General features: G+C 35.6%; 2 protein-coding genes and 1 long non-coding RNA gene across 3 annotated transcripts; 2 read left to right on the forward strand and 1 right to left on the reverse strand.

The window, feature by feature from the left end:
- The first annotated feature begins 30,792 nt into the window (after positions 1–30,792).
- Positions 30,793–33,579, forward strand: LOC132272582 (disease resistance protein RPM1-like). Its single transcript, XM_059773702.1, has one exon. The coding sequence runs from the start codon at positions 30,793–30,795 to the stop codon at positions 33,577–33,579; it is 2,787 nt and encodes a 928-aa protein (XP_059629685.1).
- A 14,972-nt stretch (positions 33,580–48,551) lies between these two features.
- Positions 48,552–102,894, forward strand: LOC132273850 (uncharacterized). The gene is made up of 2 exons (XR_009470268.1): positions 48,552–48,844; positions 102,588–102,894. It is a non-coding gene; the product is annotated as an uncharacterized LOC132273850 (long non-coding RNA).
- A 14,459-nt stretch (positions 102,895–117,353) lies between these two features.
- LOC132272583 (uncharacterized) lies at positions 117,354–117,788 on the reverse strand. Its single transcript, XM_059773703.1, has one exon. The coding sequence runs from the start codon at positions 117,786–117,788 to the stop codon at positions 117,354–117,356; it is 435 nt and encodes a 144-aa protein (XP_059629686.1).
- Between the last annotated feature and the right edge of the window lie 26,391 nt (positions 117,789–144,179).

Below are 144,179 nucleotides of genomic sequence, written 5' to 3' on the forward strand. Positions count from 1 at the left end.
ACAACCACCATTATTATAGTGTTGTAAAAACGAATCCCCACCTAGCATTGAGCATATCAAACTAATCTGTTTTTGATTATTTGACTCATTTTGATAGTTTAACTATCACATCCTAACTAGCATACCATATTGATGCATATCCAGATCCATTAGATTGGCTAGAAGTTTGTATTTCTGCTCAATCCTATGACCATACTTTCACAAATCCTAGCATACATAGCGCTATTATCTATATCATCAACACAATAGTTGGTTGATCACATACTTGTGTTCCCAACCAATCCATACTCCCAATCCGGACTAATTAACAAAAATGAAACACGTAATAACAAAATTGAAACACATAACAATCAAAGATGAAACACGTAGTACACACAATACACAAAACAACCAAAATAAAATTCCACTTAAGACATATTCCATTCCAGAGAAGAAAACCTCCTTTGAACTCAAGTTCCCAAAAGTTCATTCCATAGTTTCGTTGGTAATTATCCAACCTTGAAACTTATCCATTAACCGTAGCTTAACCGCACAATCGTTTGCTTAAATAAATATCCAAAGGCTTATCCCTCATCCTCCTAATATGCGGAATGCAAACCGTCTATCGTGGCTTTACAAACCAACTTAGAATGTCACAACCTAATCCCCATACTCTCCGGAATGTGATATAAAATCACGTCGTTGTTCTGGTAAGAACTCCATCCGGTTCCCAAACTCCTAAAGAGTACTTCGCAATTAACTCCCGGAGAGATGCTACGAAATTTTAACTATATGTAGATTGGTTCACACCAACTTCACTAGTACTATTCACTATACTACTGGTGAATGTGAGCACCCTCGTGCGATCCTTTATCTTCAAGCTTCAATATCCCCTTTCTTGGAGACGCTGATATCTCCCATCCTCTTCAGAATCCTACTCTTTGTTTACCTCATTTTTTAGAACAACTGAAGTTGTGTTGGTCGCAATAAGCGGTGACCTAACACCTACCCCTTAATCCTTCCTTGGCGTATACTTTCTAAGTAATGCCAACCTTGGAACTAAACTTTCGATCCCAAGTTCTGCTTCTGGCAAAGAACTCGACAACCTACTCCTTTACTCCTTTAGGTCTATATCGCTTTCGCCTTGAACCCCATCCTCCTCCTAGTGTCAACCATTTCTGGAATATAATTGACATTAACTTCTCCGAATGAACCGTAAAGAGAGTTCAACGAATCCTAATATGGCTCTAAGTTTTAAGAGACGTAACGCGGAAGTCCTATAACGAAAAACACTCCTAAGGACACTAGAACCTGGAGTGCTCTGATACCAACTGTGATACCCCCGGATTCCTGGATGCGGGTTGGCCAGGCCCACGCCCGATTACCCGAGGATATCAAATCAATTAGTAATAATCAAACACAGAACATAATTAAGATAAACATGAGTAAATAAAATTCGCTGGAAAGAAACTAAATTAAAATCCTTTATTGAAAACTTCAGAATAAATCTTATAAATGAGAACTAGTCTGTTACATCCAAATTCTCCATTTCTAATACAACTCGGGAATCCATCCGGTGGACACCTAATAAAATCATCACTGAGAAATGAACCACCGAAAAAGAATCCAATGCTAAATCATACAGGAACCGCCTACGTCGTCGGAAGAATGAGAAGACGTCTCTGCTCAGCACGAACAAGCTCTAAGACCTGGAACCGTCCGTTACCTGAAAAATAATAGTGGGTCAGGCCCACGAACAAGTTCTATCCTAATTACAATCCAAACAGAGACTCGATACGCAGATACATCCTAGATGTCTCAACCATATCTATATAGTCCGTAAATAGATAAATATATATCCACACTACAGGACTCTCACTAACTATGCTGAGGGTCTCAACCTGAATAGAAGGTAACATGCAATACGCACCTGAGTGGGCATGACTACCTAAGCCTAACAGGGTATACCTCAACCAATATAGCTAGCTACGCATCCTACTGCATATACGCACCCTAACCGTCGACTATGAAACTCAAGCTCAAATCACGGTACCATAATTTATATATATAAATTCCCATCCAAACCAATGTAGTGCCGCTCAACTGATTCGTTGCCATGACACGACATAAAATTAGGATTTAAGTGTTTTAATTAAATCCCTACTCCAATTATATATATAAGTTCTTTCCAAATACAATGTTGAGCCGGTCAACTATTCGTTGCCAAAACACAACATATAATTAGGATTTAAATATTTTAATTAAATCCCTATCCTTCCTATTAACAGAAAATATAAACAACCATCCAATATGTCGTTCAACTATTTTAGTTGACAGGACATGAAACCATGTAGGATTTAACTATTTTAGTTAATCCATTCCGTATGTATGAATGGGTTGGAATTAGTGTTTTGATCTAATCCGTCCCTCCGTATGTCACCGTCCCATAACGGTACATACCATGCATATGATCCGTAAATAATGCAACATTTTATGCAGTACATCAAACACATCCATATATTCCAAATATATAATAAACAAAATTTAAATAGTTCATCATCTATAATCCAGAATCCATCCACGTAACTAACAAGACAAGGTTTAATAGTTCATCAAGTTAATTATCCAGCATCCATCCAAGTAATTGACAGAAAATATATATAATTAATTCTTCAATTATTCTAGGCCAACATCCAATTAGATTAACAGAACCTAAGTATTAGTTCAGCAATCTAAGTCCAAACTATAACCCAAATAATTGTAGAAAGATGTTTAAAGGTTCAGCAATTTAAATCCAAGAGTTAAACTATGTATTGTTTAACAGTTCAACGACTAACATCCAGAGCATGAATATATTAGTTTTAATAAATCAATAACTCTATCATGCATATAAATAAGTTTTAAAATCATAATATTGTCCAAGAAATTGCTAAAATTAATTCTAGCAATTTCAGTTCCTTTTATCCATCAATTGCATGTTAGGTTGCATCTTTGCATACTATTTTATTGTTTTAGCACCGAACCATAAACTATGCTACAAGTCCAATTTGTTAATTTAAAAGACTCCTTCATACATCTAAAATTTAATTTAGAATCATATTATAGCACCCTAAATTGTCAAATTAAAATTAGACAATTTAACTTCCTTCCAACAGTTAACCGCGCACAAGTTATTAAATAGCGCACTGTTAATTCCATTAATACAAAGAGGGTATTTTATGCAATACAAGACCTTAATTACATCTTAAATTAATTATTGAAACCCCAATTAAAGTTTTAAAACTGTTCAGAAACCCCAAGAGCCTAAACAGTTTCTGAAAACTTACAGTACGCATCAAAATTGAAAGAGCCTGCTCGAAAAAAAATAGAGCAGGCTCAAACCAACATTGAGCCGGCTCTAAAAACTTTTGGAGCAGGCTCAAATTGTTTGGAGCCGCCTCCAAAAAGGGGGAGCCCACTGTTCCGCTTCCTTCTTCGTTTCCGATGATCTGCTTCGACCCCAGCCACTTTTTACTCTTCAGTTGGTTTCTAAAACTAATCCTAAGGGTCTTATTAATACCAAATAGCATCCCAATGGTTTGGTTCAACAACTGAAATTTATTACAGTGATTTAAAACCTCTACCGATTCCTTATGCGTTAACATACAACTTGATCTTCGATTTGCAGACAAAACTACAGGTAATACTAGAACATATACAGATAATCAAAACTGATCTTAACCATCCTATATATATTCCTTGACATCCTAATCCCTTATTTATAATAATACGAATTAAATCATTCATTAAAACAGAACCAATCTGTAAGCTTAAAATAAACCAAACACACAAGTCATTCAAGAATTGTTTTAAACAACCATATATATACTGATAATCAACTTGACATATATTTCGCATGCCAGATTAGATTAAAATTCAATTAAAATCCTAGAGACATCTAGGTATGCACAGAACACAGGACAAAGGGATAGAGAGAGAATAAAACTTGCCTTAACCGTCTCTGAATTTTCCGATGAAATCTCTGACGACCGTTCCACCTCTGTTGCTCTTGGTTTTACCCACAAGCCAACCTCTGCTCCTCCTCCTCCTTGGTTCAGCCCTAGCCTAAGGCAAAACCCTAAACTCTCTCCCTTTATCTCTCTCTGTAATTCTCCCTGTAACTCTCTATTACTCTCTCTGTTTTTCTCTCTATCAACACTGTACGTATATAGGGTTCTCAATCCTTTTTGAAGACATACTACCGTATATATATATAAGCACTAATCAAAACCCTAAGCCTAATCTTAATCCACCATAGAAAACCTAATTGAGGCCCAGTTTTGTCGGCGTGAGATAGTAAGAGACTAAACCCTATTTTTCATTACAACTAGGAATATTCCATTAATCCAATTAATTCCATTCAAAAACCAATAAAACATCTACACAATTAAAAACTATTTAATTTAATTAAAGAAAACAAAAATACAAAGAAATAATCAGACAAGTCAATTAAATAACAATTTATCAATTAAATCAATTAAAAATACAAGTAAAGAAAACAATCTATTTAAATCCACAAATTAATTCAAACAACCCGTCATTCAAATTCCACACATAGCCATATAAGCACTTAAAAATAATAAAATAAATACTGAAAATACTAAAATAAATAATAAAATTCTGATTATGTCCCTTTCAAAACTAGGGGTATTACAAAATCTACAACTTCCATACATTTCAAGAAGACAAGAAGCAAGAGGATCATCGGATAAAAGAGATGAAAGACTATCCTCATTTGGTTGTTTCATTACCATTGTTGGAATTGATTCCTCAACAACCTCATCTAACACATCAACAAGGCAACACTTATCTTCATCTATGGGATGTCGACTTGCATTGAAAACATTAAGTTTGATCATCATGTTGCCAAAAGAAAGGTCTATAATCCCGGATCTACAATTAATTGTTGCATTTAAGGTGGCAAGGAATGGTCTTCCCAAGATGATTAGGATATGGTTGGAGGGATTAGCAACCGGTTTGGTATCAAGAACTACAAAATCAACCAAAAAGTAGAATTTATCCACTTTGATAAAGATGTCCTCAACCATGCCCCTAGGTGTTTTGACAGATCTATCGGCCATTTGAAGCACCACCGAGGTTGGCTTCAATTCATTCAACCCTAATTGGATATATACGAAGTAAGGAATCAAATTAACACTTGCACCTAAGTCAAGAAGAGCTCTACGAATTTCATGGGTCCCGATTACACAGGAAATAGTCGGAGCACCGGGATCTTTGAACTTAAATGGAGTGTTTTGTTGAAGAATGGAGCTCACTTGCTTCGTGAGGAACACTTTTTTAAGGCTTGGTCCCTTGCTCTTCCTCTTTTGTGTGCAAAGATCTTTCAAGAATTTTGCATAAGGTGGAATTTGCTTAATGGCATCCAAAAGAGGAAGATTAATGTTGACTTGCTTAAAAACTTCCATCATGTCATGTGTTTTCCCTTCTTGCCTCCTATAAGGCGAAGTTTCTTTTAAAGCATAAGAGAATGGAGCTTTTGGCTCATAAGACTTTGTAATTTGAGAGGATGATGGAGAAGATTGAGAATTTTGGTTAGGAACATTTTCATTCAAAGGAGTAGGAGTAGAATTGGGAATTGGATGGGTGACAACTTTAGGTTGCACCGATTCACTATCTTCCTTTGGTATTTCAACCCTATTGTCCACTTGCTTACCACTTCTCAAGGTGGTGATGGCTTGCGCTTGAGCTTAGGAAGAACACCCCAATGTACGGTTTGCTTCCACACAAAATTGGGCTTTTGGATTCCTCTCGGGTTGACTAGGCAATTTCCCAATTTCTCTTGTATTCAATGTATTAGCTATGGTCCCAATTTGGGATTCAAGCTTTGATATGGATCGAGAGTGGAAATGCAACAAGTTGGTATCCTTCTCTAAGCTACCCAAGGCCATCAAAACCTTATCTTCAAATGTAGAATTACTAGAAAGTGCTTGAGGATAATGAAAGCTAACTTAGGAATCATACATTTGAGGATGTGAGAGGTCATTCATTCTTTGATGATGGATAGAAGAAGAAGAAACAAACCCTTGAGAACCTCCATTTCTTTTATGAGGTGGAATGTATTTTCTTTGAAAATTTTTAGCTTGATAAGGGCTTGAGCTTTCATTCGACAATGGAACATATGCATTTGAATAGGGGTGAGCAAATATAGCATTAACTTGTTCAAAGTGTTCATTAACAACATGTCCATGGGGACAATCGAAAGTAGTATGCAAAACACTTAAACATGTCATGCAAGGCTCACAAAGATGAGTTGTATGATGAAAAGGAGATACCTTGATAGCCGGTTTTTGATTCAACAAGAATTGATCAAGTTTTTGAGAAAGAGTTTTAACCTCGGCTACAATTTCCCTTGAACTTTCAATTTGACACACTGTTACACTTTTCTCCTTTTTATTAAAACCATGATCAAGCCGAGAAGTGTAATATTTGTGCAAAGAGTTTTCACTCATTTTTTCAAAAAGGTGCCAAATGTCATCTTCATGTTTTCCAAAATATGAACCTCCACATGAGGTATCAACTATGTCCTTTTGTATGTCGGATAGGCTTTCATAGAAGTATTGGACAACTTACCATTTTGGAATACCATGATGTGGACACTTTCTTAGCAAGTCATTCAATCTCTCCCAAGCTTCATGCAATAACTCTCCTTCCCTTTGAGAAAATTCTCTAATTGAAGCGCACATTACATTGGTCAAACTTACGGGGTAAATTTTTTTAAAAAACTCATTTTGCATTTGTGCCCAAGATGTTATTGAGTTTACCCTTAAAGTATTGAACCAATGCTTTGCTTTATTTTTAAGTGTGAAGGGGAAGAGAAGTAATTTAAGAACTTCCTCCGGGACATCCATGTACCTCATGGTGGAACATAGTTCAAGAAATTCATTAAGATGCCTATATGGTTTCTCTTCATCCAAGCCATAAAAGAATGGACACATTTGAATGGACTCGGGCTTGATTTCATATTGATTAGCCTCAAAATTAGGCAACACAATGCAAGTAGGTGCATGGTATGCATGAAGATTATAATGATCATGAAGGACCATTGGAGGAATTGGAGCTTGAACTCCAGGGCCATGTTGATTAAGAGGTAGGTTTTGCATGAAACGTGGGTCTAAGTAACCAAGATTACCCTCTAGATTTTCCATGTGAATGCCTAGAATGTATGATATGACAAGGAATATTCCCGACTACAAGCGACACACAAATCACAACAAAGCAAATAAGCACTCCTCCTTCGCAACAAATCAACAATCAACAAACTTCCTCCACATACAATGATCCCATACTCCCATGCTCAAACAATATGCAAAGAACAATTAAGAAAGCCTCCACGTGGGCTCACGATTTATCTAAAAAATTAAAAACCAGCCTCCACGCGGGCCAACGATTTAACTAAGGGATTGAGTAAGAAAAAGCTCACAAAGGTTCTTTAGCACTTCAACTCCAAATTTATAGCTTAGCTTAGCAATTTTTTAAAAAAAATTTAGCATTTTTCCTTGCTTTCTTAGCTCCCTTGCTTGGATGCTCCTTTGCTTGCCTACTAGCTCAGTGCTCCTTGTCAAGGATGAACAAACACAATAAGTAATTTAAAGAAAAATAAAAACAAAGTAAAGACACAACCAAAAGAGTACTAATTCCTAATGAATTCCACAAATACGACGTTGCCTAATCCCCGGCAACGGCGCCAAAAACTGTTGGTGTTGTCACCGCACCATAAGCTTAAGAGTGTGCATTAAGGCAAGGGCCAAGTCTTATATTTATAGAAGTCACTACTACCTTCACTAAAAATATAGTTAGGGTGAGTAGGGATCGTCCCAAGGGATTGGAGTCGTACTTGGTTGTGGAATCGCTATTAGGGTTAGTAGGTCGAGTGATCAAACAAATGGTTGGTTGGTTGATTAAACTAGAGAGCAAATTAAACTAAATAATTGAATACAATAAAGAGTAAGTAAAATAGAGAGAGATCTTAGGGTTTAGAGGTCACCACCAAGAATGCTTTTCTGCACCCTTAACTAGTGACTAATGAGGGAAATGTGTGTTGCAATATTGATGTGTGTGTGTGTTTGGTTGATTCAATTAGCAAGGGTGACCAATTAAGCATACATTGTCTAATCAACATGTGAAAAACACAATATATCTAGCAATTAAGTATATATTGTCTAAATAGCATGTGAAAAGCACAACATATCTAGCAAGTCATTAATTCTTTCATTAAGCTCACAAGCCAAATATACCACAAGGTTAGAGACATATGCTACTTGCATTCAAAAGTATGGAATATCAAACAACAAGCATGGATTGTCCTCCCATCTAACAACTATGCTACCACTACACTGTAATTAAGCTAATGACATGAAATTAAACTAATTAAGCTAAGGGAGAGGCACAATCCATCAAGAAATGAGCAGGGACAATCTAGAAATGACAAGAGCATTCTTTTAAGCACAATGTTTTAACAATCTCTAGATTTATAGTATTAATACACATAGACATGCATCAATAACACAAGAAATAGAGACAAACACATGAACATCTATTCTAGCATATATAGACATATGGATAGAATGAAATGATCAATTGAAAGCATTAAACCACATAAATCATTAAATAAACAAGATCTATATATATAAAAGTGTCAAAACATGTATTACAACATTAATCCCTCAATAATACACAAAATCAAGATGTAAAAGGCATGCTTGGGGCTAACTCTAGCCCCAAGAGGATGTCTAGCCACTCATGGTAGTGCTTCCCCAACCCTCAAGGGCTAACTCCATGGTAGAGATTTGCTCCTTGGATGATGAAGAATCTCGAATGGTGTCTCTAGCCTCCTCCTCCTCTAAGCTTGCTCTCCAAGAGATGATATGATATGGTATGATGTGATATTAGCTCCCCTTTGTAAAAAACAATCCTTATCTTTATATAAGTAGGTCAAATGACACCCAAAATGAGCTGGGGCCGTACACACAATATTCTCCAATGATTGGATAAAGGACAACTTTCAATGAGCTGGAAATTTAACTTTTTCGCACTGGAGGAAGTTCGATCGATCGAACTTTGGACTTGGATCGATCGAACATGGCTGAAATCCATCGAACTTAGGCTGGATCGATCTTCATTAGTGACGGTTTTTGGATAAAGACAAATCTGAGATATTTTGAAGATATTTTTGGGAAAAGGACAAAAGTGGTTGGTAGGGTGGTATATCTAGATAAGATCAATCATTTGGATAAGGACAAAACAGTTCGATCGATCAAAGAATGACAATTTGATCTCCAGTGGTGAGACAATGAAGGATTGGACTTTAAATGCAGATGGAGGCCTACAGTTCAGAGATTTATTGGTTGTTCCTGCAGTTTGTCGTGAGGATGTCCTACAGGAGTTTCACACTTCCCGCTTTGCAGTTCATCCAGGTGGTACTAAAATGTATCACAATTTGGGACGTCAGTGTTGGTAGAACGGAATAAAGAAAGATGTTGAACATTTTGTGGCTAGATGCCTTACCTATCAGCAGGTGAAGGCCGAGCATCAGAGACTAGCCAGTTTATTACAACCATTACCTGTAGCGCAGTGGAAATGGGAGCAGATTGCTATGGATTTTGTGACAGTTCTTCCAAGGTCACGAAGAGGAAACGAGGCCGTATGGATCATCATTGACAGATTGACTAAAACGGCTCACTTTTTGCCTATTAAGGCAACAGATGATGCGGAGGCACTTGGTGCTTTTTATGTGAAGGAGATTGTAAGGTTGTATGGAGTTCCAGTAACTATTGTTTCGGACAGGGATGCCAAGTTTACTTCAATGTTTTGGGAAGGACTTCAAGTAGCGTTTGGTTTAGCGTTGCATCTAAGTACGGCATTCCATCCACAAACTGACGGCCAATTGGAGCATACCATCCAGATTTTGGAGGATATGCTTCGGGCATGTGTACTTGATTTGGGAGGTAGTTGGGAGGATCACCTTCCACTCATTGAGTTTACCTACAATAGCAGTTATCAGGCGAGCATTGAGATGGCTCCATTTGAGGTGTTGTATGGTAGACCTTGTAGGTCTCCAGTTTGTTAGACTGAGGTAAGCGAGACAGCCGCCTTAGAACCCAACATTGTACTCGAGACTACCGAGAAAATTAAATTGATCAGACAGAGGTTGCTCATAGCTTAGAGTTGATAGAAGAGCTATGCAGATAGGCAGAGACGACCGCTATCTTTTGAGGTGGGAGACCATATTTTTCTTCGGGTTTCTCCATGGAAGGGGTTGATGAGATTTGTGAAGAGTGGCAAGTTATCACCACGATTCATTGGACCTTTTGAGATCTTGAACCGAGTAGGAGAGGTTACCTACAGACTTGCTTTGCCACCATAGATGACAGAGTCCACAATGTCTTTCATATATCGATGCTACGGAAGTACGAGCCGGATCCATCTTATATTTTGAGTTGGGTTGATGTGGACATTGATGAGGATGTTTCCTACGTGGAGGGACCAGTTCAGATCCTTGACACACAGCAGACGGTGTTGAGGAACAAGACTATACCAACGGTGAAAGTTCTTTGGAGACACCATGGAGTCGAGGAGGCTACTTGGGAGCTCGAACAGGAGGTTCGCTCCAAGTACCCAGCGTTGTTTTCTACCATAGCTATGATTTCGGGGACAAAATCCTTTTAAGTTGGGGAGATTGTGATGTTTCCAATTTTCTCTATTTTTTTTTTTTTTTTTTTCATTTTTCTGGAACTTTTGTCGCTGCAAGGGCATTTTCGTCTTTTACCGTTTTGCGAGCCGGACACTGTGGAGTGTGCCAATTATGTCCTCGAGTTGTTTAGGGCATTTTATTGAGTTCAGAACTCTTTCAAAAGCAAGGGTGATCTTTTTGCATTTTTCTGTTTTTCAGGCCGGACGGTCTCGTGTGGGACCCATTACCGGACTTGTCGTGTACGGGGATTGTAATTGAGTCTATTAACATTTCATGCATTTTATTTGATGCATTTTAATATGGGTTTTATTTGGTTGGGTGTATATATAGAAATTGGTGGGAGTTTATGTAATACCCCTAATTTCAAAAGGATAGTCCTGGTATTTAATTTATGTTTTAATTGACTTTTTACTTATTTGACTTATTTGTATTATTTGAATTAATTATTTGGTTTACTTGTTTTCTTTGATTTAATAAAATTGTTGAATTCTTAGACTAATTTAACTTACATTAAGTGCTACATTGTTGTGACTGGATTTATTTCTGTTTAATGGTTAATACTGCTTTAATTGTTTTATTTAATGTTGTTGATTTTTAATTGATTTATTTGTAATTGGTTTAATTATTTTAAAGGCAACTTAACTGTTTTAAATTATTAGGGTTTTGTTTAATTTCATCGTGTTTTAGTTTGAGCCGACTTGTAGGTGGCTTAGGATTAAGGTTAGGGTTTCAACTTAAGCCTATAAATACATACGTATACATCTGCTGAGGGTTTTTGTAAACCCTATTCACCTTAGTCATGTATACAGTGATATATAGGGTTGTGAGGGCAGAGAAACAGAGAGGGAGTAATTTACAGAGAGGGCTTAGGAAGGCAGAGCAAGGACAACTAAAACTCAGAGACGTGGATTCAGTGTTTTAACTTTGAAACTTAAGGCAAGTCTTGTTCTTCTCTATCTCTTTAATATGTGTTCTGTGCGTGTTTAGGAAGACTCCAGGAATTAAACTAATGCTTAAAAAATTTATTTTGCCTGTTTAAACTGATAATTAACTTCGTTGAATAGAACTGGTATACAAAAAATTCTTTAGGTTTCTGTTAGTTGGTTTCTCCTGTGATATGTTTATTTTTCTTGTTTAATTGAGATCAACGATTTATATGGTTGCCTAGTAATTAATCTAGGACTAAGTTTGACCTCTAGAACAGGTGCTTAGAATAGTATTTAATTGTATCAAATTAATCTGAATTAAATCTGCCGCAGCTTGCTTAAAATTGGTTAACAGAGGAGTTGTGATTGTTGTTTTAAAACTTGTGTTCCTACACATGTTAGGATTGGATCTCAGTGGTTTAAACTTATTTAGGACTAAGATTGAACCTAGAATAAGAATTAGAACATACCACAGAGGCTCTGTAATCACCGGAGTTGGAGAAGACGAAGCTGGAACGGGCAACGGTGGCTAGGGGAAGAGAGCAGGCTCTTAAATACCTTAGAGCCGGCTCCAAAATTATTTAGAGGCGGCTCCAAGTGTCTTTGAGCCGGCTCTAAGTGGTTTAGAGCCGGCTCCAAAAGAAAAATAGAGCAGGCTCCAAATTTTAGAGCCTGCTCTATCTTAAAACGCACAGAATTGAAGTTTTAGGGACTTTTGGCTTAAATTGGATTTTCTAAAATTATTTAAAGGCTATTGGATGTTGTAATTTAATGTTTAAGACTTTTATAAATTTTGGGAAGCATGATTACAAGTAGGAATTGAGGACGGGATTAATCTAAGATTAAACAGTGAACCTGTGGGTGGATGATTTGAAAATTAATTTCTGTTGTCTACTATTTTTGGAATTTTATTTCTCTGCATGACTTGGATTTATAAATCATGTTTTGCAGCTGTGTTATAAGAATACTGTGGTATAGTAATATGTATGCTTAGTTGGGATCAACTGGTGTTAAAATCTGTTTTACATTGCATCAGTTATGGTACTGTTTGGAGAGGTAGACTGTGTAACTCTACTTTATCAATTTAACGGACTGTAATTGGGATTCTAAATCTTATGTTGAATGCATAAGTTGGTTATATACATGTTAAACTATATTTATGCTAATTCTGGAGTATGGTTGATAAATACTTATTCCTGTTTTTGTCAACTTCGTTAACTGGAGGATTGTATGTACCGGTATGGGACGGTGACATACTAGGCATGGACTTGTTCAAACACTAAGTTCTACCTAACTTGGATTAAGGTATGGATTAATCATATAGGTTAAGTCCATCACCTACTTGTGTCATATCAATTGAGAATTGAATGACCTACTATGGTTTCAGGATGAATTTGTTATACATATATCAGACCACTACACAGATGGATGGTATTTTGTATTAGGAGGAGTACGGACTTTATATATATATTATATGGTGCCGTGGTATGAGCTTGAGTCTCATGACCATGGTTAGGGCGCGTATATTGCCTAGGACGGATAACTGGACATAGGTGTTGTTCCCTGGTAGGTCTAGGTACTCATGCCCACCTTAGGGTACGTATTCGCATGTTGCCTTCTATTCAGGCTGAGACAGACCTACTGGACTAGCGAGCGTCCTATAGTGTGTACTATATACTTATATGAACTACTCTAGATATTGTTGAGTCTTCCTAGGATGTATCTGCGTATCGGATTACTGTTTGGATTGTAGTAGATTAGGACTTGCATTTGGGTCTGACCCACTTCTTTATTTTTCAGGTACTCATCAGTTCTAGGGTTAGAGTTTGGATGTGCAGAGCAGATACAGCTATTCATTCCTTCGATTATGTATGAATCTTTTCTATGTTAGCTTTGGATTTTATTTTATTATTTCAGTATCTTTTGGAGAATTTTAATAAGGGATCCAATGGATGGATTCCCGAGTTGTAAACTTATGGAGTTTTGGATTATCAGGTTTTAAGTATTTCATTATAAAGGATTGTATTTCTAGATACTTTCAGCTTATTATTTTTATTTTTTATTTTATCTTGTATTCTGTGTTCGGTTACATATTAATTGTTTGATATCCCTCGGGTTTGGGCCTGGGCCTGATCAACCCGTGTCTTGGATCCGAGGGGTATCACAGTTTATAAAGAAAATAAAAGAAAAAAAATAAAATAAATTTTTTTTGGGACCCACAAGCACTTAAAGTGGTCATGAGACCACTTTTTGTTCTCATTTTTCTCTCATGTCCCGTAAGCCTCCCTCTCTCGTTCCTTTTTTTTTTTTTTTTTCTTTTTTTCTTTTTATTGGTTTCAATCTCCACCTCTTGATTTCTCCTTCAATACTTAGTGTTTTTAAGAGTCGTTTGTGGCTATTCAAAGCCCACGACGAGACCTACAAGTTGATAGGAGAAATTCCTTAGTTGGTGCACTATAGAAAATTCAAAAATCCTAGGGTTTGAGGTGAAAATTGGGGGTTTCGCATAAAATTGAAGTAGGGGTCTCTAATTTGCATTTTCTTGTTTCTTTGTAAGTCAATTCTTGTTATTTGATGCCAACATGTTTAATTGAAATTAATTACCTCTAGAATGATTTTCTTGTGGGTGTAAAGTTCTTGATTATATGTGTAATTGTTGATTTGTATAAAAAAACATGCTTCATTATTAATTTCTTTATGTTATTGTGTTGACAAAATTGCTAGAAATGATACATGGAAGCTCATGGAAATTTTCTTAGAATTATTGTAAAACTTGCTTAATTATGGAAGTATTATGAAAATTTCTTATTGCCCTAGTATTGAATATATGAGATACATGCATATCATGGGGCATGAATGATTGGAAATGATGTTGAACAAATGAAAAGGATAGTTTTGGGGAGAATTTGATGAAACGGTTTTTGAGAAAACCCGATTGTCGCAGAATCACCAAAGGGCCGGTGTGTTAATGTAACTTTGAGAGAACTAGGGAGATTGCCCTAGTGTGGTTGAGCTATCTGGGCCCCAAATGACGCCGCGAAGGTACCAAAGGTCAGGGACAGTAGCCAGCCCTTCTCTCGTGTCGTTGCGGAGTCACCAAAGGACGAGTTATATTAACAGTTTGTGAAGTGATGGATGTTTTTCTGAAAACGGGGAGTGACATGCATAATATTGCATTCATGGCACGACATTCATTTGTTTAGAACTTGCAGGTTTACATTGTATTTTCCCCGATTTAGCATGACCCCTCTCCCTAGTGTGCTATTCATTATTTAGGTTCACGGGGTCACAAGAGGTGTCTCTTAGGGACCACCTACTGAGTTTTTTGCTCACCCCTTTATTTAACATTTTCAGGGCCAGGAAAAGATGTAGTGGATGTCGATCCCTCTTAAACATGAAGAGGACTAGAGATCTATTTTGATACCTTTTGTGTATTAGTTAATCTTTGGTGAAGTCTTAAACTATGAAAAAGAGTATTCATTTTTGCAAATCATGGCCATGTAACATAACTAAGATACTTGATTATTTTTTTTTGTATTGTGTGTTGGGACATGTTGGATAAGTCTAGAAAGGCCAAGAAAGGCCATTGCATTTTTTTTAAGTAGGTTGTTGTAGGCCCCTTTTTAGCAAATGTCATGCCGAATTTTTTTTTTATTTTTTTACAATTGGTATTTAGTTTTGGGTTGTTACATTGAGATTGTGTCTTTCTTCTTTTTGTTCGATTGAATGGAAGAGAAGATAATAAACTCACAACTTATAATTCATAGAGGATAGTTCAGGAAGTTAAAACATATGTAATTTAGGATAATATTTAATTCAAAACTTGACTATTTCTTCGCCCCTCTCTTCTGTCCATTTTGAGGGATGAAAATTTGAAAAGAAGGATGGATGACACATCCTTCCTATGATCCTTTCTTTCCATGTATCATTTCTACCTAATAAAGGAAGTTTGTTCATTTCTTCCTATTTTCTTTCTACACTTCTTCCTTCCTTCCTATCTAACAAAACATAACTCTCTGAAATGACTTTCAATGTTCTTTTTTACTACACAACAAATGAAAACACCTTTATATACTGGATTACAAAATAGCCTAAACTCAAGTCTGGATGATCGAAACAAAATCCAACAACAACTTCAAATACATTAAGTTTTATAGTTTATTTACAAAGAGGCTATGACCATGACATGGCCTCTTTAAGTTCATTGAAATTTGCTACACATTCATTCCTTCCTTCCTTTCTTCCTTCCTTCCTTTCTATAGTTTCCAATAAAGAATTGTTCCTAAGCTCAAATTGGGAAATCTTGCCAAAAAAAAAAATAATAAAATAAAATAAAAATAGTTAGTAAAATCCCCCCCTTTTAAGGGAAAGGCCCATATTGGCATCATATCTCTTTTATCTTTCTGCTCTCTAAAAATTGTATATAGGCTGAATTTGAATTTAGGTCCCTAATGTGATTATAATTAAAGAATTTGTATCTCTAAGTAGAGCATATATGTGAGTAATAAAACTTGCTTAAATCTCATAAAAAATTTGACAAAAAATGTATATCTGGGACAATCTTCTTCCTTGCAATTACTGAGTTTCTTGTTCATTTCCCACTTTTTTTTCTTAGTTATCATATAGGCAAAAATCAAATTCAGTATTAGATACTATTACTTTTTTCTCTCTATTTGCTTAATTAGTACATAAAATTATAAACATTGTCCAATACCAAACATTCAAGAATTTCAAAAAACCACCAAAAGTTAATGATTTCATCCTAACAAGAGTTTTTAAATGATAATGGTAGGTCACAAGGAAAGCAAAGTATACCTACCAGTTTCATTTAATAATAAAGGGTTATGAAAACTAAAATCCACCAGATTGAAAAGTGATGCCAAGTTTATGGAAATAAATTGGCATTGGCATTATGAAATCCACCAGATTCAACTACCCATGATTTAGGCTCCTTGATATATTAATTGCTTTGTTTTAAAGCAGAAAGAAAGGCAGTCCCACACAGAACACACACAAAACTGTCCAAAGGAACACTCAAACAACTGCTCTAGGTGATGGCAGCCATGAGGACCACCCTGCTGATGATGCTGTTGATGGTAATACTAATGTCAATGGTTCAGAGCCCACACAAGATGTGTCCACTTAAGTTCAAAGGAGTGTCAAGCAGGCAGTGACCACTGAGGAGGTGGCAAGATTAGAGGTTCTAAAGACATGTGAAGAAGTTCCTGTTAATGGGATGAAGGCTGAAGGAAGTGTGGGGTCCGTGTTACCTGAGGTACTTCCTTTGGAGATTTTAAAATCTTTTGTTATTCTTAGTAGCTCCAACTCCACCTATTCTTCAAGCTTTAACCAAAGTAATGGTAATGAGGACTTTGAGGTTACCCAGCAAAAGACTAAGAAGAAGAAGAAGAAGAAGAAGAAGGAGGGAGGGAGGTGAATGCCCTATTGTACATGTTTCAGGTTTCCAGGGGTAATACTCAAAACCCTTTCTTAATGATCGTTGTAGCATGGAACATTAGGGTTCTCAATTCCCTTGGAAAAAAGAAGGAAGTTCAGCATCTTATTGCTAATTCCAACTTACAGTTTGTTGCTATTTTAGAAACTAAGGTCCAAGAACCTAATATTCTTGACATACATAGATATATTGCCCCTTCTTGGCAACTTCTTCACAACTATTCCTATTCTAATCTTGGTAGGATTCTTATTCTTTTTAATCCCACAAAACTTAAGGTTCAAATGATGTCCTCCAACGCCCAAGCCATCCGTTGTAGCATTACCACTTTTGAGGACCACAATCATTTTTTTGTTTCTGTCATCTATGCTTTCAACACTGCTGTGCAAAGGAATTCTATGTGGAATGACATAAGGTCCCAAGCTATGGGTTTTTCTCCCTCTCTTTGGGTCTTATGTGGTGACTTCAATATTATTAGACATCCAGATGAGACTGCTGGTGGCTTTGGTAAGTGAAACTCAGGTATTACTGATATTAATAACTATATTTTTTATGCTGAGTTGTATGAGTTGAGATACAGTGGTATTTACTTTACGTGAACTAATATGAGTCCTGGTCACACTTATATCTCTAGGAAGCTTGATAGAGTATTGGTGAATGATAGTTGGCTATCCAAGCTTCCTTTATCCAGTTGTGAGTTTCTCCCTCATGGGGTGTCTGACCATTCCCCAATGATTATCAACTCAGGGATTGAACATACTAAGAAAAATGTTCCTTTTAGATTTTTCAATTTTCTGGGAAATCATAAGGACTTTTTGACTATTGTGGCTTTTGTGTGGGAGCAAAATGTGCATGGTACTCTCATATTTCAGGTGGTTAACAAGCTGCAAATGCTCAAGATCAAGCTAAAGGCTTTGAATAAGAAGGATTATAGTGAAATCTTTAAAAGAGTTATTGAGGCTAAGGATGCTTTGTGTACTGTCCAAAGGTCTCTTGATGGTGATCCTGCTAATGTGGAGCTCAGAAATAAAGAAAAGACCTTGCTTCAAAACTTCTATGATTTGTCTCTGGCTGAGGAGCTATTTTATATGCAGAAATCAAGGGTTAAGTGGCTTAATGAAGGGGACAAGGACACTAACTATTTTATGAAGGCTTTTAATGCTAGCTGTAACAGAACAAGGATCACTAGGCTCAAACTTGCTTCAGGAAAGACCTCTGAGTTACCTTCCATTATTAAACAAGAGGCTGTAAGGCACTTTCAGAATATTTTGGGAGGTACTACTCATTGCTATCCTGGTATTCAATCCTTAAGGAAGGTGTTTAATAAAGTTATTCCTGACCAGTTCATTGATTCTTTGTCCACTATTCTAACTATTGATGAGATTTGATTCTTTGTCCACTATTCTAACTATTGATGAGATTAGAAGTTACTTCTTTGCACTTAGTGACAAAAAAACTCCTGATCCTGATGGTTTTAATGCAATGTTCTTTAAGAAGGCTTGGCTTGTGATTGGTAATGATATAGCCTTGGCGATCAGAGAATTTTTTGTTAATGGCCAGTTGTTGAAGGAAGTCAATTCTACCTTTATTGCCTTGGTCCCAAAGTTTCCTAATCCATCTTCCATGCAGGACTTCAGGCCTATTTCATGCTGTAACACTATTTATAAGGTTATTTCCAAGCTATTGGTAAGGAAAATCCAACCTATCCTTCCTCATCTTATTGAGAATTACCAAAATACAATTATTAAACATAGAAGGATTGGGGATGGTGTATTTATTGTCCAAGAGCTCATGAAAGGTTACACAGCTCATATTCCCACTCCTAGATGCACCCTTAAAGTTGATCTCCATAAAGCCTATGACACTGTTTGTTGAGAGTTTTTGATTGACTGTCTCAAAGTCCTTAACTTTCCGCCTACATGTATTCAATGGATTACTGCTTGTATTACTACTCCTGCCTTTTCTGTGTCCATTAATGGTGAAATGGTGGGTTTCTTCAAAGGTACTCAAGGTATAAGGCAAGGGGACCATATCTTTCCTCTCCTTTTTGTTCTTCTTATGGATGTGCTACCCTCTATTATTGTTAAACTCATTAATGAAAACCCTCAGTTCTCCTATCATTAGAGATGTAGAGCAAACCAAGTGTCTCATTTATGTTTTGTAGATGATGTTATTATGTTAAACCATGGAGACCCATACTCTCTGTTTGTTTTTATGAAGAGCCTTGATTTGTTTTCTGCCCTTTCTGGATTGAAGCCTAATTTGGCTAAGAGTAACATTTTTACTGCTTAGGTGAGTGAGGACACACAGAGTAATATGCTCAACATCTCTGGATTTGGAGTTGGCCAATTTCCATTTAGATATCTTGGGCTTCCCATCACTGCTTCAAGACTTACTTCTGCTGACTGTATAGTCTTGGTGGAAAGAATCATTGTTAGGACATCGAGCTGGACTTCTAGATTCCTCTCCTATGCTGGTAGACTCAAGCTTATAAAAGCTACCCTTGTCAACATTCATGCCTATTGGGGTAGACATTTTATCCTCCCATTGTAGGTTTCTAACCAAGTGAATGCAATGTTGAGGAAGTTCTTATGGACTAAGAAGGAGTTAAAGAATTCTGGGGCCAAAGTTAATTGGTATGCTATCTGTAAACCAAAAGAGTATGGTGGTCTTGGGTTACCTAACCTTGCTGCCCTAAATAGAATTGCAATCCTGCAGCATAAATGGAATCTTTTCAATGACTGTGGCCAATCTTTGTGGTATCAGTGGTCTCACACTATCCTTATTAAAGAGAAAAGCTTTTGGAACATCAAAGCTAATCAATTGAGTTCCTTGGAACTAGAGAATGCTCCTCAAGCTGAGGGGTTTAGCTAGGCAATTTATCAAGCATCAGGTGGGTGATGGCTCTACTACATTTTTGTGGTTTAATTATTGGTTGCCTTCTGGCCCTCTCAACCTTAGTATTGGTAATGATGTTATAACCAATTCTATGTGGGGTTTAAATTCTAAGGTCAAGGGTTTTATCAGACATGGCCAATGGAGATTACATCCTCTTTTCAGGAATCTTATTGACTTGGTTGAGGATCCACCAGTTATCAATGCTAATAGTATGGATAGGGTTGTATAGACCTTGCCTCTTATAGGTAAATTTAGTTTGAAGCATGCTTATAATACACTTCTGTCTCTTGCCCCTTTGTCTAATTGAACCAGCATTATATGGTTTTCCAAACACATTCCAAGACATGCCTTTGTCACTTGGCTTACTCTTCACACCAGACTTTATACTAAAGACAGGTTCTTCACAGGTCAAAGGGGAGATTCTAACCTATGTCTTCTCTGTATGAGTGAGACTGAGACTCATAAGCAATTGTTCTTTAAGTGCAGCTTTTCATCTTTTATTTGGGATATGGTTCAACATACTTATGGATTCTACTGTGGTGAACGTAGCCTTACATTCATAGCCAGATGAATTAACAGATTATGGAATGACAAGTGTAGTTCTATGGATACGATAACAGCTAGACTATGCTTTGCTGCTACTATTTATTTCATATGGAAGGAGAGGAACAAGCGTACCTATGCTGGAAAATCTTCATCTCCTCATGTTGATTGGAAGCTCATTGAAAACTGCATCCGTGGTTGTCTTCTCTCCTTGAGATTCAAAGACTCCAGGATCTTTCGAAGTGTGGCTGCTGATTGGAGACTACCGAGTATGGTCATTGATAGCAATAGTGCTACTGAGTGAGCTCTGCGTACTGTTTGCTCTCCTATGTTTTGGGTTTCACTGTCTTCTTGTATGGAGGTTCCTTTTACCTTTAGGCTTTTGTTTGGGCCTTAGTGCCTTTTTCGTGTTGGTTGTTTTGGGCTGCCTTTGGGTAGCCTTATACTGTAGTTTTTGTTTTGAATAAATTGATTGATTTACCTAAAAATAAAAAATAAATAAAAAATTAATCTTATTGTATTAAAATTATAAAATTAACATTGTTGTGAGTCACGATTATCAAAGGCGACACTAAATATGGTACGGAGGGAGTATCACATTATTATTGACCCATTATGGATTAAATTTGGTAATTCATTCATTTTAATGCAATAAAAAATACTAAAATAAAAAATTTGTGGGGGCTCTACATAGATCTGTGTGAGAGAAGACGCAACATTTACGGAGAGAGAAGAAAAAAAGCCCTTAATGTGTCAATTCAGAAATGCGATGCATAATACTACTTTCGTCCCAAAAATAGTGTCATATTTCGGGAATCGTGTCAGTTCAATTTATGAGAGTTACGATTCCCTAAAAGTGACTTTTTTTATGGGACGGGGGAGTAGAATTTATTGTTGATGAGGAGGAGAGAGAAAGTAATGGGAGTGTTCATTTACTTTCCGAAAAAAAAAAAAAAATGGGAGTGTTCATTCTTGGGCGTTCATTAGGATTGCTTCAATGAATCAGGTACTGTCATTGGTATTGTCTATAAATTGATGTATTATGACAATTACAATCATACAATATGTGGGCATTGCTTTTTCTTGTCTCTATGATAATGCAAGACCCTGGTCAGGACGGAGCTAGAAAATTTGTTCAGGAGGGACATATTGTAATATTGTACACCATAATATATATATATATATATATATATATATATATAATATATATATATATATATAGAGAGAGAGAGAGAGAGAGAGAGTGAGTGATATTTTTGGGATTAAACTAATTATAGATATAGAAATTTGGTTTAGCTTTCTCCACATATAACCTGCTTTTGTTTTAGGGTTTGGGTTAATTGCACAAAATCTTCTTAACTACAAAAAATCCCCTTATCCAATTTTTGTGATTGATTTTATTTTGTATATTTCAATTGTTACCCATAGGAGCATAGTATCCATGCACCATCAACACAAATAAACTCACAATTTATTATATTCCTTCATGGAAGGAAAGATAAAGTTTTAAATTATTTTTACCATTATGTTCAGTAATATCTATAATATTGTAATTCATTGAAGATAATTTAGGAAATTAAAACATGTGTAATTTATGATAATATTTAATTCAAAACTTATATAATAGTCAACTTTTCTTCGCCCCTTTCTTCCCTCCAGTTTTAGAGGGATGAAAATTTGTAAAGAACAAAAGATGACACATCTTTCTTATTATCCTTTCTTTCTATGTATCATTTCTATGGAATAAAGTAAGTTTTTTTATTCCTTCCTATTTTCTTTCTACACCCCTTCCTTCCTATTTTCTTTCTACACCTCTTCTTACCGAACAAAACTAACTCTTTGAAATGACTTTCAAGGTTTTCTTTTACAACACAACAAACGTAAACTGTTGGGTTTAATTAACAAACAACAAGTAGATATCAAAATTGATCATCAATTAAAGAAAGGGTTTGATCTCATACCTGATTAAAAAATTAAACTTGAGATACCTTTTGAGAATTCTTTATCGCCCTTTGAGAGATCTGAAAAATAGAGCGCTTTACCCCCTTCTGAAAGTTGTTGATACGATAGGACTGAATAAGGGTTTTAAAACCCCTATATATAACAACAATAGGGGGGACAACTTCTCTACAAACAAGCATACCTAAGTTTCCCTTCCTATCATGGAAACTTAGATATCAATGGTTAGAAATAAATCACACCAAATAAGTTGAAAACCATAATCCAACGGTATAAAACCATACTCCCAATTAGACCACCAAATTGGAAAGTACAAACCCAATCCATCAAGTATCAATAATCACATTGCAATCCTATTTTAAAAACGTAGTGCATAAGACCATAAAATAATTTTTATTATTTATATATATAAAAATTCCAACAATCTTCCACTTGGTCCATGCACTCTAAGTTTTATAAAATGACACTATGGATTTCAACACACTTTATAAAAGTCGAGTGACCACTCATTTTTATATAGAAAACACAATTATCGAAATTGATGGATTGAAACTTTAGAACACTCTCCTCCATAAATTTCCTCAATAATGGATCATGAATACGTAGACAAGTAATATATTAGTCTAAACAGTTCCATGGTCTCAAAACCGATTCCATCTAGGATTCAAGCAAATATAGTGGTTTTACTGTATTTCATGAGATATGCAAACTGCATGTGGTCTAAACGCACACCTCACTATCCGTCCTGTTTCATACCATCGCAGTTTATCACCTAAACATATTACAACAAACCACCAACCTTCTATTAAGTGTGAGGGTTTACCGATATGGAGCCAATCTCATATCTAGCCCAAGCTATCCTCATAGAGCGTTAACACTCCTACAGGCAAACTTTAGTAATTATGGTTGGATTTACCAATGTGGTGCCACTTTCACATCTAGCCTAAACAACTTCATGAGTGCAATACCACTCTCAGGCAACAAGAATAATATGTGCACATATCATATACAACAATGTAATAATAATATTGATGATGATGCATCATAACTTTATTTTCATGCAAACAACTGTCACCATAAGGTGTAAATAAACTAGAAAAAAAAAAACAACAGCAATGTAACATGATATAATAGAGAAATCAGACATCATAACCCAATAAATCTTGAATACCCATTCGAATCACGTGCTCTTTAAATATTTTTGGCTAAAGATCTTTAGTGAGAGGATCTGCAATCATCCTTGCTGTATCTATATGGGGAACCTCAATAATACCTTGTTTAACTTTCTCGTACACGTAAAGGTACTTTACATTTATGTGCATATTACGTTTGGTCAATTTTTCATTTTTCACATATTTTGTGACAGCTTCATTATCACAGAAAATTATCAAAGGCTTGTGTATGGAGTCTATAACCTTTAAATCCGCAATAAACTGTTTCAACCACATGGCACGTTTGGTCGCTTCATAACAACTGATTAACTCTGCATACATAGTTGAATCTACGATAATGGATTGCTTAGAGCTTTTCCATAATACTGCTTCCTGAGCCAACATAAAAATATATCCAGAAGTGGATTTTCTACTACTCGAACAACCTACATAGTCCGAATCAAAATAACCAACTATCTCCAAACAATCTGATTTCCTGTACACCAAGACAAACTCTTTTGTTCTCTGAAGATACCTCAAAACTTTCTTCACCGCCCTCCAATGAACAATACCTGGGTTTTGCAGAAATCTTCCAAGCATCCCAACCACATAACTAATATCTGGTCTAATGCACGTCATGGCGTACATCAGACTTCCAACTGCAGACACATATGCGGTGATATAAATTTTACTTCTCTCAATCTCATTCTTAGGACATTGTTCCTCTGAAAAAATATCCCTTTTTACAACTGGAACCTCACCAGGTGCACAATTTTCCATCCCAAAAGTTTTTAAAATTTTATTAATATATGCCTTTTGAGATAAACCAAGTGTGCCTATCGTGCGATCTCTATGGATCCTAATACCCAAGACAAACTCAGCATTGCCCATATCCTTCATATCAAAATGACTTGATAAAAAATTCTTCGCATCTTGTATCGCATGAATGTTATTGCTAGCTAGTAAGATATCATCAACATATAAAACAAGAATAATAAATTGTGATGACCTTGTGGGCGGGTGTGCCGTGGGCGGGTGCGAGAGACACTATCAGGCTACCACACTGGTGAGCTACGGGTGCACAATCCCACATCGCCTGGGTAGAGGAAAGGTGAAGTGCTTATATGTAAGTGTGTCATCTCCAATTGGTATGAGGCCTTCTGGGGTGAAGCCCAAGAACAAAACCGTGCGGGCTCAGGCCCAAAGCGAACAATATCATACCATGTGGTGGAGTGGGTCGTTACAAATGGTATCAGAGCCTGACCCAGCCGGAAGTGTGCCGACGGGGACGTCGGGACTCCAAGGGGGGTGGATTGTGATGACCTTGTGGGCGGGTGTGCCGTGGGCGGGTGTGAGAGACACTGTTAGGCTACTACACTGGCGAGCTACGGGTGCACAGTCCTACATCGCCTGGGTAGAGGAAAGGTGAAGTGCTTATATGTAAGTGTGTCATCTCCAATTGGTATGAGGCCTTCTGGGGTGAAGCCCAAGAACAAAACCGTGCGGGCTCAGGCCCAAAGCGGACAATATCATACCATGTGGTGGAGTGGGTCGTTACATAAAACGACTCCCACTGACCTTGAGATATATGCATTTGTCTCCAACATTCTCCTTAAACCCATAGCTAGTAATTACTTTATCAAATTTCAAGTACCACTGTCGTGAAGCTTGTTTAAGCCCATAAATTGATTTATTTAACTTACACACTTGATGTTCATGTCCCTTAACCACAAAACCTTCAGGTTGAGACATGTATATCTCTTCCTCAAGGTCTCCATTAAGGAATGCTGTCTTCACATCCAACTAATGCAACTCAAGATCATAATGTGCAACAATAGCAAGAATGATTCTTAAAGAATTCTTTGATGAAACTGGAGAGAAAGTCTCAGAGAAATCAACACCTGGCTTCTGCTTGAAACCTTTAGCTACCAATCTAGCTTTATATCTATCAACATTTCCAAGTGAATCCCTCTTGGTCTTAAAGACCGATTTGCACTCCACCGCATTGCGATCTGTAGGTAAATCAGCAAGCTCCCACACCCCATTAACATCCATAGAGTGCATTTCATCTTTCATAGCATCTATACAACTAGAAGATTCATGACTCTCCATGGCTTCATTAAATGAAGTTGGATCCTCATGCTTGCCAATGTCAACCTCACTAACATACACCTCAAAGTCATCAGGTATAGCAGATCTCCGAGTTCTATAAGATCTTCTAAGCTGATCAGGCTTAGAAAGTGGATTAAAAGGTGAAGTAAGAGGCTGCATATGAAGAATAACTGAAGGGGTGGGATTAGGAGCTTTGAATGGAATCAGTGAAGTTGGAATTAAATCTGTTGTAAATGGAATAGACACAGAAGATTGCTCCTCTGTAAAAGAGAAAGTACGATGATCCAAACTCCCATTAGATTCGTCATTCTCAATAAATTTTGCATGACTGGTCTCAACAATCTCCATAGGTCTAGAGGGACAATAAAATCTGTAAACAAATGATCTCTCAGGATACCTAATGAAATGACAAGTAACAGTGCAAGGATCAAGCTTCTTAATATCAGGATTGTACAACTTTGCCTCTACAAGGCATCCCCACACATGCAAATGTCGAAGACTAGGTTTACGACCTGTCAAAAGCTTGTAAGGTATTTTAGGAGCTACTTTGCATGGCACCCTATTAAGAATATAAACTGCTGTTTTAAGAGCTTCTCCCCAAAAATTCTCAGGTAGTGAAGAATGACTTATCATACTGTGAACAACATCTTGATATGTGCGGTTTCTCCTCTCTGTAACTCCATTTTGTTCAGGAGAACCAGGTGTGATATACTGTGGCACTATACCTTGCTCCTTGAAGTACGAGACGAAAGGACCATGACTCACACCCTCCTGGTCCATTCTCCCATAATACTCACCACCTTGGTCCGATCTTATAATTTTAATCTTTTTGCCTAACTGTTTTTCAACTTCAGTCTGATAGATCTTAAACATGTTAAGTGCATCGGACTTTTGGTGTATTAGGTACAAATAAGCATACCTTGATAAATCATCTATAAAGGTAATAAAATACCTTTGTCCTCCTCGAGAAGCGGTAGGAAACGGACCACAAATATCTATGTGAATAAGGCCTAAAAGACTATATGACCGACTAGCCTCAAAATTACGTTTCTTCTGCATCTTCCCCCTGACACAGTCAACACATAAATCAAAATCTAAAAAATTTAGTGGTCATATAATCTCATCCTTGACCAAGCGTTCAAGTCTCTTTCGAGAGACATGCCCCAATCTCCTATGCCACAACATAGATGAATCCTCTCTAATAAAAGTATGTTTTGATCTGGAAGGTATCGAATCCACAAAAAAATAGGACACAGGTATATGAGAATCATCCAACAATAACTGATATAAACCATCAATTAAACAACCATGTCCAACTATAGTATTACCATAATGAATAGTAACCGATCCATCACCAAAAGAAAACCGAAAACCCAAAGCATTAAGTCTTGAAACTGAAAGTAAATTACGCCTAATAGTAGGAACATAAAAAACATCCTGAAGTTCTAAGGAAAAACTAGTGTGTAACACTAGCGAAATCGTCCTAACAGCTGTAACATGAACCGCATCAGCATTACCCAACACCAATTTCTCCTTAGCCCTGGGTTTGCTCTAGCTTTGAAGTCCATGTGATGAACAAGAGATATGAACAGATGCACCCGTATCAATCCACCATGTATGATTAGGCACATTTACTAAGTTGGATTCAAATATTACCATAGCAATTCCTATACCTGCTTTGTTTTTCTTTAACCAATTTTTGTAGCTATAACAGTCTTTCCTTTGATGTCCTTTCTTCTTACAGAGCCAACATTCATCAATCGCATTTGCATGCTCAATGCCTTTTCCTTTATTATCATACTTTCCATTTTTCTGAATTGTCTGATTCCTTTTCTTGCCGCCTTTCAACTTGAAGTTATACCTACTTTTACTGCTTTTGGTAAGATGAGCTGACTCAAATTTAGCACCTTTGAGCTGTTCTTCCTCGGTCACACAAAGTGCCAATAGCTAATTAATGTCCCATTTTGTCTCTTGTGAATTATAATTTACCCTGAAAGCATCGAAAGATCTAGGCAGAAAATAGATCACCATGTGGACCAATAATTTATCATCATATGTGATTCCCTGCTCCCTGAGACCATTAACCAGCTTGCATAACTTATAGATATGCTCCCTCACTGAACCACTGCCATCATAACTAGTTAACATAAGTTATGTCAAATAATAATATTGAAGTTGCTTCTTGGTACCCATGAACTGCTTCTTAAGTAAATCAAGAAGCGTCTTGGCAGTATCAAATATAAGAATACCACCACGAATAGTCTCACCAATAAAAGCACGGATCAACCTAATGGCCATGGTATTAGCTTTAGTCCACTTAGCATGCAATAACTTTACTGCTTTAGAAGATTCTTCAGTGATTGCAGCGGGTTTCTCCTCATAAAGTACAAACTCATAGTACAAGAAACCCAACATAATATCAACACTTGTCCTCCAAGTAGTATAGTTCGAACCATTCAATGGTTCAATCCCTGTGAGCTATCTTTGAATAGCAGAAGCGTCCATAACTGTAACACATGTTATATCAAATAACATATAAAATGAACATATAAAATAATATGTTACAGCTTTAGGGATTATAACTTTAATTCGTGCTTGAGGTTTTAAGCTGAATTTATCAGGGTGTTTTACTATATGCAAAACTGTCCACCCTGCGGGAACATTTAAAAAATGCCATCTAAAAAGCACCTTTTGGGAAAATTGTAGATTTTATTTTATCCCAAACTTGCGATCAAATCACACATAGACCTATTTGATTATACTCGAATTGTTACTAAACAGTTTCACTACCTTTTGGCAAGAGAGTTATTTAGTTATAATCCAAGCACTCTCAAATATTCTACTCACTTATCACACACTAAGACATTGATCACTTTTTGGTTGAACAAATACCCTCATGTAGGTAAGTTCTATGAGACCTTAATCAAACCAATGCTTTAAAATTTCAAAAAATAATAACCTCTATCAGCGTGTCACTTTTAGCAGGCATCACTCACTTTGATTATTAATTTTTGAAACGGTCACTTTACCGGTCCTCATAAACCACAATGAAAGATCTTATCTTTAGAAATTCCATTAAAATTATATTTATAGCACACTCATGAGGTCATGCAATTTCATCATCATTATATGGGAATTCTATTAATAAGTCAGTGAGCAATTTAATAAATAATATATGAAATTAATACCTCACATATATAGAATAATTTAAAGAAATAATTAAATATTGAAAACATATATATGTAATACACAGTATGTTTTTCTACAATTAAACTTATTGACTTTTGTTTTGTTTCCTTGTTCGGTGTGCATAACTTATAAAGGAAACAAATTACTTAATTGCATAACAAATTCATTGTTTAAAAACCCTCGTTTGGCGTGCACAAGAAATTTCATACAAACTGATTGCATAAAATAAACTCCAAGAATCTGTATACAAACTGATTAATTGCAAAACAAAGTCATGCAATAAACAAAATCTAGTTTGGCGTGATGCACATAACAACAAGAAACTAATTGATATATACTGTATATGGCAGATTGTTTGTTTCAACTTCATTCAGCGTGTACCACTTAATAACATCATACAAAGAATCCAATTGACAAATTTATATACATGAATCAGTTGATTGCTTAAATTATTTCAACACCTCGTTCCACGTGCACTCACAATAACAACATAGAAACTCCAACTGATATATGTATATACATCTATCCACGCATCAATTTATTGCTTATAGAACAATTATTATATTATGTAATTAATTTATACACAAATATCCGGAAAACAAAGAGAGAATCTGATACCAATAGTACAAAACACATGTACACAATTTGCAATCAAATATAAATTTATTTATTTATTTATCCTGCCCTTAAATTAAATAATATATAATGTTTTTTCAATTCACAATTTTGATTTCTACAAACCTTAACCTTGTCCTGATACCAATTGTTGGGTTTAATTAACAAACAACAAGTAGAAATCAAAATTGATCATCAATTAAAGAAAGGGTTTGATCTCATACCTGATTAAAAAATTAAACTTGAGATACCTTTTGAGAATTCTTTATCGCCTTTTGAGAGATCTGAAAAATAGAGCAATTTACCCTCTTCTGAAAGTATGTTGTTAATACGATAGGACTGAATAAGGATTTTAAAATTCCTATATATAACAACAATAGGAAGGGACGACTTCTCTACAAACAAGCATACTTAAGTTTCCCTTCTTATCATGAAAACTTAGATATCAATGGTTAGAAATAAATCACACCAAATAAGTTGTAAAACTACGATCTAACGGTATAAAACCATACTCTCAATTAGACCACCAAATTAAAAAATACAAACCCAATCGATCAAGTATCAATAATCCCAAATGTGATTATGATTAAAGAATTTGTATCTCTACGTAGAGCATGTGAGTAATAAAACTTGCTCAAATCTCATAAAAAATTAAGACAAAAAATGTATATCTGGGACAATCTTCTTCCTTGCAGTTACCGAGTTTCTTGTTCATTTCCTACGTTTTTTTCTTAGTTATCATATAGGCAAAAATCAATTTCAGTATTAGATACTATTACTTTATTCTCTCTATTTGCTTGATTAGTACATAAAATTAAAAACATTGTCCAATACCAAACATTCAAGAATTCCAAAAAAAACCACCAAAAGTCAATGATTTCATCCTAACAAGAGTTTTTAAATGATAATGGTTCACGGAAAGCAAAGTATACCTACCAGTTTCATTTAATAATAAAGGGTTATGAAAACTAAAATCCACCAGATTGAAAAGTGATGCCAAGTTTATGGAAATAAGCTGGCATTGGCATTATGGAATCCACCAGATTCAACTACCCATGATTTAGGCTCCTTGATATATTATTTGCTCTGTTTTAAAGCTGAAAGAAAGGCAGTCCCACACAGAATACACACACACCCAGAAGGTCAACTGAGCCTAATTTGTAAATTAAGCTTAGGCATTCCCTCCACCCAAAGGTTACCGAGAAAGGTGAAGAGAGAATGGCAGAGAGTGCAGTTGCCTTGCTGCTAAATCACCTGACAATCTTTCTTCAAGAAGAGTCAAAACTCTTGGGAGGAATTAAGGAAGAAGCTGAGTGCATCAGAGATGAACTGGAGCGCATGAGGGCGTTCCTGAGAGTAGCTGATGTAATGGAAGAGAGTGACCCTGAACTCCAAGTATGGGTTAATCAAGTGCGTGACGTTGCCTACGACACTGAAGATGTTCTTGATGAATTCGTGCTCCGCCTCTCTCGTCATCGTGAGGATGGATTCTATGGTTTTCTTCGTAAGATTTCTTTCTCAATTAAGAACTTGAAAGCACGCCATCGAATTGATTCTGAGATAAAAAGAATAAGGTCTAGAGTGAATCAAATTGCCAAGGGACATCAAAGATACCGTTACAAATTTAATATCTCAGAGCAAGTCTCAAGCTCCAACAGGGTCAACGACAACACATGGTATGATCGTCGAAGTGATGCACTTCTAATGGAAGAAGCTGAGCTTGTAGGCATTGAAAGGCCTAAGAAGCAGCTGATTGAGTCGCTTGTGGAGGAAAATCCAAGACTCAAAGTTGTTTCCGTTGTGGGAATGGGGGGTTTGGGGAAAACCACTCTGATAAAGAAAGTTTATGATGATAGAGAGGTAAAGGGACACTTTGAAATCCATGCTTGGATCACTGTTTCACAGTCCTTTGAGCTCAGAGAACTTCTCAAAGACTTAATTCAACAACTCTTTGGTGAAACCAAGCAATCAGTACCGCAAATGTTGGAAACAATGGACATCAATAACCTGAAAGCACAAATCAAAGATTTCCTCCAAGCAAGCAGGTATTTGCTTATCTTAGATGATGTATGGAGTATAAATGCTTGGGATGCTTTAAAATATGCATTGCCTGACAACAATTGTGGCAGCCGAATACTGCTCACAACGCGCATTAGTACCAAAGCTTCTACATCTTGCGTAGAATCCTATGGTAACATCTACACCATGAAACCTTTATCCCCAGAAGAGTCTTGGACTCTGTTCTGTAGGAAGACATTTCAAGGCAACTGCTGCCCTCTACATTTAGATAAATTCGCGAGAAGTATCTTAAAAAAGTGTGAGGGCTTGCCACTTGCCGTTGTGGCAATTAGTGGCGTTTTGGCTACAAAAGACAAAATTAGAGTCCATGAATGGGAATTGGTTCTCCGTAGCCTAGGTTCTCAATTAGTAGGGAATGACAAACTTGAGAGTATGGAAAAAATACTCTCTCTCAGTTACAATGATTTACCTTGTTATCTAAAAATTTGTTTCTTGTACTTGGGTATATTCCCTGAGGATTATAAGATTGAGTGCATGAGGCTGATTCGATTGTGGACTGCAGAAGGTTTTGTGAAATTGAGAGAAGGAATGACGGTGGAAGAAGTTGCTGAAGGCTACCTTGATGAGCTTCTTAATAGAAGCTTGGTCCAAGTGGCAGAGGTCTACCATGATGGAAGGCTTAGAAGGTGCCGCGTCCATGACCTTTTTCGTGAAATTATTACTTCAAAGTCGAGAGAACAAAGGATTGCGGTAACAGTTGGGGGAGGAAGCACAAGGTGGCTGGAAAAAGTTCGCCGTTTATCTATGCACTATACCTTGGGGAACTTGCAGCAAATCAATTGTTATTCTCAACTTCGTTCATTGCTTTTGTTCCGGGTGTCAGAACCTCTGTCCAAATCATCGATGCCTATGTTATTCAATGGTGGTGTGAGGTTGTTGAAGGTTTTGGAACTTAGAGGTGCTTCTATAGAGACACTTCCAAATGAAGTTGTCAAACTCTATCATCTTAGGTATTTAAGCTTGAGGGGAACAAAGGTTAAAATGCTTCCCAATTCCATCGGGAAACTTGAAAACCTTGAAACATTAGATCTCAAAGACACCTATGTAAATGAGTTGCCTGTTCAAATCCTAAAGCTCCAACAACTTCATCATCTCTTGGTGTATCGTTACAGTGTTGAAGATTTTCTACCCTTCTACCATTCTTATGGTTTTAAAGCAATAGTGGGAATAGAAGGTTTGTCTTCCCTACAAAAACTTTCTCATATCGAAGTGAACGATGACAATGGCAGAATTGTAGTGGGAGAGCTAGGGAGACTGACCCAATTAAGGAGATTAGGATTTAGAAAGTTGAGAAGGGAATATGGGATGGCTTTGTGTTCTTCCCTTCAAAAGCTAAGCAACCTTCAATCATTGTCTATAGGCTCAGTAGAAGAGGATGAGATTGTTGATATTCAAACTTTATTTTCACCTCCCCGGTTTCTTCAACGACTCTATTTGAAGGGGTGTTTAGAAAAGTTGCCGCACTGGATAACTTCCCTTAACAACCTGGTGAGATTACGGCTTTCGTCTAGCAAGTTAAGGGATGATCCATTGCAATGCCTTCAAGATCTGACCAATCTAGTGGAAATTGAACTTATTCGGGCTTATGAAGGGGAAGAATTGTGTATCACCGCGACCGGGTTTCAGAAGCTTAAGAGATTACAACTTGCAAAATTAGAAGGATTGAGGTGGGTGAGAGTGGAGAAGGGATCAATGCCTCATCTCGAAGAGCTAATTTGTGAGGACTGTAAGTTGGTGGAAGAGGTACCTACAGGCATTGAACACCTAGCCAATCTTAAATCTTTTAATCTCTATGGTATGTCTGATAAATTGATTATGACACTGAATCGAGAAGCGGAAAGTGGGGATTATTGGAAAATAGCACACATTCCCAACGTTTGGATTGGAACTTTCCTACATGATTGTTGGAAAGGTTATTCTCTATAGAGAGAGAGAGAAAGGTTACCATCACCTTATTTTTATTTGTTTTTTCTCTTGATTTTGTAGACCAACCAATTTGTATTTGTATTTTTTTTTTTTACCCTATTAGGTAATTAATTTGCTGTATATCATATTATATTCGTCAGAAGAAAAAAAAAAATTGCAAGCTTCCCCTTGACATGAGCTATAAATGTTGTCCAAGTTCTCGATCTCCTTAATATTTTCCGGGAGGATGCGTATCTCCTCAATTTAGTTCCAACAAATACACTTCCAGTTCCAGTGATAAACATGCACATAGTTTATTTCACTAGTGACCTTGATAAATGAAATAAAGATACAATGCCAAAGGTTTGGTGAATCTTAGAGAAATCACAGATATTGATAACACGTGTGGTTTCACAATGTCTATTTACATTGCGACTTAAAATATGAATGGTGTGGCAGCTGCTATATAAGACTCACCTTTTAATCTCCAGTCTCATACTCTGTAAATAAACTCAAATCTATAAAATAGATAGTCAATTTATCCGATCTAGGTAAAAGCATAATTCAAATTAGACTTACTGAATCTCTTGTTGTGAATCTAAAATGTAAGGCCACGAGAGATTCAACAAGCATACTTTTTTGTGGTATATATTGATATTGCGTTAAAATATGTAACAAATATGTTGAACAATGATTTAGTGTATAAAAGTGTCACAACATGGTGTTGGATTTGTGGCTCAAAATTACATGAATTAGTTTTCTTTACCGTTTTAAAAAACTTAAATTTGGAAAAGAAATTGTGCCTTATTATATATCTATTTTAGAGTTGAGATTGATTTGGTAACTCGTTGTATGCAAGAGGAATAATTCTTGTCCAACGACAAATTGAGTTATGAAGACTATAAATAAAGATGGGTTTGGGTACATAAATAGAGAGAAAAAGTGAGTTGAGTTTGTGAGAAGAGAAAAGCGTGTAATCAAAATTTGAAGTAAGAATAGTCGTTCTTCATCCATAAGTGAAATTGCATCAACATGGGTGTGCTGTGGACAGTTGCGGAGTACTCAGCAGTTCCATTTATTTCCACTAAAAAAAGTTGGTGAAATGAAATTAGTCCAGGGTAAAACAATTGTCCAAAAAATTCAAAGCAGATTAATGCAACTCATTCAAGATTGTCCTAAGCAATGTTAACATATAGAGTACCCACTTTTTGGTTTTGAGATTCAGTGATTCAATCTACCTACATAATTACTGCATACCAATCCATATAAAAATATTTAACAAAAAAGAAAAAGAAAAAGAAAAAGAAAAAAAATACAATAAAAGATAATTAATTTCAATTATCTTGGTCTCTTTATCATGGTATCCAAAAATCAAGTTTATGTCATCTAAACGACGGCAAGTAAAGGATGAATGACAATATTCACTAGTTGTTCTTTACTGAAATTTGTTTGCTTCCCAGTTTTTATTATTTTCCTCTCACCTTGTCTTTTATTCCATAGAAAGAATACCACCAATGACCAAATATTCCTTGAAAATAATATATAGTTCCACTATTTAGATCAATAGAAAAAGTTCACATGACCTGAAATATTGTTTTAATCTAAACCTATTTTCCTTTTTTACTTAACCTATTCTATAAATATAACTCTCTTTTCAAATTAATTGCTTGATTAGAAAATAATTCCATAATTTTAGCATTTTTAAATACCAAAATATACCACCTCCAAGAGCCCCACAAAAAAAACCACCAAAAGTATTCAAAATAACTCATTCTGTTGGCAGCCTAACAAGTGTGTTTAAATAATGACAACTAAATTTTTCTACCAATTCAATCAAATAATAGAGGGAACCAGAGCTAAAATCCACCAGATTCGAAGATTATTTTGCTTTCGTTGAAAAGTAGTAATTGTCAAATTCATTGGCAATTAGTATTTTCGATGGGTGTTATTGTAATGTTAAGTTAAGATGAAAAATAGTTCAACAAAACAGTTGTCTTTGTCATTGTGTATTATTGTCAAGGGAAAAGAAAAGCCAGCTTCAAAAAGTGATACCTAGATCCTCTATGGTAACCAATCCCCTTTTCACGGTGCTGTAAATTATTTTAACACACTTCAATCTATTTTTAACACAATTGTTTTACATTTCGAACAACTTTATTTTAAATTTCAACAGATGTGTTGAAATATTGTATTTCAAATGTGTTGAAATATTGTGTTGAAATACGTTTTAGCTTTCTTACTATCTCTTTTTAACATCATTATTTATAGTTTTTAGTACACTTAAATCCTATTTTAACACATTTACTCTATATATTGAGATTGTGTTAAAATATAAAACAAATATGTTGAAACATGATTTAGATGTCTAAAAAGACATCACAATACGCAACAGTAAAGGACTACCACAGCAGAGGATACGAACTCGAGAAAGTGAGGCTGCATTAACATGGGTGTACTCTCGACGGTCGCTAAGTACTCAGCGTTCCAAAAGCATCTATTTCCACTCACACAAGTTGGTCCAGATCCATTTATTTCCACCAAGACAAGTTGATGAAATGAAATTAGTCTAAAGCAATTTATCCAAACAATTCAAGGCAGATTAATGCAGCTCGTTCAAGATTGTCCAAAGCATTGTTAACTTATAGAGGACCCAATTTTTGCTTTTGAGAGTCACTGATTCAATCTACCTGCATAATTAATGCACACCTATAAAAATATTAACATTAGTTTTGTGTAACATTTACAATAAAAAGATAACCGCATGGGGTGATCGATCCGGTAAAAAAATATTTAGTGGACCAATAGTAAATTCCCCTCTTAGAACAAAAACTGAAAAATAAATTTTAAAAATACAATAAAAGATAGGATAAATTGCAGTGTCACCTTCCAAATTTGTTTAAAAGTCAGATAAATACCACTTAGGCAATTTTTTAATAATGACACCCCCAGGTTTGCAAACTTAAATAATACACTCCAAACATGATGAAAGTACATGTTTACCCTTTGACCAAGTAAAATGACCAAAGTCGCCTCAACCAACATACACAACCACCACTCACCAATCACCACCACCATAACCTCAATGACCACCACTCACCACCATTGCAATCTCCACAACCACCATCTTCTTCGTTGTTCCACCTATCACACAGACCTAACAATTCAAAACTGTACACACAAATTTTGTAAGTCTGCAAATAGAAACAAAATATGGAGCAAATAGTAATTTATTAATTTGTAAAGATTTGAGTACAATCCTCTGTAATAATATTCTTTACAAAAAGAATGACCCTCTGGTTCGATCTCTTTTTTGTTGTTGGTTGGATCCAAGGGCTGCATGAGCTTATTCTTGAATCATCGGGGAATTTGATGAAGAACGGCATGTCGTTGGATGTGCTTGTTGTTGATCACTGTGGAATTTGATGAAGAACGGCACATCGTTGGATGTGCTTGATGTTCTTCGCTTTTGGGTTTGGATTCTGAATTTGTGTTTCTGACTTCTGAGTCTCTGGATTTCTAGACTTCTGAATTTGTGTCCTTTGTTTTTGGACTTTTGAATTCTGAATTTGTGCCTGAATTTCTGAACTTCTAAATTCTGAATTTGTGTCCTTTGTTGAATTTAAGGAAGAACGACATATCTTTGGATGTGCTTGTTGTTCTTCGTCTTCAGAGAGGAGAGAATTTGGTGAATTTGGTGAAGAACGGCACGACTTTGGATGTGCTTAGTATTCTTCGCCTTCAGGTTTGCCCTCGGGATTTCTGGCCTTCTAGATTTCTGATTCTCTCAATTTTTGGACCTTCTGGATTTCTGAGTCTTTGGATTTCTGAGTCTCTGGATTTTTTGTTCCCTTTCTTCTTTCTTCAGGCTTCTATTTATAGGCTTCTTGGATTAATAAGATGATGACATGTATCATCTCCTGATAAGGATAAAATCATAACTGGGCTGGGCTGGTTATATTATGATAATTATCCTTAAAAATAATTATTCTAAATATATTTTATTAGGAATAATTATCTTTTTATTTAACCATCTGGGCTGGGCTAATTAAACAATTTAAGTGAAGCAAGCCTGGGCCAATTAAATGACTTAATTAAATATTAGGCCCATATTTAATGGGTCCATTCGTTACAATCAAAGCCCACTAAATTTTAATGTCTACAAAAACTACACATATATATATTTATATATACATATATACATACAAAAACATAGGGCAAAGGCAGTCATTGAACCAGGTTGAGTCCAACTCAGACCTCTGCCACCACCGAGTCCAACTCAGACGAGTTAGCCATTGAACCTGGCTGTATCAACGCCACCGCAGCCACCAATACTGCCCACCCCTTCTTTCTCTCTCTCTCCACCCACCACTGCAACCTCTGCCACCACAACCAAAACCCATCAATTCAACCTATGAAAAACCTACAAAAAATCCAACGATTTGAACCTAAGCTATCTGTCGTCCCCGCCATCCCCATCTCTCCACCATCCAATGCTCTCTGCCATCGATCCTTTTGAGCACTGCCGTGAGTCATTCACGGCCGAGTCAGCCCATCTCTCCACCATCCGAAGCTCTTTACCACGCCAACTGCCGATTCAATCCCACCAAGCTCACCGCCGCATTTTTTCCTCACGGCCAAGCCCATCTTCATCCTTGCCGAGCCGAGCATAGCCATGCACCCTTGGGTTCGTCACCACCTTGTCTGCCGGTGTAGCGCTGCAAGCCCACTGCCTTTTAATCCCACCGAGTCTCCCTTTTGCTCGTTGGCCGGCGTGCAATCTAGCCGAAGCTTACTCACCATCGCCGCCACCACCCGGCCACCCACAGACGACGCCACTAAGAGGATGAGAGCTGAGATGAGAGCTTAAGAGATAAGATGAGATACAAGATTGAGAGGGTTGAAAGACTCAAGAGGATTAAAGAGAGATGATAAGGAAAGCTATGTTTGGCTTTGTGTGACTAAGACTCAAAGAGGGATTGAAAGAGATGCAAGAGAGAGAGATGAGATGAGAGGGTAATTTGGTCATTTTAGGTGAAGATTAAAATATATCTTAGGGCATATTAAACAATTCATGTCACTTAAGGCTGTGTTTGGCTCCATTTTTATAAAATAGGGTGCCATTGTTCATTGAAATTCAAGATTATGTATGCATTCATGTTTTAAATACATCAAGGTTTCAGCTTATGTGAGTTGATCTTTAAAAATCCTTCTTACAATGCGTAAAAGTGTTTTACGAAGTTTTTAATTTCAAAATCCTTCGAACTGAGTATATGTCAATAAAGTCATCTCTTTTACGGTGGAGTTGTGAGAGCTTGCAGGGTCCAAATAAAGGTGTTGAGAATAGGGGAGTGCTTATGAGCACCGTGTTGAGCTGGGGTGTGTGTAAAGGTTATGAAAGTTAGTGTTTCAACTTGTACAATGGAAGACCTTGGCCGAGTGGGATGAGAGGCGGCCACGATTTCTCTTCTCATTTGGTTGGTTTTTCCCACACTATCATATTTCTAGACTAGACATTTTTAATGTATAAAGATTGAATCTTTGAAAGAAAATGAGAGTTTTGAGAAACTGATTCAAGTTCCTTTTGAAATTACAAACTAGTGGAGGTTATATTAGTTGAGGCTAAGAACCAAAGTTTTTTCCTATTGAGAGGGTTTTTCTTATATCTCTTGTGTAATTGTTGTTTGGCTATTAGAGTGTTTTAATGTCTAAAGATTGAATTTTTGAATGAAAATACCTTTTATCAAGGGAACTCGAATAAATTTAACTCAAAAACTTTATTTCCTTTCAAAGATTCAATCTTTATACAATAAAACGATCTAATGGCTTCAAAGTTACCTTGATTAAGGTTTGTGAAATAATTCATGTTTTCATTGATCGAACACTCTTTGTGACTTCAAGAAAACTCGAATAAGTTTATTCTTCATTTTTTCCCCAATTTCTTTTTCTTTGCTTCCTAAATCTCTTGCAAGCATCTTTAAATATATTATTCTGCCACTGCCTTCAAAATATATCATTTTGTAATCTGGTAGAAAACTGTAAATGATACTCAATTATTTTATTATTAATATTATTGTTCAGCAAACCACCATTTTAAAATGACATTAGTTTGGATTCAGGGCTACAATATAAAGTCGTATATTTATAATCACCTGCAAATCACATCAACTGCTTAAACAGAACTAGAATTTAGGCTCCGTTTGTTTCGACGTAAAATATTCTTTTTGAAAAATATTTTTCTTTTTCAGGTACAATATTCTTTTATTTTTACTTTGTGGGTGTTTAGCAAAGGTCTACGTCGAGGTTGAGGTTGAGTCTATCGGGCGAGACATGTAAAATAACTTACCGAAAATTGATGGATAAATTATTTTTGTTAACTTTTAATATTTTTTTTCTTCGTAAATATTTTACTATAACCAAATACCTGAAAATAAAACAAAATAATATTTTCTGAAAAATATTTTACGTAATATCTCAAGATAATAAAAGCAACGTCAAGTCATCTAAACAACCGTAAGTAAAATATAATACTAATAATAATAATAATAATATTCACTAGTTGTTCTTTCTCAAAATTTATTTGCTTCCCAATTTTTATTATTTCCCTCTCACCATGTCTTTTATTCCATGGAAAGAATCCCACCAATGACCAAATATTTACTGAAAATAAGATATAGTTCGACTATTTAGACTAATAGAAAAAGTTCACATCTTTTCCTTTTTTACTTTACCTATGCTTGTATATAACTATATTTTCAAATTAATTACTTGAATAGAAAATAATTTCATAATTATAGCATTGTTAAACTCTAAGTATGCCACCACCTCCAAGAACCCCACAAACAAAACCACCAAAATTCAATAGTTCCACCTTTCGTATTCAAAGTAACTAATTTTGTCGGCAACCTAACAAGAGTGTTTAAATAATGACAACTAAGTTTTTTTATCAATTCAATGAAACAATAGAGGGTACGAAAACTAAAATTTACCAGATTCAAAGATTATTTTGCTTCCGTTGAAAAGTACTAATTTTCAAATTTATTGGTAATGAATATATATACCCCTTGAATGTTGAATTATGAAATTTCAACCCCCAACTATATAAACTGCCCATGATGAGACTCCATTGATAAATCATTTACTCCAATTTTTAGCTAACGAAGGCTAAAACCTTTTCCTAACACACAAACACAAATTTTTAAGCTAAAGAAACAATTTTTACTATTGTCTCAGCTTTAGATTCTAAAAAATGATGAAGTTTTTCAAACAGGAGTTTGGAAGGATTAGGTGTGTTCGGTTGTATGGAATTGGAGTATTAGAATTGTAATGGATGGAATTTAAAAAAATAATAATAATAATTAAGAAAATTGAACCAATTTTTTAAAATTTTTTACCAATTCTAATTCTAAAACTTCAATTCAATGCAGCCGAACGCATCCATAATTAAAATTTGAGATTATTATTTTGTTGGATCTCTTCTGTTGATTGTAATTAATTTCGCATGGTGAGATAAATAAAAAATAAAAAATAAATTAAGAATAACGTTGTACTGATTATTTTATTAGTGGGCATCCAATTTGAAGCTATCATCTTGTACATGTCAATTGATAGTAAAAATTAAGGGATGAAAAACAATTGAATAGAATAGTTGTCAAGGGAAAAGAAAAGTCAGTGTCAGAGGGAGGCTGTTAATTGTCATCTTCAACTTTCTACCCAACGAACTGGCAAATTTCTTATTAATTGTCATCTTCAACTTGAAAAAAAGAAAACATAATAATAAATAGAAGGTTAGTATGCCAAAAAAAAAGAAAAAGAAAAAGAAAAAGAAAGGTAGTAAAATTGATTGCAGGTTATGGCCCAAAAGATGATAATGCACTTAACGGACTAGACTTAAATTGTGTGGTATTTGATTTTTTCCCTCAATTTCATATAAATATATGACAGGTTGGTTCATACTCTTGCTTTAAGCTGATTTTTGTTATTAATCACATCAGGAAAATAAAAATAAAAATAAAAAAATTCTAAACTTAAACTCAAAGCGTAAAGCAAAAAACAAAAATAAAATAAACAAATTACCATTCCCATTATCATTAGCTTCAAAAGAGTTTACAGGTTCATAAAGTCTTAATTGTTATTCAATGTTTTTCCTACTAACAAGATGAGGTAATTTGTTCAATTCTATTATTTCTTTAATTGTGAGATCTTTTACTATTATTTACAAAGAATAATATCAAACCCTACTAAGAGATAGAAAATAAAGTTAATACAAAATATAGAAAGAGTTGAGAGAGACGGTAAACAAGAGAAAAAGAGGAGTTAACAAAAAAATAAATATATTAATAATAATAATACAGAACCTTAATTGAAAAAGAGAATGACAAAAAGAATAGTTGTGGTATTTTTTTTTTTTTTAAATAATTATTAAATTGTAAAATAAGAATTAAATTGTAATCATTAGAACCAGATGTAATCCCTCACACATATTAATGCTCCACCACATATAAGGAAGGATCGCGTACCTCGTTCATATGTTGTTGATTGATAATTTGGTACTTGAGATGAAAGATAGTGTGAGAAAGGGATGCTGGGTCAACGTGGGTGTGCTCTCAGAATTCTAAACCCATCCATTTCCTACCAACACAAATCGGATAGAAATGTCTCCATTCCCCCCCACTGGAAACTGTCCTATGAGGATAAAATTGTTGAGGTGACAGTTGAGGTAAAATAGTATTTACCATTTTCAGTGTATATATATTTATTTTGTACAACTTCTTTATGCAGAGTATGTATATATTATATATAATTATTTTATTCATTAGTCGGTGCCAGCTGTTCTCAAATTTTCACTTCCCATTTGAAACTCCCACTTCCCATTTGAAACTCCTAAACTCCCTCGAAACATTTTCTTCTAAATTCTCTTCAGGAAAGAAGAGAAAAAGCTCTCTCTCCTCCTAACTATGAAATTTGATTTAGGGTTTTGTACTACACACAAATAAGAATAGCCAAGACAAGCATCTTCTTCAAGACATCTTATTCTTCTTTTTTGTTGGGTGAAAGATTGAGATTTTTAGGGTTTTGATTTGGTTTTTTTTAAGGGGCTCTGAAGAAGACGGACAGTTGGGAATCGGCAACAACAAAGAGATAGAATGGGTTTGCACAATGAAATCTCTTGAGTCCCAAAACGTCCGTTGTATAGTTGCCGGAAGTCGCAATTCACTCACCGTTTGTGAAGATTACAAGTTCCCCTTTTTACCGTTCATAACTATCACTCACATATATATATCTAAATAAATATCAGTTAATTTTCTTTTTTATTTCTTATTGCAATCTTTATAGAACCCTTTATTAATGTTAGGTTGATTTGTAGCTTTTATATTATTATTTTTAGATAGAATTGTTTGTTGTTAGTTAGATGATTTTTATTTTATTTTTTTCAATTGGGTGCTTATCAGTTTTTTACTTTGGGTTGGAACCAAAGAGGAACTTTAGGACATGCCCGAGACTAAAATAGAGAATAAAGAAAGAGTCCATGTACAAATTGTCCAGATCATTTCAATATATGAGTTTGAATTGGAATATAGAATAAGTGTTACTGTTGCGAGTGGAATTTACTGGTGGGTTCTTGATTGCAGGCAACTATTGCTGGGTGGCATTGTTTGGCTGTTGATGATTAAGGACGACTTACACTTGGGGTATTGTTATTATTTTTCTTTTACCCTCCTCCATATTGGTTGTTGACATTAGTACAAATTTGAATATGATCTTTACACTGTTTTGCCGATATTGGTACATATTTGAGTCGTGTCCATTTATCAAGATGGCTCATCTACATAGATTTGAGTATATCGGCTACGGATGACTGATGAATTTTTCGGTAATGTCTGAAATTTGTGACTAATTGTTCAATATGTTTTAGTGGTGTTTCTTATTTCTGATTATGTTTTCTATGGAAGATAGAAGAAGAAAGGACGATATTGGCAATGATTGTTATAAATTTTCTTTTGAAATGATCGATAAAATGACAAGGAAAAAGATTGCACCTATTAAAATAATGTGAGAAACATGGTTTATATTTGTCATATAAACATGGTTAGACTTGTATGTTAAAATTTCCCTTCGGTTTTGATTTTATATTTATATATTCATTCCTTGACCATATTGAATTTTACTTAAGTTTTACAAATTACTTTAATGAAAATTCACTTGATAGTATAGAAGTTTGGATATATTGATTTAAGCAGATCTAAAAGATGAAGATAAGGATTTGGAAGAGGAAGATGATGAGCATGCAACTAAAGATTTTAACTACACAAAAATTGCAATTAAACATGTTGGTTAGGATTTTAACTGCACAAAGATTACAATTAAATATCTCTCCTACATCTAGTCTAATACCCTTTGGTATTGGGATTCAACTTCAATGACATAATAATAAATTTTCATTTTTCACAACTTTATTAGCAGCCCAACAGACCCTTATATACTTCTTGATAATCTGAAATGCAATTACATGTTTCTTTATTTTCTCTAGATGCTTTATATTAATTTTGATGTATAATGAAAATTTTGACCTTCTTTGTAATGGTTGCTTTTCTTCGTTCCCTTTAATTTGAGATTTTGCTTTTGCAATCTAATCAATTTCAGAGTTTTGGGATTGACATTATTGAATTTTTTTTTTTAACTATATATACTCAAGTTTAGAGTTATTATTGGAATGAATTTCGTGGTAGTCTTTTGTGGATATATATATTTTTTAATTTATTTTCTTAGTGTTTCTCTTTTCTCAACTCATTACTTATACCTGGTATGCATGCACGTATAGGGAGCTTGGAAAATTAGTAAACCTAAAGTATATCTCTCTAACTATATCTATTTTATCTATACTGAGAATGAGTAAAAACAATTGGAAACCATTTTCTGTGAGACCTGTAAACTTGGAAGTTGATGCTTTTACTCATGATACAAGGTTAATTTGTTCACTTCAGGATTCTCTCGGAGCAGGAACAACTTGAGGAAATTAGTACTTCTCTGCATGAGAAATCTTTCAAGTAGAGTGGTTAAATTGCACACCCTATTAGCCTTTTATTGCTAAAGTTAGTTTATTTTGTGTTGATCTTCTTTTGATGTTTTTCACAAATCTATATGAATCTGATTATTCTTACTTCATCCTATAAGTGCACTTAATTTGATTTAATAACGTGTTTGTGTTTGTAAGGGACTAAAGATAATCAAAGAATGTATTGACTATTATCTTATACACCAAGGTTAATTTTACGTCATTTGGGTTCAAGAACACAGTGAAACCAAACAATTGGTTGTTCACTGAGTTTAGAAAGAGACATTTATGGAGAAACAACTTTGGAAGATGAACCTTCTTTAGGAATTCTAGACAAAACCGAGTGAGTTTCTTGGTCCAAAGTCATTGGCACTGTAAATTGTTTTTTGATCTATTTTATTTTGTTTCTTTGAAACAATCAATAATGTAGCCTTCTCAATTATTGTTATTGTATTAATATTAGACGATGAATGTTAAATCTACTATTATTCAATCAACAACTTGAAGTGTAATTCTATTATTCTTCCCCAGTTCACAGTGACCTTTTAAGTTATCATGGTGCTGTGTTATGAGTTTCTTATTGTCAAGTTTTATGGACAAGACCAGAAAAGATGGTCACTTGAGTATTCATCCTTGTAGCAGTTATGACATATAGCTGTGAAAAAGAAACTGCTTTTTAAGATGTATCAATGACTTGTTTGCTTGCTGCAGCACCAACACAACAAAAATGGATATCCTAGGCTTGCTGCCATTCCAAACTGATGAATACCATATATATGTAAGAAGATTTGCATATTCCATCACCTACTTTTTGTAACAACATACAATACAAGAGTTGGAGAGATCAAATTATTATTATCACAATTTTCTTTTAACATGTATCATGTATGAATTGCATATAACATCAACAGATTTTCCTAACGCGTTAAAAAAAAAAATTAACTTTCACATCAAATTATTATTATCACAACTTTTTAAAACATGTATCATGTATGAATTGCATATAACATCAACATATTTTCCTAACACAGTTGAAAAAATTAATTTCCACAACTCAATTCACAATTCCTAAATTAATAATAAGAACCACAAATACTTTCAACATATATGTAGGAAAATTTGCATATTCCATCACCTATTTTTTGTAACAGTATACAATACAAAAGTTGGAGAGATCAAATTATTATTATCACAACTATTTAAAACATGTATCATGTATGAATTGCATATAGCATCAATATATTTTTCTAACACGTTAAAAAAATTAACTTCCACAACTCTAAAATCTATATAATTAGTCAATTATTTCAAAACACTAAAATCTCAAATAAATTTATATTCGGATACTGAACTATATCGATACACAATCAATATTTATATAATGTGTTCCTAAATTATATAAAATTTACTTGTGATGTTAGTTATGACATCGTTATGATGTTAGTAATAATACATGGTTGGTTTTCCTTTGACTTTGGTTAAATTTACAAATCTAAGTTACATTGAATGAAATAAGTTATGATATTTATTACAAATGTGTTCCTACACTATAAAATTTAGTTGTGATGTTAGTTATAAAATTGTTATGATGTTATTTTTCTAAAACGGTATAAGAATATTATAAATGGCTTGGTAATTCACTAAAAAAATATAACGAATTAACAAAATTTACAAAGAAATCTCATTCATAAGATTGTATAAATCAAATAGTTGCGTCTGATCTGTTATGGAGTTCATTGCTATAGGGATCTATTTGCTTTTCATGTTTCCAGTTGCAGACCAACTTTTTTCTTATTTTTGCTGATTTGGGGTTTGTCTATTCTTTATTAATGTTTAAAAATTTAAATGGGTTTTGGAATTATTGTTGATTAATATGTTTGGATTTTATTCAGGGTTGAGAGTTCTTTGGATCTGGTTTTGAACATTTTATAGATTTAGGGATTCATAGTCTGGCGTTGACGAATCGGGGTTCGTGGCAAAAGATTAAATTTGATGCCTTATGTAGTGTTTGATTGGGTGAAGAATTGAATACCCAGTTACAGTACTGGAAAGAGAAAATAAAGGGAATGGGGGATGAGGTGACTTTGAGTTTTGGTTTCCTTCGATGGCCGCCCGCCGTCTGAAGAGGCGAGAACGTATATAATTGATATTAGGGTCTTCTTTTCCGTGACCTGAAAATGTTAAATATAAGGGGTGAGCAAATTGCTTAGTAGGTGGTGCCTAAGACACATCTCTTGTCACCTCGTGAATCCAAACAATGAATAGAAATAAAGGCAATGGGATCATGCTATGCTAGGGAAAAATACAATACAAGTTCAAGTCATAATGAAACAAATTCATGTCATGAAATACAATGCCATGTATGTCGCTCCCCATTTTTTTTTTTTTTTTTTTTTCAAAATCCAATCCATCACTTTTCAAACCATTAACATAACCCGTCCCTCGGTGACTCTTCATCGACACGAGAGAAGGATTGGCTACTATCCCTGACCCTTAGTAATCCGCGGCGTCATTTGGGCCCAGATAGCTCAACCACGCTAGGGTGATTTCCCTAGTTCCCTCTAGGTTACATTAACGTCACGGACCCTCGGTACCTCCTCGGCGTTCGGATTTTTCACAAAAACCCTTTGTCAAAACTTTTCTCAAAAACTCCTTTTCATTTCCTTCCAAAACATCATTCCCATTTCCTCCCAATGAAGTGCATGGATGCTTCATGCCACAATTTATCATTTCACAACTAATTCAACTTAATCCACTAGCAAGCTTTACAAAAATTCTCATAAAAATACAACATGCTTTCATTTAATAATAATCTAGCATTGCAAACATATAAAACATGAATTCTAGTCCACATAAACATGCTTGAATCATCACACATCCATCTACACATAATTAAACATTCCATATACAACATGTAAACAATTTTATAAGAATTTATACAAAATAGGAATGCTAGAATACAATTTATACAAGAATAATTCACTAAAATCAAAGAAATTATGAATTAATCACCTTTACCTCACTTAGATGCAAAAACCCCCAAATGGGTCCAAAAATTCGAAATCCCTAGAGTGCACCAAAAAAGGAATTGCTTATATCAACGCATAGAATTTGCTGCAAACGGCATCCAAAAATTCCAACAATTGAGGAAGAAATCAAAGGTTGAAGTTGTGACAAAAGAAAAGAAAAAAAATGAAGCCAAGAGGAAGAGAGAAAATGTGGCTGGGAGATGGAAAAAATAGAAGTCTATAATGATCTTGTGGTCATTAGAATACATATGTAAAGTGGCGGGTCTCACCACTAAAAAAAATCTTTTCCTATTAAATTATATATATATATATATATATACAAATAATGTTGGTTGAGGTTTGCCTTTTTAATGTCAAGTGCCTATCTTAATGTCAAGTGCCTATCAAAAGGGTTCATGGCTATTCATTCATTATTGGTATCTGTCATAGGGGTATTTAAGTCATTACACACTGTGTGTTAATGGATTACTCTCCATAAAAGGTGCTATTATACAATGTAATGGTCATTTTCTAATTCATATTCACACACACAGGTGGCAGCAAATACAGCCCTGATGTGAAAGCAATTCTGGTAGTTCATTGAGAATTCTAGTGTAATGAAGGATTCACAACAATATGTAAGGTGTACTGTGGTCCAAGTGAGAGAGGATATTGACAGAAATTCAAATTCCCAGATGTAGGTATCAGCATTGTATATTGTCATTTGAGGGCTGCAGAAAAGGTACTTTTTAGTGCCAAGATAGGACTGTCCAGGGGCATTTCAGTCCATTCATAGTGTATGCTATCTGCATATATCCCTATCCTTGATTGGCTAGTAATGGAATATTCTTATCCATACTAGGATAACAATGAAAGTTATATAAATATACTGTTATAGCAGTAGCAGAAAGTGAACACAAAAATAGAGTCCTTTGAGCTACATTGTGATGCTGTGTATGAGATACTCGAGAGCTAAAAATGTTTGAGTGACTTTCAGAGAAATACTTAAGGTTTTGAGCTGAATTTGTTCTCTGAAATCAGTATGAAGTGTGTGCTAATTTACTGAAGAACATAAGGACCTGTGATGCTGTTTTCTGGTGCAAACAATGAGGATTGGGAGGTGAAAATCTGTAGTGATTACTTTTGGAGCTTGAACAAGGTCTGAGCAAGTGTATCTTGAGGGTTTACATCAGCTGAAGTGGCCTAAGACAACATATTAAGGCTGGTATCATTTTTCATATCTCAAACCCCAAGTTTAGCTTGCCTTTCTAGTTTAATTCTATAATCCTGAGCTTAACTTGTTTGAACCATGCTATACCATGAATGTTTATCATCTGAGCATGCCTAGTTTGTTGATTTAAGGCTGTCTTAGTTGTGGTTTGGACTGAGGAATGACTTGTTCTAGTTTAGTACTGTAAACCACATTTGTTTCAGCTTATAGCAGTTTTACAATTCGGTTTTGAGTACTGAAATTGTAATATATTATTGTGCTTGTTGAGTTATTCATATGAGCATGTCCAAATTTAATATACTCTTGATAGAACCAAAATCCAAATTTTATAGCTATGAAATACCAGAAATACCCTAAAAACAGTGCTGCTGCAGAAACTGTCTTATAAAGCTTTCTTTGAACTAAAAATTGATATTAACTTGCTTCGAAATGAGAAATGTTAATTTGACCAAGTGAACTATGATGAAAGAAAATTGTGGGAGCTATACTCAAGAAGGCCCAGCCTCGAATTGACTCTTGTGCCCCTCAAACCAGAAAAATACAGTAGCAAATATATACACCTGCTGTGAGCTTTAATTTTGCTGCTGTTAGTACTATATTGTTATGCCCCTATGTGTACATCTTATCCTTGCTATATTACAAGTTTAATTCATCATATTTAAGCTGAGCGAGTCTCTAGTTGTTGGGAATTTAAGCTACATTAAAGCTGTTTTTGTAAAACTAATTTTTGGGTTTTAAACCTAAAATATCTACTGTGAGCATATACAAAGCCATACCTTGTTGTTTATTTTGTTATTATCATTTAAGCAAGTATATATAGCCTATTGAAGACTGGGGGAGTGAAGTTTGAGGTGTCCCTAAGGTTGTATTACAAACTTACCCTTGTGAGGCTCAATTTGGGGTTTTTGAAGAAAACAAGGCTGCTATGCTATCTCACTGTTATTGCTTGCTTATCAAACTGAGTTTAACTATCAAGTAAGTGTATCCTGCCCATACAAGCCTATGAAAGTCAAATGCAAGCTTGAACTGAAGCTACATTATGGAGTTACCCCTTAAAGCTACAAAGCTAGGGTTTTAGCTTAAAATTGTGATATCTATACTGTGCCTTGCTGTTTGTATTGATCTTATCAACTGAGCAAGTGTATTCTACCTACTGAAGGCTAAGGGTGTGGAATTTGGGCTGGTTCTGAGACTAATTTACAATCTTACCCTTGAAGGCTCAAAGCTAGGGTTTTAAAGACTACAAGGCTATTGTGTGCTATCTCTATTATACCTTACTGGTTTCACTGAGTTTATCTCTTAAGAAAGTGTATCTAAGCTATTGGGAGCTGTAGAAGACAATTTTAGGTCCTTCTTAAGGTTGCATTGTGAAGTGATCATTATACCTTTGAATTTAGGGTTTTTGCCTTGTATGTTCTTCATTGATCTACCTTACTTATTTAATTCAGGAAGTCATTCAAGCAAGTGTATTTCACTGTGTCAAGGCTGTGGGAACCTAGTTTGGGTATCAAATGAAGCTGCATTGTGTTTTGACAGTTATATCCCTCTTGGTGCAGAGAAGTGAAACTAGAGTTTCTTGTGTTGTATACTTTGAACTGTGTATTCCATCTAATCTTGTGGTGCAGAGATAAGTGGTGTTTTGACACCTTATTGTAAATACCAGTGAGGCTGTGACGGCCCTGGTTTTTCAAGCCAATGCATCCTATAATGAACCAAAGTTTGACCCGATAACAGATCCGAAATGAGGAAGCAAAAACATAAACATAGTCTCTAGGGATATATAACATCCTTAGGATCCCAAAGTGACCTTCCAAGAGGCCACAGGAGGATTATTTGTCACTTGTAGAGTTTGTATATAACAATAGTGATAGAGACTCTGCTAATCAGTTAACTGAGAAAGGAAATGGCAATGGACAAGGGCAAATTCCAGGGATAACATTCTTGGAAGAAGCACAAGGGTGGTTCAGATGCTCACAGGGATGAGGCACCTATTCAGAGGCAGCAGAATAGGGGACCACAGGGAGGACAGGGTCAGCCACAGGCTAACCGATAGAGGATGTCATTTGACACTTTCTAGCGTAGTTGCTATACTTGTGAAGAGTATGGTCATACTTCCAGGCAGTGTCCTAAAGCAGGACAGGGACAGGGGCAGCATGTATAGTAGGGACAGAGGGCACCGGTACCTTTACCTGCTCTACAGGTTCCACAGATTCAAGGACAGACATATTCGGCTTTACCAGCACTGCCACCGCCTCAGGGACAGGTACTGCAGTAGTTGCACTATGGCAGGGTGTTCAACTCCATGCCACAGGATGTTTGGGCACCTCAGGCTGTTGAGGGTATGTTTCTTATTCATGGGTCGCATGGTCATGTTTTATTTAATACAGGTGCTACACACTCATTTGTAGCTAGATCTTTTGTTGTTTTATCTGGGATGACGATGGGGGTATGTGATAGACCTCAGGGTATTTCTATACTGGTGGTTGCCGTCACATTACACCAAAAGCTTGCAAAGAGATGAACTAAGAGTGTGAGTGTTCAATGAGGCTAAGTTTTAAATTTATATAAGCCACTACTACCTTTAACTAAAAATATAGCTAGGATGAGTAAGGATCGTCCCAAGGGATTATGGGTGCCTTTGCAATGGAAACAATATATAGGGTTAGTTGGTCGAGTGATCAAAGATTGGTTGGATTGATTGATTAAGTTATTATGCAAATGAAATTAAAGTAAACAAAATTCAATGATTAATAAAGTAGAGAAAGATATAGAGGGGAGGACTTGGGATACTAGAGCTCACCACTAAGCTTGACTTCAATAGACACTAGTAATTGTATATTAATGGGGAAATTGACTTGTAACTTGTGTGTGTGTGTGTGACATTAATTAAAACTAGGCATAGATGGCAAATAAGCAAAGATTGTCAAGCCAAATTAAATGGAAAGCACAGCCTATCAAATGAGACCAAAATCCATTCAATGAAACCACAATTTATGCACACACAACTATCTAAAAACATACACCTAATGCATTCATAAGTATGGAACACCAAGGAACAATGGTAGATTGTCCACCTATCTATGAATTTAAAGCAACTACACTACATCTACACTAAAGACATGAAATTTAACTAAGTAAGCTAAAGGTATGGTACAATCCATCAAGAAACAAGTGTGAACCATCAAATAAATTGCAAAAGTGTTCAATTAAGCTCTATGTTTTGACCATCTCTAGATTAACTTCATCCATACACATAGACATGGATAAATTCCACTAAATCTAGAGAAAAGTATATGAATCATCCATTCTAGCATACATAGACATATGGTTAGAAGTAGATAATCAATTGAAAGCATTAATCCATACACATCAAGTAGAAACCACAAAATATATATATAAATCCAAGATCATAACATTATTACAAATAAATCCCCAAAAATATACAAAGAACTAAGTCTAGGAAGCAAACTTAAGGGCTACTCTAGCCCCAAGTAGATGTCTAGCCACTCATTGAAGTAGTCATCCAACCCTTAAGGGCTATCTCCAAGGTAGGAATGACCTACTTCTTGATGGAAACCCTAGAAGAATAGAAGAACTCCCAAAATGTGTAAAGCTTTCTAATTTCTAGCCTCCTCTCTAAGATATGAGATATGATGAATTATGAATAATAGATATACTCTAAAAGTGGCTCTCCATCCTTATATAAGTAGGTCAAATGTCACACTAATGGTTTGGATTCGTGCATCAAGGTCCTACCAATGATTGCACAATGAGCTAACTTTTAATGAGTTGGAATTTGTCTCTTTTTGGACTTGAGGAAGTTCGATCGATCGAACTATGTTGAGATCGATCGAACTTGGCTGAGATCTATCGAATGTTGCAGAGATCGATCATCCTTGGCGGCTCCTTTTTGAATAAAGACAAATCTCTGAGATATTTTGGGAAAGAAACAAAAGTGGTTGGTGGGGTGATAGGTGTGGATAAGATAGGATTATTTTGATCGATCGGGGAAATGTTGGATCGATCGAACTTATTAGATTCTTTTGGATAAGGACAAAAGCTTGGATCCTTCTTGAACTATTTAGATCGATGTGATCGATCGAAGAAAAGCTGAAATCGATCGAACATGCTGAATTTCCACACTTTGCTTCATTTTGCTCCCACTTTGCTCCTTTCTTCCATTCAGCTTGAGTTAACTTCTTTAATGCTCTTATTTGGCTGAATTGACTTATTTTTGGGATAAGCACCTGAAATGGGTAATAACACGAAATTAGAATAAAACAGGGAAATAAGATAGATAAAGGTCCTAAAATGCTCAAGCTTAAGGGATTTAAACGCGCACTTTTCATTGCTCATCACACCCCCAAACTTAAATATTGCTAGTCCCTAGCAATGAACTACAAAGTAAAGGAATGGAATGAACAACTATACAACTATGAACTAGAAAGCAATAAATGGATAACGCCACTTTCGTAGGGAACACGATTACATTTAGCATATGCAACAAGCCTTATAAACCCCTAAGTTACCCCTAGGGGACGAGTGAAGTCTCGCGAGGGTTTCCAAAAATAATACCAACAAACATTAAGCTCATTTTCACAAAAGAGGTACCAATATTGCAAACAATGATTGGGAGAAAACTAGCTTAAGTATGCAATTTTTTAACCATTTCTAAGCAATCTCCCAAAATTTCAACATCAAGCAAACAAATATGGTCCTCCACACATCAAGAAAATGATTATGCAAATCAAAACAACTCTAGAATCCTTTTTGAGTGGATCGACATCAAGTATGTTGCTATCTAAGCCAACTAAAGAAATGATCACATCCTTACCCTCAAACTAGCACACAAATCTAGTACCGATCATCAAGACAAAGAGTGGATATTTTATTAAAGCTTTATTGTTCTATGTGCGCTTATTCTTTTCACTCGATTTTTTTTTTTTTTTTCGAAGGATCAAAGATGGAAGCATAGTGCAATGTGTTGATCTATTAAGCTTTCTAGCGATCCATGAGGTCGAGTGTTAGGTCAATGACTCCCAAATCAGACGGCTTTAAGGTATTAGGTGTTCAAACACCCCTAAGGACTTACAAGCTCAAATCAACTAGGCTACAAATCAAAACAACCTCTATCTAATCATTTCCCACTTCTCACATTTTGGGAGAAGTCCTCACTTTTTTATTACTTTTACAACTTCTTCTTCTTCTTCAATTATTAACCTAGAGTTTGGACCCTCCACCTTTCGACATGAGAAATACAGTGCTTTATGAGGCTAGACTCCCGGCTACTCAATGAAAAGGGTTTGTTATCCACTTTTATCAAGATGTAAGCTTTCAATGCACTACTAACCCAATTGGGATATAACTAATTCAATAATCAACAAAGTATGTACCCCATAAATGAATACTAGTGTGCGTCTGTGCTAGTGTAGAATCCTAGAGTGAATCTCAAAACAATCACAAAATCAGGATGATATGGACCACAAATGCAAGCAAGATATCAATCTTTCAAAAAATTTACTCCTAAATGGCATCCACAAGGCATACAAAGAGTATTGGACTCTCAAATCGAACAATTTTTAAATTCTAAGCAATATAGTCCTCAAAAGATCAAAATCATAGCTAGTTATGGACCAATCATATAAAATCTCTAAAATACACAAGTCGTGCTCAAAATTTTGAATTAAAAGCAAATACTGTAACAATACCCATTACCCCCAAACTTAAATGGCACAGTGTCCTTAATGTGTAAAGAGAACAAAGGAAAGAGTATACCAGTGTAGCTATGACAAAGAATGGCCGGGACAGAAGTATCCAAAGTAGGTGGTATAACCCCCCCCAAATTTGGGATTAACTGTGGTCCCAAAAAGATGGCACTGAGAGAAAAGCTGATCAGATAACAAAGGGGACAATAATGGTGCATAGTGGATATGCAAGTGTAAATGGGATAATGAATGAACTAATGAGAGAGGAAAATGGTGGTCTTGAAAAATTCAGGCAGCACTCTCTCACTGAAGTCACTAGGATGCACATGATAATGGAGTCAGTCACACACAAATATATCAATAGAAGAATATGATATCCAAAAGATCATGCATAAAATAGGAAAATAAAAATAGTATATGGTACATCACAGTAATAGGGCTGATAGACTGGCCGCAAAAATATCACAACAGTATCAAAAGAGCAGTAATGTATCACAGATATAATGGAATAATGAAATAAATGAATAGAGATTAGGCAGATGAGGTAGGGCGAGTGGGGCGTGATCCCCTGATATCTCTGACATCTAAGACATCGGAGCAGAGAGTAGTCACGTCCGTGCTGAGAGATGCCACATCTGACTGAAGAGAGACAACTCCATCCTCCAAGGTCTAGATACGCTTTCCTAGGCCAAGTGTTTGAATTGGAGCCTCAGGTATGACTGGATTATGAAACTGTGGTACATTCTGAGCTTGCTCTAGAGAATGAACTGGCGACCTTGTCGGAGAGTGATGTGGTAACTCCTCTGCTGGAAGCTCTCGCTCAAAGTCTATATCCATATATACTGCAGCCGTCGGTGCGTCTGCTGGATTGTCTGCTGCGGCTACTGCTGCTATCTCCTCCTCCTCAAGCTCCTCAGCTACTAGAACAGCGTCCTCCACTAGGCTCTTGATAAGAGCATTGTAGCTCTTATTCCAGTCTTTCTTACCATAGCGGCAAGCTCCTATCTCTATACGTTCATCTGGACAAAAGGGATAGCGCTGATCTTGGAGTATCTGAGTGATATGTTGGCCAAATGGGAGGAAAATGGCCCGCCTGGGCTTGGTCTTGCTAATGTAAGTCGAATACAATCTCATCATGACACTCCAGTAGAGTGCCGACATAGATACCCAGTGGCCTATATAAAATACATATAAAGCAACCAAAAAGTCTAAACGCCTCTGGATCTTATGGCTCGCTATATATACGTTTTGAAATAGTACCGAATCGTAGAACCAAAGGTCATCGGGCAGATAAATCCGGGTGGCGAAAGTCTCGCCATCTGCATAGTGGCCAGTCAGTGCCTCGGCTATATCTACGTAAGAAGGCCTCCATTCCAAGATAGGATAATGAACATCAGGAGGGCAGACATGCAGGCATCGAGAAGATCTGGCAAGAATATCAATTGTGATCCGGATGGGGTGGCCATTAATGGTAATGTGTAGCTCTGACAAGTTACTCGGGGCCTGTCGGAGGTTCTGGTAGAACAACCAAACAAGCCGCAGGTAAACTGGATAGGTGACTGGGGCTAAAATAGCAAAAATGTCCCTCTGGTCAATATCATCATATGCTGGCCAAGTCAGGAGATAATGAGAGAAGAAGGTGATATCAAATACTGACTCATGCACCACCTCAAGGCGTGAGTATCTCCTAATAGGTCTGTCGCGGACCTGGCCTGGCTGTGCCAGTGGTGGTGAAGGAGAAGGTACATGCTCAGTCTGAGCTAAAGACTGTAGTCTAGAGTCGGCTGAAGGGGACTGAGCTAGATCTACCTCTGGATACTCCTCTAATTGCTCAGGCTGCTCAGCCTCATCAACCTACTCTGGAGCTGGCTTTGGAATGAAGTCCTGAACATGAGATGGTCCTGCCAGCTCCTCTACTATCTGCCTCACTCGGCGTGTATAATGCTTACAGGAAACAGTCTTTACCATAGCCATAGCTTACAAAACAAAAAGAAAACACTTGCAATATAAGTTAGTACTGGCATAAAGAATTAAAGCACAATATATAGAAACATGTATGTCAAATAAGAAAGACAACTCAGAATAATAATCATGAATTTATGCAAGTTACGACGCAGCCAAATAAACAGTGACCAAGTGAAACATACTAAACAATATAAGTGTAGAATGCATCAAATGTGGAAAACACAAGCATTGGGCATAAATAAGATAGCATGGAACACCAAAGATGGTGTGTGAAGTGAAAATACAAATCTGTGATATTCGATCGATCAGGAAAAGATGAGATCAAACCAAGTTGGATCGATCTAGACTTAAGTGAGATCGATCTTACTCAGATCAATCTGAGAAAAATAGAGATCGATCGAACTCTGCAAAAAATGCAAACAGTCACAGATCTATGACGTGGATGGCACGGGGGCACCCGAGCAAGCTCGTGGGTCCCACAATTCCTCAACAACACACAAATGGTCATTTGTTTGGGCACATGACCCCCAAAATCAATTTGGAAATGAAATATATATAAAAATCTATACATATATAGATACATATATATACACATGCTTAAAGCTTCATATATGGCAAGAAACAATCATAGCATCTCAAGATTTATCATGGAAAGTTCAAGTACATAAGGATTGAAACTCAAAAATGAAAAATTAAACTCGAAACTTACCTAATCCGAGGAGAGAAGTGGATCGAAGGAGAGAGAGATGAGATCTGAGGTGAGGGAGAGAGATTCGAGGCTCGGGAAGTTCGCCGGAGACATGCCGAAGGTTGGGAAGATGGGGGTTTGCAGCGGCGAAAGAGATGAGGGTTTGAGATCGATGTACAAATGATCAAAATGACCCTAGGGTTTTATTTTAAAAAATGGTCCCGACAAGTTCGATCGATCTAGAAAAATCTCAGATCGATCGAACATAAATTGATCTTAAAAGAACACAGATCGATCTATACTTCAAATGACAGAGTATTTTTGAAAATTTTTGGATTTTTGAAAACTGAAAATATTTTATGGATTTTTAGAAAATTTTAAATAAAATGGAATTAAAAAGAAAATATTTTTTTGGATTTTTGGATAAATAAAATTAATAAAAATCTTTTGGAATTTTTGAAAATATTTTTAAGATAAAAATAAAAATAAAAACAAAAATAAAAATAAAAGATAAAATAAAAATAAAAATGAACATAAGATAAAATGAAAATATTTTTTGAAAAATTTCCTAAAATTAAAAAAAAAAATTTGAATTTTTTTTTTTTTTTTAGAGTAAAATGAAATAAACTAAAAATTCAAAATATTTTTGGATTTTTATTAAATTAAAGTTCAAAATTCAAAAGAGTAGTCAAATCAAAGTCAACAAAGGGGGTACAGATCGATTAATCCAAGATTGATCTGAAAGGTACTTCGATCGATCGAACATGAGAAAACCTATAGATAAGTTCGAATGATGCGCAGAGAGGCCTTTTTCATGGATCTTAAAAAAATTTCTAAATGTGGAGTGAAGATCGATCCAAGAAAAGGTTGGATCGATCTAGGAACTTTCAGATCGATCCAAGGAAATTTTCAATCGATACACAGGGAGCTGATTTATGTAGGAAAATTTTGATCGATGGAACAGAGAAATGATTGGATGCAGGGATGGGATGTTTAATCGATCGAACCTCTTTTGAGATCTATCGAACAGGAACAAAATGCCTATTTTCAGAATAAAAGTATATGCATTCTCAATCATAGTTCTTATCAATGTGTATAAACCCCAAAACATATCTAAACGACGCAAGAAATGGGTAAAATAGAAATAAGGGAGGAATAGGGTTATAAACCCTACAAAGCATTTACTAGTCTTTAACATCTCTAGCAAGACGTTAGCCTCTTTTAGCCCAAATCAAATATCTTGTTATGCATCCCCTCCTTAATGGGGTGAATGGATTTTTGAACCCCACCCAACAAATTGCTCCCTAAGGAACTCATTGGATTTGATTCAAACGACATTGACGGTCCTTGGTCAAAATAACTCTTGGGCTTCCATGCCCTTGGAACACTTGACTTTAATGCAACTTTTTTTGCTTTTAAGTTGGTAGATAAACCATGGGAATGTTCAACATCAAGTAAAGACTTAACTTCATCAAATTCATGGTTTACACACTCCTCTACAACACGCACTTCTTTATGTTGGTCCATGGAAGTCAGGGTTGGATTAAAAATGTTCAACTTCACTTTCGTATGCCCAAATGAGATTTTCATTATCTCCGTCCTACAATTGATATTGGCATTCAAAGTTGCTAAGAATGGATGGCCAAGGATAACGGGAATTTGGCTTTTGGGATTCGAAACCGGTTCCATGTCAATGACAACGAAATCAACTGGGAAGAAGAACTTATCAATTTTAATCAAAACATCCTCAATGATACCCCGGGGATTTTTGATTGATCGGTCGGCAAGTTGCAAAACTACCGACGTCGGTTTCAAGTCTCCTAAGCCCAATTTGACATACACTGAATATGGATGAAGGTTAACACTTACTCGTAAGTCTAAGAGAGCCCGATTGATGACGTGGTCTCCAATGATGCAAGAAGTAGTAGGTGAACCGGGATCTTTGAACTTTGGTAGAGTGTTATGTTGGAAAATAGAGCTCACTTGCTCTGTCAAGACCACTTTTCTTAGTGCTTGGCTTTTGGTCTTCCTCTTTTGGGTGCAAAGATCTTTTAAGAACTTGGCATAAGCCGGAATTTGCTTAATTGCATCCAAAAGTGGGAGATTAATCTTCACTTGCCTAAATATTTCAATGATTTCATTGGTCTCGGTCTTTTGTTTATCAAGATAAATGGATCCTTTCAAGGCAGTCGGAAATGGAGCTTTTGGCTCAAAAGCTTTTTTAAAAATTTTCTTTGAAACATCATCAATGCAAGAATTTTTCAAGTCCTTTTTCAAATCCTGCTTTGATTCATCTTTCAAATCATTTTTCAATGCTTTCTCAATATGATCATGTACATGCAATGAAGGAGGAATAAAATGTGAAACGGGACAGGTGTTAACTTTTAGTTGCACTGGTTCACTCTCTTTATTGGACATACTTACTTGGCTGTCCACAATCTTCCCACTTCTCAAGGTCATCACCGCATTGACATACTCAATTGTGGGACCTTCCAATGAGGAATGAGTCTCCACAACACATTGTTGCTTTGGTGGGGCATTCAAAGGCATTTTCCCTTTCTCTCTAGCATTTAAGGTACTAGTTATTTGCCCTACTTGGGTTTCTAGCTTAGCAATGGATTGAGAATGAGAATGAAGCAATTGAGTGTTCGCCTTTAGAGTGCCTAAAGCGGTCAAAACTTTCTCTTAAAAAATGGGACTCCTAAAATTTCCTTGAGAATAAGATGGTTGATTAGGGAAATGAGAATTTGAAAATTGATTGCTATGTGATTGATATGACGATCTAAATCCTTGGGATCCTTGGCTTTGCATTGGAGGCAGAATATACTTTGCTTGAAAACCACCTTGGGGAGGGTTTGAGCCTTCTCCTTGGCTTTTCCAAGAGAAATTTGGGTGATTTCTCCAACTTGGATTATAATGATTGATATAGGGATTATTCCCTTGGATAGCAAAAATGGCATTTGCTTGCTCATGGTTGTCATTTTGCACATGTCCATGGGGACAATTGGAAGTAGAATGTAACACACTAGAACAATTCATACATGATTCATTAGATGCACGATGATGAACATGATTAGGGGAAGAAGACATTTGATTCGCCGAAGTTTGGTTGATCAAAAATTTATCAAACCTTTGAGATAAGGATTTCATCTCGGCGGCTATATCATTAGAGTTGTCAACTTGATACAAGCCAACATTCTTCCTTCCACCTAGATTTCTACCATTTTTAGAAGATAGAGATCTATGCATGGAATTTTCACTCATACTTTCAAACAATTGCCACACATCATTTTCATGCTTATCAAGATAAGAACCACCCATAGATGCATCAACCATACCCTTGTGATTATCCGGTAAACTTTTAAAAAAATATTTAACTAATTGTCACTTAGGTATGTCATGATATGGGCACTTCCTAAGCAAGTTGTTGAATCTTTCCCATGTCTCATGAAACATTTCCCCATCCCCTTGAGAAAATTCACGAATAGAAGTTCTCATGGCATTAGTCTTTGAAACCGGGTAATTCTTCTTCAAGAACTCTTGTTGCATTTTTGCCCAAGAAGTTATTGAAAAAGACTTAAGACTGTTAAACCAATATTTTGCCTTGTCTTTGAGGGTAAAAGGAAAAAGTTTGAGTCTTAACACTTCTTCTGGCATGTCTGTGTATTTCACAGTGGAACACACTTCAAGAAATTCATTCAAATGCTTATAGGGTTCTTCACTTGGAAGTCTATGATAGTTGGGAAGCATTTGAATGGTTTGTGGTTTGATTTCATAGTGATGTGCTCAAAATGGAGGCAATTGAATGCAAATAGGTGCATTATATTCATTAGGCACATAATGGTCTCTTAAAGTAAGAGGGGGATTTACAACCGGTGGTGCTACTCGAACACCATGGTTAGCTTGAACCATAGGAGGTTGTGGAACAAAGATTGGTTGAGGCATTCCCAATGGAATTTAGCCTTGTTGTTGTGGTGGAATGAATGGTCTAGGCATGCCTAATGGTACTCGGATGTTTTCATGATACACATTAGGGTGGAGGATGCCTTGTTGGTCTATATAACTAAGGTCCTCCACATGGTCATTATTTTGCTCCTCCATTGATGAAATGGAGTGATGAGAACTACATCTTCCCCTAGGATTACGAATAACCGATTCAAGATGAAATTAAGAGAGACAATAGTAGGATTTAATGACCTACGACCATGTATGCACTAACAAAGACAATAACAAGAAATAAGCAAGTAACAAACACTTCTCCCCCATAACAAATCAACAAATCTTCACATACATTGATCCCATACTCCCATGCTTGAACAATATGCAAAGAAAAGTAAATTGCCTCCACGCGGGCTCACAATTTATCTAAGAAATGAAAAACAAACTTCCACGCGGGCCAACGATTTAACTAGAGATTGAATTAGAAAGATCTCACAAAGGGACCTTAAGCAACTTCAATTAAATTTTAAAGTTTTAAGCCTTGCTATGCTTTGCATATTTTAGATTTTAGCCTTTTTGCCTTGCTTAGCTCCTTGCTTTGAATTCTCCTTTGCTCAACTTCCTTCACTCAATGCACCTAGTCAATCAACAACAAACACAATAAGTAACTAAGAAGATAATAAAGAAAAGACACGATCAAAAGAGTACTAATTCCTATTTGTTTCCAAAACACGGTGTTGCCAATTAAATCCCCGGCAACGGCGCCAAAAACTTGGTGGTTGCAGTCGCGTTGCACTAAAAGTTTGCAAAGAGAAAAACTAAGAGTGTGAGTGTGCAATGTGGCCAAGTTTTAAATTTATAAAAGCCACTACTACCTCTAACTAAAAATATAGCTAGGGTGAGTAGGGATCGTCCTATGAGATTGTGGGTGCCTTTACAATGGAAACAATATATAAGGTTAGTAGGTCGAGTGATCAAAGGTTGGTCGGATTGATTGATTAAGCTATTATGCAAATGAAATTAAAGTAAACAAAATTCAATGATTAATAAAGTAGAGAAAGATATAGAGGGGAAGACTTGGGGTACTGGAGCTCACCACTAAGCTTGACTTCACTAGACATTAGTAATTGTATATTAATGGGGAAATTTACTTGAACCTTGTGTGTGTGTGATAAGCGCCGAATATTGCATATTCAAGCGCCCTTAGCTACATTAGTTAAATTCATTATTTGATTATTCTTTATAAATTATCTTTATTTGCATGTTTTTATATATTTTCAGGTTCATTGGCCAAAAAGGAGCAAAAATGGTGTTTTATTCAATCTTTGAATAGCAATGTGCTCAAGGCTAAGTTCTGGCAGCAGTGGAATCTGACTTTTCTCCCCATTTTTGACCAATCAAACTCGAGAACTAGACTTCTATTAAAACATGACATATTTAGAGCTTCGAATTAACTTTCCAAATCTTCAAACGGTTTGTCATTTGGAGTTTGGAGCAGAAAGTTATGGCTATTCTACCAAAGTAGTGCAAAGCAGGTCAAGAGGAAGGTGTTTACTGGTCTAACTTCGAGCGCTCGAAGTGCTTAGTTCGAGCGCTCGAACTTTGGGCAGAATGCTCTCCGGGATCCATCACTTCAGCCCACTTGCACCTTGATTCCCTCATTTCTGATTTCCATCTTTATGGGGTGGTTGGAGATGTCTTTTGGTGGGAGTTGAGCCTTGTTTGGTGGAGGAGATGTCTACACAAAAGGAGGGGAACCACACAAAATAGAGATATATCTCATTCTTGCAAGATTGTAGAGAGAGAAAGAGGAGAAAAAGATAGAGTTCTTAAAGCCAAGGAAAGGGAGCTCGAAAATAAAGGTTGCAACCAAGCTTCTTCCTTCTTCTACAGCTTCCATGGGTAACTAAACCTCCATCTAGGGAGGTGATGAGGCCCCTCCCTTGTAAGCATGTTCTAATTTAGGCTATATTTTGGGGATTACAATGTATATTCTTTGGTCTTTTCATGGTCTAGAGCATTTTGCCTTTTGTAATGGATCTTCATGTATTTAAATGATTAATGTTGAGTCAATTATCTATCTTTGATGGTTTATTCTTTTAATCATTTTGCTTGCACTCTCATGGTGACAATGGTAGTGAGATCATGGAATTGTTTTAATGGCATGGAGTTGGAGGACTTTGATAGATCATTGCTTAGGTGAATCCTTTGATGATTTATACTTATTTCTTACCTTCATGTGCTTCACCATTTTATCTAGGGCTTGATAGTCTTTCATTCAAGTAAATGTGGTTAAGCTACACCTTAGTTAGGTAGTCTAAACATGTTAACCTTTGATGGATCATGCTTGCTTCAGATTTAATGAACATTCTTGAGGATATTATAGCAACCAAGTGTTACTATGTATCATGACCATAATATATATTATTTTTCCCCCAATTTACCTCTAATCTAGCATGTGTATAGGGATGGAGGCGGATTCACTTCCCTAGTTCTCTTTACTTGTATTTCATCTCCTTTAAACTCTTGCAAACTTTTATTTTATGCATCTTAATTTCATAGCTTAAGTGACAACCAACAAATCCTCTATAAACACCCCTATCATTCTAATAAGACTCTAGACACTTAGGTTGCCATAGATTAGCGCAGTCCCAGTGGTTCGACTTACCCGACCAATAGCCCTATTTTACAATGATTCGTGCTATTGCGAAGGTTGATTTATAATTGTAATCAACTCAACCGATCAATTTTTGGCACCGTTGCCGGGGACTGCAAACGGTTTAGCAACTGAAGTTTTAGGGTTAATTTGAGTGTGATTGTTAATATCATGAATTATGAATATTTCTTGTGTAGTTTGACCATCTTTTTGTTTTAAGTGTTTGTGAGATTCTAGGAACTCGGGGCTCATTGAGGGAACGCTAGCAAATTTGTAAGTCTAGGGGACTCCAGGTAAGTTTCTTGACCTTCTAGTTTCAAATTTGTAATATATTGTGCATGTGTTAACCTTAGTGATAATTTAGTTTTAAAGCCCTGGTTGAGGCTATTATCTTGTTTAAATTTCCTGTACAAGCATCGGTCCTTGTCGTGGCCATTTAAATTATGTCTTGATAATTGAGGAGAATGGGAACATCGTATGTGGAGTTGGGAATGATGAATAGTAGCATTGATAGCATTATATATTGTTGATGTTTGGCCGTAGATCGCTCTCCCTACCAACTCTTGACTCGCCAGTTGACATAAATTCACTTGAAAGAATGCTTAGACGAAACCTTAGGGAATCTTCTAGCGTAAGAGAGCTTGAAACTAAATTTAACACAATGGCTGAAAATGTAGGAGATGTTAGAAATGAGGGGATTAGGGCCGAAATTCCAAATGAAGAGCCAATGACTCTCAGGGACCATTTCATCCCTACTACATATGCTTCACCTTCATGCATAGTGATGCGGCTCAATATGAGATCAAATCAAGTACCATTCAAATGCTTCCATCTTTCCATGGCCTTGATAATGAAGATCCGTATAAGCATCTTGATGAATTCCTTGAAATCTGTTCAACCATCCGGTTGAGAGGTTTTCCTGAGAATGCACTCCATTTGCATCTTTTCCCATTTTCTTTAAAAGATAGGGCAAAGTATTGGTTAAACTCACTCACTCCAAATTCCATCACTTCTTGGGCTCAATTACAGCAAAAATTCCTTAAGAAGTATTATCCGGTGAGTAAAAACAACCAAATGAGGCGTTCCATTCTTAGCTTTTCTCAAACGGATGGAGAACAACTCTACGAGACTTGGGAAAGGCTACAAGACCTTCTTAGAAAATTTCCGCATCATTTGATTCCAAAATGGCAATTAGTGCAAGCTTTCTATGCTGGCTTAACCGAACCCCATAGATTCATGGTTGACTCTTCTTGTGGTGGGATGTTCATGTCCAAGAATGCAGATAAGGCTTGGACCCTACTAGAGAATTTAAGCGAAAATTCACTTCAACATAATTCTCGTAGGGCTCCGACCTCAACCAATCCAAAGAACACCAACCCGTGTCAACTAAAATCAATAAGGGAGGAATCATCCCAAGTGGATGCCATAGCTCATAAATTCTATCAATTGATTGCACCACATCTCTCTCCTTCATTATCTCAAAATTCGGCAAGTTCGGTATGCTCATCATGTACTAGTCCATTCCATCTCACGGAAGATTGCCCCACACCGGAGCAATATTCCAATCCAAATGAAGAGCAAGCTAATGACATGTTCTCAAGATCCGGGAATAATCCCTATTCCAATACCTACAATCCGGGATGGCGAGATCACCCTAATTTTTCGTGGCGGCAACAAGCCCCACAAAATTCCCAATTCCAAAATCAAGGGCATCAAAATCAGCCCCCTCCTCAATTTCAAAATAGGCAATTTCCAGCCTCCTCAAGCTACTATCCTCCGTATAATCCAAATGTCTCTAATCAACCTCCGGTCTACCCAACTGATGAAATTGTGGCTGCAAACAAGCAAATGATGGAGTCATTAAACAAGCAAATCATGGACTCCAACAAGCAACTCTTGACATCTTTGCAGCCTACTTTTCAAATGGTTCACCCTCATACTCAATCCATAGCTAAGCTCAAAAATTAAGTGGGCCAATAGCTAACTCTATGAACCAATTGCCTCAAAAGGACAAGGGTAAGCTTCCCGCTCAACCATTTGAAAATCCTAGAGGGATGCATGCGATTGATGAAACCCCTCCATCGAGTGGGCCGAGTCATGAGCATGTTCAAGTAATCACCACCCTTAGGAGTGGTAGAGTGGTTGACAACAAGGTTAATGGAGACAAAAATGGAAAAGAACCTCCTTTAAGAAATCCAAATTCAAGCTCTTCCAATCAAATTCCAAGCTCTTCTCATCCAAATACCATTCACGGAAATCCCACACATGTTAATCCAAATGTGGAAACTACTTATGAGCCAAAAGCTCCGTTTCCGCAATGTCTTCAAGAGTCAACACACATTGGGAACAAGAATTGTAAAATTCAAGACATGTGGGAAGTTTTCAAGCAAGTGAAGATCAACTTGCCCCTCTTGGATGCTATCAAGCAAATCCCTCCCTATGCGAAATTTCTCAAAGACTTGTGCACTCAAAAGCGCACTTCTAAAAGTCATTTGCCAAAGAAAGTGAGGTTAACTGAAAATGTTAGTGCTATCATTCAGCACAGTACTCCTCCAAAGTATAAGGATCCGGGTGCCCCCACAATCTCTTGTGTCATTGGTGACAACAAAATCAAGAGGGCCCTCCTTGACTTAGGAGCTAGTGTGAATTTAATTCCATACTCAGTTTACTTATAGCTTGGCCTAGGAGATTTAAAGCCGACTTCCGTGGTTTTGCAACTTGCCGATAGATCAGTCAAGCATCCACGAGGCATTCTTGAGGATGTTATCATCCAAGTGGACAAATTCTACTTCCCGGTAGACTTTGTGGTTCTTGACACAGAACCGGTCCACGATCCAAAAAAGCATATTCCAGTGATCCTTGGTAGGCCATTCTTAGCTACGGCTAATGCATCAATTAATTGCCGAACTGGGGTGATGGACATTGCTTTTGGAAACATGCAAGTCAAACTCCATATCTTTTATGCAACTCAACATCCTTCCAATAAGGATGATTGTTTTCTTGTTGATGTTATTGATAAAGTGGTTGAAGAATCTCTCCCCTTCATTCTAAGTAAGGACCCCCTTGAAACTTGCATGTCTCATTTCGACTTCTTAAACTTTGATATTGACCAATTCATCCAAGAAGTTAATTCTCTACTTGATGTCGACGCTATCATGGATATTCCCCCTTGGAAAATTCCAAGAGAGCCGCTTCCTCAGCTTTCCCCTACTCCTCCGGTTCCATCTTTGAAATCTCCACCACTACTTGAGCTTAAGCCACTCCCGGCACATCTCAAGTATGTATTCCTTGGTTCAAATCAAACTCTCCCGGTCATCATTGCATCGGATCTTCTAAAGGACCAAGAAACCAACCTTTTAGCGGTGCTACAAGAGCACAAAGAAGCTACTGGTTGGGCAGTGGCTGACTTGAAGGGAATTGACCCCTCCATCTGTATGCACTGCATTCATATGGAGGATGACGCAAAGCCTACTAGAGAGGTTCAGCACCGGTTAAATCCTAACATGAAGGAAGTGGTAATGAAGGAAGTAATAAAATTGCTAGATGCGGGAATCATCTACCCCATCTCTGATAGCAAGTGGGTAAGCCCCACACAAGTTGTTCCCAAGAAATTCGGTCTCACCATTATTGAAAATTCAGCGGGTGAGCTCATGCCACAACGAACCACCACCGGGTGGCGTGTGTGTATTGATTACCGGAAGCTCAATTCGTCAACTAGGAAAGATCATTTTCCATTACCATTTATTGATCAAATCCTAGAAAGGCTAACCGGCTAAAGTTACTATTGTTTTCTCGACGGTTATTCCGGCTATAACCAAGTGGCAATCAGCCCTCAAGCTCAAGAGAAAACAGCATTCACATGTCCCTTTAGAACTTTTGCATATCGACCCATGCCTTTTGGGCTATGCAATGCTCCTGCAACGTTTCCAAGGTGTATGATGTCCATATTTTCCGATATGGTTGAAAAATTTTTGGAAGTTTTCATGGACGATTTTTCTGTCTTTGGCTCCTCCTTTGATTCGTCTCAACAATTTGTCTCTTGTACTCCAAAGATGTAAGGAGACAAATCTAATTCTAAGCTGGGAGAAAAGCCATTTCATGGTCCAAGAAGGCATTGTTCTAGGACATGTCATCTCTAAACGGGGAATCGAGGTAGACAAGGCCAAAGTTGAGTTAATTTCTAATCTTACCCCTCTGAATTCCGTCCGTCAAATCCGTTCTTTTCTTGGCCATGCCGGATTCTATCGTCTCTTCATTAAAGACTTTAGCAAAGTCTGACGACCCTTGTGTAATCTCTTAGCCAAGGATGTTCCATTCGCTTTTGATGAAGCTTGTATGGAAGCTTTCATTAAACTTCGCACTCTCCTCTCATCTGCCCCAATAATGAAACCGCCTAATTGGTCTATTCCTTTTGAGATCATGTGTGATGCATCCGACTATGCATTAGGCACGGTTTTGGGCCAACGTGTGGACAAGCTCCCATACGTCATTTATTACGCTAGTCGAACTCTTTTTGATACTCAGTTAAATTACACAACTACTAAAAAAGAGTTGCTAGCTGTAGTTTATGCCTTGGACAAATTCCGCTCCTATCTTCTAGGTTCCAAGGTTATAGTTTTCTTGGATCATGCCGCCCTTCGGCATTTGCTATCAAAAAAAGAGACCAAACCCCGCTTGATTCGATGGATACTCTTACTTCAAGAGTTCGACATTGAAATTCGGGATAAAAAAGGGGCAGACAATGTTGTCGCAGATCATCTTTCTCGCTTACTCATTAAAAAATCTTCCGATTTCGCTGTTGTCCATGATTCTTTTCCGGATGAGCAACTCTTCCAGATTTCCCATGCAAATCTTCCATGGTTTGCGGATATTGTTAACTGCCTTGCGGTAGGTAAAATTCCAACTCATTGGTCCAAACAAGAGAATGACTGGTTCTTTTCCCAAGTCAAGCATTTCTTTTGGGAAGATCCAGATCTATTCAAATACTGCCCGGACCAAATCATCCGGCGATGTATTCCCGAAGCTGAGACCATAAGCATTCTCAATTTCTTTTATACTCTTACTTGTGGAGGCTATTTCAGTGCCAAAAAGACCGCTCACAAAGTTCTTCAAAGCGGATTCTATTGGCCCTCCTTGTTTCGAGATGCATACAACTTCTGTAAATCATGTGAAAGATGCCAAAGGCTCGGATCCATGTCCCAAAGAGACATGATGCCCCTCAATTCCATATTAATAATTGAAATTTTTGATGTGTGGGGAATCGACTTCATGGGACCATTTCCATCTTCTTATGGCTACGAGTACATCCTTGTAGCGGTGGACTACGTTTCCAAATGGGTGGAAGCCGCGGCCACCAGAACCAGTGATCATAAAGTTGTGATCGAGTTCATTCAATCTAACATCTTTAGTCATTTTGGTACGCCCCAAGCAATCATCAACGATGGCGGATCACATTTCAGAAATCGTTATCTTAAATCCATCCTTTCTAAGTATTCCGTCATCCATAAGGTTACTACACCTTACCATCCTCAAACAAGTGGTCAAGTAGAGGTTTCTAACCAGCAGATAAATCACATTTTGGAAAAAACGGTTCAAGCGGACCACAAAGATTGGTCACTAAGACTAGACGATGCACTTTGGGCTTACCGGATGGCTTATAAGACACCCATTGGCATGTCGCCATATCGACTTATCTTTGGCAAAGCGTGTCATCTTCCAGTAGAATTATAGCACCGTGCTTTTTGGGCCATAAAAAGGCTAAATTTTGATCTCAAACAGGCCGGCTTTAATCGTGCTTTGCAACTGAATGAACTTGAGGAAATCCGAAATAATGCATACGAAAATGCCAAAATCTATACGGCAAAGACTAAAGCTTTTCATGACAAGCACATTGTTAGCAAGTCTTTCGCCCTGGGACAAAAGGTTTGGCTTTTCAATTCCCGATTAAAACTCTTTCCCGGTAAACTCCGGTCAAGATGGGATGGTCCATACATCGTCACTACTGTCTTCCCTCATGGAGCAATCGAACTCCAAGATCTGGCAAAAGGATCGCTCTTTAAAGTTAATGGCCAACGGCTTAAGCCTTGCATTGACGGCATAGTCCCAACCCGAAAAATTGAGAAAGTCCTCTTGACAGACCCAATTTACGAGGATTGATGCCTGCTCTAACTTCGTCTAGCTATCGACTTTAAATTTAACACAGCATGAGAAACACTTCTTTCTATTTCCAGGCTTCTCTACATTTTCAATTGCCTGGGCTTTGAAATTTTCTGGGAAATTGCTAAGGAAAGCCAAAATTTAACCTTATCTGGAATTATCTTAAATTGTGTCCAAAAATTCAAACTGGTTTTCTTAGGCCTTCTACAACCCTTGTTTTCATACTTGGAAATTTTCAGCTTCATCCGGCAATTTTATTGGATCTTTGGAATGCTTCATATGTGTGTAACCTCTAATTTTTAATGCATTATTAGAAAATTTTCTCCAAATTCCATTCATGCATTGAAGAGATGTTGGCAAATTGGCAATTTCAGTCATTTCACCCAAGCTTTGCTCACTGGTCAAATTTCGAGCACTCAAAGTCCAAGCTTCGAGCACTTGAAACTTCCATTTTTCATTTAAGAGCCTACTGCCTCAAGTTCGAGCGCTCGAAGTACACACTTCGAGCGCTCGAAAGTCCATCAAAGCTCACTGCCTTAACTTCGAGCGCTCGAAGTACACACTTCGAGCGCTCGAAACTCACTGCCTCAAGTTTGAGCGCTCGAAAGCCTAACTTCGAGCGCTCGAACCCTCCTTCCCCACTTTTTAAATCTGAACTCTCTCTCTCCCGCGCCTTTCCAGCTCCTCAACCCACGACCTCCTCCCTCCATTTCCAACTTCCTCTCTCCCATTACTTCTCTTCTACCCCCCCCCACTCCCTCCATCAACCCACAACCTCAACCTTTCCACCTTCCTCTCTCCTTCCATTAACTCCTAACCTATCCCACTTCTCTCCTTCATTTACCCACATCCCACTACTCTCCTTCCATAATTTATCCACCTATTTCACTCCTCTCCTTCTTCTTCATCCATCCCTATATATATGACCATCACCCCCACTATTCCTCCTCATTCCATCCGTGCTTCTCTCCACTCTTCTTCCAAGGTATGTCTCTTCCCTCTTTCTCTTCAATCTTTGTGTTTATTTATATTACATTTGAGGAGTATGGGCATCAAATCCTTGGAGTTTAATTGTGCTTGTTGCTATGCTCTATCATAGAGAGCATTGTGTCTGAAAATTTTTTGGGTTTCTTCATAGATTCCTCTCATTCTCACATCCTTACTTTCTTTATACATACCAGGTGCTCCCTGAAATTCCCCAACCAAGTTTGCCTTTCCAAATGTCTCATGCCGGCCCTTCCTGTCGTCCTAGACCCTCTGAGGATGTTCCCGTCATTCCTTATGAACAACCCCGAGCCCTTTAGCTCGACAAAAGGCTCAATTATGAGCTTCTCTTCCCGCTCACGGGTGTCTTTGACACTCTTCCCACCACTTCATGGGCTGCCGCGGAGCTAGTTAACCGGCGCCTTCAGCACATTTGCCAACCCGTTGCTAAGGTCACCTACCCCCGTGTGGTGCGGATCTTCTTCCAGAATATTAATTGCCCCGAAAAGCCGCCGGTCACTCTCACCACATCCATTGATGGCATCCCTTTTTCCTTCACTCTTCACTCTTGCTGAGGAGCTGGATACTTTAACTGTGGAGTAGGTTGTCGCTGCCATTTGCAACGTGGATGACCTTCATCTACCTCAGAGCTTTACCCTCAAATCCACCCTTCCGGAGCCAGTTTGGTTCCTTGACTCCGTTCTCAAGCATAATGTTTACCCCTTGGCGCACAGCACTGAGCGCCGAGGCCTAATGTTGCAAGCCCTGTATGCCATGGACCAAGGCAAATGGTTCTCTATCCCAGAACTCATTTGGGACACATTTATGCGGTTTTGGGACGAGTGTATCAACACACGGCAGCAGCATCTTAAAAATCGGCCTTTGCCATTACCATTCTTTGTTATCAAGCTCTTGAAGCATAAAGGCTTCATTGTTCCTCCTCATGAACCAAGGGGCAAAAAGATTCAAATTTTTACTCTCTGCCAGTGGACCAATGTTCTAAGCCATTCTCGGAACCCTCGGCTCGCTGCTCCTCCTTTGCCCCACTCTCCATCTCCTCCTTTTTCTGAGGATGACCCCATGGCAGAGGACGCTGAAAGGGACGAGCCTTCTGTTGATCTTCCGCCAGACCAAGCCTTTATCCGGGCTAGTCTTGCCCGTATTCATGAGCGGATGGATCATTTTGAGATTTCTTTGGCCGACTACACTCAGACTGTGCGTGAGGACTACTTCCGTGCCGAAGAAGACTGTCGCCTTGCCGCAGACGACCGCCGTGTTGCGGCGGAGGACCGTCGCATGGCACAGGAGGACCGGCGTGAGACTTAATCTCTCCTCAATGCCATCTTCGCCCATTTTTTCCTGGCCCCGTAGATAGTTGCCAGTGTTGGACTTTATCATTTTGTTTCGTATTTGTGTATGTTTCCTTTCTGTTTTTCTTTTACTTTTCAACTTTAGGATTGTGCTATGCACAAGTTGCTCTGGTTCAAAATGATTGACTTTCAGTTCCTTTTGTAATCTTCTTATTATGAATTAAAATCCTTTAGCATTTCTGTTATCTTCTTTTCAGAAATTTTCCGTCCATATTTTACTGTTTGTTACTATTTTTGTCGTTGTTCTGCCTTTTCTTCGTGTCCCATTACAGGTGGCACATTTCAAGTTTGGGGGAAGCATTTTGCGCTTTTATATAGCTGGAAACCTTTGCCTTCGTCGCTCTACTTGGTATTTTTGTTCCTTTTATCCCCTATGCCCTTTATTTTTCCATCTTTGTCTCCCACATTGAGGACAATGTGTACTTCCAGTTTGGGGGTGCAACTTGCATTGTTGGTTCCATATTTTTGCTAAGCAATGACATTATAATTTGAAACTTGTCGGAGATAAAGCATATGTTTAATACCGTGGATATAGAAGCAATTGTGAATTTTTGAAAATAAAGAAAAATGTGAATTTAAAGTGATCATGTGGATTCAAATTAGTCTGTATAAATGTCTCAATTAGATTCTCGCTGGATTTTACACTCTTTTATGCTTCACAATGCACAGATGCACATTGGAAACTTAACCGTGAGGCATGTAACTTGATTAACCGTGATCTTGACCTAGTTAATCTAAATTGATGAACCTAATAGATGGATACCTTTGGTGTGAAAAAAAAAAAAAAATTTAACCAGTTTGAGTTTGTAGCCTTTCCAACTTGAGTTATTAAGCCCTAGGAGTGTCTCTACACTCAACACCCTAAAGCCATCTGGTTTGGGAGTTGTTGGCCTAACGCTTGCTATAGGGGTTGGTCAGAAAGCTTAAAAGACTTAGACATTGCACGGTCATTCAAAAATATTTTTCTAAACATGGTTCGTCGGAGTTTGTAGCCTTGCCAATTCGAGCTATTAAGCCCTAGGAGTGTCTCTACACTCAGCACCCTAAAGCCATCTGGTTTGGGAGTTGTTGGCCTAACGCTTGCTATATGGGTTGGTTAGAAAGCTTAAAGGATTTCAGCATTGCACAACCATTTTATGTATCATTTTTGAGTTAAAATAAACTGTCAACAAGCAACAAAGTTGTTTGTAAATTAATTCATGCCTTAGGGACTTCATTTAAAATGGAATTCAATGATTTGAAGACTTGTGTCTTGAAACTGGAAAAAGAAAGTAAAAGCCGCATGTTGTGAATCCAATCCACTTTCACTGAAGCTAGAGTTGATTTCCAGTCAAGAGATGACAGTTGAGTTATTTATATAGACTAAGATGTTGATGCATGTATATTGAAATGTGTTTAACCAATTTTTTTTTTATATCAATGCTTCATATATGCATGGTAGTCTCCTCAATGACCCCGTCTCCAGTCCTGTGTCTGTTTCGAGTTATATTCGAGCTATGTATATATTTCATTTGCCATAGTTGATTTTGTGGTAGCATTCCCATTGTTGTCATTTCATTGAGTTTTTCATTTTAGTTTTGCTAAGGGACTAGCAAAATGTAAGTTTGGGGGTGTGATAAGCGCCGAATATTGCATATTCAAGCGCCCTTAGCTGCATTAGTTAAATCCATTATTTGATTATTCTTTATAAATTATCTTTATTTGCACGTTTTTATATATTTTCAGGTTCATTGGCCAAAAAGGAGCAAAAATGGTGTTTTATTCAATCTTTGAATAGTAATGTGCTCAAGGCTAAGTTCTGGCAGCAGTGGAATCTGACTTTGCTTGCCATTTTTAACCAATCAAACTCGAGAATTGGACTTCCATTAAAACATGACATATTTAGAGCTTCAAATCAGCTTTCCAAATCTTTAAACAGTTTGTCATTTGGAGTTTGGAGCAGAAAGTTATGGCTGTTCTACCAAAGTAGTGCAAAGCAGGTCAAGAGGAAGGTGTTTACTGGTCTAACTTCGGGCGCTCGAAGTGCTTAGTTCGAGCGTTCAAACTTTGGGCAGAATGCTCTCCGGGATCCATCACTTCAGCCCACTTGCACCTTGATTCCCTCATTTCTGATTTCCATCTTTATGGGGTGGTTGGAGATGTCTTTTGGTGGGAGTTGAGCCTTGTTTGGTGGAGGAGATGTCTACACAAAAGGAGGGGAACCACACAAAATAGAGATATATCTCATTCTTGCAAGATTATAGAGAGAGAAAGAAGAGAAAAAGATAGAGTTCTTGAAGCCAAGGAAAGGGAGCTCGAAAATAGAGGTTGCAACCAAGCTTCTTCCTTCTTCTAAAGCTTCTATGGGTAACTAAACCTCTATCTAGGGAGGTGATGAGGCCCCTCCCTTGTAAGCATGTTCTAATTTAGGCTATATTTTGGGGATTACAATGTATATTCTTTGGTCTTTTCATGGTCTAGAGCATTTTGCCTTTTGTAATGGATCTTCATGTATTTAAATGATTAATGTTGAGTCAATTATCTATCTTTGATGGTTTATTCTTTTAATCATGTTGCTTGCACTCTCATGGTGACAATGGTAGTGAGATCATGGAATTATTTTAATGGCATGGAGTTGGAGGACTTTGATAGATCATTGCTTAGGTGAAACCTTTGATGATTTATGCTTATTTCTTACCTTCATGTGCTTCACCATTTTATCTAGGGCTTGATAGTCTTTCATTCAAGTAAATATGGTTAAGCTACACCTTAGTTAGGTAGTCTAAACATGTTAACCTTTGATGGATCATGCTTGCTTCAGATTTAATGAACATTCTTGAGGATATTATAACGACCAAGTGTTGCTATGTATCATGACCATAATATATATTGTTTTTCCCCCAATTTAGCTCTAATCTAGCATGTGTATAGGGATGGAGGCGGATTCACTTCCCTAGTCCTCTTTACTTGTATTTCATCTCCTTTAAACTCTTGCAAACTTTTATTTTATGCATCTTAATTTCATAGCTTAAGTGACAACTAACAAATCCTCTATGAACACCTCTATCATTCTAATAAGACTCTAGACACTTAGGTTGCCATAGATTAGCGCAGTCCCAGTGGTTCGACTTACCCGACCAATAGCCCTATTTTACAATGATTCGTGCTATTGCGAAGGTTAATTTATAATTGCAATCGACTCAATCGATCAGTGTGTGTGTGACATTAATTGAAACTAGGCATATATGGCAAATAAGCATAGATTGTCAAGCCAAATCAAATGGAAAGCACAACCTATCAAATGAGACCAAAATCCATTCAATGAAACCACAATTTATGCACACACAACTATCTAGAAACATACACCTAATGCATTTATAAGTATGGAACACTAAGGAACAAGGGTAGATTGTCCAGCTATCTATGAATTTAAAACAACTACACTACATTTACACTAAAGACATTAAATTTAACTAAGTAAGCAAAATGTGTGGTACAATCCATCAAGAAACAAGTGTGAACCATCAAATAAATTGCAAGAGTGTTCAATTAAGCTCTATGTTTTGACCGTCTCTAGATTAACTTCATCCATACACATAGACATGTATAAATTCCACTAAATCTAGAGAAAAGTACATGAATCATCTATTCTAGCATACATAGACATATGGTTAGAAGTAGATAATCAATTGAAAGCATTAATCCATACACATCAAGTAGAAACCACAAGATATATATATAAATCCAAGATCAAAACATTGTTACAAATAAATCCCCAAAAATATACAAAGAACTAAGTCTAGGAAGCAAACTTAGGGGCTATACTAGCCCCAAGTAGATGTCTAGCCACTCATTGAAGTAGTCATCCAACCCTCAAAGGCTATCTATATGGTAGGAATGACCTCCTTCTTGATGGAAACCCTAGAAAAATGGAAGAACTCCCAAAATGTGTAAAGCTCTCTAATCTCTAGCCTCCTCTCTAAGATATGAGATATGATGAATTATGAATAATAACTATGCTCTAAAAGTGGCTCTCAATCCTTATATAGGTAGGTCAAATGTCACACCAATGGTCTGGATTTGTGCATCAAGGTCCCTCCAATGATTGCACTATGAGCTAACTTTTAATGAGCTGGAATTTATCTTTTTTCGAACTTGAGGAAGTTCGATCGATCGAACTATATTAAGATCGATCGAACTTGGCTAAGATCCATCGAATGCTGCAGAGATCGATCATCATTGGCGGCGCTTTTTTGAATAAAGACAAATCTCTGAGATATTTTGGGAAAGAGACAAAAGTGGTTGGTGGGGTGGTAGGTGTGGATAAGATATGATCATTTCAATCAATTTGGGAAATGTTGGATTGATCGAACTTGTTGGATTCTTTTGGATAAGGACAAAGGCTTGAATCCATCTTGAACTGTTTCGATCGATGAACTTTCGATCGATCGAAGAAATGCTGAGATCGATCGAACATGCTGAATTTCCACACTTTGCTTCATTTTGCTTCCCTTTGATCCTTTTTTCCATTCAGCATGAGTTAACTTCTTTAATGTTCTTATTTGGCTGTATTGACTTATTTTTTGGATAAGCACCTAAAAAGGGCAATAACACGAAATTAGAATAAAATGGGGAAATAAGATAAATAAAGATCCTAGAATGCTAAAGCTTAAGGGGTTTAAACGCACACTTTTCAGTGCTCATCGTATACCTTTAGGCAATACTGCCATTTTGTATAAGAGTGATGGACCTGTGACACTAGATATCGGTAGACTCAGATTTCTAGCCAATCTATTGGTCCTGGACATGCACACTTATGACGTGATACTTGGGATGGATTGGTTGTCTTACTACCATGCCCAAGTTAATTGTTATGATAGGTCTGTTGTTTTTACCATACCTGGTCAGGATTTGTACGTCGTTGCTATGCCACGTTCTAACTGGGTCACTAGTACTTATTTGTTCCATGTGGAGGAGGAAACGAAGGAGGAGGTTACTGTGTCATTGGATCGCATACCAATTATACAGGACTTTCTAGATGTTTTTTAGGAGATTGCAAGATTGCCACCTAGTCGAGAGATAGACTTTGTAATTGACTTAGCTCCAGGCACTACGCCTATTGCTAGAGCACCATACAGGATTGCACCAGTGGAGATGCGAGAGCTGAGGGATTAGCTTCAGTAATTACTCAGCCAAGGTTTCATTCGTCGGAGTACTTCACCCTGGGGAGCACCGGTTTTATTTGTGAAGGAGAAGGATGGTTCGCTCTGCCTGTGTATAGATTACAGGGAGTTGAAAAAGGTTACTATTCATAATAAGTGCCCTTTACCCTGGATTGATGATCTTTTTGGTTAGTTGAAGGGAGCTACATACTTCTCTAAGATTGATCTGCGTTCTAGATATCATCAACTTTGGGTTAGGGAGCAAGATGTTCCTAGGACAGCGTTTCTCACTAGATATGGTTCTTATGAGTTTCGTGTCATGCCTTTTGGATTGACTAACGCACCAGCAGTCTTCATGGATTTGATGAATAGAGTCTTTAGGGATTATTTAAATCAGTTTGTTATTGTCTTCATTGATGATATCTTGGTCTATTCTAAGTCAGAGAACATGCTAGACATCTTCATACAATGTTGCAAATGCATCGTGAACACCAGTTATATGCTAAGTTTGAGAAATGTGAATTTTGGCAGTGGGAAGTGAAGTTCTTGGGTCACGTGGTGTTAGAAAGGGGAATAGCAGTGATCCAGTCAAGGTTTCAGCAGTGATTGAGTGGGGACAGCCTACATCACCTACCGATATTCGGAGTTGCCTCGAATTGGCAGGATATTATCATTAGTTCATTCAGGGGTTCTCGAAGATAGCGGGACCACTCACTCATTTGACTAAAAAGGGTGTACGGTTCGTGTGGGATGAGCACTATAAGAAAGCTTTTGATAAGCCAAAGACTAAGTTGACTTTTGCACCGGTTCTGTCTACTTCATAGAGCAGGATAGAGTGTCTTGTCTACACATATGCTTTTTGCAAGGTCTTGGGTGTGTTTTGATGTAGGAGGAACGACCAATTTAGTATAGATATCGTAAACTTAAGCCTCATGAGCTTAATTATCCAACACATTATTTGGAGTTGGCAGCTGTGGTCTTTACCTTACATATCTGAAGGCATTATTTGTTAGGCGAATCTTTTAGATTATTTAGTGATCACAAGAGTCTGCAGTATTTGTTTACTCAGTGGGAGCTGAATATGAGACAGCGCAGATAGTTAGCGTTTGTAAAAGACTATCATTTTTTAATATAGTACCATCTAGGGAAAGCGAATGTGGTGGCAGATGCACTCAGTCGCCGACCTGATACTAGTCTTTCTACTTTATTCACCACTGAGTGGAATGCTTTGAAGGCGGTGGATGAGTTATCGGATGCTTTCATGGTTTGCATGGTGGTTACACTTTCTATTATTCACAAGGTTTTAAAAACGTGACTCACGGATCAGCAGTGCATTGACAAAGTTATAGAGATAGCTTCTGGGGAGGTTCCATTTTATTATGTTAGGACTGATAGAGGTTTGAGGTACAAGGGACGATTAGTGGTACCTTCTGCTGACGATTTGAAGAATGATGTGATGACTGAGACTCATCATTCTGAGTTTTCTGTTCATTCAGAAGAAGACAATATGTATCAGGATATGAAGTGGCAGTTTTAGTGGGCAGGTATGAAAAAGGATATCGCTATAGTTGTCTCTCAGTGTAATACTTGTTAGATGGTCAAGATTGATCATCAGAGGCCGCCAGGAGCTCTATAGCCACTACCAATACCGAAGTGGAAATGGGAGAGCATTTCTATTGATTTTATGGAAAGATTGCCTAATTCATTTAGGGATCACAATTCTATTTGGGTAATCGTTAATAGATTGACTAAATCAGCTCATTTCTTGCCTATTCGCACTGACTTCACATCGAAACAGTTGGCGAGACTTTACATTACAGAGATTGTAAAGTTGCATGGCATTCCGTTATCTATTATATTGGACAGGGATTTGAGCTTTGTGTCAGGATTTTGGAAGAGTTTTTAGCAGGCTTTGGGTACAGAATTACATCTTAGCACTGCTTATCATTCTCAGATAGATGGTCAGACCGAGTGGGTTAATCAAATCATGGAGGATATGCTTCGTTCTTGTGTTCTTGATTTCAAGGGCCATTGGGAGGATTATTTGCCATTTGTAGAGTTTGCATATAACAATAATTTCAAAAGACTATTGGAATGGCATGACCGACCGTGTTAATCTCCTGTTTGTTAGATGGAGGTTGGTGAGAGCAGCTTTTTGGGTCCTGAGTTTATTAAGGATACGTCTGAGAAGATTGCTCAAATTCGGGATCGCATGCGTACTGCCCAGACTAAGCAAAAGAGTTATGGAGATCGTCGTACTTGTGCATTGGAGTTTCGGATTGAAGAACAAGTTCTACTTAAAGTGTCTCCTATAAAAGGAGGTATGAGCTTTGGGAAGAAAGGGAAGTTATCACCGCGGTTTGTCGGTCCATTCATAATTACAGATCGCGTTGGAGTTGTAGCTTATCGGTTGGCACTTCCGGATAATTTGAATCATGTGCACAATGTGTTCCATGTTTCCATGTTGCAGAAATTTCTGCGAGATGAGGATAGGTATCAGCATATTGATGTTAGGGAGATTGAGTTGCAGCCGGATGTAACATATTTGGAGCCACCGTGTCGTATTGTTGACAGTCGAGATCAAATCCTTCATAATAAGGTTATCCCTTTAGTGCGTGTTCAGTGGAGTCATCACAATGAGGCTGAGTCTACTTGTGAACGGGAGGATGTCATTCCCTCACAATTTCCTGAAATCATGGAAGAAGGTAAGAGCAAATTCTGAGGACGGAATTCCTTTTGTTAGGGGGGAAGAATGTAACACCCCTAATTTTAAAAGGATAGTCTTGGCATTTTAATTAATGGTTTTATTACATTTTTATTTGATTACTTTAATTATTTGCGTATTTGTTTTATTTGTTTAATTATTTAATTTATTTATGTGTTTTAGAGGTTGTGTAATTGTTTTAATTTAATGCTTATGTGGAATTGTTATAAGGTTTAAATTGAATTAGTATTCTTTTCATTATATATGTATTATAGTTTAGGGTTTTGTTTTCTTTTATGATATCACGTGGTAGCTGACTATTTAAGTTTTTTGGTTCATAATATAATTAAGATTAGGTCTTTGATTGAAGCCTATAAATATATCATTATACGTCAGCATAGGGTTACAATCAAACTCTATTCACGAAAAAGAGTTTTGAGAGGAAAAACAGAGAGAAAGAGTTGGGGATTTTCCCACGAACAAAGACAAAATAGAGGAGGGATAATTGATGCATGCTCATGGGTTGAACCAGGAGCAACAAAGGTCGGTGAAAGCAATTAAGGTCGCCGGAGTTACTATAGAATACGGCTTAAGGTTTCAAAACTGAAACCGAAGGCAAGTTCCTATTCTAACTCCTTCCCTTAAACCTGTGTTCTGTGCATGCCTAGGTAGTCTCTAGGGTTTTAAATTGACATTAAAACTAATCTTTTAAGCATGGTTAAATTGAATTTAAATGCATTGAATTAAATTATTTAATGGTTGATACATGTTCTTGCTTTAATCTTGATCTGGTTGATTTTAAACTGGTTTTAATTCTTGTCGATGGTATATGACACCTGCTTATAATTAATTTTAGGACATAAATTGAACCCTAGGTATATAAATAAGACAGTACCAAGGTCTTGCATATCGCCGGAGGTGAGGAAGACGAACAGAAGTGAATTACGACTCTCAAAGGAGGGAGCCGGCTCTCCAACGGAGGGAGCCGGCTCTAGGGATGAGAGAGTCAGCTCTCACAAGTGTGGAGCCAACTCCGCAAGGGGTAGAGCTGGCTCCCCATGGGGGAGAGCCAGCTCCCTTGTTTTGGAGACAGCTCTTTCTCCAGTTTTGTTGTTTTTCGTGGTTTGGGGTTCTGTTTAGCCATTTGGGTTATTTTAAAGTTGTTTAGATTGCAGTATATGGTCTAAATAATTGTTCTGAACATACAAAAATGCTATGAAGCATGATTTCAATAATATACTAAGGAATGTAACAACATAAAGTTAAACAATAAACTTATATGTTGAGTGTGAACAGTTAATTTAAATTGCTTACTAGTATTTAGCAATTTTTGTTTCTCTGCATGACTTGATAGTGTTAATCATGTTTCAGCAGTGTATTAAGCAAGTTGAATATCTAAAAATAATTATGCTTAGATTGGATAAATTGATGGTTTAATCTATGTATACTGCATCAATTATGGAGGATTAAATTGCTTAATATTATTTAGCAATTTATACAACTGTGATATGATTTTTAAATCTTGTATTGGATGCATATTATGGTCATATTCATATTAGACTTTGTTTATGCTTATTTTGGAGTATGGTTGATGATTAAATATATCATTTACTGCATCAATCATTTGACTTGTGAATTGTATGCACCGGTATAGGACGGTGGCATACTAGGGACGGATTAGCTCAAATTACTAAGTCCTACGTATTCTGAAATAAGTTGGATTAACTATAAAAGTTAAGTCTTACTTATATATATGTATATGCACCGGTATGGGACGGTGGCATATTAGGGATGGCTTAATTCAAAACACTAAGACCTACCTATTCTGGGGATGGATTAGTTTAAAATACTAAGTCCTACCTATTTTGAAGTAAGATGGATTAACTACAAAAGTTAAGTCCTTCTTATATTTGTGTTAAGTCAATTAACCTTTTGAATGACATACCTTGAACAGATTTATATATATATATATATATATATATATATATATATATATATATATATATATATATCTTTATGGTACCATGATATGAGCATGAGTCTCAGGATCATGGTTAGCGTGCGTATATCGCCTAGGATGAATAACTGGACCTAATGATATTCTCTGGTAGGTCTAGGTATACATGACCACGTTACGTGCGATTTTCATGTTACCTTCTACTCAGGCTGAGACAGAACTGTGAGCTAGTGAGCGTCTTATAGTGTGTATTTATACATATATGGACTACTTTAGTTATTGTTGAGCTATCTAAGATGTATCTATGTATCGGGTTTCTGTATGGATTGTAGTAAGATAGAACTTTCATGTGGGCCTGACCCACTCTTATTTTTTCAGGTGTTCATCAGTTCCAGGCTTAGAGCTTGATCGTGCTGAGCAAATACAGAAACTCATTCCTCCGACTACGTAGGATTGCTTTCTATGTTTAGCTTTGGATTTTGTTTCAGTTGTTTCCTTTTCAGTTTTGGATTTTATTAGGGGTCCACTAGATGGATTCCCGAGTTGTTTAATTAATGGAGGTTTTGGATTATTGGATTTTAATTATATAACTTTGAGGATTTTTAATTTAGACTTTCAGCGTTTATCTATTATTTATTTCTTTAATCTTCTTTTATATCCTTGTTCATTTACATATTAATTGTTTGGTATCCCTAGGATCTGTGCTCGGACTTGATCACCCGTGGCTCTAGAATCGAGGGGTATCACAGTTGGTATCAAAACACTCCAGGTTTAGTGTCTCTAAGGTATTTCGTATTAAGACTTTCGTGTAGCGTAATCTCTTGTTTAGAGCTTAAGTTTAGGATTCGTTATATTCCTTTACGGTCCTTTTAAAATCGTACTGATGTCTGTCTTTCTATGTTAACAGAATGGTTAACGCTAGAACCAGACATAACAGTTAGCGGCGAAGGGAAGCAGCACATAGGCAGCAAGATCTCCTACGGCGTCAGCAAATTGAGGAAGAGCAGCGAATGCCTGGGTTTCAGGATGATAATGGTCATTTCCACGAAGAGCAGGAGGAAGTTCAGCAAACTCAGGATCAGGACAGAGATCTAGAGTATCATCTTCATCTCAATGACCTTATTGCTCGGGCTATTGAAGTAGGGGTAACAGCTGCACTTCAGAATCAACCACAGGTTCAGTAGGCACCTATGCCAGCACTGGTGGTTCTGACTGATCCTTGGGAAAAGACTAGGAATTCTTTCACAAAGGAGAGCCCACCTGAGTTCACAGGCTCCACCGATGCAAAAGCAGCTCAGTAGTGGAAAAAGGACATCGAGCGACATCTTCGCATTGTTCAGTGCACAGAGGTTCAAAAGCAAATGATTGTTACTTTCAAGCTTGTCGGAGATGCACTCCAGTGGTGGGAATCAATTACCACCGCAGATGAGAGGACTTCATTAACTTATGATCAGTTCAGTGCTCGCTTTGATGAGAAGCACTTTCCATATGCAGTCAGGACAGCTTTGAAGACTGAGTTCCTTAATCTACAACAGGGGAACATGACGGTGGCAAAGTATGAGCAACAGTTCACGCGCTTGTCTCTTTTTGCACTGGAGGAGGTGGATACAAAGGAAAAGAAACGTAATAGTTTCGTTAAGGGATTGATGTGGTCTATTGAGTGAGCTATTACAAGTAGTCCGGCCTACATTACTTATGCTCAGGTGGTAGATGCTGCTTTATAGCAGTACCAGTTGCCGTGGACTTCAGACAGGCTAAGGGTGAGAAGCGGGGTGATAAAGACTCTACTAATCAGTCAGTTGAGAAATCAAATGGCAATGGACACTGACAGAATGACAAGGGTAAATTCCAGGGACAGCATTCTTGGAAGAAGCACAAGGGTGGTTCAGATGCTCACAGGGATGGGGCACCTATTCAAAGGCAACAGAATAGGGGACCACAGGCAGGACAGGGTCAACCACAGGCTAACCGACAGAGGAGGTCATTTGGCACTTTCTAGGGTAGTTGCTATGCTTGTAGAGAGTATGGTTATACTTCCAGGCAGTGTCCTAAAGTAAGACAGGGACAGGGGCAGCATGTGTAGCAGGGACAAAGGACACCGGTACCTTTACCCGCTCCACAGGTTCCACGGATTCAAGGATAAACATATCTGGCTTTACCAGTACCGCCACCACCTCAGGAACAGGCACCGCAGCAGTTGCACTATGGCAAGGTGTTCAACCCCATGCCATAGGATGTTTGGGCACCTCAGGCAGTTGAGGGTATGTTTCTAATTCATGGTTCATATGGTCATGTTTTATTTGATACAGGTGCTACACACTCATTTGTAGCTAGATCTTTTGCTGTTTTATCTGGGATGACGATGCGGGCATGTGATAGACCTCAGGGTATTTCTACACCTTTAGGCAATACTGCCATTTACATGAGAGTGATAGGCCTGTGACACTAGATATAGCTAGACTCAGATTTCTAGCCAATCTATTGGTCCTGGACATGCACAGTTATGATGTGATACTTAGGATGGATTGGTTGTCTCACTACCATACCCAAGTTAATTGTTATGATAGGTTTTTTATTTTTACCATACCTGGTCAGGAAGGTAGCATCGACGGCAATTAGCACTCGCCCACAACACACAACTTTGTACGGTAGCATGACAGTATAAGGCATTAGTTCATAACCTGCCCTAACCAGGTCAACCCGAAAAAATTTATCAATACGAATGACATCAATGTCAGAAAAGATCATTACCAAAAGCGCTACGGGAACCATGCATCTTGTGAGAGTTTGGGTAACCAAAACTCTGACAACAATGTTATAGGCATCGTTACGCTTAATGCCTTAAATTCTCAGTACAAGTAGAGTCAGCAACTCCTACATTGCAAAACACCCTTATCAACACCTTCCAGTCACGAATCCAAAGCCTGACAAGTTTATGCTCTCAAGCCAATGGATCAGACTTCATGAAACCGAAAGACACCATCCCAAGCAGACCTATCCTAAGGTTATAAACGAAAACAAAATGCTGGATCAAAATCCCTATCATGGACAACTAAGTCCTCAAAACAGAAATCTACCACGTATCTCACTCATAACAATCCCGACAACCAAGGTCACAAAACCCCAACATAAGTCTAGGAAAATGAAACAGTACAACCAGCTACTCACATAGCACATACTCGCAAAATTAAATTGCATAAATTAAATAATACCTTAGTACTAAGCACACAGTACACATAAGGTAAATAAAATATGCCACCTACCACATAGGGGTCAAATAAATGATAACACGCTATACACCACTAACGGTACTAGCATGCTAAACGAATATTGTAAATGAAAATACACCATCTACGTCCACAATCAACTACCACATAGTCATATATCCTAAACATGTTTCTAAGGCATGCCCTAAAACAATGGCTCATAAACATGTAAAAAGGGATCATATAAATGGCAAGTTCGTAAAATCAAAAGAAATGAATGGAATGTCTCTCAAAAGAAACCACGTAAAAAACGTACAACCGAACCTGGATGAGTCCAATCTCTCACTACGAGGAAATGAACCGTCCCCCAAACGACCACTACGGTTCCCGAAACAAGGAGTCTATAAGTCCTTCCCAAGACTAGCCCCTAACTAAGGTGGAATCCTAACGCCACATAAAATGAAACAACGACGCAATGGATAGTTCCAACACTAGCTATTACGAGACATCAATAGAGAACTCAACTCAAGATGCCAACGAGTTCGATGAGAACTGGACAAGATCCTAACGAAACACTAAAATGACAAGGGAGATTAATTAATTACATCAATGCAATTAATTACACGAAACTGCCCACATCCCAACTATAGCTTGTAAGAGCTGCTCAAGGCAACCCAAGAAAGATCCTAAGTCAACATACCTATCCAAATCCCTAATCATCATTCTAAGAAGATGTGACACGAGGACCTCGTCGTTGAGGTTCACGAAGACAAACCTCTTAAATCCCCAAGGAAGGAGTAGAGTCATCCCCAACTCATCGTCCCATGACACTAGAAACAAGACCCCAATGATGTTATCACATCAAGGTCACCACGAAACCCCAAGAGACTATACCAACACCCCGGACACTCCCTGACCACGTCGTGAAGCCACAAATGAAACGGAACCTCCCTGGCCCGCGTCTCACTCCACCAGATCAAAACTGCAACTCTATGCTCAGTTGAACCTTACTCGCATCAACCGTCAGACCAAGGTCTCGAAACAACTAAACCGACAAAAAGGACAAAAAGGTTCCCATCGTGGGTTCCTTATAGAATGAATTTCTCCTACCCAAGGAAGAAACTCCTCAAAACAAAAATATATCCAAGGGATATGACAGACCCCAAGAATCTCTACCAACCAAGGTGGAACAATATGCAATGTCAAAACAAAGCATAAAAAGTAAACGGCTAGTATACAACATAGAAATGAACTACCTACTCACACAGGTAGTAAAAATCACATAAGGCATGTCAGTGTATACGGAAGAGAATGTAAAGCATAACGATATACTACACATAATCATGCTAAGATGAACAATCACATATAACACGCTAAAGCAGACAAGCATATACAACATGCTAAGCAAACAAGCGTAAATAACATGATAACTCAGACAAGCATAGACAATGTACTAAATCCTACAAGCATATACAGTATGCTAAGGCCAACAAGCACATACAACTTGCTATGATAAACAAGTATATATCATATACTAAGATGGACATGCATAAATCATATGCTAAAGCGATTAAGGTAAGCTTCAAAACAAGTTGTCACATAAGCAAACAGACATGTTATCAATTCAAAACATGTTATCAAGAAGCAATTAAACACATAGAACATGGTAACACAAGCATGATATGCACCCAAAACCCTTCATCTAAGGTGTTCGAACCCAGGAGCTCTGATACCACCTGTAACGGCCCTAGTTTTTCAAGCCAGTACGTCCTGTGATGAACCGAAGTTTGACTCGATAACGAATCCGAAATGCGAAAGCGAAAATATAGGGATATAAAACATCATTAAGATGCCAAATTAACCTTCCAAGACGCCACGGAACTCCACGAGAACTGACGCGGAAGAAAAAGACCAGAAAATGGCAAAATGGTCTTTTTACGTGGAAGCAACGTCTCTGGAAATGTACATCATTTCCAAGACACATCTGTGACTTCCCATGAAGTCATGAAACTTATAAGAAAGCATAGTGGAAGCAATTTAAAAAAAAAAAAAAAAAAAAAAAGGAAAACCGAACAAGTTTAGCCTCAAGGGCAAAATAGTAATTTTCAGTAAGATCTAGTGCTAACGAGCACACCATTGGAAATACAGCGAAAAATTAATCAAGTTAGACTCAAAAATCACTTGATTCGGAGTCCAGATGGAAGAGAAAAGTCAAAACAAATTTTTGACGTTGCTGAGGCCATGAATAGTGTTTTGACAGCAATAAATAGTAACCTGGGCAAAATGCTGAAATGCGTGTGCCGTTTTGAGGCACTAAATGATGTTTTTTGGAGAAACACGAAAAAGAAACCCCCCTTAACTTTCCAAGTTGACTATGTAAAAAGAAAATTTTATTTTTGATGTGAAATCCCTAAAATGCCCTTATAACAGACTTTTTCAAATAGTGCAAGTGCGCACAGAAAACCAGATTTGACAAGGGGTTTTCGGGTCCGAGACGACATTTTTTGGAAAAACATGAAGAAGAAACCCCCCTTAAAATTAAGTTTTCTAACCGGAAGAAAACTAAAAAAACACGCTGTAAAATCCTTAAATTGCCCCTAGATTAGCATAGGTCAAGAGGGTTAAAAAGATGCTACATGCTTTTCTGAAATCTGTCAGAACAGAGTGCAAAAGCGGGGCCCTTAATGATATTTTCTAGAAAAACAAGAAAAAACACCCCCCCCCCCCCACGAAATCGAGTTTTCTACCCGACAACGCGAGAGAAAATGAAAAAAAAAACACACTGTGAAATACCCAGAATGCCCCTAGATCAGAAAAGGACAAAAACTCAAAAAAATGCAACTTTGCACCAAGTATGCATTTGACCCTAAATGCATTTTTAGGCTGAAACGAATATGCAGGTAAGCATAATAAATGATTTCAAGAGCGCGGGAATGGTCCGCAGCTCCCGAGAAGACCCGATGCAAAATCCGACTCCCCAACAGCAAAAAAAGGCGAAAATGCACATGAAAAGGGAATTTTGAATCTTAAAATTATAAAATGGTTTCAAATTACCGTTTGGCCCTTGGCCACACTTCATGCATGATTAATGAGACCCTATGAAAGAATAAAAATGGAATTCCCACACCCGATGCAAACATAGTGAGGCAATGACTTGGCATTTTTCAATGTTTTCATAATATTTCATGATGTCAAAAGTTACATAGGATACAAAATAATTGTCATTGGCCTCCGGCCTTATCTCATACATGTCAAATACATTCCAAAAGGTGTGCTTATGGACATATTACATGTTTAAAATCAAATATACAAGTTTTTACATATAAGCTACAAATAGCATTTCATGATAACATTTGCATGAATCATGAACAAGAATACATTTAAAAGAATTTCAATCCAACGAAACAACCTAGGGATATTGTGCATCCCGAATCAAGGTATTCGTACCTAAAAATAACCTGATAACTTTGGGATGAGTAAACAAGTTACTCGTAGGAGATGAGCATCCATCGACCTAACATTTTACTGTTCATTAAATTGATATAAATCAATATATAATGTCCATGCCACCTAGCGTTTATGTCCAAGGTATAACTTAGGGAGCATCCTAAGCTACCTTAAAATTGAAACATGCGGTACACGCAACAAAATATTCAATATACAAATATATGTGCACAACTATACAATCAATATTGAAATGCACTTAAGACAAGTATACAAGACACAAGTATACTAGGCCATCTAGAAAGTAAATCATCAATATGCAAATGTACATAACAAGTGCACTAAGCAATATTGAAATAGAATACAGCATATATATTCAAATATACATTTCTTAGTATACTAAGCAATGTTGACATACATGGCATACAAGTATACAAAGCAGTTTTGATATACAAGGCGTACAAGTATACAAATACAAGTATACTAAGCAAGAAATGAATGACCATGCATCCAAGCAGAAGTTAAAAGTAATCCACAATTATAACTAGGAATTGAATGTGAAATCAACCAATGGCAGAAAGACAAAGGACATATGGTCTCGATGACCAAACAAGTGATCTCGGGTTACTAGCCCGCAAGGAACTACCTAGTGCGCACTATATGTTGTAGAGGGAATTCTCATCCCTCGTACTAAGACATACTCTAGCCTTAACATATTACAATGTCCATATAAACTTTCCAAAAATCATCAAGTTGTATAACAAGTATATCACATATACACAATGTACATTTGTCAATTACTATGCACAACCAAGTCATGGAATACACACAAGATATGCTCTAGGTCTTCAAGCTACAATGGCTTATTGAATGTCATATACGTATAATGTGTATACAATAAGTTAAATCATAACTTCTACTCATGAAATACCATCTTGTAATCATACAACGAGTTGCAAATTATAAATTAAGCAAAAATATAACATCAATACTTAATTACCTCAATGAAAGAATACAAATAGAATTTAATTAAATTAAATAATTAAATTCTCAAGATTACAAAGTAACTCCAAATGGCTCAAATTTAATATATACTAGTGAACAAGTCTTAGTCATTTCAATTATCAAGTTAAAAACTTAATCAAATCCATAGAACCATTAAATAGATTTTAATTAATATCTCTAGTTTTTTAAATTCATCCAAATGCTCTCAAATTAAAGTATGTTAATAAATATGCCAAGACTTACTTTAATAGTATATCACAAGTTAATTCCATGCTAGATACAACTAGGTGAATTAAACTTTCATACAAGAAAATAAATGAATAAAGTTTTCAATACTCATTTAAATATTCTCAATTTAATATATGTTAAAGAACATACCATACTCATTACATATATCAAGTCAAATGTCAATTTAAATGAATGTAACACTTGAATAGAAATTAATTAAACTAACTAATTAATTTATCTAGAATTTAAATCAATTTCAAATGACTCTAAATAATTATATGTCAATGGTACTATCATAGTAATCACATATATCAACTCAAAAACTTAATTAAGTAAGTGGAACAATTAAATGGAAATTAATTAATTTTAAATAATTAAATCTCTAGATTCTAAAACAACTCCATATGACTTTATATTAATACAAGTTATAGATCAAGTCATGGCCTTCAAGAATATCATGTCTTAGCTTAATTTCATTCAAGGTACTACAACCTATTAATTTAAAAATTAAGTATAAGACATGTAAACAATTCATTGTAAGCTATAAAAATAATTAAAACACTTAGATTAAAAACCTAAATCACCCCCTACCTCACAAGAGGATTGTTCCTCTTGAATCCAAACTAAACAAAGGAATTTTACAATTTCCTTCAAGGGTTATATAGAGGAAAGTGAGGCAAGTATTTTGTGTTCCAAGCTTTTGAGTCTAAGGTGAGTGGAAGGAGGTCAAAACCAAGGTTTTAAGCCCAGGTTAATGGTTTCCTTCAATGGTGGCCAAGGTTTTATGTGAGGAAGATGATGAAATAAAAAACATGTAAAATGAAATATTAACCCACTCACTTGGCCAAAGCAAGTTAATTACACCTAGTCTTGCACCATGCCTACACACACACAAAAGCTAGACTTTAATTTGGAGCCTACACTTGTCATTAATCTAATGGTTCATTCTAAACTTAATCTAAAGCCTACACTTGTCAACAATCTAAGCCAACAAGTGCACCAATGCTAGGCCAACAAGTGGGTGAATCTCCACCCTCCACATATCATCATCCAAAGCTTCCAAGTGTTAACCAATGAGATGCTTACAAGTGGCCCAATAAGAGCGCGACACTTGTCACACTTTTCGGTAATTACAAAAAGGTCCTTTTTGAAAATATCTTCCAAAATAAATTACAAAAAGGTTCCTAAGAAATAAAATAATTACTTAATATAATTACAAAAAAAACCAAAAATCAAATAATGTTTCCGAAGAAACTATGCATCCATGCCCTTTTACGTAAAAGTAAACAACTAGCATACTTTTCTTGAAAATTAAAATACACAAAGCATGTAATTTAACTATCATGGATGCATGCAAAATCGGAACCAAATCCGAGCACAAAAAGTGAGGTTACGCGAAGAAAATCATTCTCGGGAAAAAGACGAAAAGTGAATAGTGTAAAAAAATAAATAAATAAAAATGTGGAAATAACTCGGTCCTTAAAGGAAGTTGTCAATCCAAAGAAAAGAGTCTCAGAAATCATTTCTGAGTACTCAAGACAACACTAAGTGATGAGTAACTGAACTCAGAAAAGAAAATTCAACGAAAAAAATTTATCCATAAAATTTCAAAAAATGGAAAGGAAGGAAAATAACCGGGTCATTACAGAGGCTTTGATACCTCACCCCATTGTTGATTAAGCTAATGAGAGTTTTAGAGTCCAAGCAAAGTTGCTTAGGACAGGGGGAGTGTATGTGTGCACTATGGAGAGCTAGTGTGTGAGTATTGGTTATGAAAACTAGTGTCTATTCTTATACAAGGGTGTGTGCAGAGAGTGAGACAGCTGAGTGTGTAACAAGATTCTTATACAACTAGTGGAGGCTTTTATTGGCTGAGGCCAAGAACCAAGGTTTTTCCCTATTGAGAGGGTTTTCCTTGTATACCTTGTGTCTATGGTATTTGATTGATTTTAAGTTGTGATATATCATGTTCAATATGTTCTCTGATTATGTGAAAAGAAGAGGAAAGTTTTAATCTGACCAATTTACCCCCCTCTTGGTCTAACAATTGGAATCAGAGCCTTGGTCTGCTGAACCATGGTATTAAAAAGCTTGCAGAAAAGTTCTTGGAAACAAGATGGAAGGTCAGTGTGTTGATGATGCACCTTGGTTTGATGGTACTTGTTATGAAAACTGGAAGATCAAGATGGAAGCCTATCTTATGTCACAATCATATGATGTGTGGTACACAACCACCAAATGAGTGACTGTGTCAAATGAAGAAGCTATGTCAAATGATGCAAATGGAAGATATGCACTTTTCAGTGGTCTTAATGTCCAGGATCTCATTAAAGTCAAAGACTGCAAATCATCCAAGGATGTGTAGGACACTTTTGAGGCATTCTATGTCCTTAATGAAGAGTTTGAAGTATCTCAGGCAGTTAGTGTTGAATGAGATGAGGTTAATCAAAAGTCTTTTTTTGAATCTTTCAAGAATAACCTTTCAATTCTATTTTCCTTTTCACTTATAATTCTCAGCAAGTTGAAGTGTTTTTCAAAGAAAAGTGAAGCTGAAAAGATGTGTGTTAATGATGTTAATTGCTCAACAAAGAAACTCACATTCAGGCCAACAGATTTCCTGAAAAGTCATAGATATTGCATAAATATGTACTTGTGGTATTTAATCTCTCTTACCTCAAGAAAAAGATCTTTAAAGCATACTTGTAGTGCTGCTATTAATCCACATGTCTCTCTAAGGTATAACAGACACTACTCTATCACTCTTTTACTGAATAAGCTTAAAATGATGAAACCATCCTCCTCCAAAGGAAATTCAAGATATGCAAGCTTTGAAGATGTTCACACAAGCACCCTCATTTCTATTGAAACAAAGATGGTCATTGTAGACAAAATTGATCATGCTTGGTAAGTTGCTTTACAAGAAGATTCAAAAGTGAGAAAGTCTCTTTCATCTTCTAAATATCATCTTACATAGTCTTCAAAGCCCCACCTTTCAGAGACAAATTAGTTCATTTTTCAGATGAAGAAAGGGCTGAAATAGTGCAATACAATTTCAAGTCCTTTAAGGCTAGTAACTCTGGTCTTCTCTCAGATTCTTAGCTATCTTATCACTCAAATGTTGCTACTCAAAAATTAGGATTAATATGTCTTTTTGCTATCTCAGTTTGTTCTCTTGTTGAAAGCTTAAGACCTCATCCACTTAGAGATAAAGTTTAGTATAGCACACACGTTGAACACATCTGTTTTGCTACTCTTCAACTGCAAAAAATAGGTCTTTTCTAATTATCTCACTACAATGAATCATGGTTTATCAAGTCTCTTGACAGCTTATGTTTTCTAAGTTATGTCTTTTAGTTTGTGCCTATCATTTTTGAATCATATTGTTTACTATTAATTCATCATCTAAGCATGTGTGATTAGATAAGTTAAGGTTAAATAAGTTGGATCTATGCCTGAAAATTGAACATGATATTCTCAGAACTTGTAACCCTCACTAGTTAGGGTTTGCAAATGTTTAAGGACTGTTATTTGAAGAGAGAGAGCGGTTTCTCATGCTCCCACTACTGAGATTTTCAATTGAACATGCTTATACAGTTGATATATGTATAATGGAATTGATCTCTGGTTGGTTGTACAATAAATTTCTATGACTGTCCCTATGACCAGTTATTCTGCAGATCTTTGTGTGAAGACTGGTTTTGGACTGAAAATCTCATCCTAACCTGGCATTGCCATGTTTTATAATTGTCCCTCTTCATCTGAGCATGATTATTTTACTGATTTAATGTTGTTGCATTTAACCAATGTTAGGAATATTGTTTTAATCAGTTTTAGTTTTTTGAACCAAACTATCTAGTGTTTGCTGCAGAATTGTGTACTTGCTGTGTAATTTCCTTATTCATGCTTCTTTATGAGTAAATTCTCTTCTAAGATTGAGTATTCAGCTGATATTGGGGTAAGGGAACAAAGTTATTTGACAATGCAGTTGAGAATTCTCACTTGTGCCCCTTAAAAAGCAATAATTCTTGAAGCTCAATGCTAAGGACTGTTTTGAAACAGATTTATGAACTTCCACTTCTGAAAATTGATTATTGGTGATCTAAGCTTAAGAGGTTTGCTAATTCATGTCTATTGGAGTTAAGAGATTGAATGGATCTTGAAGTATTCCGAGCTTGGTCAACCTACTGAATTTACTACTTTTGAAAGTTGAAGTAATCCTCACTAACTGACATATTGCTCAGTGCCATCAAACTCATCAACTAAGTATCCTAATGATATTATTTGAACTCTGTGTCTGCCATTGAAAAGCCTATTTTTGAAATTTCTCTCAGAATTTCATGTTTAAACCTATTTTTTCTACATAAGGAAAATCTCTTACTGTATTCATTATGTTCTTCAATTTTGCCCTTAACCCTTTTGACTTCAATATCAAAAAGGGGGAGAATTCTTGGAGTTTTGACATTAAAGGCAAAAGGGGGAGATTGTTGGTTGAGGTTTGCCTTTTTAATGTCAAGTGCCTATCAAAAGGGTTCATGGCTATTCATTCATTATTGGTATCTATCATAGGGGTATTTAAGTCATTACACTATATGTGCTAATGGATTACTCTTCATAAAAGGTGTTGTTATACAATGTAATGGTCTTTTTCTAGTTCATATTCACACACACAGGTGGCAGCAAATACAGCCCTGATGTGAGGGCAATTCTGGTAGTTCATTGAGAATTCTGGTGTAATGAAGGATTCACAACAATGTGCTACGTGCATTGTGGTCCTAGTGAGAGAGGATATTAACAATAATTCAAATTCCCAGCTGTAGATATCAGCATTGTATATTGTCATTTGAATGATACAGAAAAAGAAATTTTTAATGTCAAGATAGGGCTGTCCAGGGGCATTTCGGTCCATTAATAGTGTATACTATCTGCATATATCCCTATCCTTGATTGGCTAGTAATGGAATATTTTTATCCATACTAGGGCAACAATGAAAGTTATATAAATATGCTGTTATAGCAGCAGCAGAAAGTGAGCACAAAAATAAAGTCCTTTGAGCTACATTGTGAGGCTGTGTATGAGAGACTCGAGAGCTAAAAATGTTTGAGTGACTTTCAAAGAAATACTTAAGGTTTTGAGCTGAATTTGTTCTCTGAAATCAGTATGAAGTGTGTGCTAATTTATTGAAGAACATAAGGACCTGTGATGCATTTTCTGGTGCAAACAATGAGGATTGGGAGGTGAAAATCTGCAGTGGTTACTTTTGGAGCTTGAACAAGGTCTGAGCAAGTGTATCTTGAGGGTTTATATCAGCTGAAGTGGCCAAAGACAACATATTAAGCCTGGTATCATTTTTCATATCTCAAACCTCAAGTTTAGCTTGCCTTTCTAGTTTAATTCTATAATCCTGAGCTTAACTTGTTTGAACCATGCTATACCATTAATGTTTATCATCTGAGTATGTCTAGTTTGTTGATTTAAGGCTGTCTTAGTTGTGGTTTGGACTAAGGAATGACTTGTTCTAGTTTAGTACTGTGAACCACACTTGTTTCAGCTTATAGCAGTTTTACAATTCTGCTTTGAGTACTGAAATTGTAATATATTGTGTGCTTGTTGAGTTATTTGTATGAGCATGTCTACATAGGTAATATACTCTTGATAAAACCAAAATCCAGATTTTTGTAGCTGTGAAATACTAGAAATACCCTAAAAACAGTGCTGCTGCAGAAACTGTCTTGTAAAGCTTTCTTTGAACTGAAAATTGATATAAACTTGCTTCAAAATGAGAAATGTTGATTTGAGCAAGTGCACTATGATGAAAGAAAATTATGGGAGCTATAATCAAGAAGGTCCAGCCTCGAATTGACTCTTTTGCCTCTCAAACCAGAAAAATACAGTAGCTGATATATATACCTGTTGTAAGCTTTAATTTTGCTATCGTTAGTACAATATTATTATGACCCTGTGTGTACATCTTGTCCTTGCTATATTACATGTTTAATTCATCATATTCAAGCTGAGGGAGTCTCTGGTTGTTGGGAATTTAAGCTACATTAAAGCTATGTTTTGCAAAACTGAGTTTTAGGGTTTTAAACCTAAAATAGCTACTATGAGCATATACAAAGCCATACCTTGCTGTTTAATTTTTCATTAACATTTGAGCAAGTATATATAGCCTATTAAAGACTAGGGGAGTGAAGTTTGAGGTGTCACTAAGGTCGTATTACAAACTTACCGTTGTGAGGCTCAATTTGGGGTTTTTGAAGAAAACAAGGCTGTTGTGCTATCTCACTGTTATTGCTTGCTTACCAAGCTGAGTTCAACTATCAAGCAAGTGTATCCTACCTATACAAGCCTGTGAAAGTCAAATGCAAGCCTGAACTGAAGCTACATTGCAGAGTTTCCCCTTAAAGCTACAAAGCTAGGGTTTTTGAGGTTTTAGCTTAAAACTGTGATATCTATGTTGTGCCTTGCTGTTTGTATTGATCTTATCAACTGAGCAAATATATTCTACCTACTGAAGACTAAGGGTGTGGAATTTGGGCTGGTTCTGAGACTAATTTACAATCTTACCCTTGAAGGCTCAAAGCTAGGGTTTTGAAGACTACAAGGCTGTATTGTGCTATCTCTATTATACCTTACTGGTTTCAATGAGTTTATCTCTTAAGTAAGTGTATCTAAGCTATTGGGATCTGTAGAAGTCAATTTTAGGTCCTTCTTAAGGTTGCATTGTGAAGTGACCATTATACCCTTGAATTTAGGGTTTTTGCCTTGTATGTTCTCTATTGATCTACCTTGCCTATTTAATTGAGGAATTCATTCAAGCAAGTGTATTTGGCTGTGTCAAGGCTGTGGGAACCTAGTTTGGGTATCAAGTGAAGTTGCATTGTGATTTGACAGTTATATCCCTCTTGGTGCAGAGAAGTGAAACTAATGTTTCTTGTGTTATATACTTTGAACTTTGTATTCAATCTAATCTTGTGGTGCAGAGATAAGTGGTGTGTTAACTCCTTATTGTAAATGGTAGTGAGGCTTTGATACCTCACCCCATTGTTGATTAAGCTATAGAGTCCAAACAAGGTTGCTTAGGACATGGGGAGTGCATGTGTGCACTATGGAGAGCTAGTGTGTGAGTATTGGTTGTGAAAATTAGTGTCTATTCTTGAACAAAGGTGTGTGCAGAGAGTGAGACAACTGAGTGTGTAACAAGATTCTTACAACTAGTGGAGGCTTTTATTGGCTGAGGCCAAAAATCAAGGTTTTTCCCTATTGAGAGGGTTTTCCTTGTATACCTTGTGTTCATGTGGTTTGATTGATTTTAAGTTGTGATATATCATGTTCAATATGTTCTCTAATTAAGTGAAAAGTAGAGGAAAGTTTTAATCTGACCAATTCACCCCCCCTCTTAGTCTAACAAATAAAACATAATACAACCATTTAATAGACATGTATTGTGATACCCCTCGGATCCGAGCCCCAACCAATTCTTAGACACAACCGGCACACCCTCACAGTGTCCGATACGCAAAACGGGAAAAGACGAAATTACCCTCGAAAAATTAGAAAATTCCAGAAAATGCAAAAATGGTAAAAACTGGAAACTTTACAATTAGCTTCATTCAAGAACTCTATAAGCTAAAATTAATAACTATTAATAGTACTTACTGGTTACCAAACATATTCAAACATAATTTTTTAAAAATATTAGCTTCATTCAAGAACTTTACTTAAATGCAATTTGAAAAGTTACAAATATTAGCTTCATTCAAGAACTCTATAAGCTAAAATTAATAACTATTAAAGGTACTTACTGGTTACCAAACATATTCAAACACAATTTTTTTAAAATAAAAACACTTTTAAGTGATTCAAAAGTAATCCCAAATGGATTGTAAAGGGCTCGAGTGAAATGATATAACAGACACGGTTGAAATATTTTTTCAAATATTTTAGAAAGTCACAAAAAATTGATTATATGTGAAGGATTCTGATTTACCAAAATGTTAGTGTGGGAATAAGGTTGCTAAAAGGGATACAAATTAGTTACTAATTCCAGTTGATGTTAGCTTTAACGTTGGTTAAAAATATGTAACGAACACAATTGTAATATTAGGTGTAAATGTGGTCATCTAAGAAAGAGAAAATTATATTTGAAGGGGTCTGATGTTACTAAAAAGTTAGTATGGGAATAAGGTTACTAAAAGGGACAAAAATTAATTACTAATTCAGGTTGATGTTAGCTTCAACATTGGTTGAAAATATGTAACAAATACAGTTCTTGGGGGAAGTTTAAACCAAATTATAAGATCATTAGTACGGTAAGAAATTCAAATTCTTGCTTAATAAAAGTAAGCATGTGAACTACTTGCTATCTTATCAGAGTTACAAAACAAGCAGACCCAATATTTTTTTGATATCTTTTTGAATTTTCAAATTCTCCTGTGTACCCCTTGATCAATGGCACCTATGTGAAAGGTAAAGGCGATATGACGACGAATATGCAAGGTATATTGAACTAGTAGTTGGCAGACTGTGTTGGCACATTGATTGGATTGGGAAAACATCACTTCGTTCTATCACATACCCACAATAAAAATCAACTAAAAAAACTACAGAGGAGTCCAGTAACTTGTATCATTATGAATGTTTATGCTTTCATTTCATATCATAAAAGTGATGTTCATTACACTTGTTTGTGTTGTTGGATTAATTATTTATTTATTGAAAGTATTGTATTCTTCTCTTTGAGTTCATATTGCAAGAGATGTGTTTTGAACATGTTTATTTTTTCAATGAGAATTTTTGAATTTATTTCATTTATATTATTGTGTATGAATGAATTTATTTAAAATCCCTAGCACAATTTGTTAAGATGTAAGATCCTCTTCAGTTGATATGACTTACAAATTTGGGTGAAAAAAACATAACAGTAAGGGGTGAAAAATACATACAAAATATTGTGATGGAGGAAACAATTTGCTAAGATGTAAGATCCTCTCCGGTTGATGTGACTTACAAATTTGGGTGAAAGAACATAACAATAAGGGGTGAAAAACACAAACAGAATTTTGTGATGGAGGATACAATTTGCTAAGATGTAAGATCCTCTCCTGTTGATGTGAGTTACAAAATTGGGTGAAGGAACATAACAACAATGGGTGAAAAAATATAAAAACAATTTGTGATAGATGAAACAATTTGCTAAGATGTAAGATCCTCTTCAATTGATATGAGTTACAAATTTGGGTGAAAGAACATATCAACAAAGCGTGAAAGAACATATAAAATTTTGTGATGGAGAAAACAATTTGCTAATATGTAAGATCATTTTCAGTTGATGTAAGTTATAAATTTGGGTGAAAGAACATAACAAGGAAGTGGCCTACTTCTAAGAGTCTTAATGTTATTAACAAAAACTTTTACAAAATTTCACCCTCATTTTAGCAATTTTGCACATGTTTCAATATGTTACTTTACAAATTTTAATATCAGTGTTCTTATGCATACGCTAGGACTTTTGAATGGCACAAACAGAATACCGTGACAAAGCATCATAAACTTAAAATAAGTAACAAAGGTGCACTTCATGGAGAAGATTACCTCAAATAAAATAAGTAACAGGTCCTCTGCTTTCCTTTGCAAATTGTGTGATGTGCCTATCTGCGAACTTGTTTGTGTGGCTGGTTGTAGTGCAATTCATTTACAGTTAATATTTTTGAGATAAAATAAATATATAAATAAACATGGCTGCATTGGATGAATTCCAAAAGGTGATGAAAAATTGCATCTTTATAAACATAACAACCTCAAATTTTTATTTACTTATCAAAAAAAAAAAAAAAATTTATCACCTTAAATGATCTAAAAAAATGATTAAAAAAGAAGAAGAAAAGAAAAGAAAAAAAAAATAACTGTGTATAATTGCTTATATTACATTAGAACTGACTTTTTTCTTAAGTTTATTTTATTGTTTTTTTACTTAGGAAAATCAGGACAACAATGGAAAATTTGAAGATTTAATTACTTAATCTTTTATGATTTCCTTATTTTTGGGCCATTGAATGGATTTTATTTTTTTTATCTTTTCTGTTTATGGTGATTCAATTTTTCATTCAGATCTTAGAGTCGGTTGTTCAATTTTATGTTTTTTTTTTATTTATTTGAAAATTTTAAGTTTCGATCATTAGACAATCTCAATGTTTTTTTTTTTTTTGTCTCCAAGTATGGCTGCTAAGGAGTGAAATCTACTTCTGGAAATATCTGACTCTGCAACTCTGTTGTTGTGTTTTTTTTTTTTTTTTTTTTTTTTAAATCTATTTTAAAGGACAGAAAGAATGTTATATGCTAATGGTGTCTAGGTTTTAAGTGAATAGATGTGAAAACAAGTTAAGAGTTATCGAGAGTGACAATACCATTTTGAGAAGAGTGGCCATTGAAGTAGATAATGTTGTGTGTATGTACTAGTGGTGGTTACAAATGATTTATATCTCTGTTTTATATCCTATAATTGTTGTACATGCTTCTTAGATGCATTTTAAATAATGTATTATCCATGTTTTAGTGTCATGTGTCCAACATGGGTGCTTCAAGCATTTTTAAAAACTGCATGTAACAAATATACAAAGTATTAATAAGAAGGGAAAATTGGGAATCCTACATGAAGCTTGATAGCACCCTTATAATGAAATCTTGAGTTGCGTGTCATTCCAAGATTTCTAGAGCTTCCCTACATCAGTTTGGTACTAAAGAAAGTAATTTTGTTTTGCATTTGTCCTACATCATTTATAAATGGGAAAATTTTGCACTATGGCGCTCTGCCCTGTCATACTGTAATGCACCACATGTCTTGTTCACATGGTAGCCATACTTGAAGATCAAAGTTAAGGTGTGGACAGAATTTTATGGTAAAAAATAAATAAATAAATAAAATAAAATAAATTCAATTAATTGTCTTTTATAGTTTGATATTTAGATCTATCACAATGGTTCCCACAGTGGCAAGAAATCTGCTCTATTGAGTGGTAAATAATCTTAGCAAAATATCTTAAAGGATCGCAATGTGCTAAGATAGTTATTGCAGCAGGTACCATACTCAGCTGCTATCTGTGACGTGTTTCTAAATCTCAGCCTTTTATTTTCTATCTTATCATCTTTTATTGGCAATTGACCAAGACAAATCAGAAATTACTTCGGAATCTGTTAGACATTCAAGTCAGCGAATGTCATTCCCACGATCGATCAGTCGAGGATCATCGTGGAATGGTTCCCACTATCAGCCAGAGGTTCCGGTGCTGATAGTGGGAACCATATCTGCAATCATCAATGGTGCAATTCTTCCAATTTTTGGTATACTAATTTCTAGCGTGATCAAAACATTTTATGAGCCACCACACGAACTAAGAAAGGATTCAAAATTTTGGGCAATAAGGTTAAGCGGAACCTCCTATGGGCCAGATTTGAACATTGCTTCAAACTCTAATGGACTTCTTGGCATTTTGTTCACTTCCAATGCCTACATACATACTATTTTTCAATACCATGTATCTATAGTTGTATGTAGTTTTATCTTCACTAAGTTCTAAAATCATTTAAATGGTTTTAAGCTTTTCTTTTTTAAATGTGCAAGGTACCATATTAAGAGCATGTTTGTGCTTTCATCACATATTTCCTCCTTTTTCATGCTTTTCTTTGAGGCCTCATGATATAAAATTCATTTGAAAGAACAAGGAATTTAAGTGCAACATAGAGGAAAATTTGAACAAGTTTATTAGAAGAGTGTGAATGAAATTTTGTATCAGTTCATGCTATGGTAACAAGGTTGTATAAAGGTCCAAGATTTAGATGGTACTCCTTGTTTGGTTGGCAACCTTGAGGTATAGTTTTTCAACTAAATCGACCTGAATACAACTATTATCTCAATAGTATGGTGATAAGGAGATTTATGAACCTAATTAGGAAATAAAAGGAGATTTGTGAATCTTCAGCTCATATTTGGATAGTTAAATTTGGATTTTGGGTTAGTAGTGAATAGTGATCTAATATATATAATGACTATTGCTGATCAGAAGAAAGAATTATATAGGCTATGGCTGGCAATCAGAGCTTGAAATAGTGAGAAATAACATTAGTAACTGTTGCAACAATTGGGAGTCTTGAACTTTGTAGAGTTTAAAAATAGTAAAACAATCCAAATAAATAGATAAATACAGAACTTAGCTATTTCTATAGACATTTCATTATGTTTTGATTACTAATTGAAATTATATTCCCATTAGTTCATTACATTTAAAACGGAGGATTATTTGTATTGTTACTTGAAAAAAGTTGTAATGGTCAATTTGGAAACCATAACCATAGATTTGGGCTTGAATTGACCTTTAATTCTTGCTTGTGAATGAATTGCCTTTAATGCTTGGTAGTGAATGAACTGAAATCACAATGGGGTGGTCTTCAAGTCTGCTCTTTTTTTTTTTTCTTTTTTTTAATGCATACGCAAGGACTTTTGAATGGCTTTATTGAATTAGTTTTCATGTAACAAGTTTCCAACAAAATTATTTACATTTGTAATAAATAAATTTTATCCTCACCTATAAGGATCACCACAATGCATCATCGATCTCGGCACCGGTTGTTCTAAATGAAGAATTTGAAATACTTTCGCAAACTTTCACCCGTATTATATGTCAATAGGAGCGTGTATTTGGACAGAAGCTACAATAGCATTTCGATTTTGGAGTTCAAGGGGTAAACAACGAGCAGAGCACATCTAAACTAGTTTATGAACAAACCTGGAGGACGTTAAAACCTCTCAATGATGGACATTGTGTAACAAGCTGTTGGGATTTATATGCCCTGACATAGCAAATTCCTATTTTTATTATAGTGACATATATTCTTGACATATCTGAAATATTTATGATTTATATAATTGGTGAATTCAATGTATTATGTTTCGATTTATTATGGAATTGATAGTGTCCACTTGATTGCAAGAGACTTATATATGTATGTGATGGCGATCAATACATGAATATAAATAGTAATCATAAATTGTTCATAGTCGGTAATTATGGATGGACTCATTATTAACTAAGACTTGAACTAGATCCATGTTAAGTTGAGATATATTGCGAGAGCTGTCGTATGCAATTGCTCCTTATCACTGTCATGGCATTTGACTCTTAAACATGAGAGAAGTATAGACTCTTTTATTAATTAATAATTACTTTGATTTGTTCAGTGGATACTTCGGGATCCATATATTGGCACTTTGGATAGTTATGTAATTAATAGTTAGAGGGTTATATTCTCAATATTTGCATCAGTGCTACTTGTATTTATTTTGTATTGATTATGGTTGATCACAAATTAAATTCGAAGGCCTTCGTATATTTTAGACAAAATGATTTATTATATATTTATTTATTTAAATTATTATTTTTGTCAAACAAATGTTTTATTGTCATCAAGTCAGAAATAATCAAAGGTACCAAAATAAATATATTAATTAAGTAGTCGGATTGATGGCTTTATTTATCCGATAACTAATTATGCACAGAGGGGTCAAAGTGCAACATTGACTTAGAGGTTATTTATTATTTAATTGGAGTTCAATTAATTTCTTTTAGTGGAGTAGAAATTAATTAATGAATTAATTTAATTGGATCCATGGACCGGGCCAATTATTAATAATTTTAAAACATGATTAAATCCTCCCAATAAAAATTGTACATCGAATTCACGATAATGTTAATTTAAATAAACAACCAAAACAACCTAACACAGTTAGTACAAGGCTTTTCTTCTTTACTGCATCTCCAATAAGCACCTACAAAAAAAGTGGAATTATGATTTCAACTAAGTAAACTCAAAAAGTAACTCTTTTCACAACTTATAGCTTACAAATAATATAAAGATGTATAAAAATACATTATTATGTCAAAAAATAAAAACGTATAAAAATACATTAATGTATCGAAATAAAAATGGTAGGGCAAATGTTAAATGTAATTGGTAATATCAATACAACTATTTTAAAAAATTGCTTAAAATCACTTCAGCTTACCTGTCGATAAATGTTAAATTCATATCAATATGAAAAAATAGGTGCCACGTTAACTTTTAAAAATTATAATTGTCAACTCCTATTCAATTTGGAATTCTAGAAGGTAAATTTTTTGTCCAAAAAAACCTTTAAGGCACTGTTTGGACAAGTTTCTTAATGGTTTTTTGCTTCTACTTTGTTGAGGAAAAAAAAAAAAAAAAACTATAAAGGCTAAAAAAAAAATAAGTGATATTTGGGGTGTTTTTTTAATCCAAACACGCCCCTAAAACAAAATTTGGTTTGTTACAATACAGTGGGCCTTTTTTTTTAATTAGTTAAGAGTAAGAAGACAAGATTATTGCATAATTTGTTAGTCATTATTTAAAGAATACTTTAAAAATATTATAAAAAATAGTATATTATTCTAAATATATTTTGAATATTCGTTCTTTTTCTTCATTCTGATTTTCAGTTTGTTTGTCAGTACCCATTTCTGATGGTGTGGGGCTGAACTCGATTCCAAATTCGCGAGGTGATACACCTTTTGGTGTTGGTTCATAAACGCCTCGTGGAATTTCATTCTGAGATTGCTGGATTCTCTTCAACTTTAGTCGATCATCCTCTGTTAAGGCTGAAACAGAGTTACGAGAAGGAGGATAGGAGACTTTATAAGGAAGATTAATTCCTCGAGATGATGTTGATCTGGGTAGATCTAAAGATCTTCTAAAATTAAGAAGAACATCACCATCATGATCCTGGATAACACAGTCCAAATTCCTATTGAGGATAGGTTTTGCTGAAACTGCGTCAGGAATTGTCCAATGCTCAGGGAATGTTATTTCACTCCAAGGAATCATCCTTTTTGTAGCAACATTCGAGGTGAATATATTTGTATCCCATATCGCTGTTACTCCTTTAGAGTCTTTGCGAATGGCTTTTGGACAATAGGTATCAAGTACCTTATAATGGATGCGATAAATCACACTTATCACCTCCGATCCAAGTAAGAAATTATACCCATAAGTCTGTACCCGAAGACTAGTCGCTTCACATATGTTTTAATCCGACAGGGATAAATTCAGACTTAGATAAACATCAAAGTAAACCGGTCCATGACACTGTGATACCCTTCAAATCCGAGACACGGGTTGATCAAGTTTGAGCCCAAACCCGAAGGATACCAAACAATTAATATGTAAACAAGCAGGACTACAAAAGAATAAAAAGATAAAATAATAAGCTGAAAAGAATCCTAAATATGAAAATCCTCCAAATAAAAGTTTAATATAATTTAAACTTTCAAATCCGTACAACTCAGGAATCCATCTAGTGAGCCCCTAATAATCCCAAATGATAAGTACATTTACACAATCAAAATCCAAAACCTAAATAAGAAAGAAAATCCTATATAATCGGAAGAGTGAGTGACTGTATTTGCATCATCATGAGCAAGCACTAAACCTAGTAATCACCAAAAAAAATAGGAGTGGGTCAGGCCCACATGCAAGTTCCATCCTACTACAATCCGTACATAAACCCGATACGCAGATACATCCTAAATAGCTCGGCAATAGCTAAAATAGTCCATATAGATGTAGATACACACTATAGGACGCTCACTAGCCCATATAATCTGTCTCAACCCGAGTAGAACAACCAGGGAAACATTATCAGGCCTAGTTATCCATTTTAGGCGATATACGCACCCTAACCGTGATCAGGAGACTCATATCACGGTACCATAATGATATATATAAATTCCATCCAAATACAATGTTGTGCCGATCAACTATTCGTCGTCAAAACGCAACATATAATTAGGATTTAAATGTTTTAATTAATTCCTATCCTTCCTAATGTAGAAAAATAAAACAAAAATCCGATATGTAGTTCAACTGTTTTAGTTGACAGGACATGCATCCATGTAGGATTTAACTATTTGAGTTAATCTATTCCGTATGTATGAAGGGGTAGGACTTAGTGTTTTGATCTAATCCATCCCTAATATGCCACCATCCCATACCGGTGCATATAATGCATATGATCCATAAATGATGCAGAATCATTCAAACATCAAATCCATCCAGAGCCAAACATAATAGAAATCAAATATAGACAAGATCCTATTATGCATCCAGTAAATGATTATAATCACATAATTTCCATTTAAATTGCTAAAGTAATGATAAACAATTTAAACTATCCACATCCATATAATTGACTGAACAGAAATTTTAGCAGTTCATCAATTAATATCCATAGCATGATATAACGATATTCAGAATTATAAACTGAGCATATTGTGCTAAAATCCCAAAAATACTTCCGTACCAGTCCGTTTAGTTCGCTAAATCAAAACCAGCAACTAAAATTTCTACCACTCCTGACAGCATGCAACTTAGTATCTAAAGTTCATGACGTCTATAACCACATCCTAGACCAACCTTTCTAGTTTTCATTAAATTATATATATCAGTTATATAACACCCCATAGGAAATTTCATACCACTCCGTTTAAGTTGCTAAAACAAACTAGAAATTTAATCATTTCTCCTTCCTTGACAGCATGCAAATTACATGTTTATATTTCATGCCGTCCCTTACCATAGCATAAACCAATATTCCTGGGTCTTTAAATATGTTATATATATTATTTTAAAACCCCTAATTAAACTTCAGTATTGTACTTTAGCCCCTGCAGCCCGAAAACCACCAAAACCACTTACTAGGCATTTACAAAAGGTAGAGCAGGCTCTGATTTTGGGTTGAGGAAGCTCCAATTTTGGGTTAAGGAGGCTCCAATTTTCGGTTGAGGAGGCTCCAATTTTGGGTTGAGCAGGCTCCAATCTAAGGTTGAGCAGGCTCCACTCTCCTTGGAGCCGCCTCTACATCATGTGGAGCCAACTCCACTTCAATGGAGCCGAGTCCATTGAAGGGTGGAACTGACTCCACTTCAATGGAGCCGACTCCATTGAAGGGTGGAGCCGCCTCCACTCTCCCAGCCTCCATTTTTCCTTTTCCGCTTCCTCTGTTTGTCTTTTTCGCTTCCGGTGAAATTCAACCCGCTATTCCAATTTTTTTTTTTAAGTTCCGAGGGTTCAACTCAAGTCCCAATAGTCCTAGAAACTCCTCTAATTCCAATACAAATTGTTTGACAGAAGTTTAAATCATAATCAAAACAGTTTATGCAAGAAACCGATTTCAGTTATTTAAACGTAAAACAAATTACAGTCCGACATAACATGCATCAACCATCAGTTTTAAAAGTTGAATTAATCCCTGGAGACTATAAAGAATGCACAGAATATAAGTTTACAGGAAGGAGATAGTATGAAACTTGCCTTTAGGTTTCGGTTTGAAACCTTTCAACATCGTTTCTAAATTCTCCGACGACTGCCTACTACCAGTAACCCTCTTATTGCTTGGTTTCAATCCCACAAGCCATCCCTTCCTTTATCCTTGGTACGACCTTCAATCTATGGCCGAAATCCTAATTGATTCTCTCATTTCCCTCTGTTTTTCCTCTCAAGAACCCCTCAATTTTTCCTCTCATGAACTATACGTGATTAGGGTTTTCCCACCCTAGCAGTCATATACTGTTCTATATATAGACGTTTACCTACTTTTAATTCCAACTAAACTTTAAGTTGGCTAATTTATCTTCATAAAAGAAAACCCTAAACCTAAACTATATACACGATCATATAAAATACATACCAATTAAGTCATATAAGCCATATAAAACACACGTCATCTGTGATACCCCCCGGATTTCTAAATGCGGGTTGGCCAGGCCCACGCCTGAATACCCAAGGATATCAAAACAAATTGATAATAAACGAACACAGAATACAAGAGAATAAAGAAGAATAAATAAAATGCTGAAAAGAAACTAAAATGATAATTTAATAATAAACCTTAGAATATATTTCCATTAATTAATAAACTCTTCTGATACAATTGATCCTCCAAAATACAACTCGGGAATCCATATTGTGTGGACCCCTAGAAAATCCAAACTAAATAAATGACAGCAATAACTGTCTAAATCAGGAAACTGAATCATAAAGGAACTCCTATGTAGCATCGGAAGAATGAAGTAGACTGATCCCTGCTCAGCACGAACAACCTCTACTTTTGACGAACACCTGAAAAATAATGGTGGGTCAGGCCCACAAACAAGTTCTACTCTACTACAGTCCAAGCAGAGATCCGATACACGTATACATCCTAGTCAATCCAACAGTAACTAGTAGTCCGTATATATATATATATACACACTAAAGGAACCTCACTAGACTATAGGGTTGTCTCAACCTGAATAGTAGGCAATATGCAAAACACACATATAGTAGGCATGAATACCTAGACCTACCAGGGTACACAACTACACCATATCTAGTTACACATCCCTGGCGATATACGCACCCTAACCACTGATCCTGAGACTCAAGCTCATATCATGGCACCATACTTATATATATATAATCTAGTAACCATCCTATCTGGTATAAATTAATCCTCCATAAGTCATTCAACTTGTTTAGCTGACCTGACTTGAATATAAGTAGGACTTAACATTTTAGTTAATCCATTCCCTTATATAATAAATTAATCATCCACAAGTCATTCAACTTGTTCAGCTGACCTGACTTGAATATAAGTAGGACTTAACATTTTAGTTAATCCATTCCCTTATATAAAATAGGTAGGACTTAACTGATAAGTTAATCCGTTCCTAGAATGCCACCGTCCCATACCGGTGCATTAAATCACACAATTCAACAATTGATGTAACGATTAAGGAAATACATCAAACAATCCAGAAATAATTATGATAATATGATATCAAGTTATCACAAAATAGGAATGACTTATTATTTATTTAAGTTTCCTATATCATAAGTTCTACATAAACTGAATCTTATACATATGATGATATTTTATTATACAGTCAAATAAGCATTCTCCATATCCAATTCATCCTACGCATTTAATCTCAATTATTAAAACATATTAATAGATTAAATTCATTCGTTTGTTTAAAACATTCAAATAGCAAGCATCATTATGATTGAGTCTATTTAAATTTATTTAAACCCAAACCTAGTTCCTATTTAATGTTCAGGAATCCTAGGCATGTTTCTATGTTCTATCATTCCACAGATATGAAATATACATAATTTAAACATGTAAAAATTCACACCGGAAATCAAATCAAAATCATGCATTTATCAATTCATAACACAAGAACAGATATGAACCAAATTCATAAAACCTATGTTCTAATCCAATTAAACATGCATAATTATTTAATTTTATGTGTTTAATAAATCCTGAAATTTCCTAGGCATGTATAGAAACACGAATCAAAGGGAAAGAGATAGAAGAAGAACTTACCTTAAACTTTCGGACTGAAAGTTAAACTTCTTCTTCCTTGATCTTCTCTCTAAAGGGTTTTCTCCTCATTCCTTCCTCTTTCTCTTTCCTCTCTAACTCTCTCTCTCTCTAGAATATATTACGTGATATATTTTCACTCCTTTTTCAACCTATAGTTGTGTATTTATAGGCTAAATAATAACCCTATTCATTTTTCCAATCCAAGTCAACTTAATAAAGAAAAATTAAAAAATTAAAAAATTAAAAAGGTAACTTAAAATATGTTACGTATATAATCTATGTATGTCCTTATTAATTAAATAAAATATATATATTAGATTATTTATTAATACTAAAGTTACCATAATATTAAAAGGTAACTTAAAACATGTTACGTATATAATCTATCTATATCCTCATTAAATAAATAAAATATATACATAAGATTATTTATTTATACTAAAGTTACCATAATATTAAAAAGTAACTTAAAACATGTTACGTATATAATCTATCTGTATCCTCATTAAATAAATAAAATATATACATCAAATTATTTATTTATACTAAAGTTACCATAATATTAAAAAGGTAACTTAAAACATGTTACGTATAAAATATATGTATATCCTTATTATATAAATATATAAAATATATACATCAGATTATTTATTAATACTAAAGTTACTATAATATTAATAAATTACTTTCCTTTTTATATATATGTATATACATATATATCTATATATATACATATACAACTATCACGGGTAATTATCCATACCCATCCAACCTCCTATCCAAGTAGTTCATGGGATCCAATTAGTTAGCCCATTACCACTAACCATAACCATAAAATAAAATAAAATAAAACATTTAATCATTTAATTTATAATTAATTACAATTAATTAAATACATCATTTAAGCACACAATCTAATTAAACAAATAATACAAATAACACCTAAACAAAATACAAATAACACATAGATAAGTAGCCAATTAATCAAGTAACACTTAATTCAATTAAACACATAAACAATTAGTCAAATAATCAATTAAACAATTAAAAAAATACAATAAAAATAAATAAATAAATACCGAGACTATCCTTTTAAAATTAGGGGCATTACATTCTTCCCCCCTAACAAAAGAAATTCCGTCCTCGAAATTCGTCCTTACTTCATTCCATTATTCTTCCATTATGCTTGGAAACTGTGAGCGAAAAACATCCTCTTATTCCCAAGTAGACGCAACCTCACTATAAGGGCTCCACTTAACTCCAATATACCAAGTGGTAGACAGGGTTCCTATATGTTAAGAAACACAATAATCATACGATGCGTAGGTTATATCAAATAACAACGTAATCCTCCCATGTCGACAAGGGAATGATCTACATACTTCCAAGTGCCATAGAATATACACACAAACTCCTATGCACCCAGAGCTAATAATTTGGTAACGCTAATTCATAGTCCTAGAAACTCCTCTAATTCCAATACAAATTGTTTGACAGAAGTTTAAATCATAATCAAAACAGTTTATGCAAGAAACCGATTTCAGTTATTTAAACGTAAAACAAATTACAGTCCGATATAACATGCATCAACCATCAGTTTTAAAAGTTGAATTAATCCCTGGAGACTATAAAGAATGCATAGAATATAAGTTTACAGGAATGAGATAGTATGAAACTTGTCTTTAGGTTTCGGTTTGAAACCTTTCAACATCGTTTCTAAATTCTCCGACGACTGCCGAATACCGGTAACCCTCTTATTGCTTGGTTTCAATCCCACAAGCCATCCCTTCGTTCATCCTTGGTACGACCTTCAATCTATGGCCGAAATCCTAATTGATTCTCTCAATTTCCCTCTGTTTTTCCTCTCAAGAACCCCTCAGTTTTTCCTCTCATGAACTATACGTGATTAGGGTTTTCCCACCCTAGCAGTCATATACTGTTCTATATATAGGCGTTTACCTACTTTTAATTCCAACTAAACTTTAAGTCGGCTAATTTATCTTCATAAAAGAAAATCCTAAACCTAAACTATATACACGACCATATAAAATACATACCAATTAAGTCATATAAGCCATATAAAACACATGTCATCTAAACCACCAATTAATCAAATACGTAAATTAAATAACACCTAAACAATTAATTTAAAAATTACAATTAATCACTTAAGCCAATAATAAAATAAATAAACAATTACAATTAAACACATAACTAGATAATCACATTTAAATGCACATAAAACAAATAATGAATGAATCAATTAAAATGCATATAAAACAAATACTGAATGAATCAATTAAAATGCACAAAAAACAAATAATAAAATTCTAATTATATCCTTTTGAGAAATAGGGGTATTACAGACATAGACTGGTTTCTAAAGCACCCATCAAAGAAGGGTTAAAATCCAAACACCTAGCATCCCTAAGTGTTGCTTGAATACAAGCATCCATACCAAGTAAAGTTAAAGGTCTAAAAGCAATTTGGATTAAACTGATATGGATGTACTTATACTTCTTCATATATCGATGAAGATCCCGTGGAAACAATAACTTAATTATTGTATCCTAACTGCTTAATTAAATGGTCTGCTCTATGGTTTTAACTGCCCATAGATCAATAAGATTGAGCATCCCGATTTTGTGAATGCTGCTCACATTTACTGGAGGAATAGTCTACTTGTTCAATTTACTCTGAACATCTATAAATTCAATTAATTCTGAATTCTTGATAAATTCAGAATCCTGTGAATCCTGTCTTTCCATGCTGGAAAATGGGTTTAACATGACTGTTAAATATTGTTAATGCTTAAGTTCGGAATAGTATAATCATTATAATATTATGTAATGAACAGTAAGTTACTATTCTGTCAGTGTTCTGCTTAAGAGAGGACCTATTACTCATCTGTCAATGGTTTACTAGAAACAACGACCTGTGGAGCAATTTAATGCAAAAATTGGTCTAAAATTCCTAACGCAGTTCCAGCAAAACCTATCCTCATTAGGAATTTGGACTGTGTTATCCAGGATCATGATGGTGATGTTCTTCTTAATTTTAGAAGATCTTTAGATCTACCCAGATCTACATCATCTCGAGGAATTAATCTTCCTTATAAAGTCTCCTATCCTCCTTTTCATAACTCTTAGCTTTTGCCTTGCCTTTGCCACGGCCTTTTGTGGTATTACCACGGCCCTGCCCATTATGGGGCTGACTCATGAACCATGTAGAAATTCACGGGTTAAAAAGACAGGTAAAGAGTTAGAACTACCTTTAATATATTCAATTGAATAATCAAAAGCAGATAAATCAGCTTGCCAACCAGCAAATATCTATTTGGAAACTAAAATTTTAACATCTTTTTCCAGTACTTGTTTAGCAGCACTACAATCAATGCGTAACAAGAATTTCTAATTAATTAAATCATCTTGGAATTTACAAATGCATTTAACTAAAGAAAGAATTTCTTTCTTAATAGTGGAATAATTTAATCATGCATTTTTCCAAGTTCCTCAAGTTAAGTGCACAAGCTCCTCTGTTCCTGTTTCTGGATTTTTCTATTTAAGAATACCACTATATCCAATGTTGGATGCATCTGTTTCAACAATCTTAAACCATGAAGAATTTGCAAGAGCCAGGCAAGGAATTTGTTTAGCTCGCAGTTTAATCTTCTGGACTGATTTGGTATGTTCCAAAGTCCAAGGAGAATGTGATTTCCTCAACCTTGTATACAAAATTGTTGTATCCTGTGTAAGATTCTTGTAATGGTTACGAATATAATTCAGACTATCAAGAAATCTTTGAAGTTGAGTTTTGTCCTTATTTTCGTCATGGAATTTAGAGGCAAACTCAATTCTATGATCAATAGGTCTAATTTTTCCATCACAAATTTCATAACCCAAAAACTTACTTGAGTAAGGAAAATTTTTAGTTTAGGAGCAGAAACTGCTAAACCACTTCTGTAAATGACATCTTTGAAAATTTTCAAATGTTTATAATGTTGATCTATTGATTTTGAAAATATTAAAATATCATCAATATATACAATAGAAAATTCAGTATAAAGATTAAAAATGTCATTCAAAATATGTTGAAATTCTGAAGGGGCATTTTTAAGATAAAATGGCATTACTGTCAATTCATACTGTCTAAAGGGTACACAAAAAGCAGTTTTATATCTGTCCTTTTTTGCAATCTGTACCTGGTAATATCCTGATTTAAGATCAAACTTAGAAAATATTACAGCAAACTGTAATCTATCTAACAGATCTTTTATGTTGGGAATCAGGTACCAAATCCAACTCAAAGAAAGATTGACTGGTTGATAATCAATAACCAGACGAGGAACTCCTCGTTCTTTTTCAGGGTTTTTATTTACATAAAAAGCTCTGCAACTCCATGGGGAGTAACTGGTGGTAACTAGCTTCTTTTCCATTAAAGAGCTAATTTCCTTTTTGCACAGTTCTAAATAGTCAGCCTTCATGTGGCTTGGACTAGCTTTAGAAGGAATCATGAGATCGATAAATCCCTTTTCATAGGGTAAAGAAACAAATGCTTCTTTCTATCCCAAAAAGCATTAGGAACATCACTACAGATATCATTTAGAAAATTTTGTCATATTGACTCGATTTTCTGTTGCTCAGTGGGTTGTACCAATCGTTGATGAATTTCTAAGGATAAGACTTCCTTTTGCAAATAATTCAGTTGCTATTCCTTAAAGAAATGCTATCTTTAAGAGCATTAATATGCTTATTCACAGATTTGGTCAAAAACTCAAAAGTAATTAACTGACCCTGTAGAATTGAGCATATTCCATGAGAATCTATTTTCTCAATTGGCATAATCAAGGCTAAAAAAGGAATGCCCAGAATAACCTATTGTGCCATGTTTTTAATAAGTAAAAAGGTAAATAGAAGACAAATACCTTGTTTATAGATAAAAACGTGATTAAGTTTATACTTAATCTGCATCTTACCACCACTTGTACTGGTAAGACCTTGAGTGGTTTTCTCAAAATATTGAGTAGGGACCAATCCTTCTTGGATACAGTTCATGTCTGCACCACTATCAACTAAAGCAACCGCATTAGTGATAGTAAATTCCTGATTGATTACCAAATTAATGGAGATGTAACATTTTTGATAAGTAACCTGATTTAAAAGATTAAGATAATCTTTGTTTTCAGGTTTGGATACTTCAATCTGGAAAGATGAAGATTCAGTAGCATGATTAGCCTTATCCTTTAAAAGCTTGATTTCCAAATCCATACTGTTTTGATGAATTTTCATTTGGCGGATTTCAGCTTTTTAATTGTTAACCTCCATTCTTAAATCTGGAAGGTTTGCAGGACGAGAGGTTTGGCTTTGATGTTCTAGTCTGTTTAGAACTTCTTTCATGCTGTAATGATTCTCAGATCGTAGAAAATCTGGATTATCATTATCCTCTTTAGGTTGTGCAATAGCAGAACCTATTTCAAAGATCTTCATTTTTATCCGAGGATCTTGAACTTGATCTATAAGATCCAATAAAGATTGTTGATGAGTAGTTAGAACATTTAAACTAAGCCCATTCATTTCAACAATTGCTTTATAATTATCATGTGAAGGATTGCAAGAACATTTTGGATTACTATTTTCTGCTTCAGAGGAAGAAGAAGACTGTAATTCCATGACTATGTTCTCGGAATCAAATGAACCAATTTCAGAAAAACTAGTATTAAGCAATAATTTACTTAATTGGAGTTTTAGTTCTTCATTAATTTGAAGACTACTAAGTTTATCCTTAGTTCTACATTTATTGGCATAATGGCCTATACACACACATTTGAAACACTTAGCCTCTGTTTTGGGCTTTCCTTTACCCTTTGCTTTAGGAATATATTTCCTTTTAAGCTTAGTGTACGGTTTGGAATCATCAATTTTCTTTTGATAATTCTTTCTTTTGGAGTACTTCCTTTTATAAGGCTTCTCAGCCTTATGTCTTTTCCTAGTAGTAGGATAAGATAAAGGAGTTGAATAGGCTAATTGATCACAAAATTCACCTACTTCTTTTCTACCAGTTAATCTCTGTGCTTTTAACTGGGTTTGTAACTTCAGATCATTACAGAGAGCTAAACCTTCTTGGATTACAATGTTTACTAATCCACCATAGGTATAGTTTCTGTAAGGGATAGAGATACCATTATTCATATCTCTTAATTTCTTCCTTATCCTTTCTGCAAAGAAAGTAGGAAGACCATCCACAAATTTTGCTTAAAAGTAACAAATAAATTTGATTAAAAGAAAAGTTGCAATGGTGAAGAATTGAAGATGAGGGGAAAAAAAAAAAAGAGCAAATCCATTTCAACAATAAATAAATTATAGTGTTAAATGGGGCAGGGCGGGTACCCACGGGGGTAAAAATGTTAAACAATTACGGGGATGGGGTGGAAAGTTCTCCCGTTTTTGTGGTTTTGGGAGGGGACGGGGGCAAGATTTTTAAACGATTGCGGGGGCGGGGGAGGGAAGACCCACCCAAACCCACCCCCGTTGCCATCCCTACGCTAGGTTAATTGCCCAATATAACATATTTAGGACAAAGTGACAACTTTGTAATCTTGTTGGGAGTTTTTACAAATAGATTAAGATTTTACAATAAAAAAAATAAAAGTAGTAAGGGTTTTATGATTTAAGCCCTATTTTTTATCTCACAAGTTGATGGACATTGAAGGAGGCCTTTAACCAAGTCAATAATGAGTAAAACTCAAATAGTTGTTGTCGTTACAGCTGTTTGATGAACACTCTTATAAGTGATGTTATATTTGAAGACGATGGGTTTCAGAACAGCTATTATTCTATATATCTACATTTTGTAGAGAGGAAAGCTACGGTTGGATGTGGATGTTATCGAAAGAAAAGTGATAAATTCATTAATGGAAGGCTGAGTATTGTAGATAGTTTGGGGTCCAGTTCTAGATATATTCACTCATGGCAGGGCATTCTCACATGAGACTAAAAGGTCTTTACTCTGTTTTTGACTTTTGTTTTGCTGAATCCTTTTATGATTGTCCTCCTGGCCCTCTACCTCTTACTTTTTGTCTTGGTAGAGTTAGTGGATTCATAGATATTTCATTCTTGTTGAAAATATGTTCGGTTACATATAATTAGTATTTTAAAATTAAAATTTTATGTAACCAAACATAAACAAGAGGTACTACTACATAGTAGGTACTTTAAAGTACTAAATTTTTTTTTTCTCTCTTAAAGCCTTGTTAATATAGTACTCTATGTTTACTTGCCAAAAAAACAGAAGGCTAAATCCTCCTTTCGATAAATTATTACATAGTCTCGGGACCATTGATTCTAGCCGATCAACACTTGACATGTCAAGAAATATAATAATTTTTTCCTCCTAATAAGCAATTGTGGGTTAGTGTATGCCTTACTAATGCAAAAAGAATAATAATAATAATAATAATTAAATATTATACAGATAGAATATGGAAATTAAAAAAAAAAATTTGAAATAATACTAAATAGAGAAGCAAACAAATTGACTTTTCCGTATTTTCTTACTTATTTGGTGAGCTTTGATTTTCTCTTCAATTATTAGCATTGATTTGGTTCATAGCTAGTGAACACAATCTTCTCCCTCAAAATTTGAACATTTTTCATATATATATATATATATATATATATATATATGTAATAAGATTCATTTCCTGAATAGTAAATACTGCTATTTTTTTTTTTTTTAAACCAAGGCAACAAGAGAAAAGAAACAGAAAAATCAACACACATCCCCCAGCAAAGCATCTCCAACAGAAGCAGGAACCGTATAGGCTCAAGAAAATTGGAAAGAAAAAACCATCTACATATTTCAGGAGCCACCCTATTACAGTGTCTTAGAACCCAATTCAATGAGAAATCTTCTCCATGCTAAAGAAGAACCTTAATATCGCGAATAATCGTGGCCAAAGCTTCTGCTAATGAACACAACTTCATAATTGTTTGACAATCCCCTTCAAAAATAATTCTAGGCCAGCCCCATTGTAGACAAACTTGTTTAGCCGCTCGAAGTGAAAGACTTTCAGCTACCACTGGTGAAGAAACATCTTGAAATAGCCAAGAGCCCAAACTAAGAACTCGCCCTTCATGATTTCTAGCAACATAGCCACCCCCACATAATTTTGAAGAACTAAACGTTGCATCAACATTAACTTTGACAAAATCATTAGGAGGAAGGCTCCATTGAGAACTTTGAAGCGGAGCATGATGAGGAACAATGGATAACAATTTATTTTGTCTCTGGACTTCAAAAAATTCATGAGAGTCAAATACGGCCTTTTCAACCAGAGTCTGAGGATCCACCATTTTGGATAATGCATAATGCATGTTTTGTTGGATGGCAGTTTCCTTCTTGTGTTAATGTGATGGTGCACCACCACCTTCAAGTCACCTTACCCCACCACAGCTGCCGTGCCTTACTACCATTTGATGGTCTGTGGGGGCTATGTTTATGAGGTTGATTGAATAGAAATAGAATAAGGAAGAATGTGCCTGTATTCATCACTGTATAATATCAATATGTATGGATAAACATATATTTAGGGGTAGAGGGGCATTCATTTTTCAAGACTTGTACGGTGGTGGCTAGGCAAAATGAGACCCATATGGTTTCAGTTTCATTGTGACATTGTGTACTCAACGACCACTGATGTGAACTTTCAGTCTACGATCCCATGATGTCGAGTTTTTCATGTTCCAGCCTCTTAGTGAACTTTGTTCGACTCCGCGGGCCCATGCTATCAACTTTTCTTTATTTTTTTTTTTTTATTTTTTTTTTTAACTCTCAACTTTCTCTAAGAGCATCTCCAATGGTACGTCAAAATACATTTTTCTGTAAAATATATAATGCCACATATAATGTAGAAATTTTTTTCATCTCCTACGGTCAGTTAATATACATTGTCACATCACCAATGTGTAAAAGAGTTGTGTATTTTACGCAACTATTTTACACTGTCAAATCAACATATTTCCTTTCTCATCCCTCTTTCTCATTCCATTAAAAAATCAACCATATATTAAGTAGGTTTGTAAAAATTATGTAGCGTCCTAGCATGACACATGGTTGGGAGATATATTTTTACACAAGATATAAAATAACCGTTTGAGCTAAAATTAAAATAATTCAAATTTTTTGTGTAAATCCATCATAGCACAAAAAAATATACACAATAGTTAGAGATGCTCTAACTTTTCATGTTAAAAAAAAACAATATATATATATATATATATACACACACACACACATTTTTATGCATCTATTTTAGTGAACTTAATTTCCTCAATTATGTCCTTTTCTTTCCTTTTCTTTTTTTGTCATTAATTATGTCCTTTTCTTGCAGAACGGATGAAAGTACTGTATTAATTTCTTTTGAAATTTCAGATTCTGTGATTGGCCAAGACTTACCCTGTTTAAATTCATCTCAAAATTGCATGAATTAATGCAAAGGAAGCGCAGAAGTCCGTTTTTTGTTTATGATTGGTCATACAAGTCTCGACTCCATTTAAAAATTGAATTATGTAATGAAAATTGGTTAACGGCCAATTAGCGGTTGGTAAATGGGTTTTTTTTTACGTTGACAGTCTGAGATTTCAAAAATGTACATTGACACCTCTCCAATCCTCTGAAACCATGTAAAAATATCTTTTAACTTTTTGATTTGTGATTTTTTTTTTTGGGTTAATTACAACACACCCCCTGAAGTTTGATATATTGACAGCTATATACAACTTAGCTATTTTTTGGACCCTGTGATAATTTGGGTCCAAACAAGCCCTTAAGACGTTGGGAAAGATAAGATTGCCCTTTAATATTTAATTCATTTTTATTATAAAATATCAAAACTCATGAAAAATCAAATTTGCCCTTATATATATATATATATATATATATATGAAAGAGCAGGTCGAAACGACCATGGAAGGTGGACTGTAGCTCCAGGAGAGTATGTCACAGACCCATATTCCTTCTCCGGCAGAACCAACAGTAACGGCAATGGTAATGGTGAGTTCAATTGAGATTTTATGTGGGATTTTCATGGGTTCAATTAGCTGGAATTTTTTGTGGGTTTTTCATGGGTTCAATTAATGGGTTTTGGTTATGTAGCAGAAGTTGCAATGGTGGGTCGAGAAGAAAGAAAGGGGTGGGCGGTATTTGTGGGCGGTGGTGGCGACTGGTGGGTGGTAGTTGCAGTGGTGGCTATGGTAGCACCCACCATCGCCGTCACCACCACCACACAAGAAGACTTCATTGCTAGACTAGACTCAAAACTCACCATATATAGCAAATTTCTAATTAATTAGGCAATAAATTGAAAATCCATAACATAATTTAGGGAAAGATACTTCTACCAAACATATATATATTTATATATATATATAAAGAATAAACCCTATAATCAAGCAAAAATAACCATACATAAACACAAGCCCAACCCTATAATCAAGCAAAAATAACCATACATAAACACAAGCCCAGAACCAAAATAACCATTGATTTGGATATATATATATATATATATATATATATATAAATCAATTTCACACCTCCTTATATATAAGCATGTATATATCGATAAAGCTTAGCATATGTAAATATATATGTATATAACCAGATTCTTCACATGGGTCTTCTAGATTCTTCCTCCTCAAATCAACTCCGTCCTCATCCCGCCGGCAGAGTTGGTGGCTCCGTCCCATCATGATCTCCATCATCCAACGGCCTCAACAATTTGGTGATGAAGCTTTGTGCTGATGGTGAGCTTTTCAATTGGACCATCGCCAAGGCATACTACTTCGAGCGTGCGCAGATATGTATTGCCAGATCGCAACTGTTGTACACAACTACCTGGTCTTCTGGTTGGGAGGTGGTGGTTCGTCGATGGGTGAAGGGAAAAGGGTAAGGCTCGTCTGCAAGAAGAGAGAGAGACAAAGTCTCATGGACCCACTCCCCCACTAGGTCTTTTCATCTCAAGAGCACTTATACTGCTCTCCTTCCCCCTAGCCCTCTAATCAGCTGGTCCCATGTCATTTGGTTCAAGTACCGCATTCCGAGGCACTCTTCTATAGCTTAGGCTGCTATCCATCACAAGCTTTAAACCAGAGATAAATCTCGCTTTTCAAATAGGCATTTTGACAGAGCCTGCTCCCTTTGCAACTTGGAGGATGAAAGCCATAATCACATTTTCTTCAATTGTCCTTACTCTAATAGAGTATGGCAATTTTTACAGCATAAGTGTGGGATTTACACCAGTGAGCAGGGTATTAAGGCCATTGCTATCTGGATTGCAAACCTGTGGTGCTCGACGTCCAAGTCTCCCAAGGCGTTAATGTACAAATTATGCTTTGCGTGCTCTGTGTACTTCCTATAGAGGGAGAGAAACAATAGAACCTTTACAAATCTGAGACTTACAGTAGAGCAACTTTGGAATCAAATTGAGGATTGCGTCAAGAGCAAGTTCTCCCCAATTCTTTTTTCAAACTGCACTTCGTCGAGGGCTGTCGCCGCTGCTTGGAGGCTTCCGAGCACAGTCATCGCTTCCAATCCCCAGTTAGAACTTAGGGGGTAGGGGTGTGTTGTTTGGGTGCCTTTTATTTTATTTTGGTGCTTATTTCTTTTCCCAGCTTGTCTGGAGTTTTCTTTGCCTTTGAGCCTCTATTTGGGCATAGCCATTCTGTTTTTCCATTTTGTTCCTTCCTAATAAAGTTTAACTTACCGAAAAAAAAGAAAAGAGAGATAGAAAGACCCTCAAACTGCTCATGAGGACTACTGATAGATTAGAGAGAGAAAGTAATAAATAAATTAAATAACAAAGGGTAATTATGATGGGTGCTTTTGGTCATTTTTCACTTTTGATATTTTGTCATAATTAATGATTTAAATAATGAAGAGTAAAATAGATATTTCACTAATTTTTTAACATGAAAAAACTGATCGGGGGTGTCATTGTTAACTTTATTAAATTTAAGGGGTGTCATCGTTCAAAAGTAGCCCAACTTATATATAGCTGTTATTATGTCAAACTTCAGGGGGTGTCATTGTAATTAACTCTTTCTTTTTTTTAATGGTTTTCTATTAATATATATAGAGAGAGAAAAATGACAAAACTAAGCACTTCAATAATATGCGATCTTGTGCTCATTTCGAATTTAATTAAAAGAGGAAGAAAGATATCACGCAAAATTTTTAACCATTTAGTCCCCAGGAGCATAGTGGCATTGACGAAGATTCGGAAGATAAGTCCTTGAGGTCTAGTTTTCGAACTATACTCCTGACTTAAATGGTACTTATGTTGTAGGACCGATACACATGCTCTAAAAAAACTAAATAAATAAATAACAAATAGAATTAGAATCCACTTTTGTGCTTGTATGTGAAGAAATTAATGGACAATCAGTGCACAAGAGAGAATAATTCCTCAACTTTTTTTTTTTTTTTTTTTCATCTAAATTCCACAACATGAGAGCAATTCCTCAATTTTTAACTCTCAACTTTCTCTAACTTTTCATGTTAGGAATTAAAAAATAAAAAAAACAAAAAAAAAGGGATATATACATTTATATGTATCTATTTTAGTGGACTTAATTTCCTCAATTATGTCCTTTTCTTCTTTCTTTGTTTTGTCATTAATTATGTCCTTTTCTTGAAGAACTGATGAAAGTACTGTATTAATTTCTTTTGGTGGTGTTTGGGTGTGGTGGTGGTAATGCACAATTTTTGGCTATTTAAAAAAAAAAAAAGATTTAAATTTTTTTATTTTTTATTTTTATGTTGTGGTGGTGGTAATTATGGTATTAGTGTTTGTACACACAAATTTTGTAATCTGAATAATAAGAAACAAAATATGGGCAAATAAAATATTTTATTAATTTGGGAAAATTTGAAGTACAATCCTCTGTAATAATATTCTTTACACAAAATAAGGTCCTCTGATTCGATCTCCTTTATTGGTTGGATTCAAGGGCTGCACGAGCTTGATCTTGAATCACCATGGAATTTGGATGAAGAACGGCACAATTTGATGTGCTGGTTGTTGATCACCGTAAAATTTGATAAAGAACGGCACGATTTGATGTACTTGGTGTTCTTCACTTTTGGGCAAAGTTTCTGTATTCTGAATTTTGAATTTCTTGACCTTCTGGATTTCTAAATTTGTGTTTGAATTTCTAAGTCTCTGGATTTTTGGACTTCTGAATTCTGAATTTGTGTCTGAATTTCTTGACCTTCTGGATTTCTGAATTTGTGTCTGAATTTCTGAGTCTCTGGATTTCTGGACTTCTGAATTCTGAATTTGTGTCCTCTAGATTTTTGAATCTCTAGATTTCTAGACTTCTGAATTCTGAATTTATGTCCTCTGGATTTTTGAGTCTTTGGATTTCTAGACTCTGAATTTTAATCTCCCTTCTTTCTTCCTTCAGGCATCTATTTATAAGCTTCTTGGATTAATAGGATGATGACACGTGTCATCTCCTAATAAGGATAAAATAATAACTAAGCCGGGCTGGTTATATTATGATAATTATCCTTAAAAATAATTATTCCAAATATATTTTATTAGGAATAATTATCTTTTTTTATTTAACCATCTGGGTTGGGGTAATTAAATAATTTAAGTGGACCAAGTTGGCCAATTAAATAACTTAATTAAACATTAGGCCCATATTTAATAGGTCCATTTGTCAAAACCAAAGCCCACTAAAATTTTAGTGTCTACAAATTGCCCCCACTTCGAGTCCTAAGTTTAACAAGACTTGTCTCCTTTTTCAAATAGGTCTTGAAGTATCCAACTTTCATTCTTTTTTTTTTCTTTTTTCTTTCCTCTTCAACTTTAGATTGTAAGATTTCCTCTTTTGCTTTTCTATCCAACTTTGGATTGGAATTTTACTTTCCTATTTGAACTGAATTATACAAATCCTAATACAAATAGGAGGTATTTTGTTGCTTATATATACCCCCAATATTATAGGGTTTGACATCAATTCCATATTCTCTGAAGACTTGTCATATTACAACCTCTGAAGAATATGTTAGATTGCAGGCTCTGCTTGAACAAATAATCGGTATGATTTTTTCTTTTTTTTTTTCTTTTTTTCAAGCTTTTTTTTTTTTTCCTCCTTTTCACGTTTTTTTTTTTTTTTTTTTTTTTGTTCCTTTTTTCCTGGTTTTTTTTTTTTCTTCCTTTTCACGCTTTTTTTTTTTCTCTTTTTTTTTTCCACGCATTTTTTTTTCCACGCACTTTTTTTTTTCTTTCCTTTTTTCTCTTTTTTTTTTTTTTTTTCTTTTCCCATGCGTTTTTTTTTTTTTTTCAACGCATTTTTTTTTCTTCCCTTCTCTTTTCTTTTTTTTCCGTGCGCTTTTTTTTTTTTTTTTTTTTTCCACGCACTTTTTTTTTTTTTTTTTCACGACGATTTTTTTACTAGTCCCAGAGGGACCTATTGTTCCTTTGGAACGCAACAAGTTTGTAAGGACCCATTGTTCCTTTGGAACGCATCTAGTCTGTAAGGACCCAATATTCCTTTTGAACGTCTCTAGTCCGTAAGGACCCATTGTTCCTTTGAAATGCAACTAGTCCGTCAAGACCCATTGTTCCTTTGGAACGCATCTAGTCCGTAAGGACCCATTGTTCCTTTGAAACGCAACTAGTCCATCAGGACCCATTGTTCCTTTGAAACGCATCTAGTCCGTCAGGATCCATTGTTACTTTAGATTACATTTAGTTTGTAAGGACCCATTGTTCCTTTGGAACACAAATAGTCCATAAGGACCCATTGTTCCTTTGGAACGCATCTAGTCCGTCAGGACCCATTGTTCCGTTAGAATACATATTTACTAGTCCGTTTAGGACCCATAAAAAATCTTCCATGCAGATTTTGGAGCAAGAGAACGACACCATAAAGAAATGAACTACTCTGGATGTCAGAACATCTCTTGTTGGCCGCTTTGCACTGAAACTGCTTCATTCTGATACTCCGTACCATCATTTGCTAGAGTGGTCCCGCATATCTTCCCGTGAGCTCTCCAACCTCGGTTATAATCAGAATAAGGAGATAAGCTCGATTTCAGATGTTTTGATTTTACGCTCCGCACTTCATGAGCATATGTTTGTTAACAAAGATATTGTCATTGTTTATTTGTTTAGCCGTTCACAGTTTATACTCTTGCGGGCCAGGAGTAATATGAAGATTTTTTTTTTTGGGGGCCGTACATAGTTTTAGCTCATGCGGGCCAGCGGCATAGTGCAGTTTAAGCTCATACGATCAGGAGCATCAAATTTTTTTTTTTTTTTTTGGGAGATAGTTTAACCTCGCATCAAGGAGTTCTTGATTTTTTTTCCAAGTAGACAGTTTAAGCTCGTGTCAAGGAGTGTCATTTTTTTCCAGACAATTTATACTCGTATCAAAGAATTCTTAAATATATGTATATTTTTTAGGTAGACAGTTTAAACTCGTGTCAAGGAGTTCTTGATTTTTTTTCAGGTAGATAGTTTAAGCTCATGTCAAGGAGTGTCAATTTTTTTCAGATAATTTATACTCATATCAAAGAATTATTGAATTTTTTTTTTTTTTTTTTTTTCATGTAGACAGTTTAAACTCGTGTCAAGGAGTTCTTGATTTTTTATTTTTTTTTCTAGGTAAATAGTTTAAACTCGTGTTAAGGAGTTTCATTGACAGTTTAGGCTTGTATCTAGGAGCACTTCAACTTTAATAATTTTCTTCAACTTTGCAAGAATCAAACGACAATCCAAGCTTATACTGGAGGGCACGGACTATCTCGTCGTCACTTTGAGGATTTTCTTCTTAGTTTCCTTGACTTAATGCCCCCTGTGATTTTGCACTTTTGATTGAAGCCATTGTTGTAGTATGGTGCGTGTCTTGATGCAAGTCTCTCGAGTTGATGCTTATAATGAAAGATGATGCTACTTCGTCATTCGAGTTAGGAAGTATATTGTCTTCTTCTTCGGACTCACTTCCATCATCTTCTTGAAGGTTGTCGGGTATATCTGGAACATCTTTCCTAGCACCATGATTTTCCATGCTAAGCTCCATGTTGTGGGCTCGAGTGACAAGCTCTTCAAATGTGCGAGGCTTAATCACTTGTAGGATGTAAAGAAGCTCCCAACGCATACCGTGTATACATACTTCAACTGCAGAAATTTCAGACAAACGATCCTTGCAGTCAAAACTTAGAGCTCGCCAACGGTTGATGTAGTTAACCACGGGTTCACCTTTCATCTGTTTTGTGTAATACCCCTAATTTTAAAAGGCTATTCCTAGAATTTAGTTTATTGTTTATTTGCATTTTTATTTGATTATTTGCATAATTGTTTTATTTAATTATTTGCTTCATAGTTTTATTTGGTTAATTAGTCACGTTATGTAATTATTTGTATTTAGGTACTTGTTTATTTAATTATTTTATTAAATTGTTTTTAGTTAATTGTTTAATCGATTTTATTTAATGGGAATTTAAATTTAATGGAATTTAGTTTTTCTATTTTACACGTGAATTTAGGTTTGCAATTTACATGGGTGGCCGACGTAGGTATATATCCTAGGTTGGTTTATGGGCTGATATGGGCTCTGGCTTTAAGGTTATAAGGATTAGGGTTCAGAGTTAAGCTTATAAATATATCACATGCGGTAAGCTTAGGGTTTTTGTTTCATAGCAGTTAACTTGGAGACGTGAATTGAGTTATGTGAAAACACAGAAACTATGAGGTACAGAGGGAGAACAGAGAGAGATATGAGAGGAAGGCTAGGTGGGAGTAAGGAGGAAGCAACGTGGTTTGTGGAACAGCAGTGGGGTGTTGAACGGACAATACCGAAACTGGGAATCAGAGTTTCAAGTCTGAAACTCAAAGGCAAGTTCTTTTCTTCCTCTTTCCCTTTGCCTGTGTTTTGCGCACCTAGATAGCCTCTAGGAAATTAATTGGACAAGAATTGAACCATGTATGATTGTTGTATGATATATTTGATTACCTGTTATCGTTTAACTTAATCTGAAATTATTTTGTCAGGTATGGTTTTGTATGTCTCTGTTTCTGCATAAAAAAAATGTCCATCTGTTTTAAATCTTTTGTTGATCCTTCTGCACTAAACCATGAAGTTAATCATCACTAGATGTAAAATAAGACCTGTAAGCTCAAAGTAGAGGAGGAACAATAAGGTTCAAGTAGCCAGAGACGGAGGGGATGAGGTAAAACAGAGCAGCAGGAAGTCGGAGGCTCTCAAAAAGGGGTGAGAGCCGGCTCCATGGATGTGGGAGCTGGCTCCCACAAAAGTAGAGCTGGCTCCAAGGACCTTGGAGCCAGCTCCAAGCATTTTAGAGCCTGCTTCCACAATTTGGAGCAGGCTCTCTCTCAAATACACTTGCTGATTTTTTTTTTTTTTACGAGTAATTTGAGACTGTGGGATTTGGGGTCTGTTTGGACCAAGTCTGGGACTTCACAGAATGATTAAAAGGTTAATCTTAGATATTATTAAGACCTTTAATTGGTTAAAGCTTACTTCTGGTCTGGTCAACAGGACAAACGGTATAAATTTACATATTTTCTATACCATTAACGGATGAAAAATGGATTAATTGTTGAATTAAATTTTAGCAATATAATGGGATGTGGGATATTTATAAAACCTATTTTAAATGCATGGTAGGGTTCTCTGTGTATTTATTTTGAACTATACATGCATTGGGACGTTAATTGTCGAATTAATAAACTTTTTCTGCAATTACTTGGATTACCGTTAGAATTTAACTGCTAGAATATTAATAAACGTCTCTGCAATTATTTGGATATTAGTTTGAATTGTAAATTACCATATAAGGATTGACTTTGACTTATACATGTGTTGGGATGATTAGTTGACGAAATATTAAACTTTTCTGCAAGTAATTGGAATATCGTTGGAATTTAATTGCTAGAATTTTAATGATTATCTCTGCAAATATTTGGATATTAGATTGGACTATAAATTACTCGGTATGATTTATTGGTTGTAATTTACATGGATATGGAGGATTGTGTGCACTGGTATGGGACAGTGGCATACTAAGGACGGCTTGGCTTCAAAATGCTAAGACCTAACCTATCGGATTAATGGAATGGATTGTAAACTGTTGAATCCTAAATTGTGTATAAGTCAAATTAACTGACTAAGTTGAATGACTTCCTAGATTAATTGGTTATAGTTAAGCCACATCAGTTGAATAAGTTGAGTGCTTAACTGGACGATGTTTGGTATGTCTTCTCAATAAATAACTGAATGACATACTATGGTTTCAGATGGATTTTAGATATATGATTATGGTACCACAATATGAGCTTAAGTCTCAGAGTCGTTGGTTAGGGTGCGTATATGCAGTGGATGCGTAGCTGGATATAGTAGGTAGGTGTACCCTGTTAGGTCTAAGTACTCATGCCCACCTTTGGGTGCGTTTTCGCGTGATGCCTTCTATTTAGGTTGAGACCCCTACTGTAGTCCAGTGAATGTCCTTAGTGTGGATATATATGTATATTTATGGACTATATAGATATGTTGAGGGTATCTAGGGTGTATCTGCGCATCGGGCACTGTATGGATTGTAGTTAGATTAGGACTTGCATGTGGGCCTGACCCACTCTTTTATTTTTTAGGTGCTCTCCAGTTCCAGGGTTAGAGCTTGGTCATGTTGGTCGTGCAGAGCAGATACAGACTTCCATTCCACCGACTATGTAGGACTGCTTCTTTATTTACTTTGGATCTTGCTTTAGTTATTTTAGTTTTCAGTTTGGATTATTATTAGGGGTCCACTAGAGATGGATTCCCGGGTTGTAATCATGGAGGTTTTGGCAGTTGGATTTTATTAAGTTTTATCAGTTTGAGGATTTTACATTAGTATTCTTTTCAGCTTTTAATATTTATTCTTATATCATTTTTGTAATCTGTGTTCGCTATAAAATATTAATTGTTTAATATTCCCTCGGGTTTGGGCCTGGGCCTGATCAACCCGTGTCTCTGATCTGAGGGGTATCACATTTTGTGTTTGTAAGCTCCAGCATACTTACAGTATGACAAGTGATATAGAAACGGTTGAGAAATTATTGTTTTATCTACTTCCAACTGTAAAATACCTTTAGCTTTAAGGTCTGTGTACCAATCAAATGCATTCCCTTTCAAGGAACGAATGAATTGCTTGATAAGGAGATTTTCGTTTGTACCAGCATTGCCGCAAGTTTCTACAAAGTGTGCGACATGTTGCTTGGGATTGCCTTTTCCGTCAAATTGTTGAAGCTTTGGAGGTTGATACCCAACCGGCATATTTAAGATGTCAATTCTTTCTGTGTAAGGCTTTGAGTACATGTGATCACTTTAAGGAATGCCACTATATTGTTCTTTTATGCAATTCATTATTATATCTTAAAGTTGTTGGACAGAAAGTGAGGTGACGGAGGCAGCATCAATTGTTGGATTGGCGGACACGTCATTTTGATCATCAATTGGAGTGTTCTCTCGCATGGAATTAGAATGAGAAATTCGGCCTTTACTTAACTCAGCATTGTCGTCACGCAATTTTAACTTTTCTGTCAGCGAGGCAATTTTCAGATCTTACTCCTTGAGAGAGTATTATAATCTTTCAATTACACGGACCATAGTCGTCAATTGCTCTTCGTATGAGGTAGTACTCGTCACCATAACTGGCATAGTGACAGAGTCAGAAAAAATCTTTGGCTTTGGGTGGACCAGCCTTGAACTTGAACTTGTGACTGAAGCAACCTTTGAGGTTGTAAGAACCTTCCTCCTTGCCCCCAGCAAGGTGGAACTTGAACTTGTGATTGGAACAACCTTTGAGGTTGTAAAAACCTTCCTCATTTCCCCCAGCGAGGTGAAGGTGGTATGAGTTTGAGTTCTTACTTTGACAGATTTGGTAGAATTAACTCTTATCGCATCGTGCTGTCTTTTGGTAGGAACGGGTGATTTGACCATGCTCCACATTATTGAACTTACAGAGGTGTTTGTACTACTTGACAAAGTTACAACCTTCTTGCCACCTTTTGTGATGGTATTGACGTTGTTTGTTATGACCGCGATGTCTTTGGTGGTATTCTTGTTCTTTATCTGAATCTTACTGGAAGTCATAGAATATAACGATGAATTTGTTAAGGATTTGATGTAGGAGAAAGAGATAAGAGGCAGAGGAGGTCCAACCGGTCATGCCAAAAATTTGTATCACAAATTTTGTAATCTGAATAATAAGAAACAAAATATAGGCAAATAAAATATTTTATTAATTTGGGAAAATTTGAAGTACAATCCTCTGTAATAATATTCTTTACACAAAATAAGGTCCTCTTATTCGATCTCCTTTGTTGGTTGGATTCAAGGGCTGCACAAGCTTAATCTTGAATCACCGTGGAATTTGGATGAAAAACGGCACAATTTGATATGCTTATTGTTGATTACAGTGAAATTTGATAAAGAACGACACGATTTGATGTACTTGGTGTTCTTCGCTTTTGGGCAGAGTTTCTGTATTCTGAATTCTGAATTTCTTGACCTTCTGGATTCCTGAATTTGTGTCTGAATTTCTGAGTCTCTAGATTTCTGGACTTCTGAATTCTGAATTTGTGTCTGAATTTCTTGACCTTTTGGAATTCTGAATTTGAGTCTCTGGATTTCTGGACTTCTGAATTCTGAATTTGTGTTCGAATTTCTTGACCTTCTGGATTTCTGAATTTGTGTCTAAATTTCTGAGTCTCTGGATTTCTGGACTCTGAATTTTTGTCTCCCTTCTTTCTTCCTTCAGGCTTGTTTTTATAGGTTTCTTGGATTAATAGGATGATGACACGTGTCATCTCCTGATAAGGATAAAATAATAACTGGCTTGGGCCGGTTATATTATGATAATTGTCATTAAAAATAATTATTCCAAATATATTTTATTAGGAATAATTATCTTTTTTTATTTAACCATCTGGGCTGGGCTAATTAAATAATTTAAGTGGACCAAGTGGGCCAATTAAATAACTTAATTAAACATTAGGCCCATATTTAATAAGTCTATTTGTCAAAACTAAAGCCCACTAAAATTTTAGTGTCTACAGTATTATTTTATATAAATTATATTTTTTTAATTTTTTTTTTTGCTTCCAACTTTTTTTTATTTTTTTATTTTTATTTTTTTGCTTTATAAATTATATCTATTTGTATAAAAGAGACGAAAATGTTAGTTTGGTCCATTAAATTTAATTAGTATATGACATATTGTCAACATGCAATGTGTCTTTTATATGACATGCTGCGTAAAAATATGGTGTGTAATATATTAAGTAACAAAGGTTGGGGTGTGAATATATTTCTTAACAATAAAAAAAAATTAAAAAAAAAAAGATCACTATATAAAGCATGTTAGTTAGTGATATAAATAAACGATTAAAGTAATCAAGTGACTCAAGTCTCTTCAAAAATATTGTGAAGTTACTTGTAAAAAAATTTTTAAAAAAATAATAATAAAACCCTCCTAATATTTTGCTCAAATGTCAAAATAAACATTTCATATTTTGAGAAATACTAATATGCAACCACATCCCTGGTAGTCCCAAATCTTTTAAACAAAATTGTGATGTTTTTTTCAATGGCTTTCTGTTATTTTTATTTATTTTTATTTTTGTGTGTCGATAACGCTTATGGGTTTTGTACACACAAATTTTGTAATCTGCAAATCAGAAACAAAATAGGGAGCAAATAGATTTTTATTAATTTATAAAGATGGAGTACAATCCTCTATAATAATCTTTACAAAGAATAAGGTCCTCTGATTCGATCTCCTTTTTGGTTGGTTGGATCCAAGGGCTGCACGAGCTTGATCTTGAATTATCGTGGAATTTGGATGAAGAATGGCATGATTTGATGTGCTTTTTGTTGATCACCGTGGAATTTGGATGAAGAACGGCACGATTTGATGTGCTTGTTGTTCTTCGTCTTCAGAGAGGATTTGTTGAATTTGGTGAAGATCGGCACGACTTTGGATGTGCTTTGTGTCTTCGCCTTCAGGTTTGCCCTCTGGATTTCTGATTCTCTTAATTTCTGGACCTTCTGGATTTCTGAGTCTTTGGATTTTTGGACTCTGAATTTGTATCTCTTCCTTCTTCCTCCAAGCCTCTATTTATGGGCTTCTTGGGTTGATAGGATGATGACACGTGTCATCTCCTGATAAGGATAAAATTATAATTGGAACGGGCCGGTTATATTATGATAATTATTCTTAAAAATAATTATTCCAAATATATTTTATTAGAATTAATTCTCTGTTTATTTAACCATCTAGGCTGGGCTAATTAAATAATTTAAGTGGACCAAGCTTAGGCCAATTAAATAATTTAATTAAACATTAGGCCCATATTTAATCGGTCAATTTGTTAAAACCAAAGCCCACTAAAATTTTAGTGTCTACAAATTGCCCCCACTTCGAGTTCCAAGTTTGACAGGACTTGTTTCCTTTTTCAAATGGGACTTGAAGTATCCAACTTTCCTTTTTTTTTTTTTTTTTTTTTTTTTTTTTTGTTCCCTTTCCTATCCAACTTTGGAGTGTAAGATTTCCTCTTTTGCTTTTCTATCCAACTTTGGATTGGAATTTTACTTTCCTATTTGAACTGAATTATAAAAATTCTAGTACAAACATGAGATATTTTGTTGCCTATATATACCACCAATGTTATAGGTTTTGCCATCAATTCTAAAGTCTCTGAAGACTTGTTAGATTGCGGTCTCTGCTTGAATAATCGGTATGATATTTTTTTCTTTCTTTCTTTTTCTTTTTCTTTTTATTTTTATTTTCCTTTTTCTCTTTTCTTTTTCACGCAATTTTTCTCTCTTTTTGTTTTTTTCCTCTTTTTTTTTCTTCTCTCTTTTTTTTTTATTTCCTTTTTCTCTCTTTTTTTCATGCAATTTTTTTCCTCTTTTTTTTCACGTAAATTTTTTTTTTCTTTTTTTTTTTCCTTCTCCTTTTTATTTTTTTTTCCCTTTTTCTCTTTTTTTTTCACGCAAAATATTTTTCTTCTCTCTTTTTTTTTCCTTTCCTTTTTCTTTCTTTTTTTTCACGCAATTTTTTCCTTTTTTTTTTTTCTTTCCTTTTTTTCCTTTTTTTTCACGACTTTTTTTTTTTCCTTTTTTTTACATGATTTTTTTTTCCTTCCTCTTTTTTTTTTTTCCTCTTTTTTTTCTTCTATTTTTTTTTTTTTTTTTTTTTTTTTTTAAAGGGCTTGATTGGGTATAATAACTTGATTTTGCCAGTCGTAGCAGAAATTGAAATCATTCTTCTAAACAACACCAATCGAGCTTCAAATTTGTTTGTTGTTCTATCATGGTGATATTCAAGTGTTTTATGAAGCAAAAGATGACTATCTTAGAGAGCGAAAATAGTCGAAGAAGCCAAGGAACCACATTAAGCATATCCAACTCACTTCTCGGTTGCAATGTCATTTATATGCCTGATCCTGACAATAAACATTGTTCTTCTCATTGGACTTGCATTCAAATGCCTGATCCCGACAATGAACATTGTTCTTCTCATTGGACACGCAAAAGCTACAAGCGACGTCACCAACTTTGGTCTTGATCAGATTAATGAAGAATCCATTGTCTCGGAAGCCTTGATATTAAATTCTTCACTTCATGAGAGAGTTGTTGAGGAAAACCAATTTTCACTCTTGGGACTCAATGTTCAGGTGAAGGAAGTATAATGGAGTATTCCCTGTATACTTTCTACTGAATTGCCACACACCGAACTATATTGGGAGTGGTTAGAAGATGTCTTGGCGCGTTTCCACGACTTTCTATCAAAACAACAACTATATGGTGCTCTATTTGCTTCCCTGTTTTCATATGATCGCTATGAAGATGTATTCAAAGCATTCATTGAATGTTGGTACCCAGCCACTAATATTCTTCATGGTTCTATTGGCGAGCTATCTTCATATGAGCACCATGGAGATGTATTCAAAGCATTCCTCTACTGTTGGTGCCTAGCCACTAATATTCTTCATGGTTCTATCGGCTAGCTGTCTTCATATGATCATTATGGAGATGTATTCATAGCATTCCTTGAATGTTGGTACCCAGCCAGTAATATTCTTCATGGTTCTATCGGCGAGCAAAATTTTTTCTTCGACACTTCAGTAGAAAGCCAAAGATCTTTTTCAGCAATACCTCGGCAGTAAGCAGAATTTTTCTTCAACGACACCTCAACGGAAAGCCAAATTTCTCTTTCAGCAATACCTCGGCGACGAGTAGAATTATTTTTTTCCTCAACGACACCTTAACGGAAAGCCAAATTTCTCTTTCAACAATACATCGGAGTGAGCAAATATTTTTTAGCAATACCTCAACGGAAAGCCAAAATTTTCTTTCAGCAACACCTCGGCGGTGAGCAGAGTTTTTTTCTTTCAACGACACTTCAGTGATGAATCAAAATTTCTCTTTTAGCAATACCTCGGCAATGAGCAGAAATTTTCTAGGCAGCTACAGTCTAGCGAAGAACCAATTTATTTCTTCACAACTACACTTTGCCGGATCAAAATTTCTTTTGTAGCTACAACTATGATAACAAACCAAAATTCTTCTTTGCAGTTACAGTTTGGCGGCAAGCCAAATTTCTTCCTTGCAGCTATACTTTGGTGGCGTGCCAAGTTGACAGGTGCGACGAGCACTTTTTGATATCGCATGATGAGTGACTTTGCCATTTTGCGACTTTGAGGAGTTTTTTTTTTTTTTAATGGTGGACTGAACTTGTAACAAGCCTCCAAGATGCCTACGTACCCTGAACAGGTTCAAGTCATCACATAGTTTAATTTTTTTCTTGTTCCAGACAGCTTATACTCATATCAAAGAGTTCTTGATTTTTTTTTTTTTTTTTTTTTTTTGGTCCAAATAGATAGTTTAAACTCGTGTCAATGAGTGTCATTTTTTTTTTTTTCAGTTAGATAGTTTAAACTCGTGTCAAGGAGTGTCAATTTTTTTTTTTTTTTTGGGAGACAGTTTAAACTCGGATCAAGAAGTTCTTGATTTTTTTTTAGGTAGACAGTTTAAACTTGTCAAGGAGTGTCATTTTTTTTTCGAGAGATAGTTTAAACTCGTATCAAGGAGTTCTTGATTTTTTTTTCAAGTATACAGTTTAAACTCGTGTCAATGAGTGTCATTTTTTTTTTTTTTTAGGTAGACAGCTTAAACTCGTGTCAAGGAGTGTCATCTTTTTTTTTCAGGTAGACAGTTTAAACTCGTGTCAAGGAGTGTCATCAATAGTTTAGGCTCGTATCTGGGAGCACTTTAACATTAATAATTTTCTTCAACTTTGCAAGAATCAGACGACAATCCAAGCTTATACTGGAGGGCATGGACTATCTCGTCGTCACTTTGAGGATTTTCTTCTTGGTTTCCTTGACTTAATGCCCCCTGTGATTTTGCACTTTCGGTTGAAGTCATTGTTGTAGCATGGTGCGTTTTTTGATGCAAGTCTTTCGAGATGATGCTTATAATGAAAAATGAAGCTATTTCGTCATCCGAGTTAGGAAGTATATTGTCTTCTTCTTCAGATTCACTTCTCTCATCTTCTTAAAGGTTGTCGGATATATCAGGAACATCTTCTCTAGCATCATGATTTTCCATGCTAAGCTCCATGCCGTGGGCTCGAGTAACAAGCTCTTTAAATGTGCGAGGCTTAATCCCTTACAGAATGTAAAAAAGCTCCCAACGCATGCCTTGCATACATGCTTCAACTGCAGAAATTTTAGACAAACGATCCTTACAGTCAAGACTTAGAGCTCGCCAATGATTGATGTAGTTAACTACGGGTTCACCCTTCATCTGTTTTGTGTTTGTAAGCTCTAGCATACTTACAGTACGACAAGTGTTGTAGAAACGGTTGAGAAATTCTCGTTCCATTTGCTTCCAACTATCAATACCTCTAGCTTTGAGGTCTGTGTACCAATCAAATGCATTCCCTTTTAAGAAATGAACGAATTGCTTGACAAGGAGATCTCCGTTTGTACCAGCATTGCTGCAAGTTTCTACCAAGTGTGCGACATGTTGCTTGGGATTACCTTTTTCGTCAAATTGTTGAAGCTTTGGAGGCTGATACCCAACCGGCATTTTTAATATGTCAATTTTTTCTATGTAAGGCTTTGAGTACATGCGATCACTTTGAGGAACGCCACTGTATTGTTCTCTTATGTAATTCACAATTATGTCCTAAAGTTATTGGACAGAAAAGTGAGGTGACGGAGGTAGCATCAATTGTTGGATTGGCGGACACGTCATTTTGATCATCAATTGGAGTGTTCTCTCGCATGGAATTAGAAAGAGAAATTCGGCCTTTGCTTCACTCAGCATTCTCGTCACGCAATTTTAACTTTTTTGTCAGCGAGACAATTTTCAGATCTTGCTCCTTGAGAGAGTGTTGTAATCTTTCAATTGCACGGGCCATAGTCGTCAATTACTCTTCATACGAGGTAGTACTTGTCATCATGACTGGCATAGTGATGGAGTCAGAAAAAATCTTTGGCTATGGGTGGTCCAACCTTGAACTTGAACTTGAACTTATGACTGAAGCAACCTTTGAGGTTATAGGAACCTTCCTCCTTGCCCCAAGCAAGGTGGAACTTAAACTTGTGACTGGAGCAACCTTTGAGGTTGTAGAAACCTTCCTCCTTGCCCCCAGCAAGGTGAAGGTGGTATTAGTTTGAGTTGTTACTTTAACAGATTTGACAGAATTGACTCTCATCGGATCGTGCTGTCTTTTGGCAGGAACGGATGATTTGGCCATGCTCTACATCATTGAACTTGCAAAGGTGTTTGTACCACTTGACAAAGTTACAACCTTCTTGCCACTTTTTGTGATGGTATTGATGTTGTCCGTCATGATCGTGATTTCTTTGGTGGTATTCTTGCTCTTTGTCTGAATCTTATTGGAAGTCATAGAATCTGACGATGAATTTGTTAATGATTTGATGTAGGAGAAAGAGATGAGAGGCAGAGGATGTCCCACCGGGTATGTCAGAAATTTGTACACATAAATTTTGTAATTTACAAATAAGAAACAAAATATGGAACAAATAGATTTTTATTAATTTATAAAGATGGAGTACAATCCACTATAATAATCTTTACAAAGAATAATGTCCGCTGATTCGATCTCCTTTTTGGTTGGTTGGATCCACGGGCTGCACGAGCTTGATCTTGAATCGCCGTGGAATTTGGATAAAGAACAGCACGATTTGATGTACTTTTTGTTGATCACCGTGGAATTTGGATGAAGAATGGCACGATTTGATGTGCTTGTTGGTCTTCATCTTCAAAGAGGATTTGTTGAATTTGGTGAAGAATGGCACAACTTTGGATGTGCTTGGTGTTCTTCGCCTTTAGGTTTGCCCTCTGGATTTTTTATTCTCTCAATTTCTGGACCTTCTAGATTTCTGAGTCTCTGGATTTTTAGACTCTGAATTTGTGTCCTTTCCTTCTTTCTCCAGGCCTCTATTTATAGGCTTCTTGGGTTGATAGGATGATGACACGTGTCATCTCCTGATAAGGATAAAATTATAACTGGGCCAGGCCGATTATATTATGATAATTATCCTTAAAAATAATTATTCCAAATATATTTTATTAGGAATAATTATCTGTTTATTTAACCATCTGGGCTGGGCTAATTAATAGCCCCTTTGCTTGGACACTGAAGCTCTCAATAGCTAATCAACAATGAAAGAAGGTGTCAACACACCAAATACAATATACTCAAGCTAAAACATAAGATAAGAATGAATACATAGCCTTAAGTACCACACAGCACAAGAAACCCTAGCTTCTACTTCACTATAACAAGAGGGGTAGATCAGTCAAATCACAATGCAGTTTCACTTGATGATCAAACTAGGTTCCCACAGCCTTGAATTAGTCAAATACACTTGCTTATATGGATAGCACAAGTAGATAAGCAAGGTAGAACAAAAACAGCTCCCACAAGGCAAAAACCGCAAAGACAAAGGTATAAAGGTAACTTCACAATGCAGCTTCAAGAATGACCTGCAATCGCCTTCCACAGCTCTCAATAGCTAAGATACACTTGCTTAAGAGTAATGAAACTAGCAAGGTATAATAAAGATACCACACAACAACCTTGTTGTTCCCAAAACCCTAACTTTAGGTTTCAAAGGGCAACTCTACAATGTAGCTTCATTTCAGGCTTACACTTGGTTCCCACAGCCTTGTATCATCAAAATAAACTTGCTTGATTGTAGAGAACAATTTAGACAGCAAGTTATATCAATAAACACTCACAAGCAGCCTCAATGTCAACAAACCCTAACTTTTAAGCTCACAAGAGTAACTTTGTAATTCATCTTCAAGAACTGGTCAACCATTACTCCCCTAGTCTTCAATATTCCAAATACACTTTCTCACATATCAAACACATTAAGCACAGTAGGGTACAGCAATGTAGATACTCACAGCAGCTATTTCAGAGTTACAAATCAGGTTTTTAGCTTTACCACACAATGCCTTAGGATAATTCAAAATCACTTCAAACAAAAGCTTCCCTAGCATGAAAAAGATATATTACACTTGGTATACAATTAAGACAAGATATATCAATAGAGGATAAACACAGTAGCTAACAAAGTAGCAAAACATAGCTCACAGCAGGTGTATTTAGCTACACCTGAAGCTTTCTGTTTTAAGGCTAAAATGGTCAATTCGTGGCTAGACCTCCTTGTTCTCAGTTGTCATAAATTTCAATTAACATATATAACATGCCCAATTACCACTTTCCATTTTACAGCAATGAAATAACAAATCACAGTCCAAAATAAGCTTCACTGGTAAATTCAACAGTAGCACTATTTATAAAGACTAAAATGTAATTATGCAGTAGCATAGCTAGGTTTTTGATTCCCCCATTCATATAATATCAATTTAGATATGCTCACATGAAGAAACTAGCAAATACACACAAGTATTGCATTCATAGCAGGCCCTTTAAAGCTTAAAACCCTATTTGGTGAGGTTTACAAGTCTAAAACAAGTGCAAGCTAATTTTCTGCTAAATAATTAACTTCAACAGCTTCTAATAATCAACACAATCATGCTCAGATGTTAGACAAGTGATGTATAGCATGATTTAACCAAGTTAGGTTCAGTTATAGAAGCAAAAACCAGAAAATCAAGCTAGGATAGAGGTTTGAGATGTAAAATTCAATACTAGCCTCAATTTGTAGTCCCAGACATCTTCAGCCTTCAACAGTTGTAAAATACCAACATACATTTGCTCAAGCCTTGAAACAACTCTAGAAGTGACCACAGCAGCTTTGGACCTCCTTAACCTTTCTTTGCATCAGAAAAATAGGAGCAAAAAGCCTTGCTTTTCATCTTCAGATTGTATACTCAGGTTAGTGCAATTTTTAAGTAAAACTTAGCTCTCTTTGCAGATTAAGAACTTAGTAAAATGGTTTCATCTTGGTCTCTCGAGTGCTCTTCATTTTTAGCACATTTTCAGCTCTTTTTGCTTTTTTTAGGAGAGGTCACTTTTCAATAAGGCTATAATAGCCTCTTTATAGCCTTCAATGAAAACCCTAATGTGGATAAGACCTTCACACAACAGCCAATGAATGTACAAACACATTTATCTATGTAGGACCACATAGCCACGTGGCATTCAGCTGTTCATACCTCTTTTGTATATAAGCTACCTCAAATACCCCCTTTGCTGTCACATGTTGTACACCAATTAAATGCTGAGCATTATCAACCAAATGTGGACTGTTTATACAATGTACCATCTGTAGAGTGTCACACCTAGTCTCAGCAATATAGATTGACCAAAATACCATCGAGATAATTAATAGAATTACTGAAATACCCTTCAATGAATACATAAGAAAACTTTTCTGCAGCTTGTATATATATATATATGTAACTATGAAAGTATGTCCTGTAATGTAATGTACTATTCCCATCAAGTGTAATAAGGTTACACACCTATATAGACTAGAATACCCCTGTAATTGTGAGGAACAAAACCATGAGTGATGAACTAATAGTTTCCCTGGGCAGCCCACTGAACCGGAGAACACTCTTGACATTGAAAGTGCAAAACCTTTTGATCAATCATGGTAAACATGGATCAACATTAGCCAATCCTCCTCTTGTGCCGCCATGGAGTTGCCATGGGACGAATTTTATTAACGGTTTTAGAAACGATGATGGAAATGGTTTTAGAAATATGGAGAGTGACATTGCATGGCATGGCATCTCATTGCACGGCATATTCATTTGTGGTATTGGATTAATGATATGGTATTGTCGTTATATTTTTTCCCGGCATAGCATGATCCCGCTAACTTATTACCTATTCATCGTGTGGATTCACGGGGTCTCAAGAGGTGTGCCTCAGGCACCTCCTACTGAGCAATTTGCTCACTCATTTATTATCAATATTTTTCAGGTCACGAGAAGGAGGTGGTGGATGACATTCCTCCACAAGCATGAAGGGGACTTGAAGTGTGTTTTGCAACTTTTTTGTGTGTATTTATGCTTGTGTGAATTATTTGTTAATTATTTGTAATTATTAGCTTTAATTTAATTATTTTAATTGTTAATTTTAATTGAATTGGGCTTAAGAGGAGTGGGAGCAAATGTGATATCAGGCTTGAAGGAAGCCTTGTTGGGTTAATTAATAAGGCCCATGGTTATAAAGATATTTGATAAGTGCTTAAATGTTACACATTTCAGCACCTAAGTTAGGGTATTTCAGTCTTTGCATCTATCTTAATTTCATGTTTTAGTCCTAATTTATGTTTATGTGTATTTCAGGGCAATAAAGTTAAAATGAGCTAAGAACGGTCATTAAAGCCTTTTTGGAGTCAAGCAAAGATATTCAGAAAAATATTAGAAAATGACAAAAAGATGTCATAGCCCATTGCTCGTATAGTGTGTTTATTCTTCGAAAGCGGTCAATCTCGAGCCTTTGATGATGTTCCCAAAGATGAAGAAGCAAACCAATTAGCCCGGAGCCAAAATGGAGCTAAATAAAGCTTAAAGGAAATTTCCAACTCTGGGGGGATCGATCCCCCAGGACTTGGCAACATTACAGATTTTTTTTATTGTTTGGGCTTGTTTTGTGAACTATTAGGCTATAATAGGGTTGTTACTTAAGGCCTAGCGAGCCATTAGATTAGGGTTAGTATTTATTTTATTTAGGTGAATATTATGAGGATTATTTAAGTTTTAGTATTCGATATCGATATTTTATTCTCTCTAGAAAACACGAAGAGGAAAAAGCTAGGGTTTTTGAGAAAAGCTTAGAGAAGAAGAAGAGGAGCCAGATGAATCAAAGGATGGGGCTTGTTGACATCTTGTATCCATCAACCATGAGTGGCTGATTCTTCAACTTAGGGTTGGATAAACCCTAAGCATGTAACCTAATTCTTAACTCTTGACTTTTGGGGATTAATTTGTGTAATTTATGTTATAGCCTTGATATATATATATATATATATATATATATATATATATATATATATATATATATTAATTCTTTCATTTGATTGTCTATGTCAATTTCATATTATCTTTTATGTTTTTGAATGATAATCAATTTCTACACTTGATTTCTTTGTGACTTGAATCTTGTGATGGCTATACATTGTATTAATTAGATGTAATTGTGTTTTGATTTGATGGAAATTGCTTTTATTAGATGGGTTGTACTACAAAATTAGGTTAATGTCTTGTCTAAATAGTTTAATTTCAAGCTTAGTTAGTTTAATTTAAAGTTAATTAATTTAATTGCAATTTAATTCCTAGGTAAGTAGACAATCTATACTAGTGCTTGAAATCCATACTTATTGTCACAATTGCATTACCCTCTAGATTAATGTGTGTTGAAATTGTAACTTAAATTGATGAATCATGCTTTGCATTGGTGAATTACACTACACTTAGTTTAATTGTCATTAGTTAGTTGATTCATGCTTGAAATTGATGGTTTATACTTTTTATTGCAATTATTAGCCACATTCTAGATTACACATTTTTATTCCCCAATTAGTTAAAAGTTAATGAGTTAGGGAATGTGCTTAGTGATGAATCATACACCCTAAGTCTCTTTCCAATCTTTTATACTCTACTCTTTATTTGCATTATTAAGTTTAAAATTACTCTAATCACAAAACCAAACCTTTTTAGCAATCACATAAGCACTAAAGTAGAATTCAATTCTGGAAAACCTATAATTGTTTAGATCTCTTGGGACGATCCCTGCTCACTTCATACTCCATAGTATAAGTGTTTAGTGGTTTTATAAATTTTAAAATATGGTGCCCACTTGACATTATTTCTAAACCTAAAGTGTTGTGCATTATTTTGTACACACGCTCGATCGCACCAATATTTAAATATTTATCTTTGCATAATTGTATATCTATATATAATTATATGTATATAAATATAATTAACTAATAATTATTATGGAAGGAAATATATATATATATATATATTTATATATTTATTTATTGATATATGTATATAATTTAATTAGTTAAGAATTAGCATGGAAGGAAATATACAAATATATATATTATGTAATATATGTGTATATATATTATTTAATAATTATTATTTCTTTTATTTGGTAGTCCTACTAGGAATAGGATTTGAATTTTAATGTGTATAAATATACACTTAAGGTTTAGGATTAAAAAGTTTACACGTTAGAAAAATAAGAGAGACAGAGAGAGAAGAAGAAGAGAATGTTGACAAAGACGAGGTCGGATCGGAGAAAGAGGACACCGGAATTAGAAGAGACAATCGAGGCTTGAGACGTTGGTTTTGTTTCGAAACCTTCAGGTGGGTTCTTCTCTGACTTTCCTCTTAGAACCCATAAGGACTTCACCTTAAGTATCAAGGCTTTAATTAAATTTATTAATTAAATCATGGTTAAATTGAATTAATTAAAGGAATGAATTATTTTATATATATTTTTAAAAACTTTGGATTTTAATTTGTTAGATGTAAATGTTGTATTTATTTAAAATCAACTGATATGCATAATCTATGACCCAAGTGGGTTAATTAGGGTTTTGTAAATTTTCTAGAATTTTTGTGGGATTATTTTATATTTTATGATTATCTGTTTTGAATTGTTTTATTATATATTTATGCAAAATATACTGTGCAAATAGGGAAGTGATTCAGTGTGGGCGTGTGCATGGGAAGGTGATGCACCCGCCAATCAGGGCCATTAGATTAGTTGAACTTATGTGGATTGATATGGTGCATTGCGGCACATGGAATGGTGGTGATCTGGATCATTAGGTTATTTAATCTTAAGTGGATTAATCCGGTGCATTGCGGCACATGATAAGATGTTACACATGCTAATCTAGGCCACTGGATTAATTTAATATAAGTAGAATGATTCGGTGCATTGCGGCATATGGAAAAGGGTACGCATATACATCTGGACTGTAGATGTGGTCTAGTCAACATAGAAATAATCTGGTGTGGGCGAGCTCACAGCAGCTGAAAGACTCCAGCCAATTAGAACGTGCCAGTACACATGGAGACTTGAATCCGATGCGTGCAAGTGCTTGGAAAGCGCGTGGGCGCGCGTGCTAATCCCTGTTTGCCTGTTTTGTGACATGAAATTGAAACAGTCATAACTCAGTCATTTTAAATCGAAATTGGGTCATTCTTGAGCTCAAATTTAAGGATTTTTCGTCGTCTTTCCAATAGTACTAATTTCATTATTAGATTCCCATCATACTAGGAAATATTTACTTTCTAGTGAGATGGTGTCGTAATTATTTATATGTGTGTATATATGGTTTAATTGTTTAGGATAAGTATAGAGGGATGTGTGTGTGTGTGTGTGTGTATATATATATATATATATATATATATATATATATATATATATATTGATATATATGATTTAAATAATTAAATATTATTATGGATGATATTAATTAAATATTATTATGGATGATATTATACATATTTATATATTAAATAATATATGTATATGTATATATATATCATTTAAGATGATTAATATTAATTATTCTTATTTGGTATATCTAGATAGGCTAGTTATTAAAGTAATGTTATGCTTATGAAATGCATGAGATGTCTATGTATAATTTAGTTCATCATTAAGTTTAAAGTTAATACATGGTTGAATTGTAGGCATGGATGAGTTGTCAAAGGCTTAAATATATGGCCTAAATATTTGTATGAATAAAACACATACATAGGAAGTATAGATGAGTTGCTAATTAAAAATATAAATATATATACTTGAGGAGGCATGGTTGAGTTGCCAATATATAAATAAATATATTTATAATGGCATGATTGATTTGTCAAAGTATAAGTTATTGGCTATGCGTATTAGATGTTTAAATTGCATCTATTGTTATTGGATTAAGATTAGATGTTCTTAAATTTGAATAATCTAATACTTACAAGTTAGTGTATTATTTTATATATATTAATAAAATAATATTGGTGGAGACATAGATGATTTGTCAAAGCCTATATATTGGCTGTGTGATATAAATAATTAAAATTATTATTTGGTATTGGATTAAATGGAATATTCCTTTAAATATAATTTATTGTTTAAATGATTAATTAATTGTCTAGGATGGGATTGAGATTAAGGAACTT

The sequence above is a fragment of the Cornus florida genome, unplaced genomic scaffold, assembly GCF_030987335.1.
Source record: "Cornus florida cultivar Cherokee Brave unplaced genomic scaffold, ASM3098733v1 CherokeeBrave_3.0.0_Hap2_Chr09, whole genome shotgun sequence".
Lineage (NCBI taxonomy): Eukaryota > Viridiplantae > Streptophyta > Magnoliopsida > Cornales > Cornaceae > Cornus > Cornus florida.

Excerpts from the sequence above, each read along its gene's own strand:
- LOC132272582 (XM_059773702.1), top strand. The coding sequence starts at position 30,793 with ATGGCAGAGAGTGCAGTTGCCTTGCTGCTAAATCACCTGACAATCTTT.
- LOC132272583 (XM_059773703.1), bottom strand. The coding sequence starts at position 117,788 with ATGGTGGATCCTCAGACTCTGGTTGAAAAGGCCGTATTTGACTCTCAT.